The 144,179-nt window shown below is 42.2% G+C and overlaps 1 pseudogene across 1 annotated transcript; it reads right to left on the bottom strand.

Annotated features, from left to right (window-relative positions):
• Positions 1-50,509: 50,509 nt before the first annotated feature.
• On the bottom strand, positions 50,510-127,348 carry LOC308512499 (centriole and centriolar satellite protein OFD1-like; annotated as a pseudogene). The gene is made up of 19 exons: positions 127,322-127,348; positions 109,563-109,661; positions 106,325-106,372; positions 103,336-103,426; positions 101,969-102,104; positions 101,181-101,343; positions 86,405-86,503; positions 82,812-82,907; positions 80,731-80,813; positions 79,066-79,160; positions 77,994-78,176; positions 76,431-76,523; positions 75,791-75,903; positions 70,774-70,898; positions 69,198-69,310; positions 68,088-68,201; positions 60,413-60,564; positions 59,669-59,773; positions 50,510-50,569 (listed from the first exon to the last, which is right to left on the bottom strand). The product of its transcript is annotated as a centriole and centriolar satellite protein OFD1-like (transcript).
• Positions 127,349-144,179: the final 16,831 nt, after the last annotated feature.

Raw genomic sequence — 144,179 nt, 5'->3', positions numbered from 1 at the left:
CTGTACTTGGTGGCGGTTTTTCTTCTCCATAACAGGAAAGTTTTCTGTCATTATTTCTTTAAATAGAATCTCTAATCCTTGATGCTCTTCTTGTCATTCTGGCACCACTATTATATGTATGTTACTTCATTTCATGATGTCCCAAAGTTCCATTAGACTCTCCTGCTTTTAATTTATTTATTTTTTTAAATTAAATCTTCATTGTTCAGATTATTACATTTGTTCCTCTTTTTCCCCCCAAAACTCCCCTCCTCCCAATTCCCACCCCACCCTCCACCCTCACTCCCCACCCACTGTCCTCATCCATAGGTGCACGATTTTTGTCCAGTCTCTTCCCGCATCCCACACACCCCTTCCCCGCAAGAATAGTCAGTCCATTCCCTTTCTATGTCCCTGATTCTATTATAATCACCAATTCATTCTGTTCATCAGATTATTTATTCACTTGATTCTTAGATTCACTTGTTGATAGATGCATATTTGTTGTTCATAATTTGTATCTTTACCTTTTTCTTCTTCTTCCACTTCTTAAAGGATACCTTTTAGCATTTCATATAATATCGGTTTGGTGGTGATGTACTCCATTAGCTTTTCCTTATCTGTGAAGCTCTTTATCTGACCGTCAATTCTGAATGATAGCTTTGCTGGATAAAGTAATCTTGGTTGTAGGTTCTTGGTATTCATCACTTTGAATATTTCTTGCCACTCCCTTCTGGCCTGCATAGTTTCTGTTGAGAAATCAGCTGACAGTCATATGGGTATTCCCTTGTAGGTAACTGAGTTTCTTTCTCTTGCTGCTTTTAAAATTCTCTCTTTGTCTTTTGCTCTTGACATTTTAATTATGATGTGTCTTGGTGTAGTCCTCTTTGGAGTGCTTTTGTTTGGGGTTCTCTGTGCATCCTGGACTTGTAAGTCTATTTCTTTCACCAGGTAGAGTAAATTTTCTGTCATTATTTCTTCAAATAGGTTTTCAATATCTTGCTCTCTCATCTTCTTGCACCCCTATAATTCTGATGTTGGTACGCTTGAAGCTGTCCCAGAGGCTCCTTACACTATCTTCGTATTTTCAGATTCTTTTTTCATTTTGCTGTTCCAGTTGGTTGTTTTTGCTTCTTCGCATTTCAGATCTTTAACTTGATTCTTGCTCTCCTCTGATCTGCTGTTGGGAGTCTGTATAATATTCTTTATTTCATTCAGTGTATGCTTAATTTCTAGTTGGTCCTTTATCAAAACATCGAGGGTCTCATTAGATTTCTTGAGGATCTCACTACATTTATCGGCGGTCTCACCAGTCTTTTCGAGGGCCTTACTAAATTTATCAGCGGCTTCTAGACAGTTCTTGAGAGACCTTAAAAGTGTGGTTTTGAGCTCTATATCCACCATTTTGCCTTCCTCCATTTCTGTCCTGTTTCTTTGTCTCTGCATTTTTTATGCTTTCTTGGTGCACCCCCTAGTGGTCTTTGTGTGCTGTCTTGTTGTAGTTAAGCCTTGATTGTTGTAGGTAATACTGGGGCGGGCGGGGGTGGGGGGGATTTGACCTCCAGGCCAACTGGCTGTGAGAATCAGCTGTGTCTGCAGTGGGAGAACTTCTGTCCTCTAGGGAGATGCTAATCTAGCCTTTGCCTGAGGCTAACCAGCAAATGCCTCTGTGCAGGGCTTGGGCAGGGAGGATCCCAGGGAATAGCAGGGTGGGCCAAGCGAGCAGTTATGGCTGCTCTCAATTCCATCCCCAGAGGCTCTGCCTCTCATTGTTCCAGCAACCGCTGCAAGTACCTCGGAGAGAAAGCTGCCCTCAAGTTCCGACCGATGCCAGACAGTCCTGCTTCTCCCATTTGAGTCTGGGTCCCAAGAGACTTGCCTCAAACTGGAGCCCAGAGACTGAGACTCCCTTCCTATTGAAAATGACAACCGCGCCCTCAGCTGCCACCCGCTCCGCACACACCTCCGCACCTTTGTATTTTACTTCCTCCCTGTGCCTCCTCTGAGTCTCGGTATGCTTTTCTCTTTCCTTCTAGTTGTAGAATTTCCCCTCAGCAAGCCTTCCTGTGGTTCTGGGTTATGTCCATTCCGTCTTTTAGTTGTATTTTTGAAGTGGTTGTGCAAGGCAGCAAACTCCGGTGTTTACCTATGCCGCCATCTTGGTTTCTCCTCTCCTCCTTTTTAATTTTTGTTTCCAGTTGCTCTTCCAATTGGGCTTGTTTCTCTATCTTATCTTCTAACTCACTCTCTGTTCTCTGCTTCTTCTAGTTTACTATTGAAACTTTCTATTGTGTTTTTGATTGTAGCTATATCACTTTTGATCTTTTCCTGATTTTTGCATAGGTTTTTGATTTTCTCATTCATCCGGTGTATGAACTGCACATCCATTACTCTTAATTCTTTTCCTGTCATGTTGCATGCTTCCACTTCATTAATTTCATTTCTTGGCAACTCCTCTTTTTCTTTCCTCTGGGTATTGTTTTTTCTGTCTCTCCATTCTCCCAGTCACCTGAAGGTCCAAGTGCCAAGTTGCAGGGGCCTGAGCTGAGTGAAGTGGGAGTGTTACACCACCCAAGTGTCACACTAGAGCTCCAACTCTGAGATGTGTGGCTGCTGTTGGTGGGCAGTAGCCACATGCACCGAGAATCAGAGTCACTGGACTTCAGTGTGGCCTTGTGCATTCACCTAGAATCAGGGTCCCTGCACGTGCCACACTGAGAAAGAGTCCCCACAATTGTGTGCTTAAAATCAAAGTACTCATGTGTGCACACCGAGAAATGAGAATAAGAGTCTCTGTTGCTTTGTGCATCCTCAGGCTGAGAATCAGAGTCCCTATGCACGCATATGCTGAGAATTGGTGCTCAGTGTGCACACACCAAGAATCAGGGTTCCCGTAAACATGCAAAGAGAAACAGAGTCCCCGCATGTGCACACCGAGAGTCAAAGTCACTGGTGCTCACTGTGGCCGCTAGCACAAAGAATCAGGATCCCTGGTATGCTTGGGAGGTCAGAGTGCACAGTTGTCTTGTGTCAGCGGGTGTCCTGCCCATACATTGTGGAAAACAGACTCCCATGTGCGAGAGCTCAGAGTCAAAGTCAGGTAGCACAGCCACACTGTGTCAGCGGGAGGCCTGTTTGCATGCCATGGGAAAAAGACTCCCTGTGTATGCATGCCTAGAGTCAAAGTCAGATAGCACAGCAGAGGCCTGCTCACACGGTACAGATCTAGCAGGTCCTATGCTGCTGCAGCAGGCCGGCAGGGAAGGGGATGGGCTCTAGACTCACAGAAATCTGCATTTGCAGCCAGGATGTCTGGAGTCTTGGCATCCATGGGTCTGCAGCTGTGGTAGCAGGTTTTTGTCCCAAGTGGCTGTAGGGTCCTGGTTTGCATCTGAGGCAAGACTGGGCGGTAGTAAGACTATGATCCTAGTCGCAAGCAGTTCTGCCCTTCAAGATGGAGTGGTTTCTGTGCTAGCACTGACTGCCCTGGGGTGTTCGCAACAGCAGCAGAGTTTCACAGTGTAATACTGCCGAGTCTACCAGCTCCCCAAAAGTCCTGCAGGATCAAACTGTCCGTAGCTCAGACAACACTCACCACACAGATCCACACACTCCTCTATTGCTCCCTCACTCTCTCACCCACTCTCCCTCCCAGTCTTCTTGCTGGTCACCATCTTCTCCCCTGAGTCCATGTATTCTTCTAAATTCTCCCATTCGACTATGCCAGGGCTGGTTCCTGCTTGACACCTGTCCACTGTACTAACTATTGGGAAATTAGTCCAAGTTTCTTCTTTATCTTCTGTGCCGTGCCAGCACAGTCAAGGGTTTGGTGACCCTGAGGGGGAGGGTGAAGTATTAAAGAAAATACAGACAAAGAGAATAAGCTGAGTCTCAGTGGATCCTCTGTGCCTAGCTGAGGCCACAGAGAGTGATCCAGATGGCAAGCTGATGCTTTATTTTATAGTCAGAGGTAAACAAGGTAGGGGTCACCATAGTTAACAATGTTCTTGTGAGTTTCACTTGTTTTGGCAGCACTTGCTGCCCCTCTCACAGCTCATTAACTACCTAGGAAGGATCTAGGGAGTGTCACAAGGTCAAGCTTAATTATGCTAAGAGGGCTGTGCCCTCTAAGCTGGGACTTCTTTATGGCTTTACCATAGGTCAATCCAAGGATAACCCTATAGCTGATCCCTACAATCTTCTGCTCATTAAACAGCAGGTATTGGGTCTGAACCCATCTCCCTGGGTCTGGACCTCCAAAGATGCTGGGTCTTAGATGGAGAAGCCATGAGAGGTTGTGGGTATATAGAATGAGTCTTTATTGAAGAAGCCAGGACATAGAGCCATCATATAAGAACAGTCCTCATAGCAAAGTCCATACAGTCAGGCATCCAGACACCAGCTGGTGAACATGTATCTTTCCCATAAAGCAGCATTAGTCTCTGTACCCACAGCTGTTATCTGAGCAGTGGCACACTGCCTCCTAGACTCACCATCTCACATCATAGTGGTATCTGAGCTTCCTAGCTCAGCAGCTTCTCCTGTCTCTCCTGCCCAGCTGCTCTCTCTAGCAGACTTCTTCACATACTTCACACTGGCTTCTCTCTCCATACTCCAGCCTACTATCTGGTCAGTAACCTACTTCTATACCATTTAGACAAAGAAGGCTTTGTGCCAATGGTATATTTGTGCCAGTTATATCAATCATATTGGCTACTAAAGGCCACAGTGTACTGTGAGAGTGCTGTGGCCTTGCAGCTGCTCATGGTATCTTGGCCGAATTAGGATTTCCAGGCTCAGAGTCCTTGAACATCCCATTTAGGCACATGTCCAGAGCAGCCTTTGGCCATTCTAGTGTGATGATAACAAGGCCTTTGTGATCCCGCCAGCTTTGACTATATGGAGCCTGGCATGGTTCCCACACGTAAAAACAGAGATTGTTGGAAAATCTGGGGACATAATCCCCTAAACAAGTTCTCTGTATTGTGACCCTTGTCTCACTTTTGACTGTCGTATTCCTTTGGTTTTGCTCCTGCTTACTTGCATTTGTCTGTGTTCAATCCATAGCCATGTGGCCCTTTGGAACCTACATGCAATGGACTGATGGACTTCAGTGGGGAACAAAAATTATGATAGCCTGATGCTAAACTGGACCTGGCTCCAACATGGATTGGAAACTCTGGGCACTGACTCTGATTTTAGCCCAATTAAATCCACAGCTACACTTCTTCATGGCAGGACTGAGAGGGGCACTTGGAAAATCAGTGGTTTGATTCCACACAAATAAAAACTTTCTGTTATAATATCCTCTTATGTGAGTTTCAGAAACTTCCTTTTATCAAGGTATTGCAAGAAATATACTCCTATGAGCAATGCATGGGGATGAAGGTCTCTCCCTACTGGTAACATCATTACACCATGAACATTTTTTTCTTTAGTCTTAAATAACTTCACAGCTTCCTCTTTATCTGAGAATAAAAGCCAGTATGTATACAATGACCTATAAAATATTTGACCCACTTACTTTTAAAATCTCATCTTCTATAATTATTCCTGTGCTTTTTGTCCACACTAATTCATTGTTATTCTTGGAACACCCAGTTATCATCCTATCACAGGGACCATGCTTTTTATGTTCTTAGTAGAGGCCTAGTTCATGGATTGATACACCACTGGGGTCCCTCAGCCTGTCTTGCAGGTATCAGTGGACTTCCATGCTTCTACTGCCTGGCCTTATCTGCCAGCTCATCAGGCCCTAGCCTGCTGTCTGCATCAATCCTGCAAAACATGAAGTAGTGTGTGAAGCAGCAGGTGGCTGGGGAGGAGCCCAAGCCCAGGCTGGGTGCCATGCTATTCCTGCTCATCCCAGCCCCACTTCACCGGCCACCGCCAATTGGGCACACATGGGGAGTGGCAGGAGAGGCTTGCACTGCTGCAGATGTGCTCACCAGCTGTGAGCTTGGCATCTGGCTGAGCAGTGCTACCCATGTGGAGTGCACTGACGACCAAGGGGAAGCTCCTGTGTTTAGCATCTGCCCCTGGTGGTCAGTGCATGTCATAGTGACCAGTTGACCAGTCATTCAGTCGTTTGGTCACTTAGGCTTCTACACTAAGAATAGACAAATATGTAAATTGACCATATCTTCATGATGTCCCACAATCAATCAGGTGTTAGTCTGTAAACCCAACAAAGATGGTGGGCCTGTGAGCAGCACTCACATGTGTAGGCACCAATTGGCCAGGGGGTGGGGCAGGACACTTGCGTCATCACCATGGCATTCTGCACCGTCCCCGCTGCTCCGGGCCTCTGGGCAGTGTGAGAAGGTAGAAAGGTGGCTCTGGGCTGGAGCAAAGATGGAAAGGTGGTTCCAGGCTGAAGCAAAGGCAGAAAGGTGGTTCAGCTGGAGCGAAGGCGGTGCCGGCATCCAGGGGAAGGAAGTCCCATTCTTGTACGAATCTTCATGCATTGGGCTTCTAGTTTATATACATACTAGAGGCCCAGTGCACAAATATTTGTGCTCTTTGGGGGGTCCCTCAGCCTGGCCTGTGCCCTCTCACAGTCTGGGAAACCTTGGGGGATGAATACCTGCTGGCTTAGGCCCACTGCCTGGGGGATTGGGCCTAAACTGGCAGTCAGACATCCCTCAGGCAGCCTGGGAGCCCTCGGGAGATGTCCACTTGATAGCAGGGAGCAGGCCTAAGCTGCAGTCAGACATCCTTAGTGCTGCTGAGGAGGCAAGAGAGGCTCCCTCCACCACCGCTGTACTGGTAGCCATCATACTGGCTCGTGGCTGAGCAGAGCACCTCCTGTGGTAGTGCACTGACCACCCGGGGGCAGCTCCTGCATTGAGCATCTGCCCCCGGGTGGTCAGTGTGTGTCATAGTGACCAGTCATTTCCAGTCATTCTGCTTTTAGGGTCAATTTGCATATTACCCTTTTATTATATAGGAGTGCCTGGCCAGCCTGAGTGAGAGGCTGATGGCTGTTTGCAAACTGGCCACAGCCCATTCAGTGTGGGGGTCCCCACTGGGGTGCCTGGCCAGCCTGGGTAAGAGGCTGAGGGCCATTTTGAGGTTGGTCACACCCCCTTCAGGGTTGGGGTGTCCTGCTGGGGTGCCTGGCCAGTCTGGGTGAGGGGCTGATGGCTGTTTGCAGGCTGGCAAAGATCCGCAGTGGGGGCCCTCACCCCATGAGGGTGTGGCCATCCTGGGTGAGGGGCTGACGGCTGTTTGCAGGATGGCCACTGCCCCCAGCCACCCAAGCTACCAGTGGAGGCTGGCTGGAAGCAGGTATCTGGGATTTATTTGTCTTCTATAATTGAAGTTTTGTTGCCATGAGCGGAGGCCGCAGCCAACTCAGGGTCTGTGGGAAGCTTGACTTCCTCCATCACCCGGGCAACCAAGCCTCCTGCTTGCTACAGGTCCATGGCTTCCAGCCACCATCTTGGTTGGGTTAATTTGCATATAGTTGCTCTGATTGGCTGGTGGGCATGGATTAGGGCATAGGGAAGGTACAGTTAATTAGCATCTTTGTCTTTTATTAGTATAGATAGATTTTTTTAGGTCAATATTGAGGCAATAGCAATGGTCTCCTAATTAGTGTCTCACTCTTACAATTCTGTTACAGATCTCTTGATTCACCTATGCCACTGTTATGGTAGATAGTTCTGAGAGTGCACATGAAGTTGTACAGGAAGAATACAATTTTACACATATTCAAGGAGCTTCTTACTTTTTCACAGTGTTCTTATAAAAAGATAGCTCATAAGGTGAAAGTTTACAATTCCAAGAACAAGTTTCAACCAATAGGGACAAAGTCCTGTGAAAAAAGCTTTAGCTATCCTTTCTAAGGGCCAATTCTAAAATGCATTATTTCACTGTGCAAGAACCTGAGTAATTTGAACCCGCATTGACTTTGACAATGACTATGATAATGTACTCTTTTTAAAATTTATTTTCATTGTTTACACTATGTCCTCATTTCCTCCCCTTCACCCCCTTTACACAGCCCCACCTCCCTTTCCTTTGGCTTTCACCATACTGTTTGTTGTATGTGTCTATGGGTATGCATGTATGTTCTTTGTCTAATCCCTTCTTCTTTCATGTGGTATCTTCTCCCCAAAATCCTTCCTCTTTGACAGCTGTCAGTTCTATGTTTTTATGCCTCTGTGTTGTGAGAGTGAACCAGTGATCTTTTCTGTCAAAGAAAGGAGCTTACTGCCCTACTAGATCCCACTATTTTGATCTGACCTTCAGGCTATCAGAGTGCCACCATCTTAGCTCCGCCTTACCCCTCCTCTTCCTCTGAATTAGCCAATCATGAAATAATGTGAACCTGAGCTCTGAGCCATGACCAATCAGGCCAGAGTACAGAGTGAGGCACAGGGCAGACCCACATCAAGAAACAAAAGCCAAATGGACTTCACATTCATTGTTTTCTGCCCCTGATTTCCAGCTGGCAAAATCACCCTTTGGCACAGGAGGGTGCAATGAAGTTTTGAGTGTCTGTCTCATTCCAGTGACATTGTTGAGAGCATTTCTAACAGTGTCCATTTTATTAATCAGTTCATTTTGATCATTAGATTAACACATACAAGTGAGATTATATGGCATTGACTTGGCATAATAATCTCCTCTGATATTGGCTTTTCCCCTTCCCTGTCTTATTTTCTAAGCTCTCTCACTTCTGTTTCCTTCAATTATGTCCCAAATAAACTTTCCAGTTTTTTTTCTTTAATTAGTTCCATGTAAACTAGTGGCACTCAAATTCTTATTTTCATATTTTATCTAGAGAACTAGAGGCCTGGCGTATGAATTCATGCATGTGTGAGGTACAGCTGGCTGGGGGGGCGGGTGGCTGTGACAGCAGGGGGAGAGGGACCAAGAGAGTTAGAAGGGGGTGCTGATCGGGCCCCAATCAGTCTGGTTGGCTGCTGCAGTGTACATCATAGGGACTAGTCATAGTGGTTATTCGGTCATTCCAGTCACTTGGCTTTTATATGTGTAGATAATCCATGGCAACAGAAGCTAAAATACATATTCATAGATATTCACATTGAAGTCAAGGATATATTTCTAAAATAGATATCTCCAGTCATCCCTAGCCAAATAATTTATTAATTCTCTCTCACCTAGCCTAAAATCTCCCATATTAAGGAAGTCTATAAGATTCGAATAAGAGGCTTGTGTAGCCTGCACCCATCCAAGGAACAGCAGCCTCGTGATAGGCACACCCTCTGTCTGAGAAACAGCATCTGTGTGTGAAGCCTCCCCCCACCAGCCAGAGGAGCCACCGAGACTTGGAACAGCACCCACCAGAGGAGCTGCTGCCAACTGAGGAGCAGCTGCTACCACAACTGCCAGAGGAGCAACCGCAGCCCGAGGAGCCACTGGCACCCAAGGAGCAGCCACTGAATGACTCAACATCTAGATATGTCGGTGAGATCAAACATGGGTAGACAAAGACACCCCCAAAGGAAAGAGAAGGAGGACTCTCCAGAAAAGCAGCTAAGTGAAACAGGCATTCAGCATGACAGAAAAAGAATTCAGATTAAGGGTCCTAGAATGCAGAAACCAGATGGAGAAAAAACTCAACAACTTATGCAAGAAGCAAGAGGAAATGGATGAAAAAATAAATTATGTAAGAACCAAGAAGAAATGAAGAGTGATGTAGCTGCAATAAAAAACAACATTGAAAGTTTCAACAGTAGACTAGGAGAAGCGGAGGACATATGGGACATATTCAAAAATAGACCACATATAGGGTCACAAACAAAATCTCCCCAAATTCAAGAAGATTGAAATCATACCAAGCATCTTCTCAGACCAGGATGGCATAATATTAGAAGAAACTACAAAATGCTCAAACATTTGGAGGCTGAATAGCATGTTATAAAATATTGATTGGGTTACCAATGAGATCAAAGAAGAAATAAAAACATCCTAGAAACTAATGACAATGAAAAAACAACAATCCATAACCTATGGAACACAATGAAAGCAATCCTGAGAGGGAAGTTTATAGCACTACAGGCCTATTTCAAAAAAACAAGAAAAAATGATAGTAAATCATCTAACTCTACAACTCAAAGAATTAGAAAGAGAGCAACAAGGAAAGCCCAGAGAGAGCACAAGGAAGGAGATAATAAAGATTAGAGCAGAAATAAATGACATAGAGACCAAAAAAAAAAAATACAGAAAATCAATGAAACCAAGAGGTGGTTCTTTGAAAGGAAAACAAGATTGATACACCTCTAGCCAGACTCACCAAGAAGCAAAGAGAGAGGACCCAAATAACCAAAATCAGAAATGATAAAGGCAAAATAACAACAGACCCCACAGAAATACAAAGGATTGTTAAAAAATACTATGGACAACTCTACTCCAACAAACTAGACAATCTGGAGGAAATGGACATATTCTTAGAAAAATTCAATATTCCAAAAATCAATCAGGAAGAATCTAAATATCTCAATAGGCCAATAACTATGGAAGAAATTGAAGCAGTCATCAAAAAGCTTCCATCACACAAAAGCCCAGGACCAGACGGCTTCACAAGGGAGTTTTACCAAACATTCAAGGAGGAACTAAAACCTATTCTCCTCAGACTACTACAAAAAATCCAAGAGGAAGGAACACTACCAGGCTCATTCTATGAAGCCAGCATCACCGTAATACCAAAACCAGATAAAGACAACACAATGAAAGAGAATTATAGGCCAATATCCCTCATGATCATAGATGCCAAAGTCCTCAACAAAATCTTAGCAAATCGGATCCAGCAGTACATAAGAAAGATCATACATCATGACCACGTAGCATCTATCCCAGTGATGCAAGGATGGTACAATATCTGTAAATCAGTAAACGTGATACATCACATACACAAATTGAAAGAAAAAAACCACATAATCATATCAATTGATGCAGAAAAAGCATTTGACAAAATCCAACACCCATTTTTGATAAAACCTCTCAGCAAGGTGGGAATAGAAAGATCATACCTCAACATAATAAAAGCCATATATGACAAACCTACAGCCTATATCATACAGAATGGACAATAACACCATTTCCCCTAAGAACAGGAACAAGACAGGGATGCCCACTCTCATCAATCCTGTTCGATATAGTACTGGAAGTATTAGCTATTGCAATTAGACAAGAAGAAGAAATAAAAGGCACATAAAGTGGAAAAGAAGAAGTAAAACTGTCCTTATTTGCAGATGATATGATATACATAAAAAACCTAAAGACTTCATCAAAATAGTATTAGACTAAATAAATAAATTTGGAAACGTAGCAGGATACAAAATTAACACCAAGAAATCTATGGCATTTCTATATACTAATACTGAACTGACAGAAAGAGAGACTAAAAAATCAATCCCATTTACCATCACACCAAAAAAACTAAGATACCTAGGAATAAACTTAACTAAGGAGGTGAAAGACCTCTATTCAGAAAACTATAGGACATTGAAAAAAGAGATAGAGGAAGACATAAACAGATGGAAGAACATACCATGTTCTTGGATTGGTAGAATAAACATCATCAAAATGTCCATACTACCCAAAGCAATCTATAAATTCAACGCACTTCCCATTAAAATACCAATGGCATATTTCACAGGCCTGGAACAAACTCTCCAAAAATTTATCTGGTATAAAAAAAGACCATGAATAGCTGCAGCGATCCTGAGAAAGAACAAAGTAGGTGGGATCTTAATAGCAGATATCAAGCTGTATTACAAAGCCACTGTTCTCAAAACTGCCTGGTATTGGCACAAGAACAGACATATATATCAATGGAATAGAATAGAGAGCCCAGAAATTGGCCCGAACCAATATGCTCAATTAATATTTGAAAATGGAGACAATAACATGCAATGGAGTCAAGATAGTCTCTTCAATAAATGGTGTTGGGAAAATTGGAGGGATACATGCAAGAAAATGAAATTTACCACCAACTTACACCATGCACAAAAATAAACTGAAAATGGATAAACGACTTAAATGTACAATGGGAAACCATAAAAATACTAGAAGAATCCAAAGGCAACAAAATCTCAGACATATGCTGAAGCAATTTCTTCACCGATACAGCTTCTTAGGTATTGAAAACTAGGGAGAAAAATAAACAAATGGGACTACATCAAAATAAAAAGCTTCTGCACAGCAAAAAAATCCTTCAACAAAACAACAAGAAAGCCCACTGCATGGGAAAACATATTTGCCAATGTTATATATGATAAGGGCCTAATTTCCAAAATTTATTGGGAACTCATACAACTTAACAAAAGGAAAATAAACAATCCAATCAAAAAATGGGCAATGGACCTAAGTAGACACATTTCAAAAGAGGACATTCAGAAAGCCAAGAGACATATGAAAACTTGCTCAAAGTCACTAATCATCTGAAAGATGCAAATCAAAACTACAATGAGGTACCATCTCACACCTGTCAGAATGGCTATCATCAACAAATCAAGAAACGACAAGTGCTGGAGAGGATGTGGAATAAAAGAAACACTCGTGCACTGCTGGTGGGAATGTAGACTGGTAACACTGACTCTGGGTAAGCCTGGTTCCCACCAACCCACGACAGCCACACATCTTAGTGTTGGAGCTCTTCAGTGACACTAGGATGGTGCGAAGCTCCCACTGCACACAGTCCAGGCCCTCACAACTTGACGTTTGAACCTTCTGGTGATAGTCAAAATGGTGATACAACACAATCCCCTGAGGAAAGAAAATGAGGAGTTGACAAGAAAGGAAATTAGTGAAATTAAAGCATGCAACATGACAGAAAAAGAATTCAGAGTAATGGTTGTACAATTCATTCACCGGATGAATGAGAAAATCAAAAACCTATGCAAAGATAAGGAAGAAATGAAAAGTGATATAGCTACTACCAAAAACATCATGGAAGGTTTCAACAGTAGACTAGAAGAAGCAGAGTACTGAATTAGTGAGTTAGAAGATAAGGTAGAGAAACAAGCTCAATCTGAACAGAAACTGGAGAAAAAAATTTAAAAAACTGGCAGAGAACCTACGGGAGCTTTGGGAAAACGTGAAATGAAGTAACATACACATAATAGGGCTGCCAGAGGACACGAAGGGAAACAAGGATTAGAAAATCTATTTGAAGAAAAAATGACAGAAAACTTCCCAGATATGGGGAAGAAAAAAGTTACGCAGGTACTGAGACTCCCAAGCAAGATGAATCCCAAAAGACCCACACCAAGACACATTGTAATTGCAATGGCAAATATTCAGGACAAAGAGAGAATCTTAAAGGATGCAAGAGTGAAACAGAAAGTTAACTACAAAGGATCCTCCATCAGATTATAAAATGATTTCTCAATAGAAACACATCAAGCAAGAAGGGAATGGAAGGAGGTAAACAAAGTATTGCAAAGCAAAGGACTGAATCCAAGAATACTCTATCCAGCAAGGCTATCAATCAAAATTAAATAGAAAACCAGGAGCTTCACAGCAAAAAAAAAGGCTGAGGGACTTTATCACTACCAAGTTAGAAATGCAAGAAATGCTAAAGGGAATGCTGTAAAAAGAAGAAATAAAGAGGTAAGGAAGAACACAGGCACAAAAATAATGAGTACAAACAAGTACCTTTCCATAATAACTTTAAATGTAAATGAACTAAATGCTCCAATCAAAAGACATTGAGTGGCTGAATGGAAAAAAGACATGGCCCATATATATGCAGTCTACAAGAGACCCACCTCAGAACAAAGGACTCACAAAGACTGAAAGTGAAGGGATGGAAAAATATCTTTCAGGCAAATGGAAATGAGAAAAAAGCTCGAGTAGCAATACTTATATCTGACAAAATAGACCTCAAAGTGAAGGGCATAACAAGAGATAAGGAAGGCCACTTCATAATACTAAAGGGAGTGTTACAACAAGAGGATATAACACTGTAAATATATATGCACCCAATGTAGGAGCAACCAAATACATAAAAAACTCCTGGAAGATATCAAGGGAGATATCGACAACAATACAATCATAATACAATCAAACTTAAACACACCACTAACATCACTGGATACAGACAACAGGGGGGTGAGGGCATGAGTGTGTGTGTGGGGGGGTGTTATGGGGCAATGAAGTTACATATGTAATACCTCAATAAAGAAATTAAAGATTGAAAAAAATTAGAATAAAAAAATATATTGAAAATTTTTTAAAAATCATATAATCATATCAATTGAGGCAGAAATGGCATTTGACAAAATCCAGTACCATTTTGTGATGAAAGCTCTCAGGAAAGTGAGAGTAGAGGGATGATACCTCAACATAATAAAAGCCTTGTATGACAAACCTGCAGTACATCATACTTAATGGTAAAAACTAAAACCATTCCCCCTAAGAACAGGAGCAAGACAGGGATGCCCACTTTCACCACTTCTGTTTTACATAGTACTGGAAGTACTTGCCATTTCATTCAGACAAGAAAAAGAAATAAAGGGCATCCCAATTTTAAAAGAAGAAGTAAAATTGTCATTATTTGCAGACGACATGATATTGTACATAGAAAACACTAAAGACTCCATCAAAAATAACTCCTAGAACTAATGAATTCAGCAGTGTATACAAAATTTACACCCAGAAATCTATTGCTTTTTTATACACCAATAATGAACTCACAGAAAGAGAGTAATGGTTGTACAGTTTTGTACAATGGTTGTACAATGGTTGTACAATAGTTGTACTAATAAAAACAATTCCATTTACCATTGCAACCAACACATTATGATACGTAGGAATTTAACCAACGAGATAAAGCACCTGTACTCAGAAAATTACAGGACGCTGAAAAAAAAAGAGAGAGAGATACAGGGAGACATAAACAAATGGAAGAATACACCATGTTCATAGGTTGGTAGAATCAACATCATTAAAATGTCCATACTACCCAGAGTACTCTATAGATTCAATGCAATCCCCTCTAAAATGCCAACGACATACTTCAAATACCTAGAACAAACTCTCCAAAATTTCATCTGGAATAAAAAAAAAGACCCCAAATAGCTGCAGCAATTATGAGAACAAACAATGTTGGAGGGATCACAATACCAAAAATACTACAAAGCACGAGAACAGACATATAGACCAATGAACATAACAAAGAACTCAGAGATTGATTCAAGACATTATGCTCAATTAATATTTGACAAAGGAGGCAAGAGCATAAAATGGAGTGAAAAACATCTCTCCAATAAATGGTGTTGGGAAAATTAACCAGATTAGAAGCAAAAAAATGAAACTAGACCACTAACTTAGACTATACACAAAAATAAACTCAAAATGGGTAAAGGACTTAAATGTACAACCAGAAACCATAAAAATACTAGAGGAATCTAAAGGCAACAAAATATCAGACATAACTCATAGCAATATGTTTACTGATAAAACTTCTAGGACAAGGAAAACTAAGGAGAAAATAAACAAATGAGACTACATCAAAATGAAAAGTTTCTGCACAGCAAAAGAAACCATCAACAAAACAACGAGAAAGACCACTGCATGGGAGAACCTACGTATTTGCCAATGTTATATCTGATAAGGGTTTAATCTCCAACATTTACAGGGAATTTATACAATTTATCAAAGGAAAGATAAATAATCCAATTTAAAAAATGGGCAAAGGACCTAAATAGACACTTTTCAAAAGAAGACGTACAGAAGGCCAAGAGACATATGAAAACATGATTAAAGTTACTAATCATCTGAGAGATACAAATCAAAACAATAATGAGGTACAACCTCACACAAGTCAGAATGGCTATCATCAACAAATCAATAAGTGACAAGTGCTGGAGAGGATACGGAGAAAAAGGAACCCACTTGCACTGCTGGTGGGAATGCAGATTGATGCAACCAGTCGAAAACAGTACGGCATTTTCTCAAAAAATTAAAAATGGAACTCCCATTTGACCCAGTAATCCCACCTCTAGGAATATATCCCAATAAATCTGAAACACCAATTAGAAAGGATATATACACCCCTGTGTTCATAGCAGCACAATTTACAATAGCTAAGTTTTGGAAACAGACTAAGTGCCAAGATGAGTGTATTAGAAAACTGTAGTACATCTACACAATGGAATACTACACTGCTGTAAAAAAAAAAAAAAAAAGAAAGAAAGAAAGAAGGATTTCTTACCATTTGCAACAGCATGAATGGAACTAGAGAGCATTATGCTAAATGAAATAAGCCAGTCAGAGAAAGATAAATATCACATGATCTCACTCATTTGTGGAATATAATGAACAACATAAACTAATGAACAAAAATAGAGCCATAGTCATAGAAGCATCGAACAGACTGTCCAACCTATAAGGGAATACAGAGGGTGAGGAGGTAAGAGATCAACCAAAGGACTTGTATACATGTATATGAACATAACCAATGGACACAGATAGGGTGGCGTTGAGGGCAGCTAAGGAGAGGTCAATGGGGGAAAAGGGAGACTTATGTAATAGTTTAAACAATAAAGAATTTAAATGAAAAAAAGAAGAGTTATAACTGGACATGGACTGGCCCAGAGCAGGTTTGCCTCAGAGCAGCCATGCAGGAAAGATTTCACAAAATAAGTTCAGGTGATTTTGAGATTACATTTATTAAAGCTGTAAATATTGAAATGAAGGAAGGACTCTTGGTAAAAGAAGCAACAGGAGAGAGCCCAGGCAATTCTTTTCTTAGCTCTCTAGAAATGTTATAGGAAAGAAGTGAGTCAAGGCGGGACTGCTTTTATCCCACTGAGAAGTCAGAAAAGAATGGGCCTTAGAGACACGATCAGTGGGTAAGCCAAGGATGAGCTGCCACTGCCCACTGATCTCTCCATTGCAGGTCTCATGAGGACACTTAGAGTTTAGGAGGAAGGAAAACGTTTTTGGCAGACAACAGCATGGGCTTTCTCTAGTCTAGAGTGAACCCACACATATCATTGGATTGATTGTTTAATTTTCCTTTGGGGGTGAGAATCTTAGGGGGGATTTCATCAAAATATTCATTAGCTTTTCAGGTACTTTACAAATATGCTAGTGCATTAAAATGACCATATATGGATTATTCTGTCGTCTGCTTTACTATTTTACTTTTATCTTGGGTCTACCTGGATCTAATTGGGATTTTGTTATTGTCCCCATGACTTTATTTGTCCTTAAGTTTAGATAGAACAAAGTCATTAATTGACTTTCTATTCTCTATTTTCCTGACCAGAGTGATTTAAGCTATGTATTACCTATTTGTGGAGGAGAGGTATAAACCATTGGTTCTCAAGTGTCCTTGGTTGGGGAAAATATGGTCTTAGGATTTACTAGCTGGCTTTAAGTTGTTCAAAGTGTTTGGCCCATTTAATCTTCTTATCTCAGTTTTTCTATTCCACCTGCCTGCGGATTTTCCTGCCTCTGTATGAATATGCGCTGACAAACTGGGTAACTTAGGTAAAATGGACAAATTCCTATAATCAGAAAAATTACCAAGACTATACCACAAAGAAATAGAAGATCTGAATAGACCTATAAATAGTAAGACTTTTCAATCAGTAATAAGAATATATCTCCCAATAAATCAAAGCTCTGAATCTGATGGCTTCACCAGAGAATTCTACAAAGTCTAACACCAATTTCAAAAACTAACACCAGTCCTTCTTAAATGTTTTTAAAACTTGATTAGGAAAATTACTTCCTAACACTTCCTAATTCATTCTATGAATCTTACATCACCCTGACACCAAAGCCAGACAAAACCACAACAAGTAAAATCACAGACCAATAGCCAATATTTACAATGATACAAAATTCTTAACAAAATTCTAGCAAACTGAATTCAGCAACATATTTTAATGTTTTTCACCATGATCAAGTGGGATTGATTCCTTGAATGAAAATAAGGTTCAATGTAAGAAAATCTACCAATGTAGTCTACCACATTGACATAATAAAGAAGAAATAAATATAATCATTAAAAGGACATGATACAAGGAAAGGATTTTTAAAAAGTCAACACTGATGACATAAGAATTATAAAAGTAGGAATAGAAGAGAACTATTTCAACATCATAAAGGCTACGTATGACAAACCTTTATGTAATATCATACTCCATGGTGAAAGATGAAGTGTAAGACAAGGATTCCCTCTCTCACCACTTATATTCAACATAGTACTTGAGCAATTAGGCAATAAAGGGAAATAAAAGGCATCCAAATTGGAAAGTATAAAGGAAAATAATCTATCTTCATATATTATGCAAATAGACCAAATGGCAAAGGACTGGCAGAATGACTGGTTGCTATGACATGCATTGACCAACAGGGTGCAGATACTCAATACAGGAGCTGCCACCAGCCCATAGGCCTCAGGCCAGCCAAGGTGGGTGCCATCAGGCCCCGCGACCCCCGATTGCCCTGCTGGTTGCTCCACTGATAGGCCTGATCACCAGTCAGGCATGGATTTCATGCACCAGGCCTCTAGTAAAAATATAAATGACAACAAAAAAGTACCTATCAATAATAACCTTAAATGTAAGTGCTCCAACCAAAAGACATAGGGTAGATTAATGGATAAGAAAACATGACCCATATATATGCTCTCTATAAGGACCCACCTCAGAACAAGGACTCACACAGGATGAAAGTGAAAAGATAGAAAAAATATTTTCCAAACAAATCAAATTGGGGGAAAAAAAGATGGGTACCAATATCCATATCCGACAAAATAGACTTCAAAATAAAGGCCATAAAAAGAGACAATGAAGGCCACTTCCTAATACTAAAAGGAATGATTCAACAAGAGGATATAACCCTGGAAAACATATAAGCACCCATTATAGGAGCAGCCAATTTATAAAAAAAAAAAAAGAAAAGAAAACTTCTGAAGGATTTAAAAGGAGAGTGTCGCCGAAACCGGTTTGGCTCAGTGGATAGAGCATCGGCCTGCGGACTGAAAGGTCCCGGGTTCGATTCCGGTCAAGGGCATGTACCTGGGTTGCGGGCACTTCCCCAGTGGGGGATGTGCAGGAGGCAGCTGATCGATGTTTCTCTCTCATCGATGTTTCTAACTCTCTATCTCTCTCCCTTCCTCTCTGTAAAAAATCAATAAAATATATTTAAAAAAAAAATAAATAAAAGGAGAGTGTCAACAACAATACAATCATAGTAGGGGACTTTAATGCTCCACTGACAACACTAGATAGATCTTCTAGACCAGTGGTTCTCAACCTTTGGGTTGTGACCCCTTTGGGGGGTCAAATGACCCTTTTACAGGGGTCGCCTAAGACCATGAGAAAACACATAACATAATTACATATTGTTTTTGTGATTAATCACTATGCTTTAATTATGTTCAATTTGTAACAATGAAAATACATCCTGCATATCAGATATTTACATTATGATTCATAACAGTAGCAAAATTAAAGTTATGAAGTAGCAAAGAAAATAATTTTATGGGGAGAAGAAAATGGCAGAGGTATAGACGGACATGTCCTGTGCCTTGTCCCGGAGCAGTTAAGGGTGAGCAGCTGAACGGGTAACATACAGCCCTTATAAGCAGAAGATATTCAGCTGAGAGACAGTTTGCAGCTGGGAAAGGCGGAGGACTCCCGGAAAAGGGGACAGTTGGAGACTGCGGCTGAAATGTCTCCCGGAACGCCGGTTCAGCTGCTGGAGACCACGCCATCTTGAGTGGCTGTTATTGGAAGCATATCCATCAAAAGACCCGGCATCAACAGCATCCAGATATCGGCTACTAACCCAGAAACAACGGGTCCCAAGCATCGAGGCTACATGAACTTAGAGGATCCCTGCTTCTCCCTATGGAAAGGTCAGATTTCCCCTAAAGGTGTGGTTTGCAATTCAGGTTGGAGAGAGGAACATGCATACGTGCAGGGGAAATCTGAGCCCCACAAAGTCCACGGCCGTTGGGGCCAGCATGATCTGCAAGTGTGGGAGGGCTCCTGCAGGGCTGCTGGCAGAAGGGAAAGCTAAAAATAAGTCCATAGCTGAACTGGATGCAAAAAAGCAGCCTTTGATTTTTCTAGTGTGCCGGCTGCTTAGCACTGGGGAAGAGAGGGTGCACAGAAGGGAATGCACACAGAGCTGAAAGGTGGGGGGTTGTGAATTTGTGCAACTTCTCAGGCTCTTGTTCTCTCTCTTCCCCTTAAATCTTTGCATTTGATTATTAAACCCAGTATATGGGATTGCCCAGTCAGGGTCACTTGCACAGACTGCAGGGGAAAGTTGTTTTTGTGGAACCTTGGAAACAGAGTAAGAGTAACGATTAAAGAACAGGGTCTAGGACAGTCGACTCTCCCAAACCAGTTTTAAGTGTGATCGGGAAAATAAACCCTAACTGCTGGACAGAGAGGACTTATAGCCTCGGAGGTCTATCCAGAAACATTGCCACCCATGTGCTGACCCAGAACTGACTCTTCTGTAAATACAAATAAAGGCAATCTGGGAAACAAATACGGCCTGCCTTAAAATCAGGACTGTGGTTTACAACACAGAGGAACAGTGTATCGCAGGGAAATTCAGCACCCTCCTGAAAACCTGGCAGGACTAAAGCATGCCAGAAAGAAGAGTAGAGGACCTGAAGCACCTTCACTACTGTACATTTTTATTTTTAATTCTTTTTTCACCTTTTAATTAAGAAACTATTTTTTTTCTTTTTTCATCACCTGATTTTACCTCTTTAATTACTACATTTTTATTTTAAACCAGTATTATTACTACTACCACTTTACCATTTTTTAAAGTGTCATTTTATTTTCTCTTTATTTTATTTTGGGATAAGTGTTCTACATTCTATTTTCATCGTTCTTTTAGCATCATTTTTCTCTACCTCAACTTTACCGTTATGCCAAAACTCTTTTCCTCACTTTTCCCCTTTTGTTGTCCTGTTACTCTTACCCTATTCCTGCTTTAGATTTTCCCTATTCCTTTTTTACCCCCTGTCTAAATTTCACCCTACTTATATATCTAATTTCCAATCCCCTGCTCTAAATCCATATATACCTCTCTCTTATCTTTCTTCACTATCCAAATTATTTTCTTCTCTCTGTTGCTTAGTTTTGTTTGCTTGATTGTTGAACATATTGGGTTTTTTATGCGTGTTTGTGAGATTGTTTTGCTTTTTCTTTTTTTTTCCTATTGGTATTTTTTTCTCCGGTTATTTTTTACTTATGTTTACCCTTGCCTCCCTTGATATTAGTGGTTGTTTTTAGATTGCATTCATCTCCAGGGATCTGTTGCTGGAATTGGTTGGGATGAGTGGTGGTTCTATTGCAGTTTTATCACTATATAAATAGTGTCTTCCCCTCTTCTATTTCATTCTCTCTCTTTTCTCTCTTACTTTTTTATCTCCCTTTTCCCAATTCCATTTTTGCACTCCTTTTTTTCCCTTTTCTCTTTTATCTTTTCCTCTTCTTTCTTCCTTATCCCTTAATTCTCTTTGCTCAGTGACCACCTTTATTAGGGGTTATTAATATCATAAATACATTTGTGTTCAGTTCCTTGTATGTTGTGCCTTGTTGTGTTGTATTTTGTGTCTTTAAATCAACACAACAGAGAGAGAACTACATAACCAAACATCTGGAGAAGAGGGATCATGGTGAAAAAAGAAACAAAGAACATATGAAAGAAAAACAGGCAACACCAGAAAAGGAAGTAAACGAAATGGAGGCAATGGAGGCAACCAACCTGTCAGAGAAAGAATTCAGAGAAATGGCCATAAGGTGGATGAAAAGAATGGAAGACAAATTCAACAATACGTGTAAGAATCAAGAGGAAATGAATAAAAACCAGGAAGAAGTGAAAAATGACATCACTGCATTAAGGAACTCAATAGAAAGCATCAACAGTAGACTAGAAGAAGCAGAGGACCACATCAGTGAGCTAGAAGACAAGGTAGGAAAAAATACCCAAACAGAGTAGCTTCTAGAAAAAAAAATTAAAAAACAGGAAGAGAGCCTAAGAGAACCCTGGGACAACACAAAATGAAAGAACATCCGAATAATAGGGGTGCCAGAGGGAGGGGAAACTGAGCAAGGAATAGAAAACCTGTTTGAAAAAATAATGACAGAAAACTTCCCTGACATAGGGAAGAAAAAACTTACACAAATCCAAGAAGCCCACAGAGTCCGAAACAAAATGAACCCCAAAAGACCAACGCCTAGGCACATTATAATTAAATTGGCAAACACCAATGACAAAGCAAGAATCTTAAAAGCAGCCAGAGACAGAAAGTTACCTACAAAGGACCCTCCATCAGACTAGTGACTGATTTCTCACCAGAAACACATCAGGCAAGAAGGGAATGGAATGAAATATACAAAGTCATGCAAAGGAAGTGTCTGAATCCAAGAATACTGTACCCAGCAAGGCTATCAATCAAAATTGAGAGTCAAATCAGGAGCTTCACAGACAAAAAAGGACTACGGGAGTTTATTACCACCAAACCAGCAATGCAAGAAATGCTAAAGGGTCTGCTGTAAAAAGAAAAAATAGGAAACAAAGAAGGACCGCAGCGGTAAAGATCAAAAATGGTGAATAACATGTTTCTATCAATAATAACTTTAAATGTAAATGGATTAAATGCCCCGATCAAAAGACATAGGGTAACTGAGTGGATAAGAAAATATGACCCATATATCTGCTGTCTACAGGAAACCCACATCAGAAAAAAAAAAAGATGAACACAGAGTGAGGGTAAAGGAATGGAAAAAGGTTTTTCAGGTGAATGGAAATGAAAACCAAAAGCTGGGGTAGCAATACTTATATCTGACAAATTAGATCTCAAAGTGAAGGACATAAAAAGAGATAAGGAAGGCCACCTCATAATACTAAAGTGAGCAATCCAACAAGAAGAAATAACTCTGGTAAACAAATACGCACCCAATATAGGAGCACATAAAAATGTAAGAAAACTTCTGGAGGAGATAAAGGGAGAGATTGACAGCAATACAATCATAGTAGGGGACTTTAACACCCCATTATCACCATTGAACAAATTCTCTAAACAAAAAATCAGCAAAGAAATATCATTCCTAAATGACTCACTAGATCAGATGGAATTAATTGACATCTTCAGAACATTTCACCCCAAAGCCACAGAATATTCATTCTTCTCACGTGCTCATTAGTCATTTGCAAAGATAGACCATATATTGGGTAACAGGCAAAGTCTCCTCAAATTCAAGAAGATTGAAATAATATCAAGCATCTTCTCAGACCACACTGGCATAAAACTAGAAATCAACTACAACAAAAACAATCCAAAAAAATCAACACATGGAGAATAAATAGCACACTATTAAACAATGACTGAGTGACCAGAGAGATCAAAGAAAAAATAAAAAAACATCATGGCAACAAATGACAATGAAAACACAACAATCCAAAAGATATGGGACACAGGGAAAGCAGTCTTCAGAGGGAAGTTCATAGCTCTACAAGCCTACTGCAAGAAACAAGAAACAATGACAATAAATTACTTAACCCCACAACTAAAAGATTTAGAAAGAGAGCAACAAGAATATCCCAGTGTAAGCAGAAGGAAGAAAATAAAGATCAGAGCGGAGATAAAAGACATAGAGACCAAAAAAAAAAAAAAAACATTACAAAAGATCAACAAAACCAAGAGCTGGTTCTTTGAAAGGATAAACAAGATTGATATACCTCTAGCCAGGCTACCAAGAAACAAAGAGAGAGAACCAAAATAAACAAAATCAGACCTGAAAGAGGAGAAATAACTACAGACCTCACAGAAATACAAAGGATTGTTAGAAAATACTATGAACAACTCTTCTAACAAACTAGACAACCTGGAGAAAATGGGCATATTCCTAGAAAAATACAACATTCCAAAACTCAATCAGGAAGAATCTAAAAATCTCAACAGGCCAATTACTATGGAAGAAATTGAAGCAGTCATCAAAAAGCTCCCAGCAAGCAAAAGCCCAGGGCCAGATGGCTTCACAGAGGAGTTTTACCAAATATTCAAGAAAGAAATAAAAGTTATCCTCCTCACACTATTCAAAAAAATTCAAGAGGAAGGGACACTTCCAAGCTCGTTTTATGAAGCCAGCATCACCCTAATACCAAAACCAGATAAAGACAACACAATGAAAGAGAATTACAGGCCATTATCCCTCATGAACATAGATGCCAAAATCCTCAACAAAAATCTTAGCAAATCATGTCCAGCAATACATCAGAAAGATCATACACCATGAACAAGTAGGTTTTATCCCAGGGATTCAAGGATGGTATAATCTCCGCAAATCAATAAACGTTATACATCACATAAACAAATTGAGAGGAAAAAACCACAGTCATATCAATTGATACAGAAAAAGCATTTGACAAAATCCAACACCCTTTCTTGATAAAAACTCTCAGCAAGGTAAGAATAGAAAAATCATACACCAACATAATAAAAGCCATATATGACAAACCGAAAGCCAACATCATAATCAATGGACAAAAACTAAAACCATTCCACCTAAGAACAGGAACAAGATAGGGATGCACCTCTCACCACTTCTGCTCAACATAGTAATGGAAGTACTAGCATTAGCGATCAGACAAGAAAAAGAAATAAAAGGCATCCAAATTGGAAAAGAAGTAAGACTGTCATTATATGCAGATGACATGATACTGTACATAGAGAACTCTAAAGACGCCATCAAAAAATTATTAGACTTAATAAATGAATTCGGCAATGTAGCAGGATACAAAATTAATGCCAAGAACTCTATGGCATTTCTTTACACCAATAATGAACTTATAGAAAGTGAGATTAAAAAAGCAATACCATTTACCATCGCACCAAAAAAATTAGAATACCTAGAAATAAACTTAACTAAGGAGGTAAAAAACTTATATGCGAAAAATGCAGGGCACTGAAAATAGAGATAGAGAAAAACATAAACAGATGGAAGAACATACCATCTTCATGGACTGGTAGAATCAACATCATCAAAATGTCCATACTACCCAAGGCAATCTATACATTCAATGCAATCCCCATTAAATTACCAACGGCATATTTCACAGACTAGAGCAAATGTTCCAAAAATTCATCTGGAATAAAAAAAAGACCTCGAATAGCTGCAGCAATCCTGAGAAAGAAGAACAAAGTAGGTAGGATCTCAATACCAGATAATAAGTTGTATTACAAAGTCACTGTTCTTAAAACAGCTTGGTACTGGCACAAGAACAGACATCTAGATCAATGGAATAGTTTAGGGAACCAAGAAATTGACCCAAACAACAATGCCCAATTAATATTTGACAAAGGAGGCAAGAGCATACAATGGAGTCAAGACGGTCTCTTCAATAAATGGTGTTGGGGAAATTGGACAGATACATGCAAAAAGATGAAACTAGACCACCAACTCACACCATACAAAAAAATAAACTCAAAATGGATAAAAGACTTAAACGTAAGATGGGAAACCATAAAAATACTAGAGGAATCCAAAGGCAGCAAAATCGCAAACATATGCTGAAGGAATTTCGTCTCTAATAATGCTCCTAGGGCAATGGAAACTAAAGAGAAAATAAACAAATGGGAATACATCAAAATAAAAAGCTTTTGCACAGCACAGGAAACCATCAACAAAACAACAAGAAGAATCAATGGAATAGAATATAGAGCCCAGAAATTGACCCTAACCAATATGCTCAATTAATATTTGATAAAGGAGGCAAGAACATACAATAAAGTCAAGACAGTCTCCTCAATAAATGGTGTTGGGAAAATTGGACAGATAGATACATGCAAACAATGAAACTAGATGACCAACTTACACCATGCACAAAAATAAACTCAAAATGGATAAAGGACTTAAATGTACGACGGGAAACCATAAAAATACTAGAAGAATCCAAAGGCAACAAAATCTCAGACATATGCCAAAACAAATTCTTCACCTAGGGCATTGGAAACTAAAGAGAAAATAAACTAATGGGACTACATCAAAATAAAAAGCTTTCGCACAGCAAAGAAAACCATCAATAAAACAACAAGAAAACCCACCGCCTTGGAGAACATATTTGTCAATGTTATCTCCAATAAGGGTTTAATCTCCAACATTTACAGGGAGCTCCTACAACTTAACAAAAGAAAGATAAACAATCCAATCAGAAATGGACAAATGATCAAAATAGACACCTTTCAAGAGAGTACATTCAGAAAGCCAAGAGACATATGAAAACATGCGCAAAGTCACTAATCATCAGAGAAATGCAAATCAAAACAGTCATGATGTACCATCTCACACCTGTCAGAATGGCTATCATCAACAAATCAACAAATGACAGGTGCTGTAGAGGATGTGGAGGAAAAGGAACTCTTGTGCACTGCTGGTGAGAATGCAGACTGGTGCAGCCACTATGGAAGACAGTATGGAGTTTCCTCAAAAAACTAAAAGTGGAACTCCCATTTGACCCCATGATCCCACTTCTAGGCATATATCCCAAGAAAACAGAAACACCTATCAGAAAGGATATATGCACCCCTCTGTTCATAGCAGCACAATTCACCATAGCTAAGATCTGGAAACAGCCTAAGTGCCCATAAGTAGAAAAATGGATTAGAAAACAGTGGTACATCTACACGATGGAATACTATGCTGCTGTAAAAAAGAAGGAACTCTTACCGTTTGCGACAGCATGGATGGAACTGGAGAATATTATGCTAAGTGAAATAAGCCAGTCAATGAAGGAAAAATACCACATGATCTCACTCATTTCTGGATAATAAAGACCATTATAAACTTATGAACAAAAATAGATACGGAGGCAGAGCAGCCTCAAACAGACTGTCAAACTACAGTGGGAAGACCGGGGAAGGTTGTGGGGCAGAAGGGGGTGGAGTAAGAGATCAACCCAAAGACTTGAATACATGCATATAAGTATAACCAATGGACATAAGACAGTGGGGGTACAGGAGGCCAGGGGATTGTTAAGGGCAGGAAAAAAGAAGACATATGTAATACTCTTTCTAATATTTTAAGCAATAAAACAATTTAAAAAAATAAAAAAAGAAAAGCAGAGAAGTAAAAGAAACAACAAGAAGACCCACTGCATGGGAGAACATATTTGGCGATGATATCATGGATGTTTATTCTCCAACATTTACAGAGAACTCATGAAACTTAACAATAGAAAGATGAAAAATCCAATCAAAAAATGGACAAAGGACCAAAATAGACACTTTTCAAAAGAGGACATACAAATTATATGAGAGATGCAAATAAAAAAGACAATGCGGTACCATCTCACACCTGTCAGAATGGCTATCATCAACAAATCAACAAACAACAAGTGCTGGAGAGGATGTGGAGAAAAAGGAACCCTTCTGCACTGCTGGTGGGAATGCAGACTGGTGTGCCACTGTGGAGAGCTGTATGGAGCTTCCACAAAAAAACTAAAAATGGAACTCCCATTTGACCCCGTGATCGCACTTCTAGGAATATATCCCAAGAAGCCAGAAACACCAGTCAGAAAGGATATATGCACCCCTATGTTCATAGCAGCACATTTTACTATAGCTAAGATTTGGAAACAGTGTAAGTGCCCATCAACAGATGAGTGGATTAAAAAACTGTGGTAGATTTACAGAATGGAATACTATGCTGCAGTAAAAAAGAAGGAACTCTTGCCTTTTGTAACAGAATGGATGGAACTGGAGAGCAGTATGCTAAGTGAAATAAGCCAGTCAGAGAAAGATAAATACCTCATGATTTCACTCATTTGTGGAATATAGAGAAGAACATAGACTGATGAACAGGGACAGATCCAAAGAGTGAGAAACATCGATCAGGCTATTAATCCCCAGAGGCAAAGTAGGCGAGGGAGGGGGCAAGAAGAATTTATCAACCATTGGACTTGTATGCATGCATATAAGCCAAACCAATGGACATGGACACCAGGAGGATAAGAGCATGAGTAGAGGGAGGGGGAGGAGAAAGGGGGCTTAATGGGGGGGGATGAAGACACATTTGTAATACCTTAACTAAAAAAGAATTTTTTAAAAAAACAAATCAACTACAATAAATACAATCAAAAAATTCAAACACTTGGAAGCTGAATAGCATTCTATTAAATAATGATTGGGTTGCCAAAGAGATCAAAGAGAAATTAAAAACATCCTTGATACAAATGACAATCCATTGTTGTGAAAACACAACAATCCAAAATCTATGGGACACAGTGAAAGCAGTTCTGAGAGGGAAGTTTATAGCTCTACAGGCCTACCTCAAAATAAACAAGAAAAAATGTTAATAAATTATCTAACTCTACAACATAAAGTATTAGGGAGTAGCAAGGAAAGCCCAGAGTGAACAGGAGGAAGGAGATAATAAAGACCAAAACAAAAATAAATGACTTAGAGACCAAATATATATGGTCAATGAAACCAAGAGCTGGTTCTTTGAAAGAATAAACAAAATTGATGAAAATCTAGGCGGCTCACCAAGGAACAAAGAAATAGGACCTAGATAAACAAAATCAGAAATGAAAGAGGCAAAATAACAACAGACCCCACAGACATACAATGGATTGTTAAAAAAAAAAAATACTATGAAAAACTAGACAACCTAGAGGAAATGGACATATTTCTAGAAAAATAAGACCTTCCAAAACTCAACCAAGAAGAATCAAAAAATCTCAACAGGCTGATAACTAAGGAGGAAATTGACCTGTACTCAGAAAACTATAGAACGTTGAAAAAATAGATAAAGACATAAATAGATAGAAGAACACACTTTGTTCATGGATTGGTAGAATCAACACCATTAAAATGTCCATACTATTCAAAGCAATCTATAGATTCAATGCAATCCCCATTAAAATACCAACAGCATATTTTGCAACCTAGAGAAAACAACAATTCATATAGAATTAAAAAAACTCCAAATAGCCACAGCAATCCTGAGAAAGAAGAGCAAAGTGGGTGGGATCTCAATACCAGATATCAAGCTACATTACAAAGCCACTGTTCTCAGAGCTGCCCAGTACTGGCACAAGAACAGACATATAGAACAATGGAATAGAATAGAGAACCCAGAATTCTACCCAAGCCAGTATGCTCAATTAATATTTGACAAAAGATGCAAGAGCATACAATGGAATCAAGACAGTCTCTTCAATAAATGGTGTTGTGAAAATTGAACTGAAACATGTAAAAAAATGAAACTAGACCACCAATGTACACCGGACGCAAAAATAAACTGAAAATGGATAAAGGACAGAAATGTAAGACGGGAAAACATAAAAATCTTAGAGGAATCCACAGGCAGCAAGATCTCAGACATATGCCGTGATTTTTGATAAAAACCATCAGCAAAGTGGGAATAGAGGAATCATAGCTCAACATAATAAAAGCAGTGTCTTCACCAATACAGATCCTAGGGCAATGGAAACTAATAAGGGAATAAACAAATGGGACTACATCAATATAAAAACCTTCTGCACATCAAATGAAACCATCAACAAAACAATAAAAATGCCCACTGCATGGGAGAATATAGTTGCCAATGTTATTTCAGATAAGGGTTTAATCTCCAAAGTTTACAGGAAGTCATACAACTTACCAAAAGGAAGATAAACAATCCAATCAAAAATGGGGAACGGACCTAAATACAGTCAATCCTTGGGTTATGTAGGTCTCGACTTACCGTTTTGTGGTTAGTCTTCATCTCCCATTTATTTATAAAAAAATGTTTCGTCATTTCGATGTATGTACATATGTGCTTTATGTTTTTTATTATTTATTTACCACAAGTAAAGGTCAGGAATTGCCGGGCTGAGGTAACCCTCCCACCCAAATACATGAATTTTTGTGCACTAGGCCTCTAGTCCTATATAATATAAGCCTAATATACAAATTGTTTCCTCGACTAGAGTTTGGCTGGGAGTTTGACAGCTTAACCAGTCTCTATGACATGCACTGACCACCAATGGGCAGACGCTCGGACCAGTAACTTAGCTTGCTGCAGGCGCTGGTGGGGTGGACTGGAAAGTGAGGTGTGAGGAGAGAGCTGTCAGGAAGCTCCCAGGGTTTGGCCGCTGGATTGATGAGGATGGCAGTGGGAGTCAGGAGGGATGGAGCGGGAGGGGAGGCTGCTACACTTGATTCAAGAGCCCTCTGCAGCCTGTGGCATTCTCAGTGCACGATTTATAATATTCAGAGATGCTTATTTTTATTTGTTAAGTTTCACTAACTACTCCAGGAGAGTGGGTAGCACCATTACAGGGGGCAGGCCAGGCATACCTGCCCAAAGCCAAGGTGCAGCTTTGGGCCCCTGGAATGCAACAAAGAGAGGGGTGGGGCTGTCAGAGAAACTGAGTCCAAAACTTGAAGTGGAGGCATCAAGGGGTGGAGGGTGATAGTTGTGCAGGGGTCTAGAAAAGCTAATGGGTGGGGGCAGCTGAGGAGCTCAATGCCTCTCTCATGGGACAAGCACCACATCTCTCCCTCCTCCTCCCGGTGACTTGTCACCCCAGCTCTTCTCCAAAGCTTGGGCTTGCCCCACACAGCTCTCCACCACTGCACACCCCACACTGCTTTGCCTGCCCCACTCCACTCTACACAACCCCCCTCAATTCCCACACAGCCTTTGGAGAGCTCCACTCCCAGAGGAGAAAGTGGGAGGCTGTAGACAGGAGGTCACATGAGGAGGGGGCAGAGCAGGGCCCACCAAGTTAGATGGAGGGGAAGGAGAGAAACCCCACAGGACTGGGGGCAGAGACAGGCGGGGAAGGAGGGCCATGTGGAAGCTTTGCCCTTGGTTGAAGTAGAAATCCTGACCCCATTTTACAGACCCTAGCAGAGTGTGTGTGTGGGGAGGGTCAAAGACAAAAGAGGGTTTGAGGGGACTGGATGGAGAGCAGCAACATTTGATTAATGGCCTATTTATTATTTTTGTTAATATATTTTTTTGATTTCAGAGAGGAAGGCAGAGAGAGAGAGAGAGAGATAGAAACATCAATGATGAGAGAGAATCGATCTGCCTCCCACACACCACCTCCTGGGGATTAAGCCTGCAACCCAGGAATGTGCCCTTGACTGGAATCAAACCCAGGACCCTTCAGTCCACAGGATGTGGTTCTATTCGCTGAGGCAAACCATCTAGGGCAATTCATGGCCTATTTAAAACCACTGAAGTAGGCTGAGGAGGAGTCTTACCATGATGGTGTTACCTGATAATGAGGGTGTCTCTCCTTATGTTGGAGTAATTGGAACTGCAGCTAAGTTAAGACACATTCATGGAGCCTGCAAAGGGTTTACACACACACAATTCAATTTACTTCATGTGGCAGCTGATGATGGTGAGCAGAGCCTTGGAAAGACATGCGGTCTCCAAGACCAGGGGCAGGAGAAAGTGCATGCGGGGCATTCCGCACCATGAGTTACTATCTATTCCTATATAATAAAGATGTAATATGCAAATTAACCCTCACACCCTCACAAGACCAGGCCAGCAGGGGGGATAGTGAGGGACAACCAAACAACTGAACAAGCAGTCGCATGGTGTGACCAGGTCGGCAGGGGGGTTAGTGAGGGATGACCAAATAAATAAACAGCAGGCTGCGTTGGGCGACAAGGCCAGTGGGGGAGGAGGCATCAGTGGTGACCAGGCTGGCAGGGGGCACAGTTGGGGGCAACCAGGCCAGCATGGGGGCAGTTGGGGGCGGCCAGGCCGGCAGTAGGAGGCACTTAGGGGCAACCAGGCAGGCAGGCATATGAGCGATTAGGAGCCAGAGGTCCAAGATTGTGAAAGGGATCCCAGATTGGAGAGGGTGCAGGCTGGGCTGAGGGGACCCCCCTCCCTTGCATGAATTTTGTGCACTGGGATTCTAGTCTTATCTAATAATAGAGAAACATGGTAATTAACAGTAACTTCGCTACCCTTCCCATTGGCTAATCAGCAAGATATGCAAATTAACTGCCAACCAATATGGCAGCCGGCAGCCGGACAGCTGAAGCGAACAGGAGGCTTGCTTCAGTGAAGGAGGAAGCCAATGTTCCCCGCCTGCTGCTGCCAGCCTCTGAGCTTGCACTCTAAGAAACAATGTTGCAATTATAGAAGCTAAAAAATCCCCAGAAACCTGATTTCAGGTGTCAGAGCTGGAGCGAGCAGGACCGCAAAAGTGTTACAATTATAGAACCCAAACAAACCCAGATAAATGCTTTCAGCAGCCAAGGTCTCAGAGCTGGAGCCAAGCCTCCGAGCTAAAGCCGGCTCTCAGCTCCAGTGACAGCCATAGCAGGTAAATAAATCCCAGAATTAAAAGAAAAAAAGGAGAGGTTTGGAGCTTCAGTTACCTGCCAGTCTGAAAATGGCCCTCAGCCTCTCACCCAGACTGGCCAGGCACCCCATTGGGGACCCCCACCCTGAACAGGGTGTGACCAGCTGAAAACAGCCATCATCTGCTCATCCAGGCTGACCAGGCACCCAAGCAGGACCCTCACCCTGATCCAGGACACCCTTCAGGACAAACCAGCTGGCCCCCACCCATGTACCAGGCCTCTATCCTATATAGTAAAAGGGTAATATGCCTCCTGGCACCGGGATCAGCATGACAGGGGGCAGCGCCCAAACCCCCTGATTGCTGTGTGGCTCTGTGTGTGACAGGAGGCGGGACCACAACCTTCCTATCCGCCCTGCTCTGTTTGTGACAGGGGAAGGCGCCCCAACCCCCTGATCAACCCTGCTCTGTGCCTGATTGGGGGAGCTCCCCAAACCCCTGATCGCCCTGCAGCTCTGTGTGTGACAGGGTGTGGCACCCCAACCCTCTGATCGGCCCTGCTCTGTGTGTGACAGGGTGTGGCGCCCCAACCCCCTGATCGGTCCTGCCCTGAGTGTAACAGAGTGTGGCGCCCCAACTCCCCTATCAGCCCTACTCTGTGTGTGACAGAAGAGAGCTCTCCAAACCCCTGATCGACCCTGCTCTGTGCGTGACAGGTTACGGAGCCCCAACCCCCTGATGGGCCTGCTCTGTGCATGACAGGGGGTGGCGCCGCAACCTCCCCATTGACCTTGCCTTGAGTGTGACAGGGGGCGGTGCCCCAACCCCCCAATCATACCTACCCTGAGCGTGACTGAGGGTGGCATTGAAACCTCCTGATTCGCCCTGCTCTGTGCATGACAGGGGACAGCAACCCAACTCCCTAATCAGCCCTGCTCTGAGCCTGACCAGGGGCTGCACCTAGGGAGTGGGCCTGCCCTCTGCCACCTGGGAGCAGGCCTAAGCCAGCAGGTTGTTATCTCCCGAGGGGTCCCAGATTGCGAGAGGGCACAGGCCGGGCTGAGGGACCTCCCCTCCCCCCAAGTGCACAAATTTTTGTGCACAGGGCCTCTAGTATATATATAAAGCCTAATATGCTAAGTGTCGGACTGTGCAGTTGACCGACTAGTCACTATGACATGTGCTGACCACCAGGGGGCAGATGCTTGGACCACTAGGTTAATTTGCAGCTTGAGTCCCGCCAATTAGGACTGGGTGAGATTAGCCCAGACAGGCCCTGGAGCCCTCCCTTGGTCTCTCTCCAGCTACTGGCCCCAATCAGAAGTGGGTGAGATAGCCCTGATCAGCCCCAATCATTGGACAGGCAGAGGGACCCCAACCATGCATGGATTCATGCAGTGTTGAGTAAGTGTGATGAAAGTGGACATCCTTTTCTTATTCCTCTTGTTAAGGGAAACACTTTTAGTTTTTGTCCATTCAGTATTATGTTGTTTTGTTATATATGGCCTATATTATGTTGAGATAGGATCTCTCTATTTCCACTCTTTTGAGAGTTTTTATCAAAAAAGAGTGCTTGATTTTATCAAATCCTTTTTCTGCATCTATTGATATGATCATGTGGTATTTATTTTTCAATTTATTTATGTGATGTATCACACTTATTGATTTGCAAATATTGTACCAGCCTTATAACCTTGGAATAAATCCCACTTTATCATGGTATATGATCTCTAATAATAAAAGCATAATGTGCTAATTGGACTGGACAGCTGAACAACCTTCCTCGCATCCTTCTAGATGGCCTTCTGGACGAAGCCAGGACTGTGAGGCCTAGGCAAGCCAAGGCAGCTGCAAGGGCCAAGCCCCTTGCACAAATTTTGTGCTTGGGTCTCTAGCCTTTTCAAAATATTGCTGGATCTGATATGCTAATATTTTGCTGAGGATTTATTTTTTATTTATTTCATTTATTAATACTTATTGTTGAGATTATTACAGATGCCCATCTTTTTTCCCCCCATAGTTTCCCTCCACCCAGTTCCCACCCTACTCCAGGCCCTCGCCATCCTATTGTCTGTGTCCATAGGTAATGCATATAAGATCTTTGTCTAATCTCTTCCCACCATCCCTCCAAATCCCCTTCCCTATAAGAATTGTCAGTCTGTCCCATTTCCATGCCTCTAATTCTATGCCATTCACCAGTTTAATTTGTTCAGCAGATTTTTTATTCATTTGATTTTTAGATTCAATTGTTGATAGATATATCTTTGTTGTCACTTTGATGCTCATATTTTTTATCTTTACCCTTTCCTTCTTCTTCCTCTTCTTAAAGAATACCCTTCAGCAATTCATATAATACTAGTTTGGTGGTGATAAACTCTTTTAGCTTATTCTTGACTGAAGCTCTTTATCTGACCTTCAATTCGAAATGATAACTTTGCTGGGTAAACTTGGTCATAGGTTCTTGCTATTCATCACTTTAAATATTTCTTGCTTCTCCCTCTGGCCTGCATAGTTTCTGTTGAGAAATCAGCTGAGTCATATGGGCACCCCTTGTAGGTAACTAACTTGCTGCTTTTAAGATTATCTCTTTATCTATAGCCTTGGCATTTTAATTATCATGTATCTTGATGTGGTCTTCTTTGGATTCCTCTTCTTTTGGGTTCTCTGAGCTTCCTGGACTGGAAAGTCTGCTTCTTTCACCAGGTAGGGGAAGTTTTCTGCCATTATTTCTTCAAATAAGTTTTCAATATCTTGCTCTCTCTTTCATCTTCTGGCACACCCATAATTTGGATATTGGTGCACTTAAAGTTGTCCCAGAGGCTCCTTACTCTATCTTCATATTTTTTAATTCTTTTTTCTACAGCCACTTGGCCTGGAGGTCAAACCCTCCCTGGTATTAGCTACAACAATCAAGGCTTAACTACAAGACTGCGCACAAAGACCACTAGGGGGTGCACCAAGAAAGCATAACAAAATGCGGAGACAAAGAAACAGGACAAAATTGTCAATGGAAGATATAGAGTTCAGAACCACACTTTTAAGGTCTCTCAAGAACTGTTTAGATGCCGCCGATAAACAATGAGACCTACAAGAAAACTAATGAGACCCTCGATGTTATGATGGGGAACCAACTAGAAATTAAGCATACACGGACTGAAATAACGAATATTATACAGACTCCCGACAGCAGACCAGAGGAGCGCAAGAATCAAGTCAATGATTTGAAATGCGAGGAAGCAAAAAACACCCAACCGGAGGGGCGGAATGAAAAAAGAATCCAAAAATGCGAGGATAGTGTAAGGAGCCTCTGGGACAGCTTCAAGCGTACCAACATCAGAATTATAGGGGTGCCAGAAGATGAGAAAGACCAAGATATTGAAAACCTATTTGAAGAAATAATGACAGAAAACACCCCCACCTGGTGAAAGAAATGGACTTACAGGTCCAAGAAGCACGGAGAACCCCAAACAAAAGGAATCCAAACAGGACCACACCAAGACACATCATAATTAAAATGCCAAGAGCAAAAGACAAAGAGAGAATCTTAAAAGCAGCAAGAGAAAGAAACTCAGTTACCTACAAGGGAATACCCATACGACTGTCAGCTCATTTCTCAACAGAAACTTTGCAGGCCAGAAGGGAGTGGCAAGAAATACTCAAAGTGATGAATACCAAGAACCTACAACCAAGATACTTTATCCAGCAAAGCTATCATTCAGAACTGAAGGTCAGATAAAGAGCTTCACAGATAAGGAAAAGCTAAAGGAGTTCATCACCACCAAACCAGGATTATATGAAATGCTGAAAGGTATCCTTTAAGAAGAGGAAGAGGAAGAAAAAGGTAAAGATACAAATTATGAACAACAAATATGCATCTATCAACAAGTGAATCTAAGAATCAAGTGAATAAATAATCTGATGAACAGAATGAACTGGTGATTATAATAGAATCAGGGACATAGAAAGGGAATGGACTGACCATTCTTGGGGGGGAAAGGGGTGTGGGAGATGCGGGAAGAGACTGGACAAAAATCGTGCACCTATGGATGAGGACAGTGGGTGGGGAGTGAGGGCGGAGGGTGGGGCGGGAACTGGGAGGAGGTGGGTTATGGGGGGAAAAAAGAGGAACAAATGTAATAATCTGAACAATAAAGATTTAATAAATAAATAAATAAATAATTTCTTTTTTTTTTTTTTTTTTTTGCTCTTCTGGTTGGGTGTTCTTTTGTTTCCTCATGTTTCAAATCATTGATTTGATTCTTAGGATTCACTAGTCTACTACTGAATCCCTGTATATTATTTTTTATTTCAGTGTATGGTCCTTTTCAATTTTCTTGGCATTCTCACTAAGATCCCTGAAAGTTTCACTAAGTTCCTCAGAGGTTTCTAGAAGATTCTTGAGTCATCTTATAACTGTGATTTTGAACTCTATATCTAGTAGTTTGTTTTCTTCCATTTCTTTCATGTGTGACATGTTTCCTTGTCTCCGCATTTTGGCTGCTTTCCTGTGTTTGTTTCTATGTATTAGGTTGCTGCTAAGTCTCCTTGAGTTAGTAGAGTGGCCTTGTGTAGTAGGTGTCCTATAGGGCCCAGTGGCTCAGCCTCCCCAATCACCTGATATGGACACCCTTTGTAGGCTGTGTGCACAGTTTTGTTGCAGGTAAGCCTTAATTGCTGTTGGTGTTATTTAGAGGAATTGACCTCCAGGCCAATTGGCTGTAGGGACCAGCTGTGACTAGAGTGCGAGAGCTGGTGTGCAGGAGACACCCTTATGGAGCAGGATTTGCTTTAGTGGGACTTTGGTGCTCACTGAGTCTGCCCCTTGAGTGTATCTCTTATGGATGTGAAACGTTGTAATCTGGTATGGTCTCACACTGACTACTGGGTACACTGGTTCTTGGGAACAATGACCACTGAGAGTTCCTCCATCTGGAAGAAAGCCACCTCCGAGTTCCTGCCCTGCTGCTAAACAGTCCCATTTCTCTCCGTATATGTCTGGGACCACGACAGCCTCATCCAGCAGAGGAGCTCAGAGCTTATAAATGCAGTTTGTGGTGTCAGCCTTTTAAGAGGAGCAGCTAGGTCTCCAGCAACCTGTATGTTACTCAGCCCCAATCCACACTGGTTTTTACAGCCTATATTTCTTACTTCCTGTAGGGACCTCTTTCCCCAGCTCTGGAAACCTGGGCTGGGTGTCTGATATGGGGCTGGGACTCCTTGCTCCTCCAGGTGGCCTCTGCAGAGGCAATCTCCCTCCTGATTAACAAAGTGGCACACCTAGGTGCCAGACAAGCCCGTTCCATGCCTCTGAACCTCCTATCAGTCTCAATGCACTTTCTTCTTTACCTCTCTAGTTGTAGTATTTCCACTCAGCCAGTTTTCTCATGGTCTGGAGGATGGTTGTTCTGTATTTTAGCTGTAATTTTGATTTGGTTGAGGGAGGCAGCAAGTACAGGCATTTACCTAACCTGCCATCTTGATTCTCCTCTTGCTGAGGATATTAGCATCCGTGTTCATTAGGGTTATTGTCCTATAATTCTCTTTTTTTTTTTGTAGTGTCTGGTTTTGGAATTAATATAATGCTGGCTTTGTAAAAAGAGCTTAGAAGTGTTCCTTCTTCTTGAATTTTTTTGAATAGTTTCAGGAGGATATGTGTTTGTTCTTTGAACATTTGGTAAAATTCTTCTGTAAATCCATCTGGCCTAGGACTTTTGTTTGCTGGAAGTTTTTTTATTATTATTATTGCTTCTATTTCATCAATAGTTATTGACCTACTCAGCTTTTCTGGCTCCTCTTGATTGAATTTTATAAGATTGTATGTTTTTAGGGATTTGTCCATTTTGTTGGCATATAATTGTTCATAGTATTTGTTTACCATTCATTGTATATCTGTGGTGTCTGTTATTATACCACCACTTTCATTTCTGATTTTATTTATTTGGATCCTCTCTGATTCTTGATGAGTTTGACTAAGGATTCATCAACTTTATCTTGTAAAAAAAACAACCACCCAGCTCTTATATTCATTAATCTTTTGTACTGTTTTTTTATTCTCTACATAATTTAGTTCCATTCTGGTCTTTATTATTTCCTTCCTTCTACTTCCACTGGGCTTTTCTTTTTCAAATATATTTTATTGATATTTTACAGAGAGGAAGAGAGAGGGATAGAGAGTTAGAAACATTGATGAGAGAGAAACATCAATCAGCTGCCTCCTGCACACCTCAAACTGCGGATGTGCCTGCAACCAAGGTACATGCCCTTGACCAGAATCAAACCTGGAACCCTTCAGTCTGCAGGCCGACACTCTATCCACTGAGCCAAACCAGTCAGGGCACTAGGTTTTCTTGCTGTTCTCTTTCTAGTTATGTATTGCGGGTTAAAGAGTTTATTAGTGTTTTTTCTTGTTTCTTGAGGTAGGCCTATAGCATCTATTTTTTTGTGTTTTCTGGTTTTCATGTTGTGATTAATGTCAAGTTTCATAGCATTACGATCAGAGAAGAAGCTTGATATGCTTCAATCTTCTTAAATTTATTGAGGCTTATTTTGTGTCCTAACATGTGTCTGACCTATAAAATATTTCAAGTGCACTTGAAAATAATGTATATTGTACTGCTTTGGGTGAAATTTTCTGAAGATATCAATTAAATCCATCTGATCTGGTGTGTCATTTAAAGCCACCATATCCTTACTGATTTTCTGATTGGAATATCTATCCATTGATATCTATGAGGTGTTTAAATCCCCTACTGTGACTGTATGGCTGGTAACCTCCTGCCTTATGTCCATCAAGATTTGCTTTGATATTTTAGTGCTCCTATATTTGATACATAAATATTTACAAGGATTATATCCTCTTGTTGGATTGCTATTGTTATCATTTTATAGTGTTTTAGTTGTATTAACTATAACTTTTGCTTTAAAATATATTTTATCAGATATAAGTTTTGCCACCCCAGCAAGTTTTTCTATTCGTATGAAATATCTTAAAAAATTTTTTTTTTGCTTTCAGTGTATGTATTTTTTGTAGACAGCATATGCATTATTTTGTGTCCTTATCTATTCAGTTATCTTATGTCTTCTGTTTGAAACATTTAAGCTATTTACATTTAAAGTAATTATTATGTTTCATATATATTGCCATTTTAGTCTTTTAACTATGTTCCTTTGTTTTTCTTCTTTACCTCTTCCTCTTCCCTTTCTCTCCTCCTTCTTAATGCAGCCCCTTTAACATTTCTTGTAATACTTAGTGGTAACAAACTCCTTTTGATTTTCCTTGCCTGGGAAGCTTTTTCCTTTAATCCTATCTAATAAAAAAGAAACTTGCAAATTAACCATCACTCCATTCCACCCACAAGCCATGCCCAGCAGCCAATCAAGAGCAAGTATGCAAATTAACCCAACCAAGATGGTGGCAGCCATGGAGCTGGAATGAGCAGGAGGCTTGGGTTACCCCTGGTGATGGAGGAAGCCAAACTTCTGGCCTGCCCTGACAGTCCCTGGCCTCCCTCAAGGCTACAAAGTTTCAATTATAGAAGGTAAATAAATCCCAGATACCTGCTTCCAGCCGGCAAGAAGGGGCTAGGAGCTTGGGTCACTGGGGCCATGGCCATCCTGCAAACAGCCATCAGCCCCTCACCCAGGCTGGCCAGGCACCCCAGGGAGGACCCCCACCCTGAAGGGGATGTGGCCAGCTTTAAAAAAGCCTTCAGCCCCTCACCCAGGCTGGCCACACTCCCCCAGCAGGGATCCTCACTCCATGGGGGCATGACCGGCCTGCAAACCACCACAAGCCACTTACCTAGGCTGCCCCATGAATGAAGAAAACCCCTACCCTGATCCAGGACACCCTTCAGGGCAAACCAGAAGGCCCCCACCCATGCACCAGGGCTCTAGCTAATCTAATAAAAGAGAAACATGCAAATTGACCGTACCTCTGCTACACCCACAAGCCACGCCCATCAGCCAATCAGGAGCAAATATGCAAATTAACCAGATTCAGATGGCGGCGGCCACGGAGCTGGAGCAAGCAGGTGACTTGGGTTGGCCCCGGCAATGGAGGAAGCCAAGCTTCCAGCCTGCCCTGCCGGCCCTGAACTCTGCTCAAGCCTACAAAGTTTCCATTCTAGAAGATAAATAAATCCCAGATACCTGCTTCCAGCAATGGCCGTGGCCAGCCTGGAAACAGCCATCAGTCCCTCACCCAGGCTGGCCAAACCCCCATGGGGTGAAGGTCCCCACTGGGGGACTTGACTAGCCTGCAAACAGCCATCAGCCCCTGACCCAGGCTGGCAGGCATCCCATAGGGACCCCCACCCTGATCCAGGACACCCTTCAGAGCAAACCAGCCAACCCCTACCCATGCACCAGGCCTCTATCCTATATAATAAAGGGGCAATATGCAAATTGACCCTAACAGCAGAATGACTGGGAATGACTGGTCACTATGACACACACTGACCACCAGGACGCAGATGCTCAATGCAGGAGCTGTACCCTGGTGGTCAGTGCACTCCCACAGGGGGAGCTCTGTTCAGCCACAAGCCAGGCTGACGGCTGCCAGTACAGTGGTGGTGGTGGGAGCCTCTCCCACCTCCTCAACAGCGCTAAGGATTTCCAACTGCAGTTTAGGCCTGCTCCCCACTGGCAAGTGGACAACCCCTTAGGGCTCCCGGGTTGCCAGAGGGATGTCTGAGTGACAGCTTAGGCCTGATCCTCTGGGGAGTGGGCCTAAGCCAGCAGGTGGACATCCCCCAAGGGGTCCCAGACTACAAGAGGGCACAGGCCAGGCTGAGGGACCTCCCCCACCAAGGTCACAAATTTTTGTCACTGGGCCTCTAGTCTATACTAATAAAATGGTACTATGCTAATTACTGGGAGACCTTCCAGGAGATCTCTGGACATTCTTCTGGACAAAGCCATGGTGGCAAGGCTGAGGTAGAGGTGGTTAGAGGCCAAGAGGGGAGGGCATTTGTGGGTGATCAGGCTGGTGGGGGGCAGGGCTATTGGGAGTAACAGACCAGCAGGGGGACCAGTTGGGGCAAGGAGGGCATCAGTGGGGGTCAGTTGGAGATGACCAGGACAGCACGGGGGGAGGGGGGACGGGGATGGCAGTTTGGAGTGAGCAGACCAGCAGGGGGGCAGTTGGGGGCAAGCATGCCAGTGGGGAGGGAAGTTGGGGACAAGCAGGCCAGCAGAGGGGGAAGTTGAGAGTGAGCAGGCTGCCAGGGGAGGAAGTTGGGGGCAAGCACACTGGCACAGAGGGTAGTTGGGGGTGACTAGGCTGGCAGAGGGGGCAGTTGGGGGCAATCAGGCAGGCAGGCAGTTGAGCAGTTAGGGGTCAGCTGTCCTGGATTGTGAGAAGGATGTCCAACTGCCATTTTAGGCCCAATCCCTTTGAGCGGTCCCAGATTGGAGTGGGTGCAGCCTGGGATGAGGAACACCCCCTACTCATTGCACGAATTTCGTGCACCAGGCCACTAGTTTTAAATAATTGCATTTCTTGATAATGTAGCCTTGTTTGTAGGTCCTTTATCTTCATCACTTTGACTATTTCATGCCAATCCCATCTGACCTGGTGTTTCAGCTGATACTCCTATGAGACCTCCCTTGTAGGTAACTATCTTTATCTTGAAGCTTTTAAGATTTTCTATTTGTCCTTAACCTTTGCAGTTTTAATTATTATATGTCTTGGTGTGGGCTTCTTTAGTTCCTCTTGTTTGGGACTGTGCTTCATGACTGTGCTGTTTTTCTTCACCAGGCTAGTATAGTTTTTGTTCATTAATTCTGAAAATAGGTTCTCATTCCCTTACTCAATCCCTTCTCTTTCTGGTTCCTCTGTGATGCAGATGTTGGTACATTTTATATTGTCCCTAAGTTCCCGTGAATTATCCTCTTCCTCTCTCTCTCTCTTCTCTCTCTCTCTCTCTCTCTCTCTCTCTCTCTCTCTCTCTCTATCCTCACCTAAGAGTATTTTTTCCATTGCTTTTCAGAGCATGAAAAAGAGAGAGATCAATGTCAGACATATCAACTGATTGCTCCTGCATGCATTCTAAACAGGGGCAGGGACAAACCCTCAACCCAGGTCAATCCAGGCCCATGTCCTCAACCAGGAACATGGTGTGCAGGTTGATGCTCTAACCAATCAGCACACCAGCCAGGGCTAATTATCATTTTTTTTGTTCATCTGATTGTGTTTTATATACCCCATCTTCCAAATTGGTGAATCAAACCTCTGCTTCATTTAACCTACCATTTCTTTCTTTCAGTGTATTCCTCATTTCAAATATCATACTAGTATTCTTTTTTTTAATGAGCAGTTAAAAGTGAGGTATTTTTAAATGTATTTTCAGGAGAGAGAAATGTCAGTGTGAAAGAAAAATAATTGATTTCCTTCAAATGTACCGATTGGAGATTGAACCCACTTTTAGTTTATGAGACAATATTCCAACTAATTTAGCCACTGGCCAGGTTCAGATATTGTATCCTTTATTTCTGACTGGTTATTTCTTATGGTTTCTATATTCTCTTTCATGTGGTTGTAGTTTTCATTAAGTACCTTGTAGTTCTAAGTTCTTTGAGCATCCTTATAACCTTTTCCTGAACTGTCAGATAAGTTGTTTGCCTCAATATTACTTAGCTCTTTGATTACATGGATCACTACCAAATAAATGCCCCTTGAATAAATCAGATAAAGATTTGAAGTAAAATAAAGACCACCCATTTATTTTCTGTGATAAAGGACTTTTATGGATGGGTCTGTTCTTCCCCCAACACAATCTTTCCTTGCAGAGCCCACAAAATTGGTAACTGTAAATTCTTTTTGAGTAGTAGCTGATTTATCAAAGCCAGTTCTCAAATTACATGTAAGATTTTTATGGGAAGAAAAACTGTTCCTGGATCTGAAAGTGTTAAATATGTTGAAATATAAGGAACTTGAAATGTAGATTTTTGTAGGAAAGATGAGGGGAATAAATGTGAAAAAGTGTTGCCACATCAACTGTAAAAATTCCCAATCAGAATTTTTAAATTTTTGGAATGAAATAGTTATAAAATGAAAAATGTATTTTTACTACTAGAAATTAGTTAACACAGACTGCATGCTTTGCTTGTAATTTTTAAGTTTGATTTTGAAATTCACTTAATTATTTGATGTTAATTATGAAGCTATTATTTACCCAAAATAGACATTGTTTACATTTTTTAGGTCTTTCGTGTAATTGATTTTTATTGTGTAAAAGACCTTTCATAGGAAAGATATTTGCTCTACAGTTACTTGAAAATAACCACAATGTTTCTTAATTTCTGCATTAGTTTATGAAATTACTCTATGGTAAAAGCACCCTCTTGTTTTATATTTGCCTTTTCTTAAAAACTTTGGCCACTTTTCCAAGTGCATTATATCTGTAAAACTTTTCTTTTACCTTTTAATATTGACTCTACTAGAACATGCTTTCAGTATCTGATGCCTCTGATTGCAGAATGAGTATTGAACTTGGGTGGAGCAGCAGAGCCTAATCCCAGGTCCCCGCCACAGCCCACTTGGGCGGAGCCAAGACTGACAGGCGGAGCTGCCGGGACTCTGGGGCCCATCACAGGAGGAGATATATAGATCAGAGCCTCCCCACTAGTTGAGTTCCGGCTTTGAATCTGGAATTCCTTGGACTAGCAGATCTGTGAAATAAAGGTTAAACTTTACTCCCTCAGAGTGTTAACTGATTGTTCTCCCATGATTTCTGCCACATTTTTGCTGTACAGAAGCTTTTTGGTCTTTGGTAGTCTCATTTGTCTCTTTTTCCTTTGTTTCTCTTTCCTTGGAGACAAATAAGAAAATATATTGCTTCAAGAGATGTCTGCTGCCGAAACCGGTTTGGCTCAGTGGATAGAGCATCGGCCTGCCGACTGAAAGGTCCCAGGTTCGATTCCGGTCAAGGGCATGTACCTGGGTTGCGGGCACATCCCCGGTGGGAGATGTGCAGGAGGCAGCTGATCAATGTTTCTCTCTCATCGATGTTTCTAACTCTCTATCTCTCTCCATTCCTCTCTGTAAAAAATCAATAAAATATATTAAAAAAAAAGAGATGTGTGAAATTTTACTACTTGTAATCTTCTAAGATTTTTATTATTTTACAACTTACATTTGTCTTTAATCTATTTTGAGTTTGTTCTTGGGATTGGCTTAAGATGGTGGTCTAGTTTCTTTTTTTTTTTTTTTGCATGTATCTGTCCAGTTTTCCCAATATTTATTGAAGAGACTGTCTTTACTCCCTTCTATGCTCTTTCCCCCTTTGTCAAATATTTATTGGCTATAAAGGCGTGGATTGAATTCTGGGCTCTCTATTCTATTCCACTGATCTATGCCTGTTTTTGTGCCAATACCAGTTTGTTGAGACACAACAATGGCTATATATGACAAATCCACAACTAACATCATACTCAACAGTGAAAAGCTGGAAGCTTTTCCTCTAAAATCAGAAGGATGTGTACTCTTGTAACTTTTATGCAACACAGGATGAAAGACCCAGCCAAAACAATTAGGAAATAAATAACCCACCTATCCAAATCAGAAAGAAGTAAAAGTGTCTCTATTTGCAAATGACATGGTATCATATATAGAAATCCCTAAGTACCCTACTACTGTTGGAACCAATAAGAAAAATCTGTAAACGATGAAAAACCAATATATAAAAATCAATGCACTAACAATGAAAAATCAGAAAGAAAAATTAAGAAAACTATCATTTACAACAGTATCTACACCAATAAAAGAGAAACATGCAAATTGGTGTCACTAAGCTACACCTACCAGCCAATCAAGGCGAGTATGCAAATTAACCCAACAAAGATGGCAGCAGCCATGGAGCAGGAGGCTTGAGTTGCCCCCGGTGATGGAGGAAGCCAAGCTTCCCCCCTACCCTGGCCACGCTCAAGGGAACGAACAACACGCAGCCACGGCCAGGAGCCTGAGAGATCAACACAGAGGGGTGCCTGCTCCAATCCTCAGCAGTGTGGCTGGGGGCAGGCCCCCAGTGGACACGGACACACACACACACACACACACACACACACACACACACACACAGAGGGCCTGCTCCGAGCCTCTGCTGCCAGACTGTGGCTTAGGCCCACTCCCTGTCAGTAGGACATCCACTAGGGCTCCCGGACTATAAGAAAGGGCAGGCTGGGCTGTGGGACCCCCGACTCCCAGTGCAAGAATTTCATGCACTGGACCTCTAGTAAAAATAAGAAAATACTTAGGAGTATATTTAACAAAGATAAAACATCTATACATTGAAAACTGTAAGACACTGGTAAAAGAAACTATAGACACAAATACATGGAAAATATTCCATTCTCAACTGGAAGAATGCTGGTAATATGTTCATATTACCCAAAGAGATCTAAAAATTCAATGTAATACTTATCAAAATTACAAAGTCATTTTTTTTCATAGCAATAGAAAAAAATACTAAAATTTGTATAAAATCACAAAACAACAAAAATCTGAATAGCTAAAATGATGTTAAGAACATAATTGGAAGCATCACACTTCTGATTTCAAAATATGTTACAAAGATATAGTAATCAAATAGTATGGTATTAGCATAAAAATATACATAGATCAATGAAACAAAATGGAGATCCTAGAAATAAATCCATGCTTATATGGTCAATTAAGTTATGACAAAGCAGCCAAGAATGTACAATAAGGAAAGAAGTCTCTTCAACAAATTTTATCGGGAAAGTTGGGTAGGCACATGCAAAAGAATAAAAATTGGACCGCTATCTTACACCCTATACAGAAATCAACTCCAAATGGAATACAGACTTGAATGTAAGACCTGAAACAGTAAAATTCCTAGAACAAAACATAAGCAAGCTCCTTAACAGATCTGGCAATTATTTTTTTTTTGGGGGGGGGGGCGTTAAGACCAAAAGCAAAGCTAACAAAGCCAAAACACATAAGTGGGACTACATCAAAGTAAGCTTCTGCACAGCAAAGAAAATCATCAACAAAATAAAAAGGCAAACTAGATAAGATGGGAGGAAGTATTCGCAATTCATCTACTATTATATGATAAGAGGTTAATATCCAAAGTATATATTCTGTCCCTTTCATACAACTCAACAGCAAAACAAATTAAAAACAATTAATCCAGGCACTAGGAGCTACAGCTGGCATGGACCCTGCAGGGCTGGATGGCGGTGGCGGTGGCGGCAGCCATAGTGGGGAGGACAGACCCCACTCCCAGTGGCCATTCAGGACCTTTACCTGACGGGCCCATCACTCGGGATCCAGCTGCCATTTTGCTCAAGACAGGAAGGCGTCCCAGGGCTGCAGGTACTTCAGCGAGGATTCTGCTTCCATGGAGATTGGTGCAGCTATCAGCACCCGCAGCCCCCGGGCCACTTGCAGTGGGGGCCACCGCCTGTCACCCAGCCAGGACCCCCGCTCGGGCTGACCCGCAGGGGCTCCGAGCCCACCTACTTGCCCACAGTGGCTGTGGGTTGGGGAGGGGCTGAGGCCGAGGCTGAGGCCATCTGGGACACGGAGCCTGGCCTCGAGGGGCTGGCCAGCCGGAATGAGGAGCTTGGTTGCTGACATCACCTGATGGAGATCACGGCTACTCCCAGAAGTCTCGGCCTAAGTCAGACCCTGCCCAGGGGCTCTGGGCCCCACTTCAGAGCACGGACCTTGCGAGGGAACAAGACAGCTGCGATGTCGTGTGTGGCATCTGCATGGACAAGGTGTGGGACAAGCCGGAGGGCAAGCGGATCTTCGGCATCCTGCCCAACTGCACACAAGCCCACTGCCTGGGCTGCCTGAGCACCTGGCGGATGAGCCGCCAGCACTTCCCGCTGAATGTCATCAAGGCCTGTCCCCAGTGCCCTGTCTATTCCAGCTACATCATCCCCCACAAATTCTGGGTGAGTGAGGGGGGCAGAGAAGGTGCAAATCATCAGGAACTTCAAGGCTCGGACCAGCCAGATCCGATGCTGGTACTTTGCGCGGGGGAATGACCGCTGCCCCTTCAAGTCTGACTGCATTTACCTGCACCAGCTCCCGGACACGGCCCCATCCTCGGCTTCTCCCTGCCCATCCTCGGCTTCTCCCTGGCCCAGATTGCACATAGCCGGCCTCCGGGAGTGAGATGGTGCTGGGCTCCGCAGTGCTGCTGGAGGACGGATGTTCCTGGATTATAACCTGGCCGCGGCCTTCTTGGGGTTAGAACTCCTGCTGGATGGCACCAGTTCTTAACGACGGGCTCCTGCAGCCAGGACCAACGTGTGAGGGGTGGGGTTGAGGGGCAGGGTGTGTTAGGGGGAAGGTCTTTCCCCTTTTGGGGTTTCTAACACGTCTGTGACAAATGTAAAACTTGTATGGTATCTATGACGTTAACGGAGCCCACTAAGTGGGATGGAATTAGCCCCCTCTCCACCTCCATGAACATGAGAAGGGTGGAGGGCTCTGGGTAAAGGGGAGGGTTCTCACTGCCTTACTAGGGACTTGGATTTTAACTTTGCCCTTTTGTAGAAGGATTCTGACAGAAAACCAATAAAATGCACCTAAGCCAAAACAAACAAAAAACAATTAATCCAAAAAATAGGCAGAATTGAAGACGTTTTTCCAATGATAACATACAAATCGCTAACAGGTACATGAAAATGTGTTCAAAATCACTAATCAGGGAAATGCAAAATCAAAACCACAATGAGCTATAACCTCACACATTTAGGTTGGCTATCATAAAGAAGACAAATGTTGGTGATAATATGGAGAAAAGGGGAACCCTTGTGCACTCTTGGTAAGAATGTAAATTGGTCCAACCACTATGCAAAACAATATGGAGGTCCCTCAAAATATTTAAAATAGAACTACCATATCATCAGCAATTCCACCTCTGGGTATTATCAAAAGAAAATGAGAACAGAATACTGAAGACTCTGCACTCCAATGTTAGCAGATATAATGCAGCATTAATCACAATAGCCAAGATATAGAAACAATCTAAGTGCCTAGTGTCTATAAGGGATGAATGGAGAAAAATATGTGTGGGTGTGTGTAAGAGACTACTATGAACAATTATAGGCCAACAATTGAACATCCTGGATAAATTCCTAGAAACACAGCCATGAGAAGACATGGAAATCCTCGCATATGCAACAACATGGATGATTCGTATGCTAAGTGAATAAATTACAGAGACAAATGCTAAATCTCTATATGTGGAATCTTAAAAAGAACTCATATAAACAGAGACTAAAGTAAGGGTTTACCAGAGGCTGAGTAGTGGGCAAAAAGAGATGTTGGCCAAAAAGCATATACTCCCTGTTAGGGAATGAGTAAGATTGGGAAATCTATTATGTGTTATAGTAACTATAGTTATAATGCTATGTTGTATAATTGAATATTGATGAGAGTAGGTCTTAAATGTTCTCACCACAAATATTTGATAATTATATGACATGATGCAGGTGTCATTGAATGCCATGGTGGCAAACATTTTGCAGTAGTGTGCCAAATGAACACATTATATACCTTACCTTAAACTCACAATCTTCTGTCAATTTTATCTCAATAAAGCTGGAAGAAAAATAATGTTATCTAAGAGCTGTTGCAAGAGATGTCAAATTCTTGGTGGCAACATGAGTAAATGTTTTGCTTATGCTAAGTGTGACAAAAAAAAAAGTGCATAAATTCTTTCAATTACTTTCCAAAATATTCTTCAAAAGCCCTGGCTGGTGTGGCTCAATTGGTTGGAGTGCACCAAAAGTTCACAGGTTTGATTTCTTGTCAGGGCACATACCCAGGTTGCAGATTTGATCCCTGGTCAGGCACGTAGGGGAGGCAACCAAATTGATGTTTCTCTCTGTCCCGGTCTCTAAAATTAAAAAAACTAAGAAATGAAAAACATTGTCAAGGATTAAAAATACTTCAAAGATAAATTTCTTAAATCCTAAAGAATAACACTAAAAACCCTTATCATTTTGTTGTAGAACTCAAGGGCTAGACAAGTATTAATGGCAAAAACAATTCAGCTTAGCTTGTATTTGTAAAGGAAGATGATCCACTCCAGGATTTTCATGGAAGGACTGACCAGATAAATCCTTCCTGTGTTAGGCTGGATTTGGGTGAAATGCATTTTCTAAAGGCCATTCTGGAAGAGCTTCTAGGGGCTGAGCCATTCCCAGTCCTGGGAGGTATTCCATAGAAGCAGCTCCAGCACAGCCCAGGCTAGAGGCAGCTATGCTGGTCTAGACACCTGGGTCCTGGCTGCACAACTGGATGGTCACAAGACCTTGGTCAAGTCTCTAACCTCTGTGTCCCACGTTCCCTAGTCTATAAAATGCAGGCAGTCACACTTCATATGGCTGATATGAGCACTAAGTGAGTTAATACAGGTACAAGTTTAAAGAATACCTGACACACAGTAAGTGCTCAGTAACTGTTACCTTTTCTTCTCAGGGTTTGGGTTCATTCTCAAGACAAAGATGTCAGAAATAAAGCCCAGTGTACTATGCTATTTCTGGCACCTAGAATGAAAAACCTTTGTCTTTATTTTGAGCGACAAATCAGAAGGATGGTGCTGGGGAAGATGGCCTCTGGTTTGTCAGGCAATAGCCCAACTCTGGAGAGCAAGGAACACAGAAGAAACGACCAAAATGCAGTCCTGAAATTTGACCAATAACATGATTTTCAAAGAAATATCTAACACAAAAATGGAGGAAAAAAACACGTAACAGCTCATTCTAGTGTAATGAAAGGTTTAAGTATGAGAAATTCTGATTATTTTTAATTTTATACACTAGAGTACCAAATGAAATGATGAAAAAGAAACCACCCTGTATTAAACAAACATTTTTTATTGAGAATTGTATTTATTACATCGTGTTACATGAGAAAAAAGCTGGGCAGCATAGGTGGTTACCAGAAGTCATCTGGTTCTTCATGAGACAGGCCTGTGAAACTGAATTAGAGAAAGACAAAAATTTTAAAAATTTGTTAAATTCTTGTCAGTTCATTAGGGGACCTTTCTAATGCTCTCATTCCTTTCCTAATCAGTAGCCATATCATAACTTCAAAATGTAAAAGATTCTTTTGGCAGTCAGTAATTTTGATTAATTCAATAGTTTCTTAAAGGCAGACCTCAACATATGAACAGTGCCCTTGGGCTAACAAAGTCAGCAATATGATAAATGATTTGCATAAGAACACGATGTTGGGGAAAGCATACCTTTAATCTTTATCACTAGGGAGCAGCTTGTCCACTTGTGAGTCTTCTCTGACACTCTTTATTGAGCTCTGAAAAGAGGAGAAAGAATAATTTTGAAATTAGAGGTGTATTAATGTATTAATTTTATTAAACAACTAGGGGCCCGGTGCACAAAATTCGTGCACTGGGTGTGTGTGTGGGGGGAGTGTCCCTCAGCCCAGCCTGCCCCCTCTCACATACTGGGAGCCCTCAGGCGTTGACCCCCATCACCCTCCAATCGCAGGATCGGCCCCTTGCCCAGGCCTGACGCCTCTGACAGAGGCGTCAGGCCTGGGCAGGGGACCCTCATTTCCCCCCACCACTGGTTCTGCCCCTAGCCCAGGCCTGATGCCTTTGGCCCAGGCGTCAGGCCTGGGCAGGGGACCCCCAGACCCCTCCGATTGCTGGCTCTACCCCTTGCCCAGGCCTGATGCCTCGGCCAGAGGCGTAGACCCCCATCACCCTCTGATCGCCTGATCGGCCCCTTGCCCAGGCCTGACGCCTCCGCCAGAGGTGTCAGGCTTGGACAGGGGACCCCCACCTCCCCCCGATCACTGGCTCTGACCCACGCCCCGGCCTGAGGCCTCTGGCCCAGGAATCATGCCTGGGCAGGGGACCCCCATCTCCCTCTGATCGCTTGCTCCACCCCCCGCCCAAGCCTGACGCCTCTGACCCAGGCTTCAGGCCTGGGCAAGGGGACCATCATATCCCTCCAATCCCCGGCTCCGCCCCCCACCCAGGCTTGATGCCTGTGGCCTAGGCATCAGGCTTGGGCAGGGGACCCCCAGCCTCCGCTCAGGCCTGATGCCTCAGCCAGAGGAGTTGACCCTCATCACCCTCCGATCACCAATCACCAGATCGGCCCCTTGACCAGGCCTGAGGCCTCCGGCAGAGGTGTCAGGCCTGGGCAGGGGATCCCCAGCTCCCGCGGTTGCAGGCTCCGCCCTTGCCCAGGCCTAACTCCTCTGGCTGAGGCATTAGGCCTGGGCAGAGGACTCCCAGCTTCCCGCAATCTCCCACTCTGCCCCTGCCCAGGCCTAACACCTCTGGCCGAGGCATTAGGCCTGGGAAGCGGACCCCCAGCTCCCACGGTTGCAGGCTCTGCCCCTGCCCAGGCCTAACGCCTGTGGCCAAGGCATTAGGCCTGGGCAGGGGACTCCCAGCTCCCTGCGATCTCCCACTCTGCCCCTGCCCAGGCCAACGCCTCTGGCCAAAGCATTAGGCCTGGGCAGGGGATCCCGAGCTCCCCGTGGTGGCAGGCTCCGCCCCTGCCCCGGCCTAACACCTCTGGCTGAGGCTTCCGGCCCAGGCAGCGGGGACCCGCAGTTGCAGTGGCCCCGCGATCGTGGGCTCCGCTTTAGGCACAGGCAAGGGACCCCTAGCTCCCGGGACTGCCAGCTTCGACTGTCCCCAGCTCCCATTGCTGGCTCCACCCCTACTTCCTGCTATCACTGGCCAGGGCGGCAAAGGCGCCTGATTCTCTGATCATGGCTGGGGGGCAGGGCAAAGGCGGCCCACCTCTTAGCTCCCCCCTAGGCTTCCGATCACTGTCAGTGGCAGGGGGCTTCTTCCTGCTTTCCGTTTCTCATCCCTGCATTGTGCCTACATATGCAAATTAGCCGCCATCTTTGTTGGCCGTTAACTGCCATCTCAATTGGCAGTTAATTTGCATATAGCCCTGATTAGCCAATGAAAAGGGTAGCGCCATACGCCAATTTCCATTTTTCTCTTTTATTAGTGTAGATTTTGATTTCTCTGAAACTCTTAAAAAAATGATTTTGAAAATATCAGATCACAGACATTCCAGAACTGGGATCTTAAGCCAGCCAAAGGAATGACATTTCAATTTTCAATTTTATTTATTATTTTGTTAGCTTTTTTTTTCTTTTTCGTTTTCCCCTTTTTGTTTGTTGCTTTTTTTTCTTTCTTCTTTCTTTGTTCTCCTTTTTTTTTGTTTGTTTGTTCCTTTATTTCCTACTTCTGTACACATTATTTTTTCAACCACGTGAGCAAAAGACATGTGAGCGGTGCACTCTTGTCCAGGGAGCATTAGCCCCGTGAGCAGCCTGCGTCGAGCCAAAGAGAGGCAGCCTCATGTGGCCTGCCCCTATCCAAGGAGCAGCAGCTGTTTGAGCAGCCCACTTCCCCGTCCGAAGAGCAGCTACCACATGAGCAGTCTGACCTGTCCAAAGAGCAGCAGCTGAACAAGCATCTTGCCCTTGTCCAAGCAGCAGCAGCCGCACAAGCAGCCTGCCCAATCCAAGGAACAGCAGCTGTGTGCCCATCCGAGGAGCAGCAGTTCTGCAAGTGGCCCGGCCCCATTTGAGGAGCAGTGGCAGCCCAACCTGGTCCGAGAAACAGCAACCACATGAGCAGACCGGCCACATCTGGTGAGTGGCAGCTCTACACAGCATGCACCGGAGGAGCAGAGCCACAACAGCCTGCACCTGTCCGATGAGCAGCAGCCGATACTAGGAGCAGTAGCCCCACAAGCAGCCCACCACAGAGGAACAACAGCAGCATGCAGCCAGACCCCAATCAAGGATCAGTAGCCACGTGAGCAGTCCGCCCCAGGTCAAGGAGTAGCAGCTGCGTGTGTAGCCGGCCCCAACCAAGGAACAGCAGCTTCGTGATCAGCACATCCTCTGTCTCAGGAACAGATTCTGTGTGTAAAGCCTCCCCCCACCAGCCAGAGAAGCCACCACAGTAGTGACCAGCACCCATCAAGGGAGCTCCTGCCAACTAAGGAGCAGCTGCTACAATAACCGCCAGAGGAGCAACCGCAGCCCGAGGAGCCACTGCCACCCAAGGAGCAGTCGCTGAATGACTCAACATCTAGATATGTCGGTGAGATCAAACATGGGTACACAAAGAAACCCCCGAAAGAAAGAGAAGGAGGACTCGCCAGAAAAGCCGCTAAGTGAAACCGAGGCATGCATGACAGAAAAAGAATTCAGATTAAGGGTCCTAGAGTGCATAAACGGGATGGAGGAAAAACTCAACAACTTATGCAAGAAGCAAGAAGAAACAGATGAAAAAAATCAATAAATTATGTAAGAACCAAGAAGAAATGAAGAGTGATATAGCTGCAATAAAAAACACCATTGAAAGTTTCAACAGTAGACTAGAAGAAGCGGAGGACCGAATTAGCGAATTAGAAGACAGGGAAGCAAAACTCCCAAACTGAATTGCAATTGGCGAAAAAAAATTAAAAGACAGGAGGAGAGCCTAAGGGAGCTATGGAACAACATGAAACGAAACAACATGCGAATAATAGGGGTGCCAGAACAACAGAAAGAGGAACAAGACTTAGAAAACCTATTTGAAGAAATAACATCAGAAAATTTCCCTGAGGTGGGGAAGAAAAAAAAGTCACACAAGCACAGAGAGTCCCAAACAAGGTGACCTTAAAAGACCCACATCAAGACGCATCATAATTACGATGGCAAATGTTCAGGACAAAGAGAGAATCTTAATGGCTGCAAGAGAGAGATGGAAAATTACATACACGGAATCTCCCATTAGATTATCATATGATTTCTCAACTAAATACATCAGGCCAGAAAAGAATGGACGGAAATTTACACAGTGATGCAAAGCAAAGGAATGAATCCAAGAATACTCTATCCAGCAAGACTATCATTCAAAATTGAAGGGGAAATAAGAAGCTTCACAGATAAAAAAAGGTAAGTTAGTTTATCACCAACAAGCCAGCAATGCAAGAAATGCTGAAGGGACTGGTGTAAAAAGAAGAAATAAAAAGCCCAGAAAGAAAACTGACACAAAAAATAGAAATGGCTACAAACAAGTACCTTTCAATAATAACTTCAAAGGTAAATGGACTAAATGCTCCAACCAAAAGACATTGAGTGGCTGAATGGATAAAAAAAAAACATGACCCATACATTTGCTGTCCACAAGAGACTGACCTCAGAATCAGACTCACACAGCCTGAAAGTGAAGTGATGGAAAAATATCTTTCAGGCAAATGGAAATGAAAATATAGCGGGGGTAGCAATACTTATATCTGACAAAATAGACCTCAAAGTGAAGGCCATAATAAGAGATAAGGGAGGCCACTTCATAATACTAAAGGTTTCACTATACAGAGGATTTAACCATGATAAACATATATGCACCCAATACAGGAGCACCCAAATACATAAAAAAACTCCTGGAAGATATCAAAGGAGAGATCAACAACAATAAAATCATAGTAGGGGACTTTAATACACCACTGACATCACTGGATAAATCCTCTAGACAAAAAAATTGGTAAAGAAACAGCAATCCTAAATGACTCACTAGATCAGATGGACTTAATTGACATCTTCAGAACATTTCACCCCAAAGCCAAGGAATATACGTTCTTCTCAAGTGCTCATCGGACATATTCAAAAACAGACCACATATTGGGTCACAAACAAAGTCTCCCCAAATTCAAGAAGACTGAAATCATACCAAGCATTTCCTCAGACCACAGGGCATAATATTAGAAATAAACTACAATAAAAACAACTCAAAATTCTCAAACACTTAGAAATAAAAACACTTAGAAGCTGAATAGCATGTTATTAAATATTGATTGGGTTACCAATGAGATCAAAGAAGAAATTAAAAACATCCTGGAAACTACTGACAATGAAAACACAACAATCCAAAACCTATGGGACAAAATGAAAGCAGTCCTGAGATGGAACTTTATAGCTCTACAGGCCTATGTAAACAAACAAGAAAAAATGGTAGTAAATCATCTAAATCTACACCTCAATGAATTAGAAAGAGTGCAACAAGAAAAGCCCAGAATGAGCAAAAGGAAGGAGATAATAAAGATTAGAGCAGAAATAAATGACATAGAGACCAAAAAAACAATACATAAAATCAATGAAACCAAGAGTTGGATCTTTGAAAAGGATAAACAAGATTGATGAACCTCTAGCCAGGCTCACCAAGAAGCAAAGAGAGAGGACCCAAATAAACAAAATCAGAAATGATAGAGCCGAAATAACAACAGACCCCAGAGAAATACAAGTGACTGCTAAAAAATACTATGGACAACTCCACTCCAACCAGACAACCTGGAGGAAAAGGACATATTCTTAGAAACATACAACATTCCAAAATTCAATCAGGAAGAATCTAAAAATCTCAAAAGGCCAATAACTATGGAAGAAATTGAAGCAGTCATCAAAAAGCTTTCAGCAAACAAAAGCCCAGGACCAGACGCCTTCACAGGGGAGTTTTACCAAACATTCAAGGAAGAACTAAAACCTATCCTCCTCAGACTACTACAAAAAATTAAAGAGGAAGGAACACTTCCAAGCTCATTTTATGAAGCCAACATCACCGTAATTCCAAAACCAGGTAAAGACAACACAATGAAAGAGAATTACAGGCCAATATCCCTAATGAACATAGATGCCAAAATCCTCGACAAAATCGTGGCAAATCGGATCCAGCAGTACATAAGAGAGATCATACTTCATGACCAACTAGGATTTATCCCAAGGATGCAAGGATGGTACAATATCCCCAAATCAATAAACATGATATACCACATAAACAAACTGAGAGAAAAAAAACACAGAGTCATATTAATTGATGCAGAAAAAGCATTTGACAAAATTCAACACCCATTTTTGATAAAACCTCTAAGCAAGGTAGGAATAGAAGGATCATACCTCAACATAAGAGAAGCCATATATGACAAACCCACAGCCAACAGCCTACTCAATGGGCAAAAACTAAAACCATTTCCCCTAAGAACAGGAACAAGACAGGGATGCCCACTCTCACCACTCCTGTTCGACAGTGTACTGGAAGTATTAGCCATTGCAATTAGACAAGAAGAAGAAATAAAAGGCATCCAAATTGGAAAAGAAGAAGTAAAACTGTCTTTCTTTGCAGATGATATGGTATTATACATAAAAAAACCTAAACACTCCATCAAAAAACTATTAGACTTAATAAATGAATTTGGCAATGTAGCAGGATACAAAATTACTGCCAAGAAGTCTATGACATTTCTATGCACCAATAGTGAACTTACCGAAAGAGAGACTAAAGAAACAATGTCATTTACCATCACACCAAAAAATATTAAGCTACCTAGAAATAAACTTAACTAAAGAGGTAAAAGACCTCTATTCAGAAAATATTCATGTTCTTGGATTGGTAAAATCAACATCATTAAAATGTCCAAAATACCCAAAGAAATGTATAAATTCAAGGCACTTGCCATTAAAATACCAATGGCATATTTCACAGACCTAGAATGAACTCACAAAAAATTCATCTGGAATAAAAAAAGACCCCAAATAGCTGCAGCGATCCTGAGAAAGAACAAAGTAGGTGGGATCTCAATACCAGATATCAAGCTGTATTACAAAGCCACTGTTCTCAAAACTGCCTGGTACTGGCACAAGAACAGACATATAGATCAATGGAATAGAACAGAGAACCCAGAAATTGACCCAAACCAATATTCTCAATTAAAATTTGACAAAGGAGGCAAGAACATACAATGGAGTCAAGATCGTCCCTTCAATAAATGGTGTTGGGACAATTGGACAGATACATGCAAGAAAATGAAACTAGACCGCCAACTTGCACCATACACAAAAATAAACTCAAATGGATAAAGGACTTAAATATACGACCAGAAACCATTAGAATATTAGAAGAATCCAAAGGCAACAAAATCTCAGACATATGTCAAAGCAATTTCTTCACCGATACAGTTCCTATGGCATTGGAAACTAAACAGAAAATAAACAAATGGGACTACATCAAAATAAAAAGCTTCTGCACAGCAAAAGAAACTATCAACAAAACAACAAGAAAGCCCACTGAATGGGAGAACATATTTGCCAATGTTATCACCGATAAGGGTTTAATCTCCAACATTTATAGGGAACTCATACAACTTAACAAAAGGGAGATAATCCAATCAAAAAATTGGCAAAGGACCTAAATAGACACCTTTCAAAAGAGGACATTCAGAAAGCCAAGAGACATATGAAAACATGCTCAAAGTCACTAATCATCCGAGAGATGCCAATCAAAACAACAATGAGGTACCATCTCACACCTGTCAGAATGGCTATCATCAACAAATCCACAAAACACAAGTGCTGGAGAGGATGTGGAGAAAAAGGAACACTCGTGCACTGCTGGTGAGAATGCAGACTGGGGCAGCCACTATGGAAGACAGTATGGAGTTTCTCAAAAAACTACAAATGGAACTCCCATTTGACCCTGTGATTCCACTTCTAGGAATATATCCCAAGAAACTAGAAACACCAATCAGAAAGGATATACACACTCCTATGTTCATAGCAGCACAATTCATGATAGGTAAGATCTGGAAACAGCCTAAGTGCCCATCAGTAGATGAATGGGTTAAAAAACTGTGGTACATCTACACGATGGAATACTATGCTGCTGTAAAAAAGAAGGAACTCTTACCATTTGCAACAGAATGGATGGAACTGGAGAGCATTATGCTAAGTGAAATAAGCCGGTCAATGAAGGAAAAATACCACATGATCTCACTCATTTCTGGATAATAAAGACCATTATAAACTTATGAACAAATATAGATACAGAGGCAGAGCTGCCTCAAACAAACTGTCAAACTACAGCAGGAAAGCCGGGGAGGGCTGGGTGGCTGGAGGGGGGTGATAAGAGATCAACTGAAGGATTTGTATGCATGCATATAAGCATAACCAATGGACATAAGACACTGGGGGTAAGCGAGGCCAGGGGATTGTCAAGGGCGGGGAAAAAAAGGAGACATATGTAATACTCTTTGTAATACTTTTAGCAATAAAACAATAAAAAATACTAAAATAAAATAAAATAAAATAAAATATCAGAGAGGAATGGAGAGGGAGAGATAGAAACATCAACAATGAGAATCATTGATTGGCTGCCTCCTGTACGTCCCTCACTGGGGATCGAGCCAGCAACCTGGGTTAAGTGTCCAGACCAGGAATCAAACTGTGACCTTCTGATTCATAGGTCAACACTCAATCACTGAGCCATGCTGGTTGGGCTGAAAACTTTTTGAAATATACAGTAGGTCCTCGGGTTATATCGCGACATAATGCGATTTTCCCCGTTAAGTCGGAACTCACCTATAGAAGCACCTACATCACTCACATGGAGCACATACACAGCAGTAATGAAGTGAAAGAGTAAAAAAAAAAATTAAAGCAAGATAACAATTCCTGACTTTTAGTTGTCGCAGATAATAAAAAACAAAGCACATATGTACATATGTCGAAATGACGGAACTTTTTTTATTAATACTGTAAATGGAAGATAGTGATGTAACCACAAAACAACATGCATCGAGTTCAACATAACCCGAGGACTGCCTAAATATAATTTGAGTCCAAAAAGTTGACTTTTAGATGTGAAATTTAGCAAGCACTCTAACTATCCTGTGCGCATTCTCAATAGCCATAGTATTCTAGACTTATGTAATATATTAGAGGCCCAGTGCATGAAATTCGAGCACTCAGGGGGTCCCTCAGCCCGGCCAGAACCCTCTCACATTCTGGGAGCCCTCGGGGGATGTCCCACTGATCGCCTTCACGCTGCCACAGAGGTGGGAGAGGCTCCCACCACCACCGCTGCGCTCGCCAGCCATGAGCCCTATGGGAGCACACTGATCACCAGGGTGCAGCTTCTGTATTGAGCATCTGTCCCTGGTGGTCAGTGCCCATCATAATGACTGGTCATTCTGCGGTTCAACCATTTGCATATTAGGATTTTATTATATGGAATTCATGTCTCAGATAGTACCAATCCATTTGTTTTTCATTGATAGCACTTTCATTCTTGTTCTGAAAATGAGATAGCTCAAATTTTACAAACCTTACCAATCAAGATTTATTCCTTCTTTGGCCCAAGCAAAGGAGATAAAATTTTGTCAGAAGTGTAATATACATACGACTTGAGGCTCCATTTGAATTTTGGATTTCCTCTGCTGTTACCTTTTGTCTCCAACTCCTGTCCCAAGGTTTTCTAACAAACCACAGAAGCCCTCACATCCTCACATACAGACCACTGGTCCATAGCATCAGTACCTTATCCACCTTCTTCAGGTCTTGGCCCTTTTGGGTGATATGCATGTATTTCTTTAAAGCATATTCACCACAAACAGATTTGTCTTTCATTTCCTGAGCACTCACTTCTAATTCTTTCTCCATTTCCGTCTTGAAAGACTCTTCAATAATCTGCTGTAAATAGATGACCAGCAAAATAGGAGGTACACATATACATTTTAAAAACACATAGTTTTATGTGACATGTGCATGACAGAAAACTGTTTCATTCGTTGCGACTATCAAAGTGGAACAAATATATCATGTAATGAAGAATAGGAATTACTGTGCCTAAAGTGTCTGTGTTCCAGATCAAATGAGCCAGGAATTCAAGGAACATGATACAGAAGATTAATCTACGTAAGGTCCAGCAGGCATGAGAAGTAGCAGGGTAATCCATCTGCCTGGGACCAGAATCAGGACATAGAAAGTCAAAGACAATGAGGAGGGAGGAGGGCAGGGCAGCCTGAGGAAGCCACCAGATTGGCAGCCACCTCCCCCAGTTTCTTCTGGTCCTAGCCAGCTGACCTTGAAACCCCTTACACAGGGAAGTTCTACAGCAAAGCAGAGTCCATCTCCTTTCCGAGTGTGTTTTCAGGAACATGAGAATGCATGCTCACAGACTTGCAAAGCTCCCTTTTCCTATGAGACTCCTATTATGCCCATGTACAGCCCTTTTCAGTGGGCTTAAGCACAGGAGAGGATTGGGATGCCTGCAGCAAGCTTTTTAAAAGTTACCTACTAGCATGGAGAACTGAGCTATGCTTATTATACCTTTTCTCGATCCAGTTTTTCTAGTTTTCTCCGTTCTCTTTCCAAAGCTTTCTGTTCATTCTGCCTTCTTTCTTCTCTCAGCTTCTGTTCTTTCAGCAGGTTCCATATTCTTGCTTCTTCACTCTCTTCTCTAACTTCTTTCTCATCTGCACCTAAAGAGACAGAAAATAAAGAGCAGAGGCCCAGGGAGACTGCTCGACTCTCAGTTGATTGTGTTGGCCTGCTGATCCATCTTCATGGTCTCGCAGCCTCCAGCCCCACACCTGGCACAGCATCTGCCTTTTACTTTACTTCGATGAAAACAAGTCACCCTTGCCATGAACAACTTCAACTGTCCTCCTGCCACAACACATTTCCTTATCTTCCTCACCCCTTCTTCTGTACTCTGCCCTTCGCAAGCCTTGCATTTCTGCCTCTATCCTCAGTTGTAACTCTCTATTTAGGATTCTAACTTAAACATTAGTCTGTATTTATACAGCAGTTGTATAACTCTTCCCCTAATTCCCACAAAAGCAATCGAGCCTCTCCCGCCCAGAACAGTACAAAATTAGTACAAAACCAGCACCCCGCCCCTGAACCCCCTAGTCATCTTACCAACATTTCCCACTTGCCCTGGGCCGATCCCTTCCTGGAGTTTTAGCTATTAGCTCTGCACTGATCATTCCCACATCTTTTTCTCTAGCACAGATCTCTCCCCCAGTCTCATCCGCATTTCTGGCCAGTTCCCTACCATCAACACTTGGAAATCCCACAGCATCAGCTTCAGACCTGAAGTTATCATTCCTGTCCCTTTTTATCATGCCTTTCTACACTACATTCACTCATCCACCAGGGCTTACAGGCTGTAACTCCCCCAGATACTACAATAAGACTACCTCTCACCTTTTACCTGGACAGCTGAGCTGAAATAACCTAATCAATGTTCTCACCCTGACATCAGTCTCTCTGCCTTCAAGCAACCACCATCAGCAGCACCCTTCATTTCCTGTAAAGAAGACCTGGATTTCTGTTGCTGTCTCTGCTCTGGTGGTGTCCACACCTTCTTTCCAGACTGACCTGAAATAGTACACTACTTCTGCACTGGAACACTGCACCTCCAGCAGCAGACTCATGCTACCTGGATATATCTGTGCCTCCCTTGCTCTGTGATTTGCTTTCAATCTCTTCCTAACCTAATACTCACTTCCTCCCACCTCTCCCACACAACCCCACCACTGAGCAAGCGCCCAGGACCCTGAAAAAAGAGATAAACGAACAGAAGAATATACCATGTTCATGGACTGGTAGAATTAATATCATTAAAATGTGCCTACTATCCAAAGCAATCCTTAGATTCAATGCAATCCCTATTAAAATGCCAAGTGCATATTTCACAGATCTAGAAATATGCAAAAAATTTATATTTGCATATAAATTTGAATGTTCTGAACATTCAAATGAGATACAGAACACTGAAAAAGACCCCAAAATAGCCACAACATTCTTTTTTTTTTTTTTTTTTTTTTTGGTATAGCAAAGGCGGAGATTTGTTAAAGAACAAGTACAGACTCCAAAGTGGGGAGGGGGAAAGAGTACCACAGAACAGACTCCCACATAGGGAGTGGGGTAGGGTCCCCTAGCCTCAACATTCTTGAGAAACAGGAACAAATGAGACTATATTGAACTAAAAAAAACTTCTGCAAAGCAAAAAAAAATCAGCATCAAAATGAAAAGGGAATCCACTGTATTGGAGCACATATTTGCCAATAATACATATGGTAAGGGGTTAATTTCCAGAACACATAAAGTACTCCTATAATCCACCAAAAGAAAAACAACCCCATTAAATGTGGACAGAAAATCTAAATAGATACTTCTCCAAAGACAACATACAAGTGGCAAGAGACATGAAGATAGGCTCAATGTCACTAATTATTAGAGAGATGCAAATTAAAATGACAATGAGGTGCCACTGCAAAACAGCCAGAATAGCTACCATTAATAAGTCATACAATAAGTGCTGGTGAGGTTGTGGATAAGAAGGAACCTTAGCACACTTCTGGCTAAGGAATACAAGATACAGCCACTAAGAAAAACAGTATTCCTAAAGTGACACCTCTCCACCACCACATTTACACAGTATTTTGTACCTGCCTTCTCACAACCACATGAATCTGTTTGTTCTACATCTATTGTTCCAGGCTTTATTTGCCTATTCCCTGTAGCTCAAAGCAAAAGTCCTCACCTGTCACAGGTTTAACTCAATGTCAATCCCACAGATGGCTATGCTTGCCTTTCTCCTCTGGCTCTGGAAGAGCCTAAACTTTTGTAGGCTACACTTTCCCCCCAGCAATGCTAAGAGACAAATTCATAGGTTCACCAAAGGATTTTGAAGGTTTTTGCTAACAGGACAGAAACAACACAGTCATTTCGGACTCATACTCCTGGTCATGAAATTCAAATACCAGAGGAGGCAGTTGATCATTTTCACAGGCAGAAATGCAATCTTCTTCTTGCTTGCAGACCTAAATGCCATCACTTTATCACATGGAATAGCAATCTCAAAATAGAAATGCTGTTTGGTTGCTGACTTTAAACAATAAAGAAGAAAAAAGGACTATATCTTTGCTGTGCATTGCATAACAACATTTCGTTCAACAGACCACATATATGACAGTGGTCCCATCTTCTCTCTATATAAAAGTCCAAGCAACGGTTAAGACTGGCCGGTAGCTATGATGTGCACTGACCACCAGAGGGCAGATGCTCAAGGCAGAATCTGCTCCCTGGTGGTCAATGTGTTCCCACAGCCAAGCTCCCATGACCAGACAACTTCCCATGATTGCTCCCGCGACCCCACCCCTGCCAGTAGGCCCCGATCAGGAGTGGACAAGATGGCCCTGTTCACCAGCCAGGCCAAGGGACCCCACAAAATCATGCACCAGGCCTCTGGTAAGATTATAATGGAGCTGAAAAATCACTACTTCTAAGTGGTGTGGCTATCACCACATGGTAATGTAATACAATGCATTACTCCTGTGTCTATGGAGATGCTAATGTAAACCAACCCACTGTGCTGCCAGTCATATAAAAGTACAGCACATACAACTACGTCTAGTACCTAATACTTAATAAATATAATAAAGGACCATGTCACTGGTTTATGTATTTACTACACTACCCTTTTAATCACTGTTTGATAGTGGTTTTTTTTTTTTTTCGAATGATAAAGAAAAGTGTGCTGTGAAACAGCATCCCATGTTATATGGGCAGCAACTTCATATACCTCATGTTTATTACATCTCTCGATGGCGTCATTTTCTCCTGTGCTTGATTTAATCTTGTTTTGTACAGTAACATGCTGTATGTGCTTGTACCGGAGGGGCAATAGGCTACTGGATGTACAGGAGGCTGTACCACCTAGATTTACAAAAGTGCACTCTGATGTTCACACAACAATGAATTCCCGAAGGACACATTTCTTAGAATATATACCTGCTGTTAAATGGTGCATGACTGTACTTTGTAGCTACCTAATTAGTATTTCCACTGGACATCTCAAAGATACCAAGTTTTGGATTTTTTCACTTCCCTTTGTATCCAAACGAAGAGGGGAAATGATGATTATAAGAGAATTTTTCAATGATCAATGTAAACATTACTTAAGAATAATTTTAAAAGCCCTTGTTATAATTTTCATTCTATCTCTGAGATAGAACACCTATGAACTCAGTTGGTTTCCTTTATTGTATTATTTTTATTTCCTACTCACCCAGGTCTCTGCGAAACAACCTATCACAGCCACTCTTGGGTGGCCACTGCCCCTACTCAGTCCCTATCCCATCAGAGGTCTTGGTGATGGCTAGCTGACTGCTGACTTTCCCACTAGAAGCTCCATGAAGAAAGGGCTTGGGTTGGCCCACTGCAGTATGCCCAGCACCCAGCACACAGGAGGTGTTTGTTTTTCTTTTTTCACAATTAAATCAATGAGGTGATATTGGGTGATAGAGTTTTCATATATGAAGTGAAGGTTCTCAATGAAGTCTCGCTGAATGAGTGCTTTACAGGATGGTGTACCCTGGAATCAGTGAGAACAATCCTTTCAAAGTCTCTTGTTTCGTTTGGCAATTCCTCATCTCCCTGAGTATGCTGACTTAAACCAAGAAACTACTTACAAGAGGCGTTGAACATGATAGTCCCATCCAAACACTGGAAAAACAAGAGGTGGTTTTACTTAAGAAATCTCCTTTCAAGCTTGCGGCTTAAACTCTTTAGTTCAAGGAGAAAAAGATCTGGCTGGAGTATGAGACAAAGCTCTAATCTCCCCCTAAAGCTTTCCTCCCTGATTCCACACAGGGGAGGGAAGTGTGTAAATTAGAGACAGTAAGAAGAAAGAGAAAGTGGGCCAGACAAGTTTGATGACGAGTTTTCCTCCAATGTCATCAGCTCTTCTGAAAACTGAAATATAAAGGTTCTTCTGTCCTTATTTTTTTTTTAAAGACATGAAGGAAACAAAGAATTATTAACATACTACAATCACATTGAAGATGTATATGGGTATTAACCGCCATTTCAATTTTATACTATGATTTCCCAAAATGGAATGGTTTCTGAAGAACTGTCTTAAGCAAAAAGGTAACTGCTTTGTCAGACTATGGACAAATAAGAAAAATACAATCTTCCAAAACTCAATCAGGAAAAATCAGAAAACCTGAATAAGCCAGTAAGTACTGATGGAATTGAAGCAGTAATTAGATAACTTCCAGCAAACAGAAGTCCTGGTTCAGATGGCTTCCTAGGGAAGTTTTATCAAACATTCAAAGAAAAACTAATACCTAATCTCCTCAACTATTCCAAATATCCAAGGGAAGGGAACACTTTCTATGAGGACAGCATTACCCTAATCCCAAATCCAGATAAAGCCACTACAAAGAAAGAGAATTATCCCTGATGAATACAGACCCTAAAATCTTCAACATAATTTTAGCAAATGAGATCCAGCAATACATTAAAAAGACCATACATCATGACCAAATGGCATTTATTCTAGGAATGCAAGGCTGGTACAATATCCACAAATCAATAAATGTGATATATCACATTAACAGACTGCAACACTCAAAAATCACATGATCATTTCAATCAATGCAGAAAAAGCATGACAAAATCCAACACCCTTTTTTGATAAAAACTTTCAGTAAAGTAGAAATAGATCATACCTCAACATATTAAAAAGCCATATATTACAAACCTACAGCCAATATCATACTCAATGGCTAAAAACTAAAACCATTTTCCCTAAGAATAGGAAGACAGGGATGCAACATAACAGGATATAAAATTAACACCCAGTAAACTATGGCATTTTTATATACCAATATTGAACGCTCAGAAAGAGAAATAAAAGAACAATCCCAATTAGCACTGCAACAACAACAAAAAATTGAGACTTATGAATAAACTTAACCAAAGTGGTAAAATACCTATACTCAGAAAACCATAGCACATTGAAAAAAGAGGTAGAAGAAGATATAAACTAGAGGAAGAATATACCATGTTCATAGATTGGCAGAAATAAATACCATCAAAATGTCCATACTACCCAAAGCAATCTTTAGGTTCAATGCATACCTATTAAAATACCAATGGCATATTTCACAGACTTAGAAAAATACTCTAAAAATTATACCAAAAAAGACCTCAAAAGCTGTAGCAAGCTTGAGAAAGAGAAAAGTTGGAGGAATAACAATACTAGATATCAAGTTATACTAGAAAGCCACTGTAATCAAAATAGCCTGGTACTGGTACAAGTATCGCATACAGATCAATGGAACAGAACTAAGAACCCAGAAATTGACCCACACCACTATACTAAACTAGTATTTGACAAAGGAGGCAAGAGCATACAATGGAGCAGAGGCAGTCTCTTCAAGAAATGGTGTTGGGATAATTAGACAGATATATGCAAAAACATGAAATAAGACCAACTTACACCATACACAAAATAAACTCAAAATGGATAAAAGACTTAAATTTAAGTTGGGAAACCATAAAAATCCTAGAAGAAATCACGGGCACCAAAATCTCAGCCATCTTACACAGCAACATGTTTATGGATACAATGCCTAGGGCAAAGGAAACTAAGAAGGAAATAGACAAATGGGGCTACATCAAAATAAAAAGCAGCTGCACAGCAAAAGAAACCATCAAGAAAATAACAAGAGCCCTGACTGGTTTGGCTCAGTGGATAGAGCGTTGACATGTGGACTGAAGGGTCCTAGGTTCGATTCTGGTCAAGGGCATGTACCTTGGTTACAGGCACATCCCCAGTGCGGGGTGTGCAGGAGGCAGCTGATCGGTGTTTCTCTCTCATCGATGTTTCTAACTCTCTATCCCTCTCCCTTCCTCTCTGTAAAAAATCAATAAAAGTATTTTTTTTAAAAAGAAAATAACAAGAGAGTCTCCTGCATGGGAGAACATATTTGCCAATGATACATCCAATAAGGAGTCAGTTTCCAAAATATATAGAGAACTCATACAATTTAACAAAAACAAGGTAAACAGTCCAATTAAAAAATGGGCAAAGGACATAAATAGACACTTCTCCAAAGAGGACATACAGAAAGCCAAGAGACATATGAAAAAATTCTCAAAGTAACTAATCATCTGGGAAATGCAAATCAAAACAACAATAAGGTACCAGCTCACACCTGTCAGAGTGGCTATCATCAAGAAATCAAATGACAGCTGTTGGCGAGGATGTGGAGAAAAGTACACTGCTGGTGGGAATGCAGACTGGTGTAGCTACTGTGGAAAACAGTATAGTTTCCTCAAAAAATTCAAAATGGAACTCCCATTTGACCCAGTGATCCCACTTCTAGAAATATATTCTAAGAAACCAAATGCACTCATTAGAAAGAATAAATGCACCCCTATGTTCACAGCAGCACAATTTACAGTAGCTGAGATTTGGAATGAGCCTTAAGTGCTCATCAACAGATGAGTAGATAAAAAAAACTATAGTACACTTACACAATGGAATACTGTGTGGCAGTAAAAAAGAAAGAACTCTTACCATTTGCAACAGCATGGATGGACCTGGAGAACATTATGCTAAGTGAAGTAAGCCAGTCAAAGAAAGATAAGTATCACATGATCTCCTCATGTGTAGAATCTAATGAACAAAATAAACTGATGAACAAAAATAGACCCAGAGACATAAAAGCATGGAACAGACTGTGAAACCTCAGAGGGAAGTCAGGGGAGGGGAGGTGGGTAGGAAGAGCTCAATCATTGAACTTGTATGCATATATGCATAATGAGTGAACACAAATAATGGGATGGTGAGGGCCTGTGTGTGTGTGTGTGTGGGGGGGGGCGGGCGTGTGCCAGGAGCAGGCTGGAAGAGGTCAATGGGGGAAAGAAGGGGACTTCTGTAATAGTTTCAACAATAAAGATTTTTTTTAAAAAGCCACTGCTGGGGAAGATTAATGAGAAGCAACTCCTTTAATTTTCTCCTCTTTACATGTTCAAATTTATTTCAGAAATATATTAACAATGGCAATACTCAACTCTAAGACTTTGAATAATTTATGCTTATAAAGGTCCTCCCTCAATAAATGAAATAACTCACTAGGAACAGGCTGGCATTTAGTAGCTATCATACTATCTGTAGTTACAACCAAGGAAAACTTACTTGGGTAATGAGAGGAGATAGGTCTGGCAGGAGGAGCACCCAAGGCAGTTCCCAAGGGAGGCATGTCACCAGCAGGATGGAGGCCGTTCACTTCAAACTGTATCGGCATGTCTGCTGCATCTATAATAGGTACAAATGAGTGTCCCAGGAGTCCTTAACAACAGCAAAAGAAGGCAGGGCAGTATGGGGGTAACTTTGGCTGCGCTCAAGTCTCAGCCAAAGCAACCAATCCAGATCTTTTCCTACAGAATTAATTCTAAGACTTTCAGCATACCACTTGACAATGTGTTTGCTTCTCAAAGTGTTATTACACTTAAAAGAATTAGATTTGTTTCCAAAACTAGATTTATAACCCAACAGGAAAGTGACAGAATTCACCTGACTTGCTGATAATTATATGAACTCCATTTAGATAGTAAAGCCTTAACAAAATTGTTAAAAAGTTAGTTGCAAAGAATTTACCAATTTTACTAAGCTCTTTCATTTAACTGTTCAAAGTAGAGTACTTTCAGATTTGACAATGAAGCTCACAATGCAAAACTACAGATTATATACAAATATAAAGATTTCCTAGGCTAGAGAGAACCTTAGAGCTGACAGACTTCTATATCCTAATTTTATACTTAAGCAGTATTCTCCCAGAGAACAATCTAAGGCAGAGCCAGAGCCAGGCCTCCAGTTTTCAGACAAGGAAGCTAATATACTTTCACCTCCATTCATTCACTAAGAATGAGGTTTCTACATCTGATGCAGTCATCAGAATCTGTATAACTTAAATAACTTAGCATCTTCATATTCCATAAAAAGAAAAAAAAATTAAAAATCAGGTATTTTAATCTGAGGCAATCCCAAACTTGGTAAATTAAGTTAAGGGTTCACTTGTGAGCTTAGCTCCAACTTTGAAATTATTGGTTATCTTGAAAATTAAAAAAAAGTAACACTCAAATAGACCCATCAAAATCTGTGATATAAAAAAGGTAATACATCTGTATCCATGTTTTTATCACAAAATACAAATGTTGTAATTTTTAAGGCCTTTGATTTAACAATGGATATATTTCACCAAGACTTAGCTTTCTACATTTTCAACTGTTAAAAACTGGTACTTACATTTAAACTTGCGTTCAAAAGATGATCCAAATTCCTCATTATCCTCAAAAGATAGTTCATCCACATTTGAAAATTTATGTCTGTCTTGAACTTCAGTTTGTCTTTGATAAAGACTGGGTTGAAAGAATAAAATTCATGAGTGTGAAGTTGTAATAAGGTAAAACCAAGAGCACAGGGCTATGAAAAGCCTTTGTGACTCTGGAAAAGGCTCTAGAGCGGTGGTTCTCAACCTTCCTAATGCCGCGACCCTTTAATACAGTTCCTCATGTTGTGGTGACCCCCAACCATAAAATTATTTTCGTTGCTACTTCATAACTGTAATTTTGCTACTGTTGAGAATCGTCATGTAAATATCTGATATGCAGGATGTATTTTCATTGTTACAAATTGAACATAATTAAAGCATAGTGATTAATCACAAAAACAATATGTAATTATATATATGTTTTCCGATGGTTTTAGGCGACCCCTGTGAAAGGGTCATTTGACCCCCAAGGGGTCTCGACCCACAGGTTGAGAACTGCTGCTCTAGAGAATGAACTGTGCTCTGTGAAAATGAAAGCTGTCCTGCACTGGGCACGCTCCATGCAACTGGCATCATTCCAAGTAATCAAGACATTAGCTTGGGCACTCTGCAGAACCACCTTACACTGTGAGGCAGGTATTATATTGCTGACAAGAAATAATGTGGCACTCTCAATGCTTTTATATTTTCAAGAACCACAAAACGTTTTTGAAAAGAACAAATTCTGCACAGCATCAGTATGAGTCAGCTGAAGATGCAAAACTACAAGCCCCATGTGCATCCAAGTGCCCTAACTCCCACATGGGTGTGCTGTTTCTCCTCTTGGCTTTATCATGAGAAAGCAATATAAATAAATGCACATTACACGCATTAGGACCATGATGGACACATGTGGCAGTTTTCAACTCTGTACACTGGGAGTGAATCAAAATATGCAGACAGATGTCCAGCCTGGAGCCCAGAACTAAGGAGTCAGAGTGCCGTCCATATGGATCAAGCACAGACAGGAGTCTCCTATGCGCCTCAATCCCAGCCTGGGTGACCCGCCACCCAACTTCTACATACGCCATTCTACTTCAGCAATCAGACCCTACAACCCACTACCAATTCAGTATTTATCTCAACAGACAAATTAGACTTTTGTTTGGACTAAATGCCCAAATATTTTTTAACTGACTTATTTTTTTTGAAGGACTTTAAAATTAAAATGTGTGAAACTACTTCAAGTTTAAAAATAAACTGAATTTGCTTTTGTAGATTTTGTATGTTGCTTTTTTATTTCTATAAACCAAGTCTATTCATAGAACTATGAAAATGCTTACTGCTACCATAGTGCACTGTGCACACATCAGGTTTAGCAAACAAGGAAAAATTAATTATTTGCTAAAAGGAATTTTCCCCAAATAATTCAGATGATTCTTGAAGATTACACATCATCTTACAATCTGATTCTACACTCCACATGGTCTTGAGCGTCACTTTAAAACAACGCAAAGTCAGGGCCATTCAGCTAACCAGACTTGGCTGGGCCAATCAGAATGTGGAACTTACTTGGCTTTCTGCTCCAGAAGGCTTGAGAGTGAATGGATGGAAAGGCTGTGCCTAGATTCAGTTGCTGAAGGCGGGAGCATTCTTTCAGGACAAGGACTGGGAAAAGCAAAGGACTGGGATTGGTCCAGACCTAAAGGGCAAAAGGTATCAGGACAAGAATATTACAAATTACACAGTGAAAACAGCAACATGGTTCCTAAGGAGTTTAATTTGAAAAGAAATTCTATTATCCTTGCAAATAGTTGACTATGATGTATAACTGACCCACATTATTAAGGATTCAGCATTAATAATAAAACTAATCAGCAGTAAGGGAAAAGCCATTGATTACCATTCTCTGAACACGTCTGCATGTCAAGCAAAATGCTGAACTTGCTCTAACCCGTTGCCTCCCACAATGTTATGTCACAGGGGAGAAGTCTCTGGTAAGCAGGCAACCATAGGTGCAGTGAGGATGAAGCTACTCAGGCTAAAGATTTCCCAGGTCCAGCAAGCATAGACTTCTCCTCCTTCTTGCTCTCTACAGCTCACTCACTAGTACTCAGATAAAAGGACCATGAAAGTCCTGAAACCCTTTCTGCAGAAGCTTACCTAAATGAGTGGAGGCAGACTCTTAGATGCTAGTGGGCTTCTAGCAACAGAATACCGAAGAAAGCCTTTTCTAAGCAATCAATCTCTTGCTCTAGCTCTTTCATTCTTGCCTTGGTGTGATTACAAACTAAAGATCAGAAATGTGGGAGCAAACAACTGTGCTTGTATTTGGATGATTTATGATCTTTGGTGTAACTGTCTCTCCCATCAGCTTTTCCTGTTTGAGATGATTTTTTTCAAGAAATCCCTGCTTGTTTCACCAGTAGGAGACACCATAAATCTGCTGGCAGAATGATGAAACAGAGATGGCTTTGGCTGGGGGCTAAATGAAAATAATGTGACCAATGAGCAGGAAAAAAAATTCAAATATGCTTGATATTTTTTTTTAAATGAAGAGAGAGGTATTAATAAGAACAAATATGCACACTAAACAATTTCTGAAGCCAATTCTTATTAGCATTTTTTTGAGAGCTTTATGTACCAGTTATAACTTCATAGACCTTGTTTTTAGGCCTTTTTTTTAGTCCTCATTTAAAGATGTATTTTCCATTGAAGAGTGAAAGGGAAGAGTAGAGGAATAGGGAGAGAGAAGAGAAACACTGATGTGAGAGACACCTCAACTTGGCCTCCCACATGCACCCCCAACCAAAGATGGTGAGAAAACCCACAACTGAGGTATATGTGGTTGACAGGAATGGAACCCACCATCTTTTGGTCTGCAAGCCATTGCTCTAACCACTGAACAAAATTAGCCAGAGCTAGGCCTTCCTTCTTAATGCATGATATTATTTCACAACCCACGATCCACAATCATATTCATAAATTTGGTAACAAAGCCTAAGCAGACATGAATTCACTGTTGATAAACTTTACCTGAACTGATGCAAATCCATTCATTACCTTTATTTATTCTACCCAGCATGGATAGTCACATATTTGACTGCAAACATGGTTCACTAAAGGATGCTGCCCCAGAACTCCCAGGGCTGTGGCAAAACCACTATAGGGCCCAATCTATCTATGCTAATATAAGTTTATGTGGTTGTTAAGCCCTCACGCCGCAATGCCCTCATGCCCATCACATCCATCATCAGGAGGCTGCGTGCACAGGTGGGCGCAGACTTGATGCTGTGTGCACGGAGGTGGGGCCTGGCAGCTAGCTCCACATGGCGTGGCCTGGGGTGCCGCAGTCTTTTTGCATCAAGGGTTCAGGAATTTGGAGAAGGGGCTGACACATAAATGGATACACTGGACAAGAAGTATAAATTTGGAAGGCATGGGGGAAAGCCAGGCGGAAACCAGCTCTCTAGTGGAGTGGCTTGCCGAATTTCTGGACCCATGGCTTTTTATTTACACATTTTGCCCTTTAACAAAATAAACACACATATCAAAGGTCAGGTTTGATAAACAGTAAAAAATTATCAGGTTAGGGGAACTGCTTTTGGCCTTTCATCTAGCAGCAGGTAATAATTTGCAGATTTTCAGCCCTGCTGAATATCGAAGCCCATCAGCCTTCTGGTGAACTTCTCGCAATTATTATGACCTGCTGGTCTTAGCTTCTAGCACTGGGGGTCCCGAGGCTTTACATGCCATGCAGGCAGGGACCCTACTCCAGTCTACCTCTTTGGGGCAATTCATCCAGGAGCCTACATCTTTGGGGCAATCTATCGTGGGGCTCCAGAACTGAGAGGGCACAGGTCAGGCTGGGGGGCCCCTCCCGCCTGACTGCAGGAATTTTGTGCACCAGGCCTCTAGTCGATAATAAAAACATAATGTGCTAATTAGACCGGACAGCCGAATGACCTTCCAGACATCCTTCTGGACAACCTTCCGGACAAAGCCACAGCTGCGAGGTCCGAGGTGAGCCACCGAAGGTGAGTGCACAAATTTCATGCATCAGGCCTCTAGTTTTCAGATAAGGGTATGAGGACCTGCAGCCACAACAAGACTAACAACTCTGCTCCTCCCACATTACACCTGGGGAGCTAAGGCTAGGTCATACAGGTAGGGAGGTGTACAGATGCTGGGACTCCCTAAGCAAAACCTGAACATGCATAGCCAGTCTTGTGGCCGCTACTCTCCAGCAATGCCTCCAGGGCAATGCATGTGTTTGAAAAGGTTCCATCCTCAAACTATTCATCTTTCGAGATCACTGTGATTTCAGCTGTGGGCAGTTTAGCAAATAGGCTTGAGAGAAAATAAGGAACAGGGAAGGAGTCAAGAGATAAAAATGAAACTAGTGTGGAAGATGGGAAAAGGAACTGAGGAGGAGTGAGTACAAATAGGAACTGAGGAAGGCTCCAGGCCAGGAAATGTGGAAACCAGTTCAACTGCTAACACACAGAAACTTTCTTTTTGAGCTTTGTATCTCAGCTTCAGTACACCTGTTATGAAGAAGAGGCAGGCAGTATGCATCCTCAGGGCAAACATGCAGTAACATGATAGCAGTAATCCTTCTGAGTATCTGATGTGTTGCAGGCACTCAACTGAGAGCCATCTCATTTTGCCTTCTTCACCATGGCAAAGTAGATATTCATATCCCCATTGCAAATGAGGAAACTGAGGTCCAACTGTAGCTGGAGAAATCACTGGGTCAAATTTTTCCGACTTTAGTGGTAGTGGGTGGCTCTTGCAGTATCTTTAGAAAAAGACTTTTCTAAGACTCCCATGGGAGAATGAATGTATTTTATTGGTGTGTAATTATATTTTCTGGTCTGCAGGGTTCAATGTCCCTTAGCCTAGTCCTGAAAAGAGTGCAGACAGGGCTTCAGCAGAATCAAAGAGTAGGGCCAGTATCCAGAGTGTCCATTCCATGGTGGAGCAGGGCATGATTTAGTGTCAGGCTACATTTAGTACATCAGTACACTGTGTGAAGTCTACATGGCTGTGGGTCACAGGGTGAGTAGAGGGAGGTAAGAACACCATAAGCTGGGAATCTGAGGTGAGCAGCGAGAGAGAGGGGCTTCTTTGTTCAGGAGCTTAAAAATTAAATATTCCTGTACTTGCGGTGGCATGCCTATTTCTGGCTACTGACTTATTCCCTGGTGTGACTGACTAACAGATAAGCAACATCCCACGTCATGCAGACCTCACTGGGCATGGGTCCATTGTCTAGTGCCTTCCCACAGTGATCTTTAGGTAATAAACTTGGAGACTATTAACTGCAATTCCCTGGCAAAGCTGTATAAATGGCATGTCTCTATTACCTAATCTTCCTTTTACTCCTTCCCTGTTAATAACCAGGTTATTATAATGGTTATCGCAAAGAAGTTAAATGTGTCCAACCAAGGTTAATCAGTAACTTCAAAATTGAGGTGCAAAAACATAAACATTGTATATAATCAATGTGATATATACTAACCTCTATCTAAAGCAACTGAATGACAGGTCCACCAGTCACTCTGACATGTACTGAAACCAGGGGGCAGACACTCAACGCAGGAGCTGCCCCCTGGTGGTGAGTGCGCTCCCACAGGGGGAGTGCCGCTCTGCTGACTGACCTGTTCCTGGAGGCCCACCAGCCAGCAGCAGTAGCCACTCACTCCCTCAGTAGTCCTGCAGGTCCAATCTCTAGAGAACAGGCCAGGCACCAACAGACCAGTACCACTAGCACAGGGCCACTAGCCTCCTGAAAGTTGGCCTCAGGCACCGCAGCTGCTTCCCCTCCCTAGACACTCTGCAAGGAAGAAATCTTGACAATCCCTGCGAAAGTCAGGGACAGATCTGGATCCTGGGCAGGCAAGGGCATCCCACCACCTGCCCAAAGGGCAGATTGCGTTCTCTCCCCACTGCCCCTCCATCCCATACCCTTTGGGACAGGCGCCAGATGCAGGCAAGCGCCACTGCAGCAGACGAGCTTCTCCCGATCAGGACTGACTGGGCGTGAGCCTGCGGCAGGTGCAGCAGGATCAGGATGAGCGAGAGTGGTAGGCAGTAGCAGCAGGTGGCGCTGGACTGCCAGTTTCAGCACAATCCCCACAGGCCACACTGAGGGACCCCACCCATGCACAAATTCATGCACCAGGCCTCTAGTGTGACATAAGTCACCCTGCTTCTCACATATTTTACTCATCTCTCAAGGAACACGTAAAAACCCTGAAGGGTCAGATTGATCTTATTATCAAGGTAACAAATATAAAAGAAAAACCAAGGTCCATGAATTTGGGAACCTCTGTGCCATTACACCTTTCTTATTTGGGGTACAAGGCTCTTCCAAGCCAAAGGAACCTATAAAAGCAAGTCACGTTAGCTGATGACTGACTGGTTGGTATTCCTGAAATGGACAGAGTTTTTACTTCTAAGATGACATATTTCTATGGCTTTTCCCCTACTATGAGAATTACTGAAACTTCAGTAATGATCATTACATTTCCATATATACTGGAAGTTTTACACATACACATTTGTAAGTTAAAAATCTCTCTAACCTGTCTCAATCTGCTTCAGTTGCAATTTTAAATCAGCCACCTGCATAGTTAACCTCCTTACAGAAGCATCATAATTTAATATCTGGGCCTTCAGCTTTGCAGAATGCTCAATCTGAAAAGATTTAAAGAAGGGAAGAAATCAATGTAAAAGAAATCCCAGTTCACTTAAAAAGGAACAAGTCTTTTATAGGGCTTATTCTCTTCTCCATTTTGTCCATTCTGAGCAGCTTCATGCCTGTAGTCCACAGGTCCCTAGAAAACAATAGAGCACACAAACAAGTTTGCCACCTCCATTTGCACTCATCTCTAAGAACAGTTCTATAAGGTATGAGGCAGACACCAGAGTGTCAACAATTCTAAGTCACAGGGCAAGAATCAAGAGACATTACTAGAGGGCACAACCGAGACTGGGACAATTTTTGTTTATGAGTGCGCTTTCCTTGGGATTTTATTACTGTTATAAATATAGTTATATCATCACCCAAGAATTTCTCAGGTGAGAAGGTTACCTTAGAATAGTGGGGGGATAATTTTTGATGTTAAAACCAATCTGATTTACACTGGTGTGACACACACCAAGCTTACATGTATACACAGTGGATCAGACTAACACCTGACCAAATAAAGATCAGTACTCACTTCACTTTGCAGCTGTCTCTGCAGAGCCTACTTGTGAGTTTCAAACTTCTTATGCCCTAAAACGAAAGCAGTTCCTGCTTCCTTCAACTGTTTCTGCAAATTTACCAGTTCAGGAGGTGGTTGAGCTATAACGAAGAAGGTAAAAAAGCCTAGTGATTATCAACAGTAAGTTTTCCCATCTCACTTAGCAAAAGCAGCTAAAGATATTTTAAATTGTTCTTTCTTTTCTTTGTACACATGTAGTTAATACCATATTAATTCTATGGAATGGACTAAGAGCACAAATTTCAGAAGAGTTTAATGCATGCAGAGGCAAACTTCACTACTCTTTTCTAATGCAAATGAAAGAAATTCTTTCAAATCCTTTAACTAACCTGAAAGCCCACCTCTTTCCTCTATCACACACAGGAGGCATAAAAGGAGTTCTCCATCAAAACCTGTTAAGTACCCCTAGGTCTAATCTGATCTGTGCACCAGTCAGCAACACTCAGGGTTCAAGCAGACATCAGATGGAGTTCCACCATTTCAGTCACTGAAGAACCACTAAAGGGTGATTCATGTAGGTTAGCCACTAAGGGTGGTATAGTTCTCTGGGCTAGTAATGGGAACATGCTGTTAACTCCGTGGGCCCAAAGTAGGAGTGGGGAAACTTTCTTCTGCCAAGGGCCATTGGGATATTTATTTTTAGTTAGTTATTTATTTTTAAATATATTTTATTGATTTTTTACAGAGGGGAAGGGAGAGAGATAGAGAGCCAGAAACATCGATGAGAGAGAAACATCGATCAGCTGCCTCCTGCACATCCCCCATTGGGGATGTGCCCGCAACCCAGGCACATGCCCTTGACCGGAATCGAACCTGGGACCCTTCAGTCTGCAGGCCGACGCTCCATCCACTGAGCCAAACCGGTTTTGACATGGATATTTATAACATCATTTGCAGGTCATACAAAATTATCAACTTAATTAGCCTCCAATATTTGGTCAAATATTTAATTAACTCACCCCTAATGCCTTGGCAGGGCCAGATCAAAAGATTTTATGGGTCTTCTATAGCCTGTGGGCAGGACAGTCTCCACACTTGGCCTAAACCATCAGGGAGGGAAGAATTCCCAGAATTGGGAGAGAAAGATCTGGCACAGGCACAGAGCAATGGTGAGAGGTCATCCTGTAAGCACTGGATCTTGCCTTGCTGAGAGGCACAGGGCCAGCCCACAGCCAATATATACAGTGGGGGTGAGGATGCAATGGTGGAGAGGGAATAATAACCTCAACCTCACTCTCATTCCTCCTTCTCAATGGCCAAATCTGAGCAGCAGAAAGTGAGGGGAGATTTGTACAACCCAGAAGGCAGATTTGTAGTTTAAAGATACTTCTTAGTGACACTAATAATATACTATAGTAACAGCAAGCAAAAAAGGAAGTAACTTCAAATTGAGAATCTTAATTTTATAAAAATTTTCCTGATTGAAGCCTTCCTTACAGATACAAAGCATAGTGTCATAATATTAAGCTAATATGAATTACAAAGACATGCAAATCAGGAAAAAGACAAACGGTTAAAAAGATGCAAGTTTTCATTTCTGCTCTCTTCCAGTTGTTGTTTAAGTAATTTATTTTGAGCCTGAAGCTCTAATTTCTCTTCTTTTAGAAGCGAATAGCCACTCATCTCTTTCATCTCTTCATTCAGCAGGTGGTTTTGCTTGGTTATTGCCAAGAACTGGGCCTTGAGAGATTCGAGTTCAAGCTGGAATTGAAAAAAAAACTTGCATTTGAACAGTTACTGCAGTACTTCTTATGCAAAAACTGGCAGGCTGCTATAAACTGGGTGTCATAGTAAGTAAGGTCACTGGACAGAGGACTCATTCTCTGCAGTAAGAAGAACCTGATTCCAACATGGAAGCTCATCTTTGCCCTAGAAGGGGCGGGGGAAGTTCATCCAACCTTATACTTATGCAGAACCCTGGCCTACAAAGCAAGTGCTTCAGATTAAGTTTGTTGCCCATTTTCCAGATACAACTAAGGTCCCAATAGCAATCACAGACTGCAGCAATGTTTATAAAAATGAAAAGCTGAGCTATCACAAACATGCTGTGGTGCTTTCCTTTTCATGTTTACATACAAAAGTCTACAATGTTCTCAAATAAATAGATCATTACAGCTGCAAAAATACATTTTATGTGCAGGATATATCCAGGTACATCAAGTTCCAGCTCTGTCCTTCAGAGAGCACACGTGATGAACAGCAAGAAAATAAATGGCATGTGAAAAACACATCTCATTCTGTTTTATCCTGTAAGATCCCAATGTAATGACAGGAATGTTCACCTTCTGCTGATGGGAAGGAAGGAGAGGCTAAGGCAGAAACTAAAAGCACTGGCCACCTGCTATGGGCTAGGCACATAGGTCAGCTCACCACGGAACCTCAACCACCCCAATGTTTAAGGAACTTGTTCGAGGCAACAAGCAGGAAGGACTAAAAGGAAGAACTACTAAATTAACTTAAGTTGGGCCTTCTTAGTCATAAAATAAACAGTCTAAACACATCAAGCTAAATAATGTATGGCTGAAACTAAAATTTCATCTACTGCCTTGGAGTTTTATCGACTTCAAAAAACAATAGGCTTAGCAATTACCTCAAGTTCTTTCACACGAGTTGCAGAATGATTGCATTCTTCTTCCTGTTTTGAATTGGTAGCCATGGACTGCTCTTGCAAAAGAATAGGTTTTTCTGAAAGAGAAAGCCAACCAATTTAAGATGTTTTTCTAGTGAATAAAAACTCATTTAAGAATTTATGTACAATGTCAGACCTAATGACGATTATTTCATCATCTAAAATAGCAGGTGTCATAGTCAAAAATCAGTAGGGAAAGTAAGAAATAAGTCCTATTACCCAACAGGTGATGGGAAGTCTTAATGGTCACATATATTGTGAACTTTCTTCCACTACACATACCAACCAGTTGCACCAGCTGCTCAGAGCCCTCATACCCAAAGATCTGAATTTCCTTAAATACAAAGATTTGTCTTATGATTTTAGTGTCTATTTCATCATTTTCACTTCATTCAATATGAGTCTTTGCAGATATATCATTTAAAAAAAATTAGCTGACTACATGATGGTACTAATTCCTAAGAAGTATTAGTCTAGTTTTCACAAGATAGTCACAGAGGAGCAGCCACACACTGGGTGACCTTATGGGTCTTTATCAAGTACCCAGCTCTGGTTCCTTTGAAATTTCTACTTAAGTTCACTTCTTTTCATAGACAAGTTTCTACAAATATACTGAGACATAAAATATCAAGAGATTGAAAAATTATTCAACTTTCCTACTCCTGGGTTAGTTATAAAACAGTTTAGGAAGTTATATGTCAGGTAAAAATATCATGAGGCATAAACATATGTTACAAGTAAAAGAAATAAGGAAACAGGTCACAGGGAATGGAGAAGTTAAAATTTTCCATAAGTAAAAAATGAAGTCTCTCATGCTTAAAACCACAATGAGATATCACCTCCCACCTGTTAGAACAGCTATCATCAATAAATGGATAAATAACAAGTGCTGGCCAAGATGTGGAAAAAAGAGAACCCTCATACACTGTTGGTGGGAATGCAGATTGGTGCAGCCACTATGGAAAAACAGTGTGAAGTCACTCTCCCCACCCCCACCCCCCCAAAAAAAATAATAATAAGAGCGGCCATATGTTCTAATAATTCTACTTCTCAGTATATGTAAAAAACAACAACATGCCAATTTGAAAAGACATACATGTGCACCCACATGTTCACTGCACCATTACTAGTAACAGACAAGATTTGGAAGCAACCTAGACTACCATCAATAAATGAATGTGTGGATACAGAAGATGTGATATATTACTCAGCCACTGAAATGAATAAAATCTTGCCACCTGTGACAACATGGACGAACCTAAAGGATATTATGATGAAATAAGTTACAGAGAAAAACAAATACCTTATGATTTAACTTACATGTGGAATCTTAAGAAATAAAAATAAACAAAACAAAACAGACAGGCCCATAAATATAGATAACAAGCAAGTGGTGGTCAAAGGGGAGGGAGGAAAGTAGATGGGGGAAGAAAAACCTCCTGAATACCCTACCTCTCTCAGGTTAAGGTCATTTTTGATACGTAAAATTAAAAGAACAAAATAATGATTAATTTTGTAGTAAGAGTAAAATGTAAGCTACACACACACATATAAATTTAGAACAGGCCCAATTTAGGAAGCTAATAACCTATACCAGAAATTTACAAATGCAGCTTTCTTCTCCACAAGAATCAACTTTATTCTTCCTGTCCTCTTCACCCAGTCTGTTAGATCTATCGATGTAGTCATCCTTTAGCTCAAGTTGATACCTGAGAATTAGAATGACCAAAATGATTTTCTTGTCACTTTCCTGAACAGATTCCTATCAATGTATGGGTTTCTGTGGCACCCGGGCACCTAAGGGCATGAACATGGCCATGCATAACTTCAAGGACTATCAGTACCAAAGCCCAGAGATCCAAATTCTGAATATAAAACCTGCTACAATCCTTTAATTTGGTCCCCAAAACTCGTTATTGTGAGGTTATTGAGAACAATTATTCCATGGTGGTCTGGATTGGCACACAAAAGTAAATTAAGTTCAATTTACACTGGTACAACTGACTCTAAATCCCAAGAACAAGAAGTCAGTCACATCCACCTGCCTTGCCTTGCACCCCATCCCCACCCCAAAGAACGTTTGCCCTCAAGGGCTGGGCATAGGGTTCGGGGCCAACTTCGACCACGCTCATATCTGGGTTAGCAATACCAAAAGCACACTTTCAAGTTTTACTTATCTCCACCAACTGCCACTAGCAGACGTTTCAGTTGAGAGAGATGGTGAGTATCCTGTGAATTCCCACCCTTGCTCAAGTCATAGAGGATACCCAAACCAGACAACATCAAACAGTACATCATCTGCGAAGCAGTGGGAAAATTAACATACACATTTACTCATTCATTTATTCCTAAGGGTTTAACAACTACAGACATGTCAGCACTTGCTATTACACTCGAGAAGCTGACATACTATATGTATGTCATCATTTCAAAATCTATACATGGAAAGGTACTATATTTTAATTAGAATTCTTTTAAAGAATAAGCTCAGTACTATGTAATGTAAGTACTATGTAATGTAATCTCATGACAAATTACGGGCAAGGCAGTAAAAAGAGACCACTTATTAAGACATACCAAAAGTTAGTTGAGTCATCTCTTCACCACAAATTCATTTACTCAATGAATATTATATGAACACCTGTGTGCTAGACACTACACTGAGCACTGTAGAGAAAAGTTACCATATGGGCTTGATGTCTGCACTGAGTAGTTAATCACTGCAACACATTAAAACTCAGATTATAGGGAAGTCATAGTAACCATAGTTATCATATTTTCCTTTTCCTGTATAATTTTTTTGCTCCATTGTTAATTTCTATTTATTTCTTTTGATTCTGGCTTTGCAGAATCTTGAAGGAATACAGGGCACATGTTACCTGATAAGCACTAAAACCACTAGGCAGAATAATTTATAAATTGCTAGATCCCTCCATCATAGTGGCAAGTATGAGGCGGGAGAGGAAAAGAGAACTAAAAGGGATTATAATTCCAGCCCTGGTCAGCCTGATTCAGATGGTTGAAGCACTGTCCAGTGCATTGGAAGGTCATGGGATCAATTCCTGATCAGGGCACATACAGGAGGCAACAGATCAATATTTCTCTCTCATGCTGATTTTTATCTGTCTCTCTCCTTTCCTCCCTAAAATTATTTTTTTTAAAAAAGTGAATTTTTAAAAAGTTGATCAACCTGTGGGTCGCGACCCCTTTGGTGGTTGAACGACCCTTTCACAGGGGTCGCCTAAGACCATCCTGCATAACAGCTATTTACATTACGATTCATAACAGTAGCAACATTACAGTTATGCAGTAGCAACGAACATAATTTTATGGTTGGGTCACAACATGAGAAACCGTATTTAAAAGGTCAGAAGGTTGAGAACAACTGCCTTAGATCAACCACTTTTATAGTTTATCTACAATGTGAGCTGAGCAACTCACAATGTGCCATAAAATGAAAGCAAATCACAGACCCTCAATACATGTTAGAAAAGCTATGAGTAAGAAAGAGCAGAGGATGCTATTCCCTATACTGTAACTCTGTAAAATTATCTTAAATATTCATGGGAAAGGCTTGACTGTCAATAAAAAACACGTATTTTTTTAAACACTATCACCATAAAATGTTAAGTCTTATCTACTTCACTAGTATTGCTGTGTTTCCATCAACTTATTCCAAATCTATTACTTGTTTAAGAACACCAAACAATTTCTTTAGAATTTCATTCTTGAGCTTTTGGTCACAGGTCTCCTCCATGCTCTTTATATTCAGGATCCTGTCTCCTAAGTGCATCAGCCACACTTTTATGATTTTCTTCTGTAGCCTCTGATATTAGCAAAAATATAAAAAGCAAAAAAAATAAAACTGTAATTGCTGAAGTAAAGACTTTAGGAGAAAAAAATAACATAATTTTAGCTCCACAAGCTAAAACTGTTATGTGACTGTCACTGCTGGGAAGTAACTGGAAAGAGCTGGAGTTCTCCATCTATTTTATGAACTGACCAAGTTATGTGGGATCTGAAGTAGCAGATGGAGCAGCATGGTGCACCAGGCTGCAGGGAGTGTGCAAGTTTCAAGACCAAAGTGCTTTTCATAGAAGATGATGAACACTTAAAAAATGATTGCAGGTAATAAATGGCCATAATAAATTCAGAGAAAAGCTACATACCAAACTTAAGTTAGTGTACTTTTGCTTTAGTACTTATTTCTTCAGTAAGATTATTTCTGTGAGGTTTAACTGATCAGCCCATAGGTATGAAAGACAAAAGATTTGTTTCTGATATTTAATAATCTAGTGATTGAATACTGAAGAGTGCTGAACAATAGAAAAAGATAGATAGGTCAATCAGAACTTCCAAATACTGAAGAATGGAATGGTCTTCCCTTTGATCGAGCCAGGTAAGTGCTAGGGAATGCTGACCATTCCAAGCAAAGGATAAAAGCTCTATGTGTTAGCACCCTCTGCTGACTAACATGTAAAGCAAAGGAGCAGTAAACAATACTTATTAGCTTACTAGATGCCTGGTGCACAAATTCATGAATGGCAGGGGTCCCTCCACCTGGCTGATCACGGTGGTCTCACACAGTCCTGATCTTCTCACCCAGTCCCAATTGGGGCTGGGGTGGGATCACAGGAGGGCTCCAGGGCAAGTCTGGTCCTGTCTTGCCTGGTCCTGATGGGCCCCACCCCAGCAGCAAGCAACTTACTGGTTGGAACATCTGCCCCCGGGTGGTCAGTGCAAGTCGTAGCGACCAGTCAGTTGACCACTCGGTCAGACACTTAGCATATCATGCCTTTATATATATAGGTTGTAACTCACAGCACAGAATGTTCAGCATGAACTTTCCCCTGCCCCTGGTCTTGGAGACCGCATGTTCTTCTAAGGCTCTGCTCACCAAATTCAGCTGCCACATGAAGTAAATTGCATTGTGTGCGTGGAAACCCTTTGTAGGCTCCATTGCTGTGTCTTTACTTCGTTGCAGTTCCAATTACTCCAACATAAAGACAGACACCCTCATTATCAGGTAACATCATCATGGTAAGACCCCTGCTCAGCCTACTGCAGTGGTTTTTAAATAGGCCATGGGTCGCCCTAGATGGTTTGGTAGAGTAGGTACAGCCACAGCCTGCGAACTAAAGGGTCCTAGGTTTGGTTCCGGTCAAAGACACATTCCTGGATTGCGGGCTTAATCCCCAGTATGGAGCACATACAGGAGGCGATGGATTCTCTCTCATCATTGATGTTTCTCTCTCTCTCTCTCACTCTGCCTTCCTCTCTGAAATCAATAAAAATAGTAAGTAGGCCATTAATCAAACGTTGCTGCTCTCCATCCAGTCCCCTCAAACCCTCTTTTGTCTTTGACCCTGCCCACACACACACTCTGCTGCGGTCTGTAAAATGGGGTCAGGATTTCTACTTCAACCAAGGGCAAAGCTTCCACATGGCCCTCCTTCCCCGACTGTCTTTGCCCCCAGTCCTGTGTGGTTTCTCCCTCCTTCCCCTCCATCTAACTTGGTGGGCCCTGCTCTGCCCCCTCCTCATGTGACCTCCTGTCCGCAGCCTCCCACTTTCTCCTCTGGGGGCAGAGCTCTCCAAAGGCTGTGTGGGAATGGAGTGGGCTGTGCAGAGTGGGGTGGGGCAGACAAGGCAGTACAGGGTGTGCAGTGGTGGAGAGCTCTGTGGGCCAAGTCCAACCTTTGGAGAAGAGCTGGGGTGACAGGTCACTGGGAGGAGGAGGGAGGGATGTAGACCTTGTCCCGTGGGAGAGGCACTGGGTTCCTGGGCTGTCCCCACACAGCAGCTTTTCTAGGCCCCTGCACAGCTATCATCCTCCACCTCTTGCTGCCTCCGCCTCAAGTTTTGGACTCAGTTTCTTTGACTCAGCCCCACCCCCCTCTCAGCTGCGTTCCAGAAGCCTGAGGCTGCACGTTGGCTTTGGGCAGCTATGCCTGGCCTGCCCCCTATAATGGTGTTACCCACTCTCCTGGAGTAGTTAGTGAAACTTAAATAAATATAAGCAGCTCTGAAGATTATAAATTGAGCACTGAGAAGGCCACAGGCTGCGGAGGGCTGCATAGTCCAGGCTCTCAGCATAGAAGCCTCCCCAGCCAACCGGTCCCTGCTGGCTCCCGCCCCCACCTGCCTCTGCCCAGGGCTCAAGACAAACCCCAGGAACTTCCTGACAGCTCTCACCTCACATCTCACTTTCCAGTCCAGCCCACCAGTGCCCACAGCAAGCTAACCTACTGGTCCGAGCGTCTGCCCCCTGGTGGTCAGTGCACGTCATAGTGACTGATCGACTGATCCAGTGGTCAAACTCACAGTGGAACTCCAGTAGAGGGAATAATTTGCATATTAGGCTTTTATTACGTAAGATATCAGCGATTTTCAACCTTATTTATCTCTGACACACATAAACTACTAAAATTCTGCAGCATGCCAAAAATATATTTGCCCATTTAAAAAAAACACAACAGGTATATTTTTGAATCGTTCACAATGAACCGCTATTTTGTGTTGACTGTTGTCTTTTTTTTTTATTTGAAAATCTAAGGAAAAAGAGGTTAATGCCCTTGACTACAGTCAGGTATGTCATGTTTTATATATTCTTGCAGCACACTAGTTGAAAATCGATGGCTTATTTGTCACTTTCCTTTTCTGTCATGATCAATTTACCACTTCAGTACTGCTTAGAACAGAGTAATGTAGCAGAGATGAAAAATAAAATGAATTAAAGCCTATATAAATGATCTAACCACATTAATGAAGACCAGGACAAATCCACTAAGGAAGTAAGAGTCAACTAATAGTAGAACCTAATGGAAATGAAACCTGTTTCATAAACTAGACTGGTGAGCTTGCCATTAATGGCAGGTACAATGTGAAGAATGAAATAGTGGTGAGCACTTAGTACACACACATCCATCACCCAGTACAAATCAAGTCAGAGCCACTGCATTGAGTTACTACATGCACATGGAACCGTTAGATCTCAATGACTAAACATAAGTGTGTGACTGAACATAATTTGTTAACAGTTGTTAGCTTCTTCAAAGTACTGGTCTGGTTTTACTGTAGCCTGATGATGGTGTCTCACTGCTTTTCATCCCAATAACTAATATTTCAAAAGCAAAATCCTAGTCTTTGTTTCTCTCAACTTATGCCTTTTAAAACTAGCCGAATGCACCTTTACAACCAAGAACTCTACTTGGCAATTAGCATTAGAATAATTAGTAGTATTGGTTTTAAACTCACAGACTCTGAATAGTCAAAATGAAAACATTACTTACAAATCAAAAGCTTAAATTCTTTGCTTCAGTTCTGCTTCTCTGCCTCTTAGGAAATCGATATCTTTCAGCAGAAGCTGTATTTGAGCATAAAGTTCTTTTGTTTCCATCTGTAGAGGAAAGCATTAATTGTAGCAAGCAAGCTGAGGAAAATAAGACAGGTTTGAACTAATGGACTGCTTCCTACATTCCAGAGAACAAAGTACAGACATTTAGAGGAACAATTTCACTTTTAAAACATTCCATCTCAAGGTATGCATTTTGCCTATTCTAGTTACACAAGAATTTACCTCCTAGTCCAGGGGTGGGCAAACTTTTGGACGCGAGGGCCACAATGGGTTCTTAAACTGGTCCGGAGGGCCGGAACAAAAGCATGGATGGAGTGTTTGTGTGAACTAATATAAATTCAAAGTAAACATCATTACATAAAAGCGTACGGTCTTTTTTTCTTTTAGTTTTATTCATTTCAAACGGGCCGGATCCGGCCCGCGGGCCGTAGTTTGCCCATGGCTTCCCTAGCCCAATGACTGTTACGCTATATTACCCTAATATCCCTTGTGCAGAATATCCTGACACTTCCTTAACATTTTTGTAAGTTCTCCAGAAAAAAAAACAAAAAACAAAATGGGGGAACTTAACAAAGTAGAATCCACATGGTTCAATAGTCGTCTGAAAGTTTCAATTCATGGGCGGTTCTGACTCAGAATGAACAAGCTGGAATGAAACTGTGAAAAATAGATCACACTTACATCTGCGTGTTCACTGAGCAAGGATTTACTGAATATCATGTCAAAAAGCACAGTGAGCTGGATATGAAAAGATGAACAGCTACAGTCCCCATCTTTTAAAAAATTCACAATTTACTGAGGGAGAGAGAAATAATACTACAATGTGATAATTTCACAACCAGAGTCCAGTCTCCATGGCAGGAATGATGCCTAAATGAGTCTATCAATGGGATTCAGGGAAGGCGTCACCAGGAAGCATCATTGAAGCTAAAGTTTGAAGGACAGGACAGTTTTATCAGGGAGAGAAGGGGGTGAACAGTCGGGTGGCAGAGTAAAAGTATGGTGCCTTTTATGAGGATGCCAAGCTTCTCCAGTGCCTTCAGAGAATCTGACTGAATGGAGACAGGCTGTCAACTGGTTGATCTGATCTAGTCAGTCACTCATTTTAAGGTTCAAAGTGTTAGTCTGAACATAACCCATCATCTCAAAGACCAGTGCTTCCATTTATTTTTATAGCTAAAATTAACCCAATTCCCAGAAATGCCAGAAAAAATTGTAGAGGGGGTGTGGTCACCATTAATAACTGGGTTTTACTGAGAAGCTCCAAGAAAGGCTGACACTGGGAGGAAGCCTTTTAACTTCAACCATCTCCTGGTATCAGTAGTCCTGGCTGAGGAAACCATGACCCCAACCTAGTTAGGTCTGACAACCCTTGGGAAAGGAACTGTTTTTCCAAAAGAAACAATCCAATCTCTTTTGCTGGCATGCACTCCCCACCATTCCTCAACCTCTTCATGTCCTGTCCAGTCATTTTCTGGGTGACAAGATCAAATGGCCACTGGATGACACTTATAAGCCCCAGACCCTTCTACTGCAGGGACCTTTGCCTTTGCTCAGATGGAAGCACATTGCATTTGGTTTCCAACTTCACCTAGAACCCCAACCTGCAACTCTGTCCTGTTGGTCCACCCTTATTCTTCCATCTGTCTGTATCCCCAGACTTACTCCTTGATGTCTGAGACTGCCACGTAGCTCTCCCTTCTCTCCTGGATTATTAGTCATCCACACTCTGCTCTGGTTCCGCTCACCATCATGCTGAACCCCAATGTCTTCAACTAAACAGGCTGCCTTTCTCAAATGAAATAAATTCAGCTCTATAAAGCTACACTCCTCAACTACGACCATTTTTCTGCCCTCATTGACCTTCCAAATCCTCCCAAGAGCTGCAACAGAACAATCACCTACAACAAGCATGTCAAACGCATGGCCCACAGGCCGCACATGGCCCACAATGAATATTTTTGTGGCTCAGTGAATATAACAGTATGTAGCGTTTTAATAAAAATTTCGTAACCTGATTTTTACAATAACCTGTTTTACATAATTATTAATTACTAACTACATTTGCTAATGACTGATTATAACTGTGTTGCATTCATTTCCCTTATGTGCCTTATGCGAGGCGTGCCATTTCTCTCCATTAATACTAGCAGACAATATTTTAGCACCCGATGGCCACATCATTAGTCTTGTACTGACTTGTTTGGTATGTGCAACAGGAAATACTTTGCTTTTGGAGAATGAGAAAAGTAGGTTTATTTGCATTGTGCTTATTAATCTGTCCAGTTATTCAGTGTCTGGGAAGTTAATGTTCAATGCAAAATACTAATTTTTATTAAAACGTTCTATTATTTTTTGTTAACGATTACTCATTTATTTCAGCCCTTTGTATTCAGCATGTCTTTATCGAAATAAACCTTTCTATGAAAATTGAAGCTTTTGTTTTGCAGCCCACATAAACTTGGTTCGTGTTAGTGTTTGAAATTCTTCACCTACATGCACTTGGTCTGGTCTACTTCAATTCCAGGTTGCCCACTTCAGCAGTACCCTCAAAACAGCTCGAGAATCCTGTCAGCTTCAGAGAGCTGCTCTGCTCCTTCTGCAACCCCCCGCCACCCAGTGGCCATTCCATACCTCTGGTCCTCTCCTCAAAGGTCACTTATCACTTAATTCTCACATCTGCTGCAATTTTAGTGAGGTTGTCTCACGCCCCTGACTCGGACATTCACTTCCACTCTTCCTTCCAGTAATCTCGAAAAAAGAAGTCTTAGTATCCTTTTCAAAGCTGATTCTTCCAGGTGTATTCTTGACTGCAGTCCCTACTAGTCCTCTAGGCCAGTGATGGCGAACCTATGACACGCGTACCATTTTGGGTGACACGCATCGACAGAGACAAAAAATTGCGTATTCATATATTTGTCTCTCGCAATGGCCAGAGCTGGGCATCACTCGAGTAATATTATTACTCATGTTACTCATGATCAATTACACAATTCTAAAACCAGATGTAAGCATGTACATCAGTGTTGCGTAGCAAAGATACATTGTGAAAACATCCAAGATACACTGTTCCAATATTGGCATTAATATGAAAAGGTTAAGAACTGCACTATAAAGAGATTAATCTTTACTCAAGACACTTTATTTTTACTCGAGTGACAAAATGCCCAATTCTGGAAACGGCCTCATTATTGTCAACATGTGCCTCGGGTAAGCTTCCTGTGCGTTCCGGTGCATTCGGCAAATGGATGCACTTGATCGCCATGTTCATTAGGAGACAGGAGTGGGAAGGTTAGAAGAAAAAGATATAAGGGGAGAAAAATGGCGGAAGTATAAACGGACGTGTCCTGTGCCTTGTCCTGGAGCAGATAAGGGTGAGCAGCTGAAACGGGTAACATACAGCCCGAATAGGCAGAGGATATTCAGCTGAGAGACAGTCTGCAGCTGGGAAAGACAGAGAACTCCCAGAAAAAAAAGGACGGTTGGAGACTGCGGCTGAAACGTCTCCCTGTGTGCTGGCTCAGCAGCGGAGACTGTGCCATCTTGAGTGGCTGTTACAGACAACCAGAGATCAGCTACTAACCTGGAAACAAGGGATCTCAAGCAGCGTGACTGCGTGAACTCAGACGAGCACTGCTTCTTCTCACAGAAAGGTTAGACTTCCCCTAAAGGTGCGGTTTGCAATTCAGGTTGGAGAGAGAACCGCGCTGGGTGAAATCTGCGCCCCACAGAGTCCGTGGCCCTTGGGACCAGCGTGACCCTCAAGTGGGGAAGGGGCCCCACAGGGCTGCTGGCAGAAGGGAACAATAAAAATAAGCACATAGCTGGACTGGATGCAAAAAAGCAGCCTCGGATTCTGCCAGTCTGCCGGGTGCTTGGTGCCAGGGGCGAGTGGGTGCGTGGAGACTGTGCACAGACCTGGAAGGTGGAGGCTTGCAAATTCGCACAACTTCTCAGGCTCTTGTTGTTACAGTTCCCCTTAGATCCGTGTGTTTGATTATTAAACCCAGTGAATGGGATTCCCCAGGTGGGGTCATTCACATAGCCTGTAGGGGAAAGATCTTTTTGGGGAGCCTGGGAAACAGAGCGGGGAGTAATGATTAAAGAACCAGCTCTGGGCAGTGGACTTTCCCAAACCAGTTTCAAGTAACATAGAGAAAATAAACCCTAACTACTGGATAGAGAGGACTTATAGCCTCGGAGGTCAATCCAGACACACTGCCACCCAGAGGCAGAGCCACGAACTGTCTCTTCTGTAAATGCAAATAAAGGCAGTCTGGTAAACAAATACAACCTGCCTTAAAATCAGGACTGTGGTTTACAGCACGGAGGGACAGTGTATCGCAGGGAAATTCAACACTCTCCTAAATGCCTGGCAGGACTAAGGCGTGCCAAAAAGAAGAGTAGAAGATCTGAAGCACCTTCACTACTGCACATTTTTATCTTTTTTTCTTTTTAATTCTTTTTTCACCATTTCATAAAGAACCTATTATTATTTTTTTTCATCACCTGATTTTACCTTTGTAATTACTACATTTTTTTAGCCAGTATTATTGCTATCATTTTACCACTTTTTCAAGTGTCATTTTTTTTTTCGTTATTTTATTTTGGAATTAGTGTTCTACACTCTATTTTCATCGTTCCTTTAGCATCAGTTCTCTCTATCTCACCTTTACCCTTAAGCCATAACTCTTCCTCACTTTTCCCCTTTTGTTGTCCTGTTTCTCTTACCCTATTTCTGCTTTAGATTTTCCCTATTCATTCTTTTTACCCACTGTCTAAATTTCACCCTACTTATATACCTAATTTCCAATCCCTTGCTCTAAATCCATATACACCTCTCTCTTATCGTTCTTCACTATCCAATTTTTTTTCTCTGTCGTTTTGCTAGTGTTTGCTTGATTTTGAGTATATATTTTTTTAATGCTTGTTTGGGAGATTGTTTTGTTTTTCATTTTTATTTTCCTGTTTTGCTTTTTCTTTGTCTGGTTATTTTTGTGCTTCTGTTTTCCCTTGCCTCGCTTGATATTAGTGGTTGATTGTAGTTTGCATTAATCTCCAGGGATCTGCTGCTGGAATTCATTGGGATTATTTGTGGTTCTATTAGAGTTTTCTCCCCAAACAAATAGCCTCTTCCCCACCTCTAATTCATTCTCTCACTTTTTTTTTCTTCTTTCTTTTCTCCCTTTTCCCAATCTCATTTCGGCATTCCTTTTTGTTTTTTTCTTTTTCTCTTTAATTTTTTTCTCTTTTTTCTTCTTTATCCCCTAATTCTCTTCGCTCAGTGGTCACCTTTATTTGGGGTTATTAATATCGTAAATACATTTGTTTTCGGTGCCTTGTATGTTGTGCCTTGTTGTGTTGTATTTTGTGCCTTTAAATCAATGCATCAGAAAGAGAACTACATAACCAAACACCTGGAGAAGAGATATCATGGTGAAAAAAGAACCAACCCACATATGAAAGAAAAACAGGCATCATCAGAAAAGGAAGTAAACGAAATGGGGGCAATGGAGGCAAGCACCCTGTCAAAGAAAGAAATCAGAGAAATGGCCATAAGGTGGATGAAAAGAATGGAAGACAAATTCAACAATATGTGTAGGAACCAAGAGGAAATGAAGAAAAACCAAGAAGAAATGAAAAATGACATCACTGCTATAAAGAACTCAATAGAAAGCATCAACAGTAGACTAGAAGACGCAGAGGACCACATCAGCGAGCTAGAAGACAAGGTAGGAAAAAATACCCAAACAGAGCAGCTTCTAGAAAAAAAAAAATTAAAAAGCATGAGGACAGCCTAAGAGAACTCTGGGACAACACTAAACGAAACAAAATCCAAATAACAGGGGTCCCAGAAGGAGAGGAAACTGAGCAAGGAATAGAAAACCTGTTTGAAAAAATAATAACGGAAAATTTCCCTGAGATAGGGAAGAAAAAACTCACACAAATCCAAGAAGCTCACAGAGTCCCAAACAAAATGAACCCAAAAAGACCGACACCAAGGCACATAATAATTAAACTGGCAAACACCAACGACAAAGCAAGAATATTAAAAGCAGCCAGAGAGAGACAGAAAGTTACCTACAAAGGATCCTCCATCAGACTAGAGACCGATTTCTCAACAGAAACACATCAGGCAAGAAAGGAATGGAATGAAATATACAAAGTCATGCAAAGGAAGGGTCTGAATCCAAGAATACTGTACCCAGTGAGGCTATCAATCAAAATTGAGGGTCAAATCAGGAGCTTCACAGACAAAAACGGTCTACGGGAGTTTATTACAACCGAACCAGCAATGCAAGAAATGCTAAAGGGTCTGCTGTAAAAAGAAAAAATAGGAAACAAAGAAGGAACGCAAGGGTAAAGATCAAAAATGGTGACTAACAAGTTTCTATCAATAATAACTTTAAATGTAAATGGATTAAATGCCCCAGTAAAAACGCATAGGGTAAATGAGTGGATAAGAAAACATGACCCATATATCCGCTGTCTACAGGAAACCCAACTCAGAAAAAAAGACGCACACAGACTGATGGTGAAGTAATGGAAAAAGGTTTTTTAGGCCAATGGAAGTGAAAAAAAAGCCGGGGTAGCAATACTTATATCTAACAAATTAGATCTCAAAGTGAAGGACATAAAAAGAGATAAAGGCCACTTCATAATACTAAATGGAGGAGTCCAACAAGAAGAAATAACTCTGGTAAATATATATGCACCCAATATAGGAACACCCAAATATGTAAGAAAACTTCTGGAGGAGATCAAGGGAGAGATTGACAGCAATACAATCATAGTAGGGGACCTTAACACCCCATTATCACCATTGGACAAATCCTCTAAACAAAAACTCAGCAAAGAAACATCAATCCTAAATGACTCACTAGATCAGATGGAATTAATTGACATCTTCAGAACATTTCACCCCAAAGCCACAGAATATACATTCTCCTCAACTGCACATTTGTCATCTTCAAAGATAGAGCATGTACTGGGTCACAGATAAAGTCTCTTCAAATTCAAGAAAATTGAAATCATATCCAGCATCTTCTCAGACCACAAACGCATAAAACTGGAAATCAACTACAACAAAAACAATCCAAGAAAATCAAACACATGGAGACTAAATAGCATGCTATTAAGCAACGACTGGGTTACCAGAGAGATCAAAGAAGAAATAAAAAACATCATGGCAACAAACAAAAATGAAAACACAACAATCCAAAACCTATGGGACACAGTGAAAGCACTCTTGAGAGGGAAGTTCACAGCTCTACAAGCCTACTGCAAGAAACAAGAAACAATGAGAATAAATGACCTAACTCTACAACACAAAGAGTTAGAAAGAGAGCAACAAAAAAAGCCCACTCTAAGCAGAAGGAAGGAAATAACAAAGATCAGAGCGGAGATAAACAACACAGAGACCAAAAAAAACAATACAAAAGATCAACAAAAACAAGATCTGGTTCTTTGAAAGGATAAACAAGATTGATACACCTCTAGCCATGCTCACCAAGAAACAAAGAGAGAGGACCCAAGTAAACAAAATCAGGAATGAAATAGGAGAAATAACAACAGACCCCATAGAAATACAAAGGATTGTTAGAAAATACTATGAACTCTACTCCAACACACTAGACAACCTGGAGGAAATGGACATATTCCTAGAAAAATACAACATTCCAAAACTTAATCAGGAAGAATCTAAAAATTTCAATAGGCCAATAACTATGGAGGAAATCGAAGCAGTAATCAAAAAGCTTCCAGCAAACAAAAGCACGGGGCCAGACGGCTTCACAGGGGAGTTTTACCAAACATTGAAGGAAGAACTAAACCTATCCTCCTCAGACTATGTCAAAAGATCCAAGAGGAAGGAACACTTCCCAGCTCATTCTATGAAGCCAGCATCACCCTAACACCAAAACCAGATAAAGATAACACAATGAAAGAGAATTATAGGCCAATATCCCTCAAGAACATAGATGCCAAAATCCTCAACAAAATCCTAGCAAATCGGATCCAGCAGTACATAAAAGATCATACACCATGACCAAGTAGGATTTATCCCAGGGATGAAAGGATGGTACAATATCCGCAAATCAATAAATGTGATACATCACGTAAACAAATTGAGAGAAAAAAACCGTATAATCATATCAATTGATGCGGAAAAAGCATTTGACTAAATCCAACACTCTTTCTTGATAAAAACTCTCAGCAAGATAGGAATTGAGGGATCATACCTCAACATAATAAAAGCCATATATGACAAACCAATAGCCAACATCATAATCAATGGGCAAAAACTAAAATCATTCCCCTTAAAATCAGGAACAAGACAGGGATGCCCCCTCTCACCACTCCAGTTCAATACAGTACTGGAAGTACTAGCCATTGCGATCAGACAAGAAGAAATAAGAGGCATCCAGATTGGAAAAGAAGAAGTAAAACTGTCCTTATTTGCAGATGACATGATACTGTACATACAGAACCCAAAAGACTCCATCAAAAAATTATTAGACTTAATAAATGAATTCAGCAATGTAGCAGGATACAAAATTAATGCTAAGAAATCCATGGCATTTCTTTACACCAAAAGTGAACTTACCGAGAGTGAAACTACAAAAGCAATCCCATTTACCATTGAACCAAAAAAATTAAAATACCTAGGAATAAACTTAACTAAGGAGGTAAAAGACTTATATGCAAAAAACTACAGGACACTGAAAACAGAGGTAGAGGAAGACAGAAACAGATGGAAGAACACACCGTGTTCATGGATTGGTAGAATCAACATCATCAAAATGTCCATACTACCCAAAGGAATCAATAGATTCAATGCAATCCCCATTAAGTTACCAATGGCATATTTCACAAATCTAGAACGAACGTTCCAAAAATTCATCTGGAATAAAAAAAAGATCCCGAATAGCTGCAGCAATCCCGATAAAGAAGAACAAAGTAGGTGGGATCTCAATACCAGATATCAAACTGTATTACAAAGCCACTGTTCTTAAAACAGCTTGGTACTAGCACAAGAACAGACATATAGGTCAATGGAATAGAATAGAGACCCCAGAAATCGACACAAACCACTATGCCCAATTAATATTCGACAAAGGAGGCAAGAGCATACAATGGAGTCAAGACAGTCTCTTCAATAAATGCTGTTGGGAAAATTAGACAGATACATGCAAAAAGATGAAACTAGACCACCAACTCACACCATACACAAAATTAAACTCAAAATGGATAAAAACTTCAATGTAAGATGGGAAACCATAAAAATACTAGAGGAATCCACAGGCAGCGAAATTGCAAACATATGCCCAAGGAATTTCCTCTCTGATAATGCTCCTAGGGCAATGGAAACTAAAGAGGAAATAAACAAATGGGACTACATCAAAATAAAAAGCTTTTGCACAGCAACGGAAACCATCAACAAAACAACAAGAAGACCCACTGTATGGGAGAACATATTTGCCAATGATACCACCGACAGGGGTTTAATTTCCAACATTTACAGGGGTCTCATGAAACTTAACAAAAGGAAGATAAACAATCCAATAAAAAAATGGGCTACGGACCTAGATAGACACTTTTCAAAAGAGGACATACAGAAGGCCGAAAGACATATGAAAACATGCTCAAAGTCACTAATTATAGGAGAGATACAAATCAAAACGACAACGCGTTATCATCTCACACCTGTCAGAATGGCTATCATCAAAAAATCAACAAACAAGTGTTGGAGAGGATGTGGAGAAAAAGGAACCCTTCTGCACTGCTGGTGGGAATACAGACTGGTGCAGCCACTGTGGAGAACAGTATGTAGCCACCTCAAAAAACTAAAAATGGAACTCCCATTTGACCCAGTCATCCCACTAGTAGGAATATATCCCAAGAAACCAGAAACACCAATCAGAAAGGATATATGCACCCCTATGTTCATAGCAGCACAATTCACCATAGCTAAGATTTGGAAACAGCCTAAGAGCCCATCAGCAGATGAGTGGATTAGAAAACTGTGGTACATATACACAATGGAAAACTATGCTGCGGTAAAAAAGAAGGAACTCTTGCCTTTTGCAACAGCATGGGTGGAACTGGAGAGCATTATGCTAAGTGAAATAAGTCAGTCAGAGAAAGATAAATACCACATGATCTCACTCATTTGTGGATTATAGAGAACAACATAGACTGATGAAAAGGGACAGATCCAAAGACTGAGAAACAGCAATCAGGCTATCAATCCCCAGAAGGAAAGTAGGGGAGGGCGGGGGTAAGGTGAAGAGATCAACCGAAGGACTTGTATACATGTATATAAGCCAAACCAATGGACATGAACAACAGGGGGATGGGAGCACGAGTGTGCGTGGAGGTTGGGGAGGTTGGGGGTTAATGGGGGGGAAGAGGACACATTTGTAATACCTTAACTAATAAAAAAAAAAGAAAACAAAAGAAAAAGATATACAGTGCAACAGTGCTCGACGAGACATTCTGCATGTCAGATAATTGATTACAGCACCATATATTTGTTGGTTATACATACTGTTTTTGAATTGTTTTGCACCAGGAGTCAGTGCTACAACACTGCAAAAAGTTAACAGGTAAGAAAACTATCAACCTTTTATAAAAAATGCTGTCATTTATATTTATTTTGCAGCCTTGTGATGGAGAATCAAAAAAATAAAAAAGCAAGATTGAATGATAAGGGAAGTGGAAGTAGCAGTAGCCGACCCTTTCAAGACATATGCACCGAGATGTACGGGATTGTCAACAGAAACAACAATTCATTGTGCATACTGTTTAATGAAACAGTAGTAAGCAGAACGTGGAATGTAAAGAGACATTTTGAAACTAACCATTGTCAGTGCTTGAAAAAAAAGTATTGATGAGAGGAAGGAATGCATTTCTAGGCAGCTACACCTCTATAAAAGTCAATCAAATTCCATCATTAAATTTGTAAGATGCTCTACAAATTTAATATCAGCAAGTTACTATATTGCTCTCTCCATAGCTCAGCATGGAAAAAGCCCTCAGTGATGGAGAATTTAGTAAGGAAACATTTCTAAGAGGTGCACCAGCTCTATTTCACGATATGAAAAAAAAGATGATCTTATTAAAAGAATTTCTAAGTTACCACTCAGTAGAAATAATATCAAAGGCAGAATAGCTCTCATAGCCAGTTAGCCTGGAGGCCAAATCACCCACGGTATTGCCGACAACAATCAAGGCTTAACTACAACAAGACTGCGCACAAAGACCACTAGGAGGTGCACCAAGAAAAGATAAAAAAATGCGGAGACAAAGAAATAGGACGCAAATGTCAGAAATGGAAGATATAGAGCTCAAAACCACACTTTTAAGGTCTCTCAAGAACTGTCTAGAAGCTGCCGATAAACTTAGTAAGGCCCTCGAAAAGACTGGTGAGACCGCCGATAAATGTAGTGAGATCCTCAAGAAATCTAATGAGACCCTCGATGTTGTGATAAAGAACCAACTAGAAATTAAGCATACACTGACTGAAATAAAGAATACTATACAGACACACAACAGCAGACCAGAGGAGCGCAAGAATCAAATCAAAGATTCGAAATGCGAAGAAGCATAAAACACCCAACAGGAAAAGCAAAAAGAAAAAAGAATCCAAAAATACGAAGATAGTGTAAGGAGCCTCTGGGACAGCTTCAAGCGTACCAACATCAGAATTATAGGGGTGCCAGAAGATGAGAGAGACCAAGATATTGAAAACCTATTTGACGAAATAATGACAGAAAACTTCCCACACCTGGTGAAAGAAATAGACTTACAGGTCCAGGAAGCACAGAGAACCCCAAACAAAAGGAATCCAAAGGGGACCACACCAAGACACATCATAATTAAAATGCCAAGAGCAAAAGACAAAGAGAGAATCTTAAAAGCAGCAAGAGAAAGAAACTCAGTTACCTACAAGGGAATACCCATACGACTGTCAGCTCATTTCTCAACAGAAACTTTGCAGGCCAGAAGGGAGTGGCAAGAAATATTCAAAGTGATGAATACCAAGAACCTACAACCAAGATTACTTTATCCAGCAAAGCTATCATTCAGAACTGAAGGTCAGATAAAGAGCTTCACAGATAAGGAAAAGCTAAAGGAGTTCATCACCACCAAACCAGGATTATATGAAATGCTGAAAGGTATCCTTTAAGAAGGGGAAGAAGAAGAAAAAGTTAAGATACAAATTATGAACAACAAACATGCATCTATCAACAAGTGAATCTAAGAATCAAGTGAATAAATACTCTGGTGATCATAATAGAATCAGGGACATAGAAAAAAAATCGTACACCTATGGGTGAGGACAGTAGGGGGTGGGTGTAAGGGCAGAGGGTGGGGTGGGAACTGGGTGGCGGGGAGCTATGGGGGGAAAATAGAGGAACAACTGTAATAATCTGAACAATAAAGATTTAATTTAAAAAAAAAGTTAGAATAACAGATCTTGACAAAAACGTACAAAGTCAATAAAAAAAAGACAAATAGATGTAAATATTTTTTGATTTCTCTTGATGAAACTACTGATGTCACATCATATGCTCAGTTGGCCATTATTGCTAGATATTCTGATGGTCTCACTATGAGAGAAGAGTTGATAAAGTTAGAATAAGTGCCAATGAGTACATCAGGAAACCAAATATGTAAAGTTGTTATAAAAACATTCAGTGGCCTAAACATTGATATCTCTAAAATTGTGTCAGTCACGACAGACGGGGCACCAAAGATGGTGGGAAAAAAGTGGGATTCCTGAAATTGTTTATGGAAGCTATTAGACATCCACTTGCACCTTTTCATTGCATTATCCATCAGGAGGTGTTGTGTGCCAAATCGGGATTCTCTGAGTTGAATGATTTAATGTCAGTTGTAACAAAAATTGTGAATTTTATAGCTTCTCGACCCCTTCACAAGCGAAAATTTTCTGTACTTTTACAGGAAGTTGATTCAACCTACAGTGGACTACTGATGTTCAATCGTGTGAGATGGCTAAGTCGAGGAAAACTACTTGAGCGATTTGTGGAGTGCTTTGAAGAAATTATGGTATTTATTGAGAATAAGGATCTGGCAAACTTTCCTCAGATCAATGATCATAAGTGGGTCAGCAATTTGATGTTTTTTACAGATCTCTCTGTTCATATGAATGAACTGAACTTAAAATTACAAGGTTTTGGCAAAAATATTGACGTTATGTTTGGATACATCAAATCTTTTGAAAGTAAACTTAAAATTTTCAAGCGAGATATTGAAACTAAAACTCGTATTTTCCTCAGATGAAAAAGTATTTCGAGAAGGCTACTACAAGTGTAATGGAGTCTATACTTATGTACCAGAATATAGTAAACACGTTCTTTGAACAGTTCAGTGAAAGATTCAACCAATTTAGAAGCCTAGAACAGACCATTAAAATAATTAAGTATCTGGATGTAGTTTACAGTACTTTGGAATTGAATAATTTCCAATGGATGCAAATTGATGATTTAGAGATGCAACTTGCAGATTTTCAAGGTAGCATTTGGACTCGTGTTTGCCGACTTAAGGTCGAAACTTGAAAATCTGGAACGAAATCGTTTGAAACATGAAGAGTGCAACTATGAAGAAGAAATTTTGAGTGCTTGGAACAGAGTTCCTGACACTTTTAGCAATATAAAAAATCTAGCGATGGCTTTGCTAACAATTTTTTCATCAACATATTTTTGTGAGACTTTGTTCTCAGCATTAAATAATATTAAAATGAACAAAAGGAACCGGCTAACATGATGTTAGTGGCGCTTGCTTGGCTTTGAAGTGCACCAAGTATGAACCTGCAATCGAAGAATTAGCAAACTTCAGCACCAAAAAAGTCACTAATTTCTAGTTTTCGTACCATTTGATTATCATTGTTTTTTTTTTTTTAATTTTTTATTTATTTATTTATTTTAATTTATTTATTTTAATTTATTGCTTAAAGTATTACAAAGGGTATTACATATGTGTCCACTTTATTCCCCCGCCCTAGACAGTCCCCTAGCCTCCCCTATCCCCCAATGTCTTATGTCCACTGGTTATGCTTATATGCATGCATACAAGTCCTTTAGTTGATCTCTTACCCCCCTACCTCCTGCCCCCCAACCCTCCCCGGCCTTCCCGCTGCAGTTTGACAATCTGTTTGAGGCAGGCCTGCCTCTGTATCTATTATTGTTCAAAAGTTTATAATGGTCTCTATTATCCATGAATGAGTGAGATCATGTGGTATTTTTCCTTCATTGACTGGCTTATTTCACTTAGCATAATGCTCTCCAGTTCCATCCATGACGTTGCAAATGGTAATGATTATCATTGTTTTTATTATTATTTTTTCTTAAATGTACATTGTTTTTCTGTTTTTGTTCATTTTATACATATTTTTTGGTTGATTTTTCTTTGTTAAATGGCATTTAAATATATAAAATAAATATCAAAAATATAAATCTTTTTTTATTATGGTTGCAAATATCAAAAAAAAAATATGAATATTTCTATATGTGACATGGCACCAGAGTTAAGTTAGGGTTTTTCAAAATTTTGACACGCCAAGCTCAAAACGTTCACCATCACTGCTCTAGGTCCTCAACTGTTCCAGCAAATGTCTCATCTCACCCCTGGACTTTTAGCAAACCTACAAGCAGCTGCAGGAAGGAGCCATCAGTAAATGATTTTAAAATATTGCCTTCTGGTGCTTTTGAATTCTCTCAAGGAACATCTTTTCCCAAGAAGGCTTCCGATCTTGCTTGACAAGCTCTCCAACATCATTCCCAAACCACTAACTCCTCAGACTTTCCTTTCTCTTCCATTTTAATTTGTACTACTTCAGTATTTTTAAAATGCTTCAACTGCAAATGGACTACAAATCATTGTAAATAATAATACTAAACAATTAGTAACAAATTCTCCATGTTTAAGTTCAATATTCATTAATTATACAGGGTATCCCCCCCAAAATGTATACACACTCTAACAGCCGATAGCTCAATTGTGAAAATGTTGTTTCATATACACTGCCTTTATAATTATTCAAGGTGTGTTTATATATTTTTGGGACACCCTATATTTATAGTTTAATTCATCTTTGGTCTCATTAACTGTTCCTGTAAAACTCATTCAAAAGGCAAAAAGAAACAACAGCAAGTGGAAAGAAAAATAATAACATGCACAAGAGTATATATCATATTAACTATATAATAAAAGCCATATATGCAAATTGTCCCCTTCACCGGGAGTTCAAGCAGGGGCGGGGCTGGCCAACCACCTGCAGCCCGTCCCCTGAGACCAGCCCCACCTGGCAGCAGGTGGCCAAGGAAAGGGAAGCCCCACCAGCAGGTAGCTACTAGGGAACCTACACATGCACTGGGCCTCTAGTTTATTAAAGATTCTAGATATTTTCCTATATACCTAAGATTAAGAATGAAAAGATAAGCAAAAATACCACTTTTGTTAACAGCAACAAGATAAACTTACCCTTTCATGCATTTCTGCCTGAAGCTGCTGTTCTAGTTCTCTCTTATATTCATTTAACTTTATTTCTAAAGTTCCTAATGTTGGATGCTAAGGGTAAGCACCTGAAACTGATCATCAATATGTTGAAGCTTCTCAGCTATTAAAAAAAACACAAACAGGGCAGAGGACTCAGGGTAGGTGAGCAAGAAGTCTGTTCAAAAGCAAAGAGTACAGGGATACGGACAGGGGGCATCTGCAATTTACTCTGAACCAATTCAAAAAATTGAGATAGATTACTGGATGAACAGAAAGTGATCAAGCAAACATAATACAAACTTACTGGTGAACTGTAAAACTTTCAACTTTTTTGAATGCTGGAAAATTTCCATCATAAAAGTCAGGGGAAAAGAAAGCAAAAGGTAGGTCAGAAAACAATGGCATCTTTTTCCAGTCTCCAAGTGCCAAAGAGTTCTTTTATGGTCTTTGGTGAAAGCTGAGTCACATGTTCAAAACACTGATCTTAAAATGAATCAGAGATTATTAGTTTTAAGTCTTCCATTTTACAGAGGACACAGGTGCCCACACAGTGTAGGTGACTCCCAGAGGGCTTAGCAACTACACAACGGCATAACTGGGACAAAAGCCAGGTCTGCTATTTCTCTCATTCCAGTGCTCTCTGCAGCAGACCTGAAGCCCTCAAACCAAATGTGGATTAGAATCAAACATTAACAGAGTGCAAAACCCACACGAGAGTGCAATCTCAATCATGTAAACACCAGTGCCCACTAAAAAGTATGCACAGGAAAAAAAGACTGGCAGAATCAGATTAAGATATTTGAATTTATTGTCTAACAAGTTATTGCTTTTAATGAGTAAGGAGGAGCCAGGATTAATCACAGCATTTTAGCCACCTGTTTCCCTTCTGAGCATACGCCTAAAGGCAGGATGGTACTGTATGTAGAAAGGCTGTCCCATGGAAAAGGATCTGGATCATGGACCAGAAAACTTGGACTCCAGTATCACTTTTCCTTCATCTGGTGACCTTGGTTTCCTCAACTATAACATGCCACTGACTTCTCTAGTTTTCCGCAATGCAAATAGTCTAGGATCTTCTCACGTTAATGGCTATACGATAAAGTTAGATGAGTCACAGGGAAGAGCCTGCCAGTTGAGGGGTTGACCCAACAAACAAGAACATGGGCCTTTGCATCCACCTGGTGATCACAGAGGGAGGGGCAGCACTGAAGGTAGGACTGTGCTGACACAATGGGAAATGAGCACTCCACCTGCACACAGTTTAGGAACACACACAACATAGGAAAGCAGATCTTTTTCTTCATTCAAAAAGAAAATAGAAACCTGGAATCATGAAAAAAGCCCGAAATTACCAAGAGAGTCTTTGCTAGGCAAAATTGCACTTGTCTGAGGGTCCATGTCACAAGTCTCTTTAGCCTGATGATATTCTGCCATTTCTTTTAAAAACTCCAAAAAACACAATGTACATAGTTTTGTCTCACAACTTTCATTCAACCATTACTCAGTCACTTTATAAATTTTGGACTTATGACATTATCCTGTTGTACGTTATGTATCTCTTAAGAATAATTTCTGAAGGAAGTCCTTCCCAAGCATGATACAAAAATCTAGAAGTGATAAAGAGAAATATTTAATAACATAAAAATTAAGAACTTATATATGGCATGAAATAAAGTCAAAAGACAAATGACACACTGGAAGAAAATATTTGCTATAATGAGGAGAAAGCACACTAACTTTCATAATATTAAAGAGATCTAATAAATCAGTAAGACAATTTAATGTCGATAAACAAAATCCTAAGAAAATGCAAATTAATACTAAAACAAAGAGGTCCTATTTTCCCAATAAGACTGCTAAGATTAAAACTCTCATCATACTTGAAGTGCTGGCAAGAAAGCAGGGAAGTCGGCAGGTTCAATCACTCAGGAGGGAAATTTGTTAGTGTTTGTGTATTCAAAAAGACATGTGTTCTTTAACCTAGTCTTTTCACCTCTAGGAATTCACACAGCTACACTTCCACAGGGAAACAAAGAGTGTACACTGCACACCGCTTCTAATGGCAAAACCCAAACAATAAAACAACAAAATCTCAATCAACAGGTGCTTAATTAACTATGCTCTTCACGATTAATTCATTTAAATATATAATACTAGAGGCCCGGTGCACAAAATTCATGCATGGGGTAGGGGGAAAGAGTGGGGTAAGGGAGTGGTGAGGGAGGATCCCTCAGCCTGGCCTGCACCCTCTCCAAATCAGGACCCCTCGGGGAATGTGCAACTGCCAGGAATGGGTCTAAACCGGCAGTCCAATATCCATCTCCCAATCTGGAACCACTGGCTCCTATCCGCTCACCTGCCTGCCTGATTGCCCCAACTGCTCTCCCCTGCTTGCCTGATTGCCCCTAATTGCCTCTGCCTCGGCCCTCACCAACATGGCTTTGTCCAGAAGGATGTCTGGAAGACATCCAGTCTGATTAGCGTATTACCCTTATATTAGTACTAGAGGCCCGGTGCACAAAAATTTCTGCACTGGGGGGTGGGGGGGGGGGGGAAGAGGGGATGCCTCAGCCCAGCCTGTGCCCTCTCGCAGTCTGGGACCCCTCGGGAAATAACAACCTGCTGGCTTAGGCCTGCTCCCGGGTGGCAGAGGGCAGGCCCAATCCCTAGGTGCAGTCCCTGGTCCTGCTCAGAGCAGGGCCGATTGGGGGGTTGGGGCACCGCCCCCCGTCACACTCAAGGCAGGTCTGATGGGGAAGTTGCGGCGCCACCCCCTGTCACACACAGAGCCGGGACAATCAGGGGGTTTGGGCGCTGCCCCCTGTCACGCACAGAGCAGGGCCCTAATCTGTGTGTGACAGGGTAGAGCCGCAACCTCTCCATCAGCCCTGCCCTGAGTGTGACAGGGGGCAGCACCCCAACCCCCCAATCGGCCCTACCCTGAGCGTTACTGAGGGTGGCATCACAACCCCCTGATCGGCCCTGCTCTGTGCATGACAGGGGGGAGCTCCCTAACCCCCTGATGGGCCTTGCTCTGTGTGTTGACAGGGTACGGAGCCCCAACCCCCCTGATGGGCCCTGCTCTGAGCGTGACAGGGGGCAGCGCCCCAACCCCCCAATCGGCCCTACCCTGAGCGTGACTGGAGGTGGCATCACAACCTTCTGATCTGCCCTGCTCTGTGCATGACAGGGGGCGGCGCCCCAACTCCCCTGTCTGCCCTGCTCTGAGCCTGACCAGGAGCTGCGGTGCAGGCATCTAGGGATTGGGCCTGCCCTCTGCCACCCGGGAGTGGGCCTAAGCCAGCAGGTCGTAATCTCCCGAGGGGTCCCAGACAGTGAGAGGACACAAGTGGGGCTGAGGGGCACCCCCCACCCCCGCCAGTGCACAAATTTTTGTGCATCCGGCCTCTAGTAACTATGTAATTGACTATTGCTCAGGCAAACTTAAATACAGCATATTTAAGTTTCAAGTTTTTCAAATACTAACACTGTTCAAGATTTCTTAAAACTTCTGAATAAGAAACTTTTGGACAACTACAGCTAATAGAAAGAGAATTAAAACATAGGGACAACATAAAGAGTGCACCCTAATGTTAATTATGGATTTTAGGTGACAATGATGCCACCATGTAGGCTCATTGACTGTAAAAATGTTGATCATGGGGAAGGCTGTGCATGAAGGAGGAGGAGACATACAGAAACTCTCTGTTCTGTTCAATTTTGCTATGAAACTGCTCTAAAATATTAAGTCAATTTAAAAAATATATGGAAAGTTTGCTATATCTGCCTTTAAGATAAAATGTAACTAATATGTTCAAAGGCAATGGTGTAGGAATATAGTTAAAATAATTAAGAAGTGGTAAACATATGTTTTAATACTTGAGGATTAAAACAGGTTTCAAAAAAAATTAATGTATTCTTTATTTCTCTTATCTAAAGAGCACATTTTAGAGATCTAGATTTACTGCCCTGTGTTGCCATCTTGAAATCCTGTGACCTTAAGCAAATTACCCACTTCTGCAGACTCTGGTTTCTCATGTAGGACATAGGTATACCTGCCTATTAAGAGGGCGCTCCTGCCCTGGCTGGCTTGGCTCAGTGAATAGAGCGTTGGCCTGGGGACTGACGGGTCCGGGTTCGATTCCAGTCAAGGGCACATGCCCAAGTTGTGGGCTCAATCCACAGTGGGGGGGCATGCGGGAAGCAGCCAATCAATGATTCTCTCTCATCATTGATATTTCTCTCTCTCTCTCCCTCTCCCTTCCTCTCTGAAATCAATAAAAATATGTTTTAAAAAGAAGAGGGCACTCCCTTCCACTGAAATGGTGGAGGACTTCCACTCAATACAGGGTGCATCAATTCGTGAATGACCTGCTTTTTCAGTTGTGTCTAGCTCAATGACAAAAAAGAAAAAAACAACAACAACAAATGGGAACAAACTTTCAGGTTTGCTGCACTAGGAATACACAGATTTGCCACGCAAATTAGAATCGTTTTATTAGAATTGTTTTATTTAGGCCTGCTCCCCGGTGGCAGAGGGCAGGCCCAATCCCTAGGTGCAGTCCCTGGTCCGGCTCAGAGCAGGGCTGATTTGGGAGTTGGGGCGCCGCCCCCTGTCATGCACAAAGCAGGGTGGATTGGGAGGTTGTGATGCCACCCTCAGTCACGCTCAGGGTAGGGCCGATTGGGGGGTTGGGGCACCGCCCCCCGTCACACTCAAGGCAGGTCTGATGGGGGAGTTGTTTTAGATCCATGGCCAAAAGTTAGTACTACTCTGCTGCACACTTTGTCTTACTCTATGAGATAAGCAGCCCATGGATTCTGGCCAGAGAAGCTGTTTTCACCTGCTTCCAAGTGAATTGCTGGTTAGTCAGAACACATGAAGACTCTAACTATCTTCCCTATGAGTCCATTTCAGCAGTCTTTGATTCAGATAGCATGTATAAGAGAAAATTCTGTTGCTTCCTCAACTCTCTGTGGATTGATGAAGAATATGAAAATAATATTGGAAGAAATATTGGGTGCTGGTTTCGATTCTGGTCAAGGGCACATGTCCAGGTTCCAGGACACCACCTCCAGCTGAGGGTGTGCAGGAGGCAGCTGATCAATGATTCTCTCTCATCATTCATTTATCTATCTCTCTCTTCCTCTCCCTTCCTCTCTGAAATCAATAAAAATATATTTTTAAAAATGCACTTCCATATATATTATTTACATCTCAAGACACCGTGAAATACAGTAATTTTCCCACATTTTACAAATATGAAAACTTAGGTTCAAAGTGGGTAATTTTCTTCAAGGTTATAATGTGTTAGTTTTCCTTTGAGTTTTAAGAAAACCTCTAAATTAACTGAACTACTGAATATTGTCCTAATCTACTTTGCATATAATCTGGAAACATATTAATTGAGCAGAGCTCAAGACTATGTTGCCTATATCCACGCAACGTATTCATATCAATACTATACAAGCAGGAAGCAAATAGAGTTGCTATACCTCTATCTTCTATCCTACACCTGAAAAGAACAAGAGTATATAACTACAAGTTCAGAACAGTACTTATACATCAAAAATCCTATAGTACAAAAGACATTTATACTGAGAAGAATACACATGCTCTGCCAAAGAGCCTTAAAAAAAATGCTTTGCCCTAACCCAGTGGTCAGCAAACTCATTAGTCAACAGAGCCAAATATCAACAGTACAACGATTGAAGTTTCTTTTGAGAGCCAAACTTTTTAAACTTAAACTATATAGGTAGGTACATTGTTATTAACGTAACTAGGGGCCCGGTGCACGAAATTCGTGCTCTGGGTGTGTGTGTGGGGGGAGAGTGTCCCTCAGCCCAGCCAGCTCCCTCTCACATACTGGGAGCCCTCAGGCGTTGACCCCCATCACCCTCCGATCGCCTGATCGGCCCCTTGCCCAGGCCTGACGCCTCTGCCAGAGGTGTCAGGCTTGGACAGGGGACCCCTATTGCCCCCCGATCACTGGCTCTGGCCCCCGCCCAGGCCTGAAGCCTCTGGCCCAGGAATCATGCCTGGACAGGGGACCCCCATCTCCCTCTGATCGCTTGCTCCACCCCCCGCCCAGGCCTGACGCCTCAGCCAGAGGAGTTGACCCTCATCACCCTCCGATCACAAATCACCGGATTGGCCCCTTGACCAGGCCTGAGGCCTCTGGCATAGGTGTCAGGCCTGGGAAGGGGAACCCCAGCTCCCCACGGTTGCAGGCTCCGCCCCTGCCCAGGCCTAATTCCTCTGGCCTAGGTGTCCGTCCCGGGCAGCGGGGACCTGCAGTGGCAGCGGGGGGCGCCGCGATCGTGGGCTTCGCTTTAGGCCCAGGCAAGGGACCCCTAGCTCCCGGGACTACCAGCTTTGACCGTGCCCAGCTCCCATCGCTGGCTCCACCCCTACTTCCTGCTATCACTGGCCAGGGCGGCAAAGGCGCCTGATTCTCCGATCATGGCTGGGGGGCCCGGGCTAACCTCCAAGGAAACACTTTGCATATTAGCCTTTTCTATATAGATAAAGTCATACAAGAATGTAAGAATGCCACGTAACCTAGGCAAAAATCAGAAATGCAACTGAAGGATGCACAGACCTGGTTATAACCTATTCAGCATTTATATTTCAGATATACTTCTGAAATATATGTAGTAATGAAAACACATTTAAACCAATTCTATTCCTGATGTTACTTTACATGTAAAGTGTATTAGTAAATTATTCTCTGCCAAGATTAAACATTCACCAGGGACTGCTACATAAATTACACATACATCCAATCATGGGACACTTAAATGGAGGGTTTCAAGGAACTTTTCGGGTCACAGGAAAATGCTCACTATACAACAGTGAACTAAGAATACACACACACACCACTGTGCCAATAATAGCTGAATCAGAAAAGACTCTCTTCCTCTATGTTTTTATGGGTTTTTCAGATAGGTATAAAGTGTTCTGTTTTGTTTTTTAAGTTACGAAAACAATGGGGGAGAAGGAAAAACTCAGTATTTCCCCTGATAAGTGTAAAATACACGTCTAACTGTATATAGTAATGAAAACACATTTGAGGTAACCCTACTCCTTGCTGTTAATTCATACTAATACGTATGTGCTGCCCAAGTGAAACCTTCAGAGCTTTCATTATATTTTAAAGAAAAAAGCTGTCATTCTCCAGACTATTGTACTGTAAGCAGTACACAATGCTTATTATATTGTCTCAATATCCTTCATCCAAACATGACTATTACAAAACCACGTATTAATTCAAAAACCTACAAACCAGTTTCACAAAACTTGCCTTGTTGCTAAAATGTTTTCATTTTATACAGCTACTCGCTCCTACCTGAATGTCAGTCAATAAATCTATTTGAATATGAAGACCGGGCAAACTCTCAACCGTTTGAGAATGCTCTCCAGGATAACGAGTTCTACAAAACATAAAAGCGTCACTCCCCAATACCACCTGCATATCATATTATTTTTAAAACCAAGACCCAGTGGGTTTAAATGCGGACTCCCTGTCACCGCTTCCACTTGTAAAAGTTACAGAACAGATATGCCTCAAGCCGACACCTTGAGGGAGTCCAGGATACCTCGGCGCTTGAAGGTCTGGGACAGCTTTGTGCGTAGTTCGTCTTGACTCAACACGTCATATTTGGGGGGCACGGTGAGCTGGAAGAGAAGATGCCAACGGTTACCAGGCAGGCAGCGGGCACGGGAATTTCTGAAGACGGAACAGTGGCTGACCTTCGGGAAAGCGGGAAAGCACGAAAGCCCAGCGGGGACGGCGCTTGCACGACAACAAGCAAGAAGGTTCGCCTCCTCACCCGCGCACCGGGTTGGTGCTTTAACGGAAACAAACAAGATGCTACATCTCCTCACGTGTGCTCCCGGTACTTTTTCCTCACCTGTCCTCAGAGCCCAACCGCGGGCCGGGAATCAAGAGGAACGGGTATACCTCAAGGCTCTCCCGCCCACTCGAACTAGGAAATGGCGGATAAACACATTTCCTCCCCTCGGCTTGCCACGGGTGAGCGGGTTGTGTACCGGGCGCGACTCTCACCAGCGGCTGGAGAGTAGAGATACGGAGCGAGGCTGTGAAACCCGCGGCCCTGGAAGTGGAGGCACCTCGCGGCGGGTGGGGGCCTCACAGCCGATCCCGCCCTCTCCCCGAGACCCAGCCAGCCCAGCACGGGAATCCAGGAATCCGGGAATCTGGGAACCCAGAGCTTTACAGCCAAGTCAATGCCAACAACCGCCGTAAGCTCCGCCCACTTCTCGCGAGAGCTTGGCCTCCGAGTCCCGCGAGGACCCCTGGGCTGGAGCGGGTATTGGAGGAGAAGCCATGTGCTCTGCACCACATCCGGGGCCTGCGGGATCTGGGTGTTAACCCTGTGTCTTCATCCTGTTGGGCCTAGGGCGCTGGACCCAACCTGGCTATCCCCTGGCCAGCTGGTCCCATCACAGCCCAGGCATTGCACCCAGCGAGCTCCGCCAGCTCGGGCTTTGCTTATTTTGCCTTTCATTAAGTCACTCAGTAACCGCGGCACTGTTGCCTTTTGGGACCCGAAAACCCTTTGTAGGGGGCTCCGTCTTGTGCACCGCCGGGTGATTTAGCAGCATCCCTGGCCTCTCTGCCCACTAAATGCAGCGCCTCTTACCAGTTCTGACCTTACTGAATGTCTCAGACATTGCCTGATGTTCTTGGAGAGGCAAAAGTCACTGGTTGAAAATCAGTGAGCTAAACTTTAAGTATCTACCTTTTTATCGTTTTTTGGTTTTTGGTTTTCTTTGTACCTCTCCCAAGGAGTAAGGACATATTTTCCATTGATTTTAGAGACTGGAAGGAAGGGGGGGTGGCAGGGGGAGGGGAGTCAGAAAAACATCAATGTGAAAGAGACATCTATAGGTTGCCTCCTGCAGCACCCCCATTCCACTCCACTGTGGGCTTGGACTTGCAACCCAGGTATGTGCCCATGGCCAGGAATCCAATAGGTGACTCTGCTGCTCAGGTTGATGCTCTAACCACCGAGCAACACAGGCCATGGCAAGTACCCACTCTTGTGCATACCGAGGAAGATAAAGGTAAGCTGGCTTACCAAGATGCTGTGGGTGAAAGGGGCCACATGGTAACCTGACAAGCTCAGGGAAGGCCTGTATGATGGTCTTGCAAACTCAAAGACCTGAAGTAACCACAGAGGACGATCGGAAATTAAACTTTAACCAAAAGCAGTAATAGTGGGTAGTTACATTCTAGGACATTATCTTCACTGAGCCTATCTGTCTTTTTGCATCTATAATAACATTAGAGGCCTGGTGCATGAATTTGTGCACATTGAAAGGAAATTAATTAGAAGAAATATTTTAATATCCCTGTTCACCCTTTCTCAATAATAGAAGTGTCAACCAAATTCATGATCGACAATGACAGATTGAAATGCATGTGATTGCTGCCAATGAGAGCTTTATATGTATCACCCATGTGCGAGTCAACTTAGCCTTTTATAGATATAAAACAAACTTGTTAATTAGAGCTGCTTTCTGATTTAGCTAAACTTTTTCCAGCCCAGTGAAGCACTCCAACTTCTTTTTCAGGTAATTGTCAGCAACACAACAGTAAATATCAACATGAAGAAGCACATTATTATTGTAGATCACGCAGGGAGAACAAAGGGTAAAATATTTAACTTGCAGCAGTGTTTGACTATATTTTGTGCAGTGAAAAAACCTGAAGTCATTTTTAAGGTCCACCATTTCTTTTCTTTATTTCTTTTTGAGCGGGGGAGGGAGGGGGCGGAGGGTGGGGAGGGCCCACCATTTCTTAATTCTTTTCAGTTGGGTCGAGTTTCTAAACTTTCTAAATCTTCATTTTCTGTTTAATGAAAAGAAAATAGGATTCTACCAAGTCTCCGATCTACCTACTCCAGGACTTGTGTGAGGATCAAATGAGATGAGGCACAGGAAAATACTTCACAGACATTTGGTTAACTGTGAATGTTTCTACCTGGCTATAAAGCAAGTTGTGTTCCTGGGCTGAAGAAACTTCTAGGAGGCTAGTCGCTAGGGAGAGGAAGCTGGGCATTGCGACATAATGTATTACCCTGACGGCAGGACACTTAGCATATTAGTCTTTTATATATATAGACTAGTAGCCTGGTGCACAAAAATTTGTGCACTCGGGGGTGAGGGTGAGGGGTGGGGTCAGACCCCTCAGCCCGACCTGCACCTTCTGTCATGTTCCAGGACCCCAGCCACTCCTGGCCTAGGCACAGGCCTACAGGCTTGGGGCGGCCTGGCTCCCGAGGCCCCATTTTATCAAGAGAACAAAGTCGGCATTAGTTACTGCTCTCACTGAACCCAGTACACTGCATCTGTGCGTACAACTGCCTTGTTCATGTGCCTGCTTCGCCCTACTGAATTACTAACATCTTGAGGACATTGCTCTGTCTTATCCTGCTTCAACTTCAGTGCCTGGCCTGGTGCCAGGGATCTGAGAGGGTTTGCTGAGTGAGTGAGTGAGTGAATAATGGGTGAGTGAATGAATGAGCGAGTAAGTGAATGAGCAAGCAGCTACGAGGTGGGAACTTCTGCCGCATTGCCATGACAATGCAGCAGAAGTTCCCGCCCCGCTCCCAGCTGCCTGATGCAAACCCAGGGAAGTTCCCGCCCTGCTCCGAGCAGCCGCACACCCCTCTCCCAGCTGCATAGTTCATGCAGGGCAAAGGCGGCCCAGGTTCTCCACCTTTGCCCTGCCACCCGGCTCTTGCCTGCTACCTGGGTTTCCGATCACTGTCAGCATCAGGCAGCTTCCTCTGTCCTTCCCCTTTCGCCTCCCATCATTGTGCCTATGTATGCAAATTAACCACCATCTTTGTTGGCAGCTAATTTGCATATCGCCCAGATTAGCCAATGGGAAGCATAGTGGAGGTACGGTTAATTACCCTTTTGTCTTTTATTAGCTAGGATACCCTTGAAATATCTGGGTAACTTGTAACTTCCCTTTTTCTGGGCCCCTTGTGGCACAACCTAATGTGCTTGGGCTCCCGGACAGTTACCACTAATTCCTTCATTGTTATCATGTTAATTGTTGACTGTTGGCTATCCTACACCCTTGTAAGTATGTGTCTATCATTTTATTTTTTATCCAGTCCCACAGGTTCTCTCCCTCACCCCCAAGCCCCCTTTGGTTTCTCCCACCTCTCTAATCTATCACCAATGAATTTCTTGTAACCTACCTATGTCTCCTCCTTTGGTTGTAATGTATAAAAATAGAAGAAAACCCACCACTCTCCAAAGCACTTTCCCAATCCGTTGAGGTACTGCTTCCAGGCACTTGTCGACAGTTTGCTCAAATAAACACAAAATTCTTTACAGGTTTGAATGTTTCTTATGTTAACACGGTAATAAAACATAGCCAGAGAATGGTATAAGAACTAAGATGCACTGAAGCCTTGTGGGTGTTGTTCAGTAGTTAGAGAATTGCAACATACCCAAGGGTCCTGGGTTCAATTCCCAGTCAGAGGTACCTACTTTGGTTGCAGTTTGCTCCTCTACTCCCCTAATCCCCAGATTGGGATAATGTGGGAGGCAACCAGTTGATGTCTCTCTCTCTGCCCTCACTCCCTCCTTTCTACTCTCAGAATCTTTCTCAGCACCAGGTCCTGGGAGTCACTACCAGTTGATTAGAACTGGCTCAGGAAAGGAAACCCATTTGCCATTCCTAGTCCACTCCCTTTTCCATTATGCAGCATATCCTCTTTACAGATGAGATGAAAAACAAAATAAAACAGTTTAAACATCCCCAGTTCCTTCACTAGCTTTTGTGCAGAATATTCCCTAGGCTAGATCCCACCCTTCTCCCAACACACAGTTCAGTTATTGATTCTTTTAAAATGTGATTCCCAGAACTGAGTATGGTCCCCAGGATGATATTATTTGTGAAGAGGACATTGTCTTCTCTTAATGCAACTTAGAATTGCATTAGCTTTTTGGGACCACTGTTTCAGACTGCTGCCTCTTGTTGAGCTTGCAATAAACGAAAATGTGTTTTTGTAGATGCACTGGTCTTAAACTAGGTTATCCTGTTGTGCAGGTTTTTGTTTTTTTTTAAAGCCCTAGTACGAGACTTTATTTTGCATCCTATTAAATTCTACTTTGTTAATTCCCCACCTAATTCTGCTAGTAGGGGAGATATTTTTGAATCTTGACTTTTGCCATATAATAAATTTGTGGTCTTTAGCATGTTATCTTTGTTTTTTTCTGTTTGTTTATATTTTTAATAGTGGCCCGGTGCATGAAATTCATGCACGGGGGACAGTGTGTTCCTCAGCCTGGCCTGCACCCTCTCCAATTTGGGACCCCTCGAAGGATGTCCTACTGCCAGTTTACAGCAGTCACACATCCCTCTCGCAATCTGGGACTGCTGGCTCCTAACCGCTCACCTGCCTGCCTGCCTGCCTCATTGCCTCTAACCACTCTGCCTGCCGGCCTGCTCGACCCCAGCTGACCTCCCCCCGCCCCCCCGCTGCTGGCCTGCTTGCACCCACATGCCCCCCCCCCCCACGAGCCTGATCACCACAAACTTCCGCCCCTGCTGGCCTGCTTGTCCCTCCCTTCCCTCCCCACTGGCCTGCTCATCCCCAACTGTCCCCCTGATGGCCTGCTCACTCCAAACTGCCCCCCACCCCCGCTATCCTGATCACCTCCAACTGACCCCCACTGATGGCCTGCTTGCCCCCAACTGGCCCCTCTGCTGATCTGCTTACCCCCAAACAGCACCGCCCCCCACCAGCCTGATCACCCACAACTGCCCTCCCCTCTTGGCCTCTAACCGCCTCTACCTTGGCCCCACCACCATGACTTTGTCCAGAAGAACATCTGGAAGGTCTCCTGGAAGGTCTCCCAGTCTAATTAGCATATTGCTCTTTTCTTAGTATAGATATATTTGTCTGAAAATATGATTATGATTGCAGATATGAGTAGGACCAGGTAAGGTTTTATAGAATGGGCCTTTTATTACAGATGGTTTGCCAGGTATGCATTTTTTCTAAAGAAGTAAAAATTACTTTAGAAAATGTTTCAGGAAGACTTTGAGAAATTTACAGTATCTGCTTTTCTTCCAAGAAAGTTGTCACTTTTATGCCAGAGTGAGAATTATTTGTATGCTTTGTATGTCAGCATTGGGCCACTGTGACTGGGGGGCACTTAGCTTGACTTGAGAGTAATTGTCTTGCTCACTGGCTGGGAGGGAGGGTGTGTGGCAGAGGAGATAAATACTGGGTTCTGGATTACTCATAGATTGCTGATTTTCTGGATTGATTGTGCAAGCCCCTCCTTTTATTCATGTCCACCTTCTGTTGACAGACATCTACCCTGGGAGAGAAATTAGATGAAACTCTCTTTCTTGTCATTGTAAAAAGCATTTGATTTCCTAAGGTGTGATAAGGCCACCCAGCCATCCTCAGTCAAGGTACACATTTTCATGGAGGATGTTCCCACTCTTGAATAAAGTAAAACAATTATTTTTTCTCTTAATTTAAACTTTCTTCTATAACTGTTTTCTTGCTACTTAAAAGCTAGTTGTTGTTGTTTTTTTAAACTGCTTTCAAAGCTTTTCAAGCTGTATATGTCCTTGGAATGAATTTATAAATAAGAATTGAGCCCGGCCAGTGTGACTCAGTAGGTTAACATCAACCTATGAACCAGGAAGTCACAGTTTGATTCCAGGTCAGGCCACATGTCTAGGTTTTGGCCTGATCCCTAGTACGGGGTGTGTAGGAGGCAGCCGACCAGCGATTCTCTCTCATCATTGATGTTTTTATCTCCCTCCCTCTCCCTTCCTCTCTGAATCAGTAAGAATATATTTTAAAGAGAAAGAGAAAGAGAGAGAGAGAGAGAGAGAGAGAGAGAGAGAGAGAGAGAGAGGAGAGAGAGAGATAGAGAGAGAGGAGTATATATGTTTATAAATAAAAAAAAACATGTATTTGATGCTCTTCGAAAGTCTTATTTTCTTTCATTAAAACTGTGCAGTATAGGGAACTCCATAGATTCTCTTAATTTGAAGAAAGTTAGAGGGAAAGGTACTAATTCAGAGTTCCATGGGAAAATGTGTCACTTATATCCTGGGGAAGGCATCACTGGATGTAGAGGATGGGCCGTATTTCCAAGTGAGGCCCTAAGTCCTGCTTGCAACTCCCAGCCAGGTTAGAATGTGCCTTCTTTAATCAGGACAAAACAATCACAGTGAGCAGAACATGACTAATGTTTTTTATAATTAACTAGAGGTCTGGTGCACGAAATTTGGGCACTCAGGGGTGAGGGGTCCCTCAGCCTGGCCTGCACCCGCTCACAGTCCGGGAGCCCTTGGGGAGTGGACCTAAACCATCAGTCAGACATCCTTAGCACTGCCATGGAGTCAGGAGAGGCTCCCGCCACTGCCACTGCACTTGCCAGCCATGAGCCCGGCTTCTGGCCAAGCAGTGCTCCCTCTGTGGGAGTGCACTGACCCCCAGAGAGCAGCTCCTGCATTGAGCATTTGCTCCCTGGGGTCAGTGCATGTCATAGCAACTTGTTGTTCCACCTTTTCGTTGATTTGCATATTAACCTTTTATTATATAGGGTAGCTAGTCTTGAATGTTCTATTTCTGCCCCTAACAAAGTCACCCTAGCTACTCGAGACAGATGCTATCTTCCACACAGGAGCCAGTCAGGGCTCCCTACCTTTAGGCAACAGGCCCTGTCCCTTGTAATGAGGATTGCTTTATGTAAGGACCTTAACAACTACAGCCAGTTCTCAAAAAGGTGGTGATAATTGTTCAAACACAGACTTCAGCTCTCAGGCCTGAGACCACCCCTTTCCTCCATGCCCTCAAAGGTCCTCAACTGAGCTAGTCAATCCCACCCTGCCTTTCATGCCAGCATTACCTCTGCCCTAATCTCAGGGTCATCTTATACTGTCTAAATTACAGTCCCCTCCTTGCAGCTGCATTCTGCAAACATTGAGCACTTATTATATCCTGGTCTCAGTGTTAGGGAATCAGGCTGGAAAAAAACACAATGCTGTTCTTTTCCATACTCTTTCTCCATATTGCTGTAAGTAGCTCCACCTTGATGCAGCATTGTGCTCAGACCAACCTTTCTGACAAAGTTTTACAATCCATGTGCCATAGTAAATGAACTCCCTCTATCCTCACTTTCTTTTACCTTTTTGCTGACACTTCTTTAAATATTTTTTCCTCATGCCTGCAAGGCTTTTTTTAAGCTTTGACATGTGTGTTAGTTATCTACTGCTGCCGTAAAAAATTATCACAAATTTAGTGGCCTGAAACAATGCAAATGTGTTACAGTTATTAGCACAGAAGTCTGGTGTGGGGCTCACCAGGCTGCAATCCAGGTATCAGGAGGCTGCATTCTCTTCTGGAGGCTCTTGGGGAGACTTTCTTTCCAGCTTCTGGAGACCACCCATATTCTGTGACTGGTGACCGCTTCCTTCATCGTTAAAAGCCAGGAATATTGCATCTTGTGACTCTACTGAAGTCACATCTCCCCCTGATTTCCTCTCATACCTCCCTCCACAACTTTGAAAGCCCCTTATACTTGAACTAGAGGCCCAGTGCACAAAAATTTGTGCACTGGGGGGGGGTGGCTGGTCCCTCAGCCTGGCTTGTGCCCTCTCACAGTCTGGGACCCCTTGGGAGATCATGACCTGCAGGCTTAGGCCTGCTCCCGGGTGGCAGAGGGCAGGCCCAATCCCTAGGTGCAGCCCCTGGTCGGGCTCAGAGCAAGGCTGATTGGGGAGTTGGGGCACCGCACCCTGTCATGCACAGAGCAGGGTGGATTGCGAGGTTGCGATACCACCCTCAGTCATGCTCAGGGTATGGCCGATTGGGGGGTTGGGGCACCGTCCCCTGTCACACTCAAGGCAGCGTCGATGGGGAGGTTGCGGAGTCACCCCATGTCACGCACAGAGCAGGGCCCATCAGGGGTTTGGAAAGCTCCCCCCTGTCATGCACAGAACAGGGCCAATCAGGGGTTTGAGGAGCTCCCCGCTGTCACTCACAGAGTAGGGCCAATAGGGGAGTTGGGGCACCGCCCCCTGTCACACACAGAGCAGGGCGGATTAGGGGGTTGGGGCACCACATCCTGTCACACTCATGGCAGAGTCAATGGGGAAGTTATGGCTCTACCCCATCACACACAGAGAAGGGGGGTTGGAGTGCTGCACCCCACACAGAGGGGCTCCATATGGGGCTCCATACCCTGTCACACACAGAGCAGGGCCAATCAGGGGGTTGGGACGCCGCACCATGTCACACACAGAGCCGCAGGGCGATCAGGGGGTTGGGGAGCTCCCCCCTATCAGGCACAGAGCAGGGTTGATCAGGGGGTTGGGGCGCCTTCCACTGTCATGAACACAGCAGGGCAGATAGGGAGGTTGTGGCCATGTCCCCTGTCACACAAAGAGCTGCTGGGTGATCAGGGGGTTTGGGCGCTCTGCCCTGTCATGCTGATCCCAGTGCTGGGAGGCATATTACCCTTTTGCTATATAGGATAGAGGCCTGGTGCATGGGTGGGGGCCGGCTGGTTTGCCCTGAAGGCTGTCCTGGATCAGGGTGGGGATCCCCACTGGGGTGCCTGGCCAGCCTGGGTGAAGGGATGATGGCTGTTTGCAGCTGGTCACACACCCTTCAGGGTGGGGGTCCCCACTGGGGTTCCTGGCCAGTCTGGGTGAGGGGCTGAGGGTTGTGTTCAGGCTGGCGGGTGACTGAAGCTCCCAACCACTCCTTTTTGTTTTATACTGGGCCAGCTTTTGCTCTGATGTAGCATACTATTCCACTATGTAGATATACCAGGGCTTTTTAACCCACTCATCTGCTGACCAGCACTTAGGCTGTTTCCAAATCTTAGCTATTGGAAATTGTGCTGCAGTGAACATAGAGGTGCATGCATCCTTTCAGATTGGTAATTCTAGGTTCCTGGGATATATTCCTAGAAGTGGGATCACTGGGTCAAATGGGAGTTCCGTTTTTAGTTTTTTGAGGAAACTCCATACTCTTCTCCATAGTGGCTGCACCAGTCTGCATTCACACCACCAGTGAAGGAGGGTTCCTTTTTCTCCCCATCCTCACCAGCACTCGCCCTTTGTTGATGATAGCCATTCTGACAGCTGTTAGGTGGTATCTCATTGTCCTTTTGATTTGTATCTGTCAGATGATTAGTGACTCTGAGCATGTTTTCATGTGTCCCTTGGCCTTCCTTTTGTCCTCTCTGGAAAAGTATCTATTTAGGTCCGTTGCCCATTTTTGTGATTGGGTTGTTTATCTTCCTTTTGTTAAGTAGTATGTGTTCCCTATAAATGTTGTAGATGAAACCCTTATCAGAGAGAACATTGGCAAATATGTTCTCCCATGCAATGGGCTTTGTTGTTGCCTTGTTGATGGTTTCTTTTGCTATGAAGAAGCTTTTTATTTTGATGTCTTCCCATTTGTTCATTTTAACTTTATTTTCCATTGCCCCAGGAGCTGTGTCTGTGAAGATATTGCTTCCGCATATATCTGAGACTCTGCTGCCTATGGATTCCTCTACTATTTTTATGGTTTCCAGCTTTATGTTCAAGTTATTTATCCATTTTGAGCTTATTTTTATGCATGGTGTCAGCTGGTGGCCTAGTTTCATTTTTGCATTTGTCTGACCAAATTTCCCAGCACCATTTATTGAAGAGACTGTCTTATCCCCATTGTATGTTTTTGCTTCCTTTGTCAAATATTAATTGAGCTTGGTGGTTTGAATTGGTTTCTGGGTTCTCTATTCAATTCCATTGGCCTATATGTCTAGTCTTGTGCCAGTGTCAGGCAGTTTTGAACACAGTAGCTTTGTAAAACAGCTTGATATCTGGTATTGAGATCCCTCCTACTTTGTTCTTCTTACTCAAGATTGCTGCCACTATTCGTGATCTTTTTTTTTATTCCAGATGGATTTTTGGAGAGTTCATTCTAGGTCTGTGAAATATGCTGTTGGTATTTTAATGCGGAGTGCATTGAATGTATAGATTGCTTTGGGTAGTATAGCCATTTTAATGATGTTGTTTCTACCAATCCATGAACAAGGTATGTTCTTCCATCTGTTTATGTCTTCCTCTATCTCTTTTTTCAACATCTTCTAGTTTTCTGATTGGAGGTCTTTTACCGCCTTAGCTAAGTTTATTCCCAGTTATCTTAATTTTTTTGGTGGGATGATGAATGGGTTTCTTTTTTTAATCTCCTTTTATGTAAGTTCACTATTGGTGTATAAAAATGCCATATATTTCTTGGCGTTAATTTTGTAGTCTGCTACATTGCCGAATTCATTTATTAAGTTTACTAAATTTTTGAAGGAGTGTTTGTGGTTTTCTATGTACAGTATCATGTCATCTTCAAATAATGACAATTTACTTCTTCTTTTCCAATTTGGGAACCATTTCTTTCCTTTTCTTGTGTGATCACTGTGACTAGGACTTCCAGTACTGTGTTGAACAGGAGTGGTGAAAGTGGGTGTCCCTCTCTTGTTCCTGTTCTAGAGGAAAATGGTTTTAGTTTTTGCCCATTGAGTATGATGTTGGCTGTAGGTTTGTCATATAAGGCTTTTATTATGTGGAAGGATGATTCTTCTATTCCTACTTTGCTGACTGTTTTTATCAGAAAAGGCTGTTGCACTTGGTCAAATGCTTTTTCTGCACCAGATGATATGATTGTGTGGTTTTTCTCTCTCAATTTGTTTATGTGATGTTTCATGTGCACTGATTTGTGGATATTGTACCATCCTTGAATCCCTGGAATAAATCCACTTGGTGATGGTGTATGATCTTTCTAATGTAATGTTGTATTCGGGTTGTAGAATTTAGGTGAGGATTGCAGCATCAATGTTCATCTGGAATATTGGCCTGTAAGTCACTTTCTTTGTGGTGTCTTTTTCTGGTTTTGGGATTATGGTAATGCTGGCTTCATGAAAAGCGCTCGGAAGTATGCCGTCCTCTTGAATTATTTGAAATAGTGTGAAAAAGATTGGTTTTAGTTCTTCTTTGAATGTTTGGAAAAACTCCCTTGTGAAGCCATCTGGTCCAGGGATTTTGTTTTTCGGAAGCTTTTTGATTACTGTTTCAATTTTATCAGTAGTTATAGGCCTGTTCAGGTTTTTTGCTTCTTTCTGATTGAGTATTGGAAGCTTGTATTTGTCTAGAAATGTGTCCATTTTGTCCAGGTTTTCCATTTGTTGGAGTAGAGTTCTTATAGTTTTTACAATCCTTTGTATATCTGCCGGGTTATTTGTTACTTCAACTCTTCCATTTCTGATTTTGTTTATTTGGGTCCCCTTTCTTAGTTTCTTGGTGAGCCTCCCTAGAGGTTCATCAATTTTTTTTTCTTTTTTTCAAAGAACCAGCTCTTGCTTTCATGATCTTTTGTATTATTTTTTTTGGTCTCTATGGCTTTTATTTCTGCTCTGATCTTTATTATCTCTTTCTTTTTTGGTAATATGGGCTTTTATTGTTGCACTCTTTCTAATTATTTAAGTTGAAGATTACTTAATTTATTACCATTTTTTTCCTGTTTTCTAAGGTAGGCCTGTAGAGTTGTGACCTTCCCTCGCAGGACTGCTTTCATTGTGTCCCATAGATTTTAGGATTGTGTGTTTTCATTGTCATTTGTTTCCAGGATGCTTTTCATTTCTTCTCTGATCTCTTTGGTAACCCAACCATAGTTTAATAGCATGCTATTTAGCCTCCAAGTGTTTGATTTTTTTCATTGTTTTTATTGCACTTGATTTCTAGTTTTATGCCATTGTGACCTGAGAAGATGCTTATTACGTTTTCTATCCTCCTGAATTTGAAGAGACTTTGCCTGTGTCCTAATATGTGGCCTATCTTTGAAAATGTCCCGTGTGCACTGGAGAAGAATATATATTTGGTAGCTTTGGGATGAAATGTTCTGGAGATGTCAAGTCCATCTGAACTGGAGAGTCATTTAGGATTGCTGTTTGTTTGGAGGTTTTTGTTTAGAGGATTTATCCAGTGGTGTCAGTGAGGTATTGAAGTACCCTACATTGATACTATTGCTATCTATCTATCCCTTGATACCTTCCAGAAGTTGTTTTTTGTATTTGGGCACTCCTGTACTGGGTGCATATATGTTTACCAGACTTATATCCTCTTGTTGATTTGCTCCTTTTAGTATTGTGTAGTGGCCTTCCTTATTCCTTGCTATGACCTTCATTAGAGTTCTATTTTGTTCAGATATAAGCATTGCCACCCCAGCTTTTTTCTCATTTCCATTTGTTGAAAATTCATTTTTCCCTCTTTCACTATCTGTGTGAATCCTTTGCTCTGAGGTGAGTCTCTTGCAGACTGCAAAATATGGGTTTTGTTTCCTTATCCATTCAGCTGCCTCATGTCTTGATTGGAGCACTGAATCCATTTACCTTTAATGTTATTATTGTAAGTATTTGTTTGTCATATTTATTCTTAATGTGTGTGCTTCTCCTTGCCTTTCTGTTTCTTCTTTTTACTTCCATCCCTCTAGCATTTCTTGCATTGCTGACTTGGTGGTAATAAACACTCATAGCCCTTTTTTGTCTGTAAATTTCCTTATTAGTTCTTCAATTTTGAATTATAGCCTTGCTGGGTATGGATTCAGCCCCTTGTTTTACATCACTTTGGATATTTCATTCCATTCCCTTCAGGCCTGGTGTGTTTCTGTTGAGAAATCTGTTGATATTCTAATAGGAGATGCCTTGTAGTTAACTTTCTGTCTCTGTCTGTCAACCTTTATGATTCTTACTTTTGCATTGATGTTTAATTATGATGTGGCTTGGTGTTGGTCTTTTTGGGTTCATCTTATTTGTGACTCTGTGTGGTTCTTGGACTTGCATAGTTATTTTCTGGCCTGTATCAGGGAAGTTTTCTGTCGTTATTTCTTCCAACATGTTTTCCCCTCCCCCATCTGACTGGAAGAACTGGCTGGGTCTATAGACCAAGACTGAGCACAGACCTGCTGAGAACCTGGATTGTGGTGAGTGATTGTCACCTAAATGTACACTCCTGCTGTTTGCCCATGACCCTGATCATGTCCACCGCTGCCACACATAGAGTGGCATGTTCCCATTCTCCGGTGACTTCTCTAGGCACACTCCCATCAGGCTGGCCCAGGTGATGGACATGGGAGCCTTACATCAGGAACCAGTGCCTTGTTCTTGTGTCACCGTCCCATGACCCACTCAGAGATACGAGTGCAGGCGACTGATTCAGGCCTCAGATACTGAACATGGAGAAGGAAGTCAATTGATGGCCCCTGCCAAGGTCTCTTGTCTGGAGAGAGAAGTAATGAGACTTGGAAAGTGGAATGCTTCTGTAATTTCTTAAATTCTGCCAAACATGAGGAATTACTTTTACTCATCATCTTGACTCAGAATCCAGCTTCAGGTTCACAATGGCCAGCTATCAGACAAGTGTAAATGAGCAACATGGTTGTGACCAAAAAAAGGATGGAGAGGTCCCAGGGCAAGCCATGAGGCCAAAGAGCTTCACACTAAAGGAACTCTCCCAGAGACGGGTGCCCACGTAGGCAGCAGGAAGGATGGGACCTTGGAAGCTTATCCAAAACTAGTAAGCAATGTGACAGTTGACCAGGGCATGGAAAAGACTCTCACTCTGTGTGGAAAGTTGTATGAGCAGAAGACCCTCAAGCCATGTTTAAACTACTCTTGAAATAGTTTGCAAAGGCGCATGTCAGTGTTTAATTCTCAAATATTTAAAATCACAGGGTGCTAACTAGTGATTTTACTACTTTATTTATTTACATGTATGGTATGTTTATAACAGTTTTTTAATGTTGTGACAAAACTATGTAATAGCCATTGAAAAATAACAACTTTTCCTATGGTTATTAGGATTGCTGGGCAGGGTATTAGCTGGAGGTACCATTCTATGTGGGTTGCTCTACAGTGCAAAGCAAGACTAGTCTGTGATTTACTCATTTTGCATTTCATTTGTTTTGTTTGTTTGTTGGTCTCCTCAATCTAGTGAGGGTTCATGGCTCAGAGATACCCTGAGGAAGATCATGAACGTCTCATGAGGTGTCCGAGCTGATCACCCAGAATAGCAGTGGATGTACCCTTAGGCACTCAGTAAATTTTTTGGAGTAAATCAAGGATTGAAGAGCGAGGAGAGGTGTCTGGCTTTGGCAGGTGAGGATCAGCTGACCCGTGGACATCCCTGAGAAGATGTCCACTCTGTGCCAGTGCCTCCTGCCAGCCCTCACATAGGGCATAGAGGGATTTTCTGTCAAGTATGGATACAGAACTTTTGTGGCCATGAGTCTTATGGAACCGTCTCCAGGGGAACAATCAGCAGTGGAACGGGCTGTACAGCCTATAGCATCTGGTTTTCCTCTCAGCCACAATAGTCTTCCTCTGGCTTCGAGTTGGAGATTTAGGGTCAGTGGATGACAGGGATGCAGTAGCAGGAACCATTCTCTCCTTCTCTGGTCAGAAGCATAATTCTTACCATCTGATGAGGCAGAAGTGCAATCTTCACCAGAAGCATCCCTCTGCAGGCCTGAATGCCATGGTCGGGCCCTCCCTTTCCCTCTCGACCTCTCGTCTTCTTTGTGTCCAGGATAGGTGTGTGCCATTCTCCCCACCTTGCCCTGCACTCCCTATTGGAATGACCCAGTGCCTTTGGGGTTGGGATCTGGGAATGTCACTGGCACTTCATCTACGCCAGGCCAACCCTGCACCCCAACCCCTCCCGCCACCACCGCCGTCTGCATAATCTAGTAGATTATGTCTCTGATATTTAAGGGATGCAGATCTCAGAGTCAGCAAGACTGGCCAATGCTCTGCTGCCATTTCCCTTTTGTCCCCCATTCTGGGTTCCTCATGGGATTCTCTGGGCCATTTTCTGCCCTGTCGCTCTAGCCCAGAGTGAGTGCTCTTCGTCATGCACCTCCCCTGTGCCTCTAGAAGCGCTACCGTTGGCATTAAACGGCTAGACCCAGGCGTGTCTTGGACGTGAGGCATGTTCTCCTTGGGGAGCAAGAAGGAGGGGCAATCCCTTGTTTAGGTGTAGATGTCATTGGCTCTGAAGTGAAACCAGGTATTGTTGGGCACAGGCAGGTCAGGTAGTGCCAGCAGAGACTTGTGAGTTTGAAAAAGGCACAGAGGACAAAATACGTCAGGGTAGGAAGACGTCTGACTGCAGAGGGAAAGAAGCCAGGTGGAAGGCTGTCTGCTCGAAGGCTGGGTTAAGTGATTGGACGATGGGAAAGCCCATGCATGGGGAATGGTCCCCAGGGCCACTGAAGGCCCACAGAGGCAGGGCTTGCTGTGAAACCCAGGAAGGGCATCCGCCTTCCTCTCTGGTGCCTCTTTGGATCCAGAAAGGCAGCTGGGATGTTGATTTTCCTTCTGTACACTGTAGCTTGTCACGTTCTCCAAAACAGCTCAGAAGAATTGGGGAGAACTCCTGATTTCTGTTATCAGTGGGTGTCCCCAGCATCAGGTTCCTGATGGGCTGACTGGCATTCCAGGGATGCATAAAGAGGGTCCCAGACTTGGAGCACATTCTAAGGACTCCCTTCCTTCAAAAAAAGGTCACAAGGGCAGATGACCTGGGATCACACTAGGAATTTTGTGACTAGAGAAGGAGGTTGCACAGGATGGTCCTACTCATGGGCTCAGAGGCTACTGTGTCCTGTACATGAGAGCAGGTGGCAGGTGACCAGGATGTGGTGAAAACATCCGCCAAATTCATGTGTGGGTGCTGGGAGTCGGCGGGGCCTGTCCAATACTGGGCAGGAAGTTCTCTTGCCCCCAGTGCCACAGCACATGTCCAAGGAATGCAGGATCCGCATTTGGGGGTGGATAGAGGAGTGTTTCTTGCTCATGAAAAAGGCATGTTCACTCAGGCTTCATTTCTAGGTCATTCTAAGTGGTCCCTCCTGCCTCCTTGTATCTCCTGGACACTGGGATCTCATAGAGGCTGCCTGAGTTTGGGCTCCTACAATTTTCCAATTTCTGCCTGGTGCATGTAATGTCTGTGTTAAAGAGAAAATCTCAGCCCCCAGGTGGCACCACTCAGGCTTTCAGCCCATGATACCAAGTCTAGACTCAACTGCTGACCTCATTACAGTTTGAACCTCTTCCACAAACCTCATCAGCCAGTCTGGAATTTTCAGGTCAACACCACTGTGGTAGTCTGTCATGTGGTCCCTCTGCCTGGAATATGAGAGTTGTTTGGGCATCACAGTGCAGGGGGTACAGAAGGGCCTACAGAAATGCTGTGCCTCTCTGTCTCTCTGTTAGTGGGTCAGCACACACAAGGTGCATCCACAGGGACTGGAACAAGTGGTTTCCAGTGAGCACCACGGAGGTACAACTTGTCTGGGGCCATCATGGGTAACTAGTCCAGGCCCTGGACTCAAACACTCCTCCCCACTGGCCTGTGGCCACTCCATGGTAGGGCTTCCCTGTGCACAAGTCAGGCCCCCAGTATTCAAAGGGACATCAGCCTGCCAGGGACCCAGACCACTGGCCTCACAAGTCTATGCCTGTCATTCCACTGGATCAAGCCCCTTCTTGAATTCAAGTTCCTGTGGCCTGTAAACACATTTACATTCTTTTCAGAAAAATACTAAGCTGGCATAAACCTCTGCTTTGTTCTGTGTCCCGTCCTAAGAATAGGACATCCTTTTGTTGAGGATGGTCTAATGTTAGAAGACTTTCCCCTCATGATCCTCCTTCCCATCAATCAAGGAGGTGATAAAGCAACTCTCAGCCAGTGATAGGCCTCTGGTCTGAAGAGTGGACAACCCCAAGCCAGCTCCCGGAGAGCATTTAAGTGGACACAGGTGAAGGTCACACCGGGGAGATGGGGGTATGGAGGTCTACCCTGAGGGGCAATACAACCAAGTGAAAGGGCAATGTCCTAGTGTGCTGTTGGATCCCACAGTCAATGGACAGTTAGCTGGCCAGCAAGGAACAGGCTCCCCGATCACCTGCCACTGCATTCTGGCCCTAGGCTGTCTCAGTTTGCTCACTGTGTGGCCTGCCAGAGGAGCACCTAGGGAGAAGGCCACACATCCAGGCCCAGGGGCAGGGCTCCATTTGCCTGTATGTCTCCCTAATTGTGAGGAAGTCAGTCCTGGTTTTTCTCCTTCTGCCTCTCATTCAGTGCCAGCCACTCATGTGCTTGCTGCTCTCTGCTGGGTGTCAGCAGCTTCCTAGCTTGTCACATACAGCACCTGGCCCTTCGTTCTCTTTTTATTGCTGTTCCTTTCTTTTTCTTCTACCTTCCACTCATTTACCTTGGGCCCATCAGTGTAGGAGCTCATTTTCCCGTTTCTTAAGTACATTTCTTATTGATTTCAGAGAGGAAGGGAGAGGGAGAGATGGATAAAACATCAATAATGAGACAAAATCATTGGTTGGCTTACTCCTGCACATCCACCTGGGGATCCAGATGTAAACTCTGGCCCCTGCGCCAACTGAGAATTGAACTATGTCCTCTTGGTTCATAGGCCTACTGAGCCACACTGGCCAGGCACACTCTGCTTCTTCTAGTGGGAAGAGAAAATGCTGAAGTCTCTGTAACAGCTGGTGAGCTCTCCACCCCCCCAAAAAAGAGGATAAGAGAAAAAGGCTCAGAAAATGTGTATCTCTTACAGCAAACACTCTCTTTCTCTTCCTCTCTCTCTCCTATTCTGTCTCCCTCTCCCTGTCCCTCTGACATGCACCTTGTCTTCCCATCCCCACCTTCACAGGAAATAGTGTCCATAATGGGAATCAGAACCTCTGGCATTTGAGGAAAAGTATACAAATGGGCAGGTTCTGAGGGAGGAAGGGCATAGGCAAAATATCCCATGGTCTGGGTGTTAATTCCTCTACACATAGAGATCATGCCCATTACCTTGTGGGGAGATTCACCTGTGGGGCCAACTTATGTAAAGCTCTTGTCATCATGTCCTCCTCTGGAATTGCCCACTGTTATTAGCATTGATGGTATTTATTAACCACCAGATGCAAGATCAGGAAGAAAATAAAAGTCAGTGCACCCTGGCCAGTGTGTCTAGGCATTGTCCTGTGCACCAGAAAGTTCACCGATTTGATTTCTGGCCAGGGCACATGTCCAGGTTGCAGGTTCAGTCCTCAGGCATCCAACATTGTTTCTCTCTAACATGAATGCATGCTTCTGTGTCTGTCTCTCTCCATTCACCTCTCTCTAAAGAATTAATTTTAAAAACCCACCATATTAAGACACAACAAAAGAAAACTCATTGCTGCATGTTGCCTCTAAAACCAAGTGTCCTGCACTTGACGCTTTATTTGTTCTGGAGACCACAATGAGAAATCTAGAAAAATTCTTTATTGGAATCTGGATTTTTCCATCAAAATATTCAGAAAAGCATAATATTAAGGCAATGAGGCTTAGAAAGCTTAGATAGAGACCACATCTGTGAAGATGTGCACAGAAGGGGCCTGGATAGGAGGTGACTGCTGGTGCACAGGCATCTTGTACATGAAGGCACTATGGGCAGGGTCTCTAGGCCATCAGAAAGCAAGCGGGGAGAGTAAGGCACACATAGTAGGTTCCTTACTACTAGAATGTACCCTAGAGTCCACCAATCTGCACAGCTGTCAGGCAGGCTGGATACAGGGCAGCTGGAGCACACGAATGTGAAAAGAAAGACTCTGAATAAAGAAGAGCCAAAGCCTGGCCTGCTTGGCTCAGTGGATGAGTTTCGACCTGTGAACCAGGAGGTCAGGGTTCAATTCCCCGGCCGGGACATGCCCATGTTGTGGGCTCTTAGCCCAGTAGATGTCTTGTAGGAAGCAGCCAATCAATGATTCTCTCTCACCATTGATGGTTCTAACTCTTTCTCCCTCTCCCTTCCTCTGTGAAATCAATAAAAACATATATCTAAAAGTATGTACATAGCTTAGGGTTTTGATACCCTGAATATCCATTTAGAAATACAAGAAGGAGCCTTTTGTCATGGTCAGGATTTTTATGCTGTTCCTTCTTCCCCTTTAATCTTCCTTTCTAGTCCACTTCCCCATGGGATTGTATATAAAGTGATCTATTTCATGCTGGGACATTTTGTCTTGTTTGTCTTGTTGTATTTCTCTGTACCATAATACGTTATCAGTACAAACCTACATTGGAAAAATTAGGCTGAGTAAATTTGGCATCCAAATGGCTTTATTAAGTATTTCACCAATCCAGGAGCATACCAGCTGGCAATGGAAAATGGGCTCACTGAGCCATACCATCCATGGTTTGTGCCACCCCACAATGTGCAATCTGACAGGCTAGATTTTAAAATCCTTAAAAAGTTGAGGTCCCAGCTTCCAAAATTTTCAATTAATTTCACATACACTATTTTAATAAAAAGAATGTTAAAAACCACACACTATTGGGGTAATTTTTAAAATTGAAGTTGGAAGGCTTGTTGATAACTATACACTCAACAGTCCAAGAGGTGAGTTTCTAAAAACCTTTCCCATTCATGATGTTTGTTTATATTCACTAATAAAAATACTGAGGATTTGAGATAACTCATAGTTTGACTGATCATACCCTTTGTGGTACATTAAATATCAAATAGTTGCAGAGAAAGTGCATTAATAGTTCTCCAATAAAATACATATCACAATCTAGGGGCACTTTTGTTCACTCCGTTTAGAAGTATAGTCAGGAAAGCTAACTGGTTCCGTTTAAGTGGTAATCTCTGTTTCAATCTTAGTATAACCACTTCAGAAAGTGCTGATGTCATTTAAGTAAGCAAAAGTATGCCTACATTTAGACTTCTTCAAACTTTTATATCATTCCGTATGCAATTTTTCCCTATTTATACTATTCCTTTCAAGGTTGAGGACATACAAAATGTCACAGGAAGGAGGTCAAGAATTGTTTTGCAGCCTTGGTGGAGTTCCCCAATCCTTTTTTCCATTTAGGTTTTCCAAGGAGAATATGCAAATTGTTTACCCTCCCTAACTGGAAACAGGGCAGCATGCCATGAAGAAGTAACACACTGCTTCATTTATTTTTCTTATCATTATTTTTCAGATTATTACAGTTCCTCTTTTTCCCGCATAGCTCCCTTCCACCCAGTTCCCACCTCACCTTCTGCCCTTACCCCCACACTGTCCTCATCCATAGGTGTACGATTTTTGTCCAGTCTCCTCCCACGCTCCCCACACCCCCACATCCCTTTCCCCCACAAGAATTGTCAGTCCACCCCCTCTCTATGCCCAATTCTATTATATTCACCAGTTTACTGTGATCAGATTTTTTACTCACTTGATTTTTAGATTCACTTGTTGATAGATATGTATTTATTGTTCATAATTTTTATCTTTACCTTTCCTTCTTCCTCTTCTTAAAGAATACCTTTCAGCATTTCATATAAAAAATATGGAACGCTTCACGAATTTGCATGTCATCCTTGCTCGGGGCCATGCTAATCTTTTCAGTATCATTCCAATTTTAGTACATGTGCTGCCGAAGCAAGCACAGTTCTCTTTCTTTTTTGATAACTATATGTATTATTTGGAAACAGTAAGATCTCAGTATGTATTTAAAAGAATGAGTGAATGCACTCTTTCATGAGCCTATAGTCTTCTTATTTTTTTTTAAGTTTATAATAGTCTTTATTATCCATGAGTGAGTGAGATCATGTGGTGTTTTTCCTTCATTGACTGGCTTATTTCACTTAGCATAGTGCTCTCCAGTTCCATCCATGCCACTGAAAATGGTAAGAGTTTCTTCTTTTTTACAGCAGCATAGTATTCCATCATGTAGATGTACCACAGTTCTCTAATCCATTCATCTACTGATGGACACCTAGACTGTTTCCAGATCTTAGCTATGGTGAATTGTGCTGCTATGAACATATGGGTGCATATATCCTTCTGATTGGTGTTTCTGGTTTCTTGGGATATATTCCTAGAGTGAGACCATAGCGTCAAATGGGAGTTCCATTTTTAATTTTTTGAGGAAGCTCCATACTGTCTTCCATAGTGGCTGCACCAGTCTGCATTCCCACCAGCAGTGCATGAGTGTTCCTTTCCTCCACATCCTCTCCAGCACTTGTAGTTTGTGGATTTGTTGATGATAGCCATTTTGACAGGTGTGAGATGGTACCTCATTGTTGTTTTGATTTGCATCTCTTGGATTATTAGTGACTTTGAGCATGTTTTCATATGTCTCTTGGCTTTCTGAATGTCCTCTTTTGAAAGGTGTGTAGGCCCTTGGCCCATTTTTTGATCGGATTTTTTATCTTCCTTTTGTTAAGTTGTATGAGTTCCCTATAAATTTTGGAGATTAGTCCCTTGTCAGATATAACATTGGCAAATATGTTTTCCCATGCAGTGTGCTTTCTTGTTGTTTTGTTGATGGTTTCTTTTGCTGTGCAGAAGCTTTTTATTTTGATCTAGTCCCAACTGTTTATTTTCCCTTTAGTTTCCAATGCCCTAGGAGCTGTATCAGTGAAGAAATTGCTTCGGCATATGTCTGAGATTTTGTTGCCTTTGGATTCTTCTAGTATTTTTAGGGTTTCCTGTCTTACATTTAAGTCCTTTATCCATTTTGAGTTTATTTTTGTGTATGGTGTAAGTTGGTGGTCTAGTTTAATTTTCTTGCATGTATCTGTCCAATTTTCCAAACACCATTTATCTTGACTCCATTGTATGTTCTTGCCTCCTTTGTCAAATATTAATAGAGCATATTGGTTTGGGCCAATTTCTCGGCTCTCTATTCCATTCCATTGATCTATATGTCTGTTCTTGTGGGAATACCAGGCAGGTTTGAGAACAGTGGCTTTGTAATACATCTTGATATCTGGTATTGAGATTCTACCTACTTTGTTCTTTCTCAGGATCGCTACAGCTATTCAGGGTCCTTTTTTATTCAAGATGAATTTTTGGAGAGGTCTGTGAAATATGCCGTTGGTATTTTAATGGGAAGTGCATTGAATTTATAGATTGCTTTAGGTAGTATGGACATTTTAATGATTTTGATTCTTTCAATCCAAGAACATGGTATGTTCTTCCATCTGTTTATGGCTTCCTCTATCTCTTTTTTCAACGTCCTGTAGTTTCCTGAGTAGACATCTTTTACGTCCTTAGTTAAGTTTATTCCAAGGTAGCTTAATTTTTTTGGTGTGATGGTAAATGGGAGTGTTTTTTTAGTCTCTCTTTCTGTAAGTTCACTATTGGTGTATAGAAATCCCATCGATTTCTTGACGTTAATTTTGTATCCTGCTACATTGCCGAATTCATTTATTAAGTCTAATAGTTTTTGATGGAGTCTTTAGGGTTTTGTATGTCTAATACCATGTCATCTGCAAATAAGGAGAGTTTTACTTCTTCTTTTCCAATTTGGGTGCCTTATATTTCTTGTTCTTGTCTAATTTCAATGGTTAATACTTCCAGTACTATATCAAACAGAAGTGGTGAGAGTGGGCATCCCTGTCTTGTTCCTGTTCTTAGGGCGAATGGTGTTAGTTTTTCTCCATTGAGTATGATGCTGGGTGTGGGTTTTTCATATATGGCTTTTATTATGTTGAGGTATGATCCTTCTACTCCAGCTCGCTGAGAGTTTTTATCAAAAATGGATATTGGATTATGTCTAATGTTTTTTTCTGCATCAATTGATAAGACTATGTGGTTTTTTCTTTCAATTTGTTTATATGATATATCACATTTATTAATTTTCAGATATTGTACCATCCTTGCATCCCTGGGAATAATCCAACTTGGTCATGGTGTATGATCTTTCTCATATACTGCTGGATCTGATTTGCTAAGATTTTGTTGAGGATTTTGGCATCTATGTTCATGAGGAATATTGGCCTGTAATTCTCTTTCATTGTGTTGTCTTTACCTGGTTTTGGTATTAGGGTGATGCTGGCTTCATAGAATGATCTTGTAAGTGTTCCTTCCTCTTGGATTTTTTGTAGTAGTCTGAGCAGGATAGGTTTTAGGTCTTCCTTGAATGTTTGGTAAAACTCCCCTGTGAAGCTGTCTGGTCCTGGGCTTTTGTTTGCTGGAAGCTTTTTGATGACTGCTTCAATTTCTTCCATAGTTATTGGTCTCTTGAGATGTTTTGATTCTTCCTGATTGAGTTTTGGAATGTTGTATTTTTCTAGGAATATGTCCATTTCATTCGGGTTGTCTAGTTTGTTGGAGTAGAGCTGTCCATAGTATTTTTTAACAATCATTTATATTTCTGTGGGGTCTGTTGTTATTTTGCCTCTATCATTTCTGATTTTGTTTATTTGGGTCCTCTGTCTTTGCTTCTTGGTGAGCCTAGCTAGAGGTTCATCAATCTTGTTTATCCTTTCAAAAAACCAGCTCTTGGTTTCATTGATTTTATATATTGTTTTTTGATCTCTGTGTCATTTATTTCTGCTCTAATCTTTATTATCTCCTTCCTTCTGCTCGCTCTGGGCTTTTCTTGTTGCTGTCTTTCTAGTTTCTTGAGTTGTAGGGTTAGATGGTTTACTACCATATTTCCTTGTTTCTTGAGATAGGCCTGTAGAGCTATAAACTTCCCTTTCAAGATTGCTTTCATTGTGTACCATAGGTTTTGGACTGTTGTGTTTTCATTGTCATTAGTTTCCAGGATGATTTTCATTTCTTCTTTGATATCATTGGTAAACCAATCAATATTTAATAGCATGCTATTCGGCTTACAAGTGTTTGAGTATTTTTGGTTGTTTTTATTGTAGTTTATTTCTAATATTATGCCATCATGATCTGAGAAGATGCTTGGTATGATCTCAATCTTCTCAAATTTGGAGAGACTTTGTTTGTGACCCGATATGTGGTCTATTTTTTATATGTCCCATGAGCCCTTGAGATGAATATATTTTCCTTGGCTTTGTGGTGAAGTGTTCTGAAGATGTCAGTTCAGTCCATCGGGTTCAGTGAGTCATTTAATATTGCTGTTTCTTTGCTGATTGTTTGTATAGAGAATTTATCCAGTGATGACAGTGGTGTATTAAAGTCCCCTACTATGATTGTATTGTTGTCGATCTCTCCTTTGATATCTTCCAGGAGTTTTTTTTTTTTATATATATATATTTGTGTGCTCCTGCATTGGGTGCATATATGTTTATCAGGGTTATATCTTCTTGTTGTATTGATCCCTTTAGGATTATGAAGTGGCCTTCCTTATCTCTTGTTATGGCCTCACTTTGAGGTCTATTTTGTCTGATATAAGTATTGCTACCTCAGCTTTTTTTTTCATTTCCATTTGCCTGAAAGATATATTTTCATCCCTTCACTTTCACACTGTGAGTCCCTTCTTCTGAGGTGGGTCTCTTGTAGACAGCAAATGTATGTGTCATGTTTTGTTTATCCATTCAGCCACTCGATGTCTTTTGGTTGGAGAATTTAGTCCATTTACGTTTAAAGTTATTATTGAAAGATACTTGTTGTAGCCATTTCTTTTTTGTTTGTGGCTATTTTCTTTCTGAGCGTTATAGTTCTTCTTTTTACACCAGTTCCTTTAGCATTTCTTGCATTGCTGGCTTGGTGGTGATAAACTCCCTTAGCATTTTTTTTTGTCTGTGAAGCTTCTTATTTCCCCTTAAATTTGAATGATAGCCTTGCTGGATAGAGTATTCTTGGATTCTGTCCTTTACTTTGCATGACTTTGCAAATATCTGTCCATTCTTTTCTTGCCTGATGTGTTTCTCTTGAGAAATCATTTGATGATCTAATGGGAGATCCCTTGAATGTAACTTTCAGTCTCTCTCTCTTGCAGCCTTTAAGATTTTCTCTTTGTCTTGAACATTTGCCATGGTAATTATGATTTGTCTTGATGTGGTTCTTTTCGGGTTCACCTTGTTTGGGACACTCTGTGCTTGAGTGATTTTTTTCTTCCCCACCTCTCAGAAGTGTTCTGATATTATTTCTTTCAATAGGTTTTCTAACCCTTGTTCCTCTGCTGTAGTTCTGGCACCCCTATTATTCATATGTTCTTTCATTTCATGTTGTCCAATAGCTCCCTTAGGCTCTCCTCCTCTCTTTTATTTTTTTCTCCAGTTGCTGTTCAGTTTGGGTGTGTTTTGTTTCCCTGTCTTCTAATTTGCTAATTCGGTCCTCCACTTCTCCTAGTCTACTGTTGAAACTTTCAATGCTGTTTTTTATTGCAGCTATATCCCTCTTCATTTCTTCATGTTTATTACGTAATTTACTGAGTTTTGTCATCTGTTTCTTCTTGCTTCTTGCATAAGTTGTTGATTTTTTCCTCCATCCGGTTTATGCACTCTAGGACAATTATTCTGACTTCTTTTTCTGTCATGTTTCATGCCATTGTATCACTTAGCTGCTTTTCTGGTGAGTCCTCCTTTTCTTTCCTTTGGGGTTTCTTTGTCTACCAATGTTTGATCGTACCGCCATATCTAGACGTTGTCTTTCAGTGGCTGCTCCTTGGGTGGCAGTGGCTCCTTGGGCTGCGGTTGCTCCTCGGGGAGTTGTGGTAGCAGTTGCTCCTCAGTTGGTAGCAGCTCCTCTTGTGGGTGCTGTTCACAGTTGCGCTGGCTCCTCTGGGCTTGTTCGGGAGACTTCACACACAGCTGCTGTTCCTCAGACAGAGGGTGTGGAGATCAGGATTGCTGCTGTTCCTTGGATGGGGGCGGGCTACACAAGCAGCTGCTACTTCTTCGAATTGTTACTTTTAATCCCACACTGCTTCATTTTGTATGCAGTACACTTCAAAGAATTATGCACTTATGGTCAAAGGCACATTGGGAAATTTAGGTGCAAGACTTCAACTCACAATCCAAATAAATTGGTTTTATGTGTTTGTAGTAAAATAAGACAAGGATTCCCTTTTTGTGGAAAACTTTATTCTGAAGTTGTTGTTTTTTAATTTTATTGTTTAAGGTATTACAGATAGTAATACATATGTCACTCTTTTTATTATTTTTCCCCAATGACCTCCCCTAGGTCTCCCTAACCCCCGCCCTAGTGTCTTGCCTCTGTTGGTTGTGCTTATATTCTGAAAATTTTAACAATACAATATATTCAGTTTAAACATTTAACTATACTGTAATTTAAATCAGCACTTATGAAACAACCTTGAGTAATTCAAACTTTGCATCTTATCCACAAATTTCATAAAGGGACCTACTATTCCTGGTTCTTCCCCAAACCCACCATTTGCTTTTACCCATTCTTAACTAACAGAAGACCTATTTTTTAAAATTAAATATCACCCGTACCTTAGCATTATTTTTAATTTAACTGTCTTTCCCCTGACTCCCCCAGAAAGAGCCCAATAAGTTGAGCAATTGTACTGAATAATTCACGAATTCTGTTATCTCTGACAACAGTATGCTCGGGACCTCTTACAGAGGTGTCCCATCTGCTGTTGTAATAATTGCCTAGCCCCTCATCATAACCACCTAGTGTGCGGCTATAATAATCATCACAGCAACTGGTCCACCGTAAGTCATAGGGGGCATTTGTGTTGGTGGTGCTCCACCTGAGCCTCCTAAAAAGTCAGTGACCAAACAACGATACTTGAACCTCTTTATGAATAATTTTATGTCAGTATGACATGACCCTAGTAAAGTCTTAAATATTTAGAAAAGCTATCCTTTATCTGCCTGTGCTGAAAAGGTGTCAGTGATGCTGAGGTATTTATTTATTTAAAATACAGCTTAAGAATAATGTTTTAACTTAAATAATTAATTATGAATGAATATGAAGGCACATTCTCTGGAAATGGGCTGAAATTCAGACCTTCGTATTATTTCTATGCTTCTCGCTGTCAAATGCTCCTTCTGATGAAAAAATGTGAAAATATGCCCCCTGGCTGCTGTGTCTAAGTGGGTTGAGAATCTGGCTTGGCATGGCAGGATCCCGGATTTGATTCCAGGTCAAGGACATGTCCCTGGGTTCTAGTTAACCATGATGTTTCTCTCTCTCTCTCTCTCTCTCTCTCTCTCTCTCTCTCTCTCTCTCTCCATCTTTCTCACTCCCACCTCCCCTTCCATGCTTTCTGTTGAAAAAGGACAACACTAGAAAAAGGTCCTCTACTTGAATTAGCAACAGTAAAACACACAGATACATTATGCTGCCTACATATAATAAAACCAACATTGAAAAAATTCTCCATCCACCTAAAAGTGACTGAAAATCCCAGTGCAATAATGTCTAAGGGAAAAAGGGATTGACAGCCTTCAGGGCCATAGTACAGGTTTAGAGATGGTAGAGGGCTTGAAAGAGGCTGCTTACCCAGCTTCTAGCCTGAGTGGGTCCTTATGGTACCAAGCAACCAGTTTTAGTTTTCAGAGTGGTGCTGTTTCTCTTATAAAAGGGAGATCTGCTTCTGCAATAACATGGAGGCCCCCAGCTTCCCCTACTCTTCTCCTGTTCCTATGCTCCTTGCTCATCACTCCCGCAGGCATGATGGTCATCTTTCATATTCACTGTGCCAGGCCCTTCCCTGCCCCAGACTGAGGATCAAAGTGCGTAGCAACAGGAACTGACATTGACCAACTAGAAGCACACCCTGCCGAGAGCTTCAGAGCTACAGCCCCACTGGGACTGAGAAAACACCATGCCCTGGGATGTCTTGGAGGCTTGGGCCCAGTGGCCTTCTCTCACCACCACAGGCAGGTGGCTGTGATTTTTGTTCTCTGGGCCCTCTGCTTGTGCTTAAGCTCGGCAGGTATTGGGAAGTGGAGCAGCAGTGGCAGGAATCACTCCCACCTCCGCTGCAGTGCTAGTAATGTTTGGCAACCAGGATTAGGCCGAAGCCGTCAGTCGGACATCCCCTGAAGGCTCCTGGACTGCAAGAGGGTACAGGACTGGGTGAGGGACTCCTAGTGTACAAAGTTCATGCACTTGGCCTCTAGTATTAGAAATAAACTACAATAAAATGTAACAACATCAAATACTTGGAGGCTAAATAGTCTGTTATTAAATAACTAGAGGCCCAGTGTATGAATTGCTGCATGGAAGCAGTCCGGTCGGCCTCCCCAGATGGGGGCCCATCAGGGCCAGGCTGGCAGGGATTAGTGGCCACTGGCATTTAGCCAGAAGGCCATGCCTCCAATCTGTGTGTTAGGGGAATATAGGGGTGTTGTTGACCAGGGGGAGGAGCCATGGGTGGTTTTCTTTTCAGTCCCGCCCTGAAATGGTTATTGGGGACAGATGGGAGGTCAGGCTGGCCAAGGCTATGGCCAATCAGGGCCTAGATAAGCCTGGTTGGCTGCTGCAATGCAAGTCTTAGCCACTGTTCATTCTGGTCATTCTTCCACTCCAGTCACAGGGATTTTGTGTATAAAGATAGATGACTGGGTTACCAAAGAGATCAAAGAAGAAATCAAAATCATCCTGGAAACAAATGACAATGAAAACATAAAAATCCAAAATGTATGGGACATACTGAAAACAGACTTAGAGGGAACTTCATAGCATTACAGGCCTAACTCAAAGAACAAGAAAAACAGTTAACAAATTATCTAACTCTACAACTTAAAGAGTTAGAGAGAGCGACAAGAAAATCCCAAAGTGAGCAGCAGGAAAGAAAATGAAGATCATAGCAGAAATAAGTGTCATAGAGACCAAAAAAGCTACAAAAGATCAATAAGACCATGAACTGGTTCTTTGAAAGGATAAACCAGATTGATGTACCTCTAGGTCGGTGCACCAAGAAGCAAAGAGAGAGGACCAAAATTAAAAAAATCAGAAATGAAAGAGGAAAAACAGAAAAAGACCCCACAGATATAAAAAGGATTGTAAATAAATACTATGAACAATTCTACTCCAACAAACTGATCAACCTTGAAAAAATGGACATATTTCTAGAAAAATACAACCTTCCTAAACTCAATCAGGAAGAATAAAACATCTGACTATGCCAATAACTACTAAGGATATTGAAGTAGTCAAACAACAACAACAACAACAACAACAACAACAACAAAAAAACAATAACAACCTTGCAGCAAACAGAAGCCTGGGCCAGATGGCTTTACAGGGGATTTTTACCAAGTGTTTCAACAATAAAATAAAACTAAGACCTTCTTCCTCAGACTATTCTATAAAATTCAAAGGAATGAGCATTTCCAAATATTTTCTATGAAGCCAGCATTACTCTAATTCTCAAAACCAGATAAAGACAATACAAAGAAAGAAAAATGCAGGCCAATATATCTCTGATGAACATTGGTGTTAAAATTCTCAACAAAACTCTAGCAAATTGGATACAACATTACTTCAGAATGAGCCTACACCATGACAAAGTGGATATATTCTGGGGAAGTAGGGATGATACAACATCCAGAAATCAATAAACATGATGTATCACATAAACAAATTGAGAAATATTCATAGGAACTGATGCAGAAAAAGCATTTGATAGAATTCAACACCCAATCCTATATAATAAGACAGAAACATGCAAATTAACCATCCCTCTGCTATGCTCAAGCCACACCTACACGCCATGCCCACAAGCCAATCAGGAGTGAGTTTACAAATTAACCCAACTAAGATGATGGTGGCCACGGAGCTAGAGTAAGCAGGAGGCTTGGGTTGCTCTCGGCAATGGAGGAAGCCAAGCTTCCCGCCTACTCTGGCAAGTGCTTGGCTCCACTCAAGACTAGAAAGTTTCAATTATAGAAGATAAATAAATTCTGATACCTGCTTCCAGCCAGCCTCTGCTCAAGGCAGGGCTGGGAGCCTGGGTTGCCAGAGGCAACGCAGGTTTCCAGCCAGACCTGGGCTGTGCTCAAGGCTACAAAGTTTTAATTATAGAAGATAAATAAATCCCAGAAAAACAGAAAAAGCAAAAAGAGAAAGGCTGGGAGCGCAGGTTGCCCAGGGACCTGGCAGGCCTGAAAATGGCCATCAGCCCCTCACCCAGGCTGGCCAGGCACCCCAGTGGGACTCTCCCACCCTGAAGGGGCTGTGAGCAGCCTGAAAACGGCCCTGAGCCCCTCACCCAGGCTGGCCACACACCCATGTGGTGAGGGTCCCTACTGCGGGGCTTGGTCAGCCTGCAAATAGCCATCAGCACCTCACCCACGGTGGCCAGGCACCTCAGTAGGGACCCTCCCAACTCTGAAGAGGATGTGGCCAGCCTGAAAACAGCCCTCAGCCCCTCACCCAGGCTGGCCACACCCCCACGGGTTGAGGATCCCCACTGGAGGGCTTCGACAGACTGCAAAATGCCATCAGCCCCTTACCCAGGCTGGCCAGGCACCCCAGCGGGACCGCCCCCCCCCCCCCCTGATCCGGACACACTTCAGGGCAAAACAACTGGCCCCCACCCGTGCACCAGGCCTCTGTCCTCCTATATAATAAAAGGGTAATATGAAAATTGACCCTAACAGCAAAACGACTGGGAATTACTGGTGAATATGACGCACACTAACCACCAGTGGACAGAAACTTAATGCAGAAGCTGCCCCCTGGTGGTCAGTACCCTCCCACAGGCGGAGCTCTGCTCAGCCACAAGCCAGGCTGATGACTGCCAGCACAGCGGTGGTGGTGGGAGCCTCTCCCGCCTCCTCAGCACCGCTAAGGATATCCCACTGCAGCTTTTGCCTGCACCCTCTGGCAAGTGGATATCCCCAAGGGCTCCCGGGCTGCCAGAGGGAGATCTGACTGCCAGCTTAGGCCTGATCCCTCAGGCATTAGGCCTAAGCCAGCAGGTGGACATCGTCCAAGGGTCCCAAACTGCAAGAAGGCACAGGCCAGGCTGAGTGACTCCCCCCCCCCCCTTGCCCCACCGAGTGCACAAATTTTTCTACACTGGGCCTGTACTTTTGATAAAAACTCTCAGCAAAGTGGGAATAGAGGGATCATACCCACTATATGACAAACCTACAGACAACATCATACTCAATGGGCAAAAAATATTAAGAAGAGGAACAAGACGGGGATGCCCACTCTCACCATTTCTATTTGACAGAGTACTAGTAGTGCTAGCCAATGCAATCAGACAAGAAGAAGTCAAACAAGGCATGCCCACTGGAAAAGAAGAAGTAAAACTGTCATTATTCGCAGATGGCATGGTACTGTCCATTGAAATACCTAAAGGATCCATCAAAAAATTAGGAGATTTAATAAGTGAATTTGGCAATGCAGCAGGATACAAAATTAACACCCAGAATTCTATGGCTTTTTGATACACCAATAATGAACTTACAGAAAGAAAAACTAAAACAACAACAACAAAAAATCCCATTTGCATTTGCAACAAAAAGTTAACATACCTAGGAATAAACTTAACTAAGGAGGTAAAAGACCTGTTCTTAGAAAACTACAGGAAATTTAAAAGAGATAGATGAAGACAAAAGCATATAGAAGAACACACCACATTCATGGATTGGTAGAATCAACATCATTAAACGTTCATACTACCCAGAGCAATCTACAGTTTTAATGTATTCCCCATTAAAATACTAATGGCATATCTCACAGACCTAGAACACAGTCTCCAAAAATTCCTATGAAATTAAAAATGACCCCAAATAGTCACAGCAATCTTGACAAAGAACAAAGTTGGATGGATCACAATACCAGATATCAAGCTATATTACAAAGCCACCATTCTGAAAACTGCCTGTTACTGGCACTAAAACAGACATATAGACCAATGGAACAGAACAGAGAACCCAGAACTCAATCCAAGCAGTTATGCTCAATTAATATTTGACAAAGATGCAAAATCATACAATGGAGTCATACTGTCTCTTCAATAATTGATGTTGGACAAATAGCATAGATACATGCAAAAAAAAATGAATCTAGACCACCAACTTACACCATACACAAAAATAAACTGAAAGTGAATAAAGGACTTAAAGGTAAGTGGGTAATCATGAAAATCTTAGAAGAATCCATAGGCAGCAAAATAGCAGGCATCTTTCTCAGCAATATCTTTACTGATACAGCTCCTAGGGCAATGGAAACTGAGGAGCAAAGAAATAAATGGGACGACGTTAAATTAAAATGCTTCTGCAGAGAAGAAGCAGCCAAAAAATACAACAACAGCAACAACAAAACAAGGAAGTCCACTGCCTGGGAGAAGATATTTGCCAATTTTATATCTGATAAGGACCTATTCTCCAAAATTCATACTGAACTCATTCATTTAAACAAAAGGGAAGATTAATATTCCAATCAAAAAATGGGCATAGGACTTAGACACTTTTCGAAAGTGGACATACAGAAAGCCAAGGGACATATGAAAACATGCTCCAAATCACTAATCATTCAAGAGATGCAAATCAGAAGGACAATGAGATACCATCTCACACTGGTTAGAATGGCTATCATCAACAATTCAACAAACAAGTGCTGGCGAGGATGGGGTGTAAAAGGAATCCTCTTGCATTACTGGTGGGAATGCAGACTGGTGTAGCAACTATGCAGAATACTATGGAGTTTCCTCAAAAAATTGAAAAAACGGAGCTCCCATTTGAACAGGAATCCCAGTACAAGGAACATATCTCAAGAAATGACAAACACCACTCAGAAAGGGCATATGCACCCACATATTCAGAAGAAAAGCCAGTGAGAATGAAAGAAATGAGATGCAGATAGCAAAGCAATCACCTGCAGGGCCAGAGAATGGCCCTTTCCTTGGCTTTGTTCTCCTAAGCCTTGGATCTGCAAGAATAGAGGCTACAGTCCTCTATAGCCATAGGCCTTCCCCTTGGCTACAGCTTGGACCTCAGAGACCTTCCAGGTTGGGGTGCCCTCTCTTGTTGAGTGTTTCCTTCCACGCCCTGCATGGAGTAGGGTTCGGTATCTGAAAGAGGAGCCGCACAGCAAATGAGAGAAAAAGACACGAGATAATTTTGCAATATTGGGGGACAAGGCGGCAAGTCCCAAAGGACTTCTTCTTTGCTCAGGCCTCACCAAGCTTTTATTGATCTGGGATGCACCCATAGCATAGCCCTTAGGCAGGTGACCCCCTAGTAACAAGCAGACTAGCCCATGAGCAAGGACTTACATAATAATAAATGGGGGAGTAGTTTCAGCTACCACTGTCTGGACAAACAGAGGTGGCACCTAGCTCCCACCTTTAGGAGGGCTTCAAAGGCACCCAGCCTTCGGGGGGTTTCCGGGAGTTCTCTGTCTATGCTTATCAGATAGTGAAGGCAATAAACAGTTTCCCACACTCTCTTGCCCAGGTCCTATGAACCTGTTTATTATTACATTTTTATTTCTCACCCCAGGATATGTTTACTGCTGAGAGAGAGAAAGAGAGAGAGAGAGAGAGAGAGAGAGAGAGAGAGAGAGAGAGAGAGAAGAGATCCCTTTCTTCCCTTAATCACTCTGACCAGGAATCCAACACAAAACCGAGGTGAATTCCCTTACCTGCCAGACTAGCAACCTCTGGTGTTTGGGATCAGGCTCCAGCTCATGGAGACACCAGCCAGGACTGTGACTGTCCATTCTACCAGGGGCAAATGTGTACCAGTCTGTAAGTGACACAGAAAGCAAATTCGCCATGTGCAAACTCTGGCGCTTGTATCAATGCGAAGAGCAGGTGGTGACAGCCAGGAAAAGGCCAGAGGATTATATATACTTCAGAAAGGGGGGCAAGGAGGAGTTTGCATGGAGGTTGGTGGCCGGCAGTGGTGCTGGAGAAGGGAGGGGCGGAGCAGAATGGGGTCAAGTGCAGTCTTGCTCACTGATTGAAGTTCATGTGCAAAGAGTATCTTGTGCATGGCCAGCGCACCCAGCATAGCTAGTGCATCCTCCTTTCCACGAGGTGGCCCCAAACCCCCTGTGTAGGAGAATTACCCTGTGAAACCAAGACTATGCCTGAAGGATCCAGATAAGGGACCTGGGGACATGCAGTGAGCTCCAAACACTGCCACCTGCCTGTTGGCAGCTGCACAGTTCAGGACCAGTGCCATCTGGAGGTGGGGGGTTCGGGGGAGGGGGGCGGGTCCTGCTGGGTCAGTACACTGCGGATCTCGCCAGCACTTTGTGTCAGAAGTGTACCTGCAAGGGCCCTTCGGGTGAACACAGGAGCTTGTGTGTACTGGTGCAGGGCGGGGCGTGGGAGGGACCACGCAGGCCAGGGCAGGAGGGGTGGCGAGGTAACCTCCATGTTAAGCGTGAGGCTGTGCAGAAACCAAGGCCCTAGGAGGCGAGGGCCCAGGTGCTGCTGGGGCG

This window comes from Myotis nattereri (genome assembly GCF_964212035.1).
Source record: "Myotis nattereri genome assembly, chromosome: Y".
Taxonomy (NCBI): domain Eukaryota; kingdom Metazoa; phylum Chordata; class Mammalia; order Chiroptera; family Vespertilionidae; genus Myotis; species Myotis nattereri.
Note: the sequence above shows the minus strand (reverse complement) of the source record. Positions and strands in the feature narration are given on the sequence as shown.